The 144,179-nt window shown below is 39.9% G+C and overlaps 3 protein-coding genes across 7 annotated transcripts; 2 read left to right on the top strand and 1 right to left on the bottom strand.

The window, feature by feature from the left end:
• The first annotated feature begins 42,892 nt into the window (after positions 1-42,892).
• C1galt1c1 (C1GALT1 specific chaperone 1) lies at positions 42,893-46,483 on the top strand. Its single transcript, XM_042665807.1, has 2 exons — positions 42,893-43,040; positions 45,366-46,483. Exons 1-2 carry the CDS (start codon positions 43,035-43,037, stop codon positions 46,326-46,328), a joined length of 969 nt encoding a protein of 322 aa, XP_042521741.1. The 5' UTR covers positions 42,893-43,034; the 3' UTR covers positions 46,329-46,483.
• An 11,584-nt stretch (positions 46,484-58,067) lies between these two features.
• On the bottom strand, positions 58,068-69,943 carry Mcts1 (MCTS1 re-initiation and release factor). 2 transcript variants are annotated; one of them, XM_042665809.1, is made up of 6 exons: positions 69,620-69,943; positions 68,212-68,364; positions 67,696-67,793; positions 61,809-61,942; positions 59,296-59,363; positions 58,068-58,377 (listed from the first exon to the last, which is right to left on the bottom strand). In XM_042665809.1, the coding sequence occupies exons 1-6, from the start codon at positions 69,628-69,630 to the stop codon at positions 58,296-58,298; spliced, it is 546 nt and encodes a 181-aa protein (XP_042521743.1). In that variant the 5' UTR covers positions 69,631-69,943; the 3' UTR covers positions 58,068-58,295. The 2 variants fall into 2 exon arrangements, with proteins under 2 accessions (XP_042521743.1, XP_042521742.1); XM_042665808.1 differs by lacking the exon at positions 69,620-69,943 and adding an exon at positions 69,002-69,196.
• Positions 69,944-95,566: 25,623 nt separating this feature from the next.
• On the top strand, positions 95,567-138,729 carry Cul4b (cullin 4B). Of its 4 annotated transcripts, none has more exons than XM_042665806.1 (21): positions 95,567-95,649; positions 96,407-96,970; positions 98,963-99,078; positions 109,144-109,247; positions 109,776-109,845; positions 111,951-112,024; positions 112,893-113,055; positions 113,177-113,266; positions 113,568-113,650; positions 114,248-114,315; positions 118,223-118,341; positions 119,126-119,318; positions 121,423-121,527; positions 122,152-122,262; positions 123,726-123,811; positions 125,259-125,366; positions 126,722-126,835; positions 127,520-127,625; positions 129,674-129,846; positions 133,222-133,374; positions 137,861-138,729. In XM_042665806.1, the coding sequence occupies exons 1-21, from the start codon at positions 95,622-95,624 to the stop codon at positions 137,954-137,956; spliced, it is 2,724 nt and encodes a 907-aa protein (XP_042521740.1). In that variant the 5' UTR covers positions 95,567-95,621; the 3' UTR covers positions 137,957-138,729. The 4 variants fall into 4 exon arrangements, with proteins under 4 accessions (XP_042521740.1, XP_042521738.1, XP_042521739.1 ...); XM_042665804.1 differs by having other exon boundaries at positions 123,726-123,817; XM_042665805.1 differs by having other exon boundaries at positions 109,773-109,845.
• The last annotated feature ends 5,450 nt before the right edge of the window (positions 138,730-144,179 follow it).

The following is a 144,179-nucleotide window of genomic DNA, read 5'->3' as shown; positions in this document are numbered from 1 at the left end:
TGGCTCACGCCTGTAATCCTAGCTATTCAGGAGGCTGGGATATGAGGTTTGCGATTCAAAGCCTGCCCTGGCAGGAAAGTCCATGAGACTCTTATCTCCAATTAAGCACCAGGAAACTGAAGTACACCCCCCCCCCCCCCGCCGCAAACTGGCAAAAACAAATGTGGATTCAGGTGCCCATGGCTCATGCCTATAATCCTAGCTGCTCTGGAGGCTGAGATTTGAGGATGTGGTTCAAAGCCACACTGGGTAGTAAAGCCCATGAGACTCATCTTCAATCAACTACTTAGAAAACAGTGAACAGAGTTCAAGTCCCAGGACTGGCACACATATACACATAAAAAAGAGTCTCATGGACTTTCATGCCTGGGTGGCTTTGAACTGTGATCCTCAAATCTCAGCTTCATGAATAGCTGGAATTAGAGTTCTGAGCCACCAGCGCCCAACTACCTAATTATTTTACTCCCCTCCTTTGTCATTAAACTTTATCCAGATGCTTCTGAAAATACTATTTGATTAAAACCTTGGCAGTATCTAGCAGCAGCTGTGCTTCCATAAGCACAACCAATGTCTCTACTGCTCTCATAACTATTATCCCAGCAAGATGGAAATGAGACTTCTACATCCTGCAGTAATTACAAGAATTTTTTTTCAAACTTCTAGACTCTTACAGATTCCTGAATATATGTATTCTAACTACAGTTATACATCATTTAACAGTGGGGATATGTTCTAAAAAGTATTTTATTAGGGATTTTCATCATTTTGTGAGATCACAGTGATGTGTGCTTATAAAAAGCTAGATTATTACTGACATGTCGCTCATTACACACTTAAGTGGCACATTTTTTTTGTAGGTTGTGAGGCTTGAACTCAGAGCCTGGGTGCTGTCCCTGAGCCTCTTTGTGCTCAAGGCTAGTACTCAACCACTTGAGCCACAGTGCCACTTACAGCTTTTTCTGAGTAGTTTATTGGAGATAAGAGTCTCACAGACTTTCCTGCTGGACTGGCTTTGAACTACAACCTTAGCCTACTGACTAGCTAGGATTACAGGTGTTAGCCACCAGCACCTGGCTTATTCCTACATTTTATTTGTGCCTTCTGGACCCACCTGATCCCAGTCCTAGATTGCTGCTGCTCATCCTCTACCTTACAACCCAGCTGGTCAGGTAATACATGATTTATCATGAGTAACTTAAATTGTACAGTCACTTGGTACCTATGATTGACACACCCTAATGTAGACCCTAATATAATACACTCTTATAAAATCCCCTCCCCTCCAAGATTGGATCTGAGACTCACCTCTAGGGAACAGAATAGAAACAAAGTAAATAAGATCATTGTTCCCATGATTACATTATATTATTACCAGCTTAAAGTAGAAGGGAAGGTAGTCATGATCACATATGGAATGGTCACAGTAAAATCCATTAATTTGTACAATTAGCATAAATAATAAATTTAATAAAAAGATTCTATCTTAGCAAGATGGAATGAGAGTGTCTCCTGCCAATCTATAAGAACTAAAATGTAATCTAAGAAGAACCCAGAAGAGGGTCACTTGCCAAAGAACTGTGGGTTGTCTCTAGGAACAAAGGAAGTTCTTTGTCAATAACCAGCAAGAAGCCTGGCCCAGTGGCTCACACCTGTAATCTTAGTTACTCAGGAAGCTGAGATCTGAAAATCAGTGTTCAAAGCCAGCCTGGGCAGGAAAGTCCATGAGATGCTTATCTCGAACAAACCACCAGAAAACCAGAAGTGGTGCTGTGGCTCAAGTGGTAGAGCACCTGCCTTAAGCTGAAGAGCTGAGGAACAGCACCCTGGCCCAGAGTTCAAGCCCCATGACCAACAACAACAAAAATAATAACCAGCAAGAGAACATTTCTACAAATACAAGGAATTGAATTGTGCCCAAAACCATGTGAACAACAACAACAAAAATAAATAAAACCAGGGTCCCAAAAGAAGTGTAGACTGGCCAACACCTTGATTGCAGCCTTGTAAAACACTATGTAGAAAACACAACTAAGCCACCAGGCTTCTGACCCACAGAAATTGTGAAATAAGAAATCGATGTTTTTAAACTGCTGAGTTTGTGGTAATATTATAACCTAGAAATATTTCATGATATGTGCCCATGATTAGGCATCCAGTTTCTATTTGCCTACAAAATGGTATTCATTTTTGCCAGTTGTGGGGCTTGAACTCAGGACTTCTTGTTATCCCTGAGCTCCTTCACTCAAGGCTAGTGCTCTACCACTTTGAGCCACAGCACCACTTCTGGTTTTTTGGTAGTTATATGGAGATAAAAGTCTCTTTCATTCTGGGATGGCTTTGGACCATGAGCCTCAGATCTCAGCCTCCAGAGTAGCTAGGATTACAGGAGTGAGCCACCAATGCCTGTCTTAACATGGTGTTCTTTTTTGTTTTGTTTTTGTCAGTTAGGGGGCTTGAACCCTGGGCCTGGGCGCTGTTCCTCAGCTATTCAACTCAAGGATATCACCCTACCACCTGAGCCACAGCACTACTTCTGGCTTTTTTCTGCTTATGTCGTGCTGAGGAATCAAACCCAGGTCCTTATGCATGCGAGGCAAGCACTCTACCACTGAGCCAAGTTCCCAGCCCCATTAACATGGCATTCTTAAAGAATGATTCTCTGCCACTAAGGGCATAGCTCTGCTCCAGAACCTATGAGATCTGCCTTGTGACTTTTCTAGGGATTTTCCAGAAACTAAATCTAGCACCATTGGATCTGATAGATCATATAGCCCAGGAGGCATATCTGCTTGTAATGTAGTCAAAAACTTCCACATAATTCCCACTTGATCAGGGCTATACTTGAAAATAGTAGCCACCTAGTTACCCAAGAAATGTATCAGAAGTCCAGGCATGGTGGCTCATGCCACAGATCTCAAGAGTCTCAACTACTAGGGAAGTAGAAATGAGTGGCGCTGTAGCTCAAGTGGTAGAGCGCTCGCCTTGAGTTGAAGAGCTGAGGGACAACGCCCAGGCCCAGAGTTCAAGCCCCACGATCGACAAAAAAACAAACGGAAGTAGAAATGGAGAGGATAGCACTTTAAGGCCAGAATGAGCATGAAGTTACTGAAATCCCATAACAAACAACAAGCTGGGCATTGTGGTTCACATGGTTACTACTCAGGAGGCATACAGAGAAGAATCACAACCTAAGGTCAGCCCCAGGCAGAAAAGCAAGACCTATCTGAAAAATAACTAACGTAAAAGTGTGGAAGAGTGGCTTGAGTGGTAGAGTGCTGGCTTTCAGTACAAACACCAGTACTACCAAAAATAAAGTAAAATAAAAACAAAGAAAAAAGCAAGCTAGCAAGCAAGTAAGATAAATAAATCAGAATACTCTAGTATTTCCATTGCAGTATTGTACCTCTTCATTAGTGGTAATAGGTGCAAAGTATAATATTTGGACTTTTGCCTCAAACTCCCAAACTTTTATAAGAATATTAATTCATATAGTGAATTGGTGTGATATTTTGGTAGAGTGTCCAGATGTTCTTGTAGAGAATACCATAAAAATTAGAGTTAAAATAGTGCTGAGGTAAGACAGTGAGGATATCCTGGCCATATAAAGATAAACTTCCCTGTAATTTGCTATCGATGTATAATTTACATATACCATGGAAACTTATCTTCAACAGCCTTTTGTGCTCATGAAACCATTACTTAAAACAAAATATGTGACATTATCATGTTCCCAGAAAATTTTATCATCCTTTCCACCTAATCATGTTACGCCAACCCAAACTTTCTTATTTCTGTCTCCATAGATTTTCATTCCTGCTCTTGGAAATGAAATTATTGAAACCATAGAATACACATTTTAATGTGTCTTTTTGCTTTTGTGCAAATAATTCAAAGGTTTGTGGGATTTTTTTTTGAGGTGGTGAAATACGTTCGACTTTCCCTAGTAATGAGTGATTTTTTAATGCTAGAACTGGATTTGTGTTTTTCAGTCTAAACTGGGTTGAGATTTAATTTTGATTATTTACCTCAAAGCAATGAAGATAATGGAATGGATCTTGATGGGAAAAAGCATCTAAGCTGGGTGCTGGTGGCTTATGCTTGTAATCCTAGCTGCTTAGGAGACTGAGATCTGAGGATCGTGGTTTAAAGCCAGCCCAGGCATGAAAGTTCCTGAGATTCTAACTCCAATTAATCACCAAAAAGCTGGAATTGGAGCTGTGGTTAAAGCAGTGTAGTGCTAGCCTTGAGCAAAAAAAGCTCAGGGCTGGGCGCCAATGGCTCACATCTGTAATACTAGTTACTCAGGAGGCTGGGAACTGAGGATCTCAGTTCAAAGCCACCCCGGGCAGGAAAGACCGAGAGACTCCTATCTCCAACCACCAGAAAACCAGAAGTGGTGCTATGGCTCAAGTGATAGAATGCTCACCTTGAGCTGCAGAGCTGAGGGGCAGTGCCCAGGCCCAGAGTTCAAGCCCCACAACTGACTAAAAAAAAAAAAAAAAGCTCAGGTACCGTGCCTAGGCTCTTAGTTCAAGCCTTAGGCCTGACACACATGAAAATGCATTTTAAAAGGGACTTGCTTCCAAAAATGTGGTACCTATATACAATGGAATTTTGCCCAGTACTAGTATGTCATTTGTAGGGAAATAGATGGACCTAGAACAAACCATGTTAAGAGACAAATGGTACATGTTTTCTCTCATATGCACAAGCTAGACCTAAAATACACTGGGACATGATAAATTATACAGGACTTTAGGCATTTGTACATAGTGCAACCAAAGGAGGATACTCAGGAGAAGAACAAAAGGGAACAATGCCAGTGTGCTTCTGATCATACAAAATAATATTTATTGCTGGGCACCAGTGGCTCACACCTGTAATCCTCAGGAGGCTGTAATACTCAGGAGGCTGAGATCTGAGGACCACAATGCAAAGCCAGCTCAAGCAGGAAAGTCCATGAGACTCTTACCTCCAATTAACCACCAGAAAACCAGAAGTGGTGCTGTGGCTCAAGTGGTAAGAGCATTCACCTTGAGCTGAAATGCTCAGGGACAGCACGCAGGCCCAGAGTTCAAGCCCCATGGCCAACCAAAAAAAATTTTATTGAACTGAACTCCAGCAAATAAAACTAGAGTTATTTGCTTTGTTGCTGTTTTTCTTTTCTTTTCTTTTTTTCTTGTTTGCTCATTAATATGTCTTTGGGAGCTTAACAGGAGGTACAGAAATGAAGGAACAAAGGGTAAACAAATGCAGCAGTAACACTAGGCAATATGTTGGAAATGAACTATACAACTTGTAGGTGGGGACAGGAGGGAAAAACTGGAAGAGAGCAAGAGAAGGAGTGACATTGTGCAAAAAGAAATGTACTCATTACCTGACTGATGTAACTGTAACCCCTCTGTACATCACCTTTATAATAACAAATCTCAAAAAATTAAGAGAAAAGAAAAAAGGAAAGCCAAGTGCTAGTAGCTTGTGCTTGTAATCTTAGCTACTCAGGAGGCTGAGATCTGAGGATTGTGGTTCAAAGTCTACCCAAGCAGAGAAGTCTATGAGACATTTCTTTTTTTTAATTTTTATTTATTTTTTATTGTGAAAATACTGTACAGAGGGGTTACAATTACATGGGCAAGATAATGAGTATATTTCTTATCAAGCATTGTAGCCTCCTCCTTTGTTTCCCCTTCCCATCCCTTCCCTTCCTTCCCCCCCCCCCCCCCGCCCCCGACACCAAAGTTGTAAAGTTCGTTTTCGACATAACGACTTGTACTTCTCATTGTTGCAACAGGTCCACCTGTATCCTTATTTAAACGACTTGTTTTTCCCCTTCCCCTCCACAAATTATACCGACATCAAATACATTGAAAGCAGGGGTTATACTGTGGGGGAGGGACATACAAAGCAACAAAGAAATAATCTTATAAATGCGTTAGAAACAATCGTATGAAAGAAAAAAAACATTTGAATAATATCTTAGGGTTAATTTCCCTAACATCACCTTATCTGACCTTTTCTGCTTGACTCAGACATATACTAGACATTGCAAATAAGGGAAACCATGGGACCTATGTTTCTTTGGGCCTGGCTTACTTCACTTAATATAATTTTTTTCAAGCCTTTCCATTTCCTAACAAATGGGACAATGTCATTCTTGCTGATGGAGGCATATTAACCACCAGAAAACTGGAAGTGGAGCAGTGGCTCAAAGTGGTATAGTACTAGCCTTGAGCAGAAAATCTCAGGGACAGTGCCTAGGCCCTGAGTTCAATCCCTATGACTGACACAAAAAAAAAAAAAAAAAAAAGAAAGAAAGAAAAAAGAAAAAGGCAATTGCTTTGGATGAAATCATCACATGATCTCTGTGAAAAGAAGTTATTTTGTTCTGGCAAAGGATGAAGGCAACTTCTGCTAGGAAATTGAGTTCATAATACTTAGAGGTATCCACCCAAATAACATCATGGTTCTCCATGTTCCATCTTCCCCTCTTTGATTTTAACATAATGAACCTGGCGAGGTTGTGACTTATGCATTTAGTCCTCTTCACAAACATTCAGCAAAACCTGAACCTTATTTTTGGTACAATCTGTCCTATAGCCTCAGGAAATCAGGATCTTACAAACTTCTTTGGAGGCAGTTTCTACTGCAATCAAAAGCAAACAATCTAAAATCCTTATGAATAACATCGTTTGTATACTAATTAGATGCAATAACCGCCTCAGTTTTCCATGCTTTGCCCTCTACCTACATGTCATACCAATAAAACAGCACATATCACAAGTGAAATATCAAGTAATTGCAGTGTCATTTCATGCCAGGTGTTATTATTATACCACTTCCCATCCACAATACAGTCCTTTCATTGCTTTTAAGCATTTCAACAATCCACCAAAACCCTTCCTGCTAGTCTGTTTTTTACAATGAATTCTAATATCAAATGTCATAACCAAGGTCTTCTAGAAAACAGAGCCTGGAACAAGAATTCAAGTTTTAACCATCTGAGTCCGAGGTGACAAAGATAAGGTTAAAGGGGTAAGAGAAACAGGAAAGCTGTGCATGGATGTTATATAAAAAAAGACATTATCTCACTGATCATTACTTCATAAAACATTAAGTCACTTGTCAAGCATGTTTATTTGATACATGTGATATTTCAGAATAACTGAAACACACACACACACACACACACACACACACACACACACACATGCTAGATGCCAGTGGCTCACACCTGTAATCTTACCTAGGAGGCTGAGACCCAAAGGATTGAGTTTGCAAGCCAACCTATGCAGGAAAATTCATGAGAGTCCATCTCTAAAGTAACTAGCAAAAAGCAGGACTGTTGGTATGGCTCAAGTGGTAGGGTACCAGCTGAGCAAGCCAGTTAAGCAAATGTGAAGTTTTGAGTTTGAACACCAGTACCATGAGGAAGGAGGAGGAGAAGGTAGAGGAGGAGGAAAAGGAGAAGGAAGAAAACAGACAGACACTCAAACACTTCAGAGTAGTATATGAAGAGTAGTAGGATATATATATCTGCCCAGCTTCAAGCCTCATGATTTCCATTAATCAGGATTTCATATCCTAGGAAGGTGACTTCTGTTTTTACTAGGTTGCATCACTTTGTCCCTTCACAGATTCTCACAAACTAGAACCATTCCTATGGTATGGCCTTTCACTCAAGTATGGAAGTGAAGTAATAACTTGGCACTTACAGAAACTTGTGTCTGGTTATCTTAAACCAAATAACCTCAATCTCAACCCATAGTTCAAGCAAAGTCCAGTACTATATATGGTTAGGAACAGTTACCTCTTCTGTGGTGTAGCTGGAAATGTATGGAACAATCTGACCAAAAATACCTACACACACACACACACACACACACACACACACACACACATCTATTGATCAGATACTCATCATCTGTATTTTGATAATAATTCTGAATCTCTTGCTGTCTAACAAGCCACCACCAAACCTGTAGTGTAAAACAACCCGATTTATTTTAATCACTGATCTACAACATGGGCAAGGTTTGGCTTACTGAGATGATCTCGATTCATATGATATCACCTAGGGCAGCTCAGTTAGAGAATTTATGTACAAATTACTTCACTCAGATTGAATGGGAAAGTTGCAATGGCTGTGTTGTTCAAACTCAGCTAAAGCTAAACATCAAAAGTCTCAGTTCTCCACAGACACACCTGTCCATTAACTGTAACTTCCTCACAGCATGTGATTGGATTCCAAAAGCAAACACCTTCAGAGGCAGGACATAGAAGCTTCCAGTTTCTTGATGTAGAGGTCTAGAAGCTGATATAATCTATCACATGAGTCAAGACTCCATAAAATCTAGATTCAAGAAGAGAAGCCTAGACATTACCTCTCAATGGAAGAATGACCAAAAATTGGGAGGTCGTGTTTTTAAATGGAATAGTTCAGAATTGATACCTCAATAGAAAGTAATGGTGTGCTGGGTCTCATGTAGAAGCCACTTAAATCATTAATTGTCTGCTTGTCTGATTTGTCAGATGAGTACTTGATAGTCATCAGTGCACAGAGAATAGAACTAGGATAGAGATGAGAATATAGACAATAACCTCACCACCATTGTTCACACTTACCCTGTCACACATTATTCTGAACATTATATATGTATTAGCTCATTGAACTTTCTGAATAATCTTATAACATAACAATATCACTATCCTCATTTCATCGATAAGTAAATAGATATGTAGATTTGCCCCAAACTATGGAACTAGGAAGTAGTAGAGTATGGGTTCCTGGACAGATCTAACACCAAAGCCCATACATAAAACCATAAGGCTACATTGGATAGGGTAACATGAGCATGTTAGAGATTGTCCACTAGATTCTAACCCTTCACATTGCTCAAATGTTCAAGATTTCATTGGCAACAAACTTACAGAAAAAACTAAGTATAAAACACAGAACATTTAGAATTTTCCACCACAGATGGTTTCTGGTCTGGGAAAGCATGAAGAGAAACAAACAATCATTGATGAGTACTGTTTAAGTTTAGATATTATGCTAAGAGCTTCATGTGCATTCATATTGTAAAATTCTCTGAACAATTATGTGGTGATTATTATAATTACTGTCATTTTTTTACAACTGAAGAAACTGAGACAGGAAGATAAAATACCTTATGCATGGTCAGACAAGGTAAGTAGTTATGTTGGGGTTTTACCTCATATATGACTTCAAATCCCAACTCAATTATTTTATAAGAAACCTTAGAGGGGCTGGGAAGGTGGCTCAGCGGTAGAGCGCTTGCCTTGCATGCATGAGGCCCTGGGTTTGATTCCTCAGCACCACATAAGCAAAAAGAAAAAAGCCAGAAGTGGCTCTGTGGCTCAAGTGGTAGAGCGCTAGCCTTGAGCTGAAGAGCTGAGGGACAGCACCCAGGGCCAGAGTTTAGGCCCCACGACCAGACCCCCCCCCAAAAAAAAAGAAACCTTAGGGTGCTGTCTATAGCAGCAGGCCCAGCTGTAGGATCACTGTGTAGAGCCCTGGTGGAAAAGTTGGTGGATGATGAAGAATTTAAAAATCCATTTTAAACATCCATCTAGTGTATCATATTTTCCTTAACTAGGCATCACCTCTAGCTAGTAGGCTCTATTTAGAATGTCTCTCTTTGTATCCACTTCTTTTTATCCAAGATCTTATTAATAGCCAAGAATATTGACTCTACAAGGCACAGCACAGCAGAACAAATCCATCTCCAATTATTCTCCTCTTTATTCTCAATTAATTAATAACTAACTATTGAAGAGAGATTAAAATAATTGACTTCCTGGTGACATTGAGCAATTAAGTTCTTAGCTCTCTTCACAAGTCTAATAACTGCCTAAGTGGAGATTAATAGAGATGGATCCCTTCTTCATCTAATTTCCATTTTGCAACCAACCACCCATTGCAGTCTTCTGACCCTCTCAAGATGCTTTCCTGGAAGAAAGTCTAAAACTTAGCCTACTCAAGCAAACATTCCTAAGCAATTAACTCATTGCTACTCCTAAAGTAACTAGCTGTTCAAAAAGGGGAGAAGGTGCTGAGGGAGACCTAGAATTCAGGATGTCAATTGACCTTAGGGTCTGGGCACTATCCCTGAGCTTCTTTTGCTCAAGGCTAGCACTCTACCACTTGAGCCAAGAACCACCTCCAGATTTTTCTGTTTATGTGGTACTAAGGAATCAAACCCAGGGCTTCATGCATGGTAGGCAAGCACTTGACCCCCTAAGCCATGTTGTCAACCACCCCAAGCATTTTTGCTCAAGATTAATGCTCTACCACTTGAGCTACAGCTCTTCTCCCAGCTTTTTGGTGGTTAATTGGAGATAAGAGTATCATAAACTTTCCTGCCCCAGCAGGCTTCAAACTGTGATCCTCAGATCTCAGCTTCCTAAGTAGCTTAGATTATAGGCATGAGCCACTGGTGCCTGGACACCTATAGCTTCTCTATCTTGAAGGAGTACAAAGTCCCTAGTATGGAGAGACAAAAGACTAAGCCAGGTACTGATGGCTCATACCTATAATCCTAGTTACTCAGGAGGCTAAGGTCTGAGGATCTCAGTTCAAAGCCAGCCCAGGTAGGACTCTATTACTTTTCTCAAGAGATGAGCTTCTTTTGTTTGTTTGTTTCCTGTCAGTCATGAGGCTTGAACTCAGGGCCTGGGCACTGTTCCTGAGCGTTTCTTTTTGCTCAAGGCTAGCACTCTACCACTTTGAGCCACAGCTCCACTTCTGGTTTTCTGGCGGTTAACTGAAAATAGAGTCTCACGGACTTTCCTGCCTCTGCTGGTTGTCCGTACTAGGGACTTTTTTTTTCTTTTTTCTTTTTTTTCGTCCGTCGTGGAGCCTGGGCACTGTCCCTCAACTCTTCAGCTCAAGGCTAGCACTCTACCACCTGAGCTACAGTACCATTTCCGGTTTTCTGGTGGTTTATTGGAGATAAGAGTTTCACAGCCTTTCTTGCCCAGGCTGGCTTTGAACCGAGATCCTCAGATCTCAGCCTCCTGAGTAGCTAGGATTACAGGCGTGAGCCACAGGCGTCCGGCTACTAGGAACTTTTTTGTAACTGATGACATCTGTCTTTTAAGTCATTGGGAAAGACTTTCCCAATAGAGACAAATCTGCATCCCTAAAACAGACCTACACAGTTGTCTTTACAGTACTTCTATAGTAATATCTCATCACATTCCTCAAGAACTTGAAATTAACTTAGACCCTGCCTCTGAAAATCTGAGGCAGACAGGTTAAAAAAAATAGGCAGAGTTACTGTTCTTTATTCATTCCCAGCTGACTTGTAAAAACTCTGGTTCAAGGTCCCCATATGGAGCTCTGAAGAGCAAAATGCTTCATCTTGGCCTACTTCAGTCCACATAGGCCTGTCTGAATTCACTATGCCTGGTAGTTTCTTATCTTTTCTACTAAGTAAATTTTCAGATCGGGAAGTTCAGACTGTTTATCCAAGGGCATAAAGTTAGTCTGAGTCTTTTTTTTTTTTTTGGTCAGTCATAGGGCTTTAATTCTGGGCCTGGGCACTGTCCTTGAGCTCTTCAGCTCAAGGCTAGCACTCTACTACTTGAGCCACAGCACCACTTCTTGTTTTCTGGTGGTTTATTGGAGATAAGAGTCTCATGGACTTTCCTGCCCAGGATGGCTTTGAACCACAATCCTCAGGTCTCAGCCTCCTGAGTAATTAGGATTATAGGTGTGAGCCACAGACGGGTCTGAGTCTTCTTGAAGTGAATATGCATTGTCTCAGGGCCCAAAAAGGCATGTACATTCAATATAGAATCAATACAAATATGTGACATTCAGCACCCTATTCATAAATCCACCAATTGGAAGGCCCACCACATTAGCTGACAATTAAGGCTGTCAGGTTTAAAAAGCCTTGCCTTTCAGGCTGCAACTCAATAGGTCTTCTGTTCCAAAAACTTTGTTTACAAAACTTGGTGAGGGAAATTGTAGTGGGCTTCAGAGGGCTGATGAGAACATGCCTGGTACTTTTATTTGGTTTAACCTGTGAATTATCTGTGATAAGACAATCTTATGCCTTAAGAAGCATTGTTAGGTGGAGTGCTCAGATCTCAGGAGGCTGAGATCTGAGGATGATAGGCTGAAACTAGCTAGGAAAGTCTTATCTACAATTAATCAGCAAAAGGCAAAAACTGCCTTTTAACTGTTTAATGATTTTCAGTGGGATTACTCATGAAATCTTCATACAAACACACACTATACTAAAGTTTTCTACTTTTGAGGAAGTAGCTTTTTTCCCCCAGTACTAGGAACTGATCCCAAAGCTTCATACTTGCAAGGCAAGTGCTCTACCACTGAGCAAAATCCCCAGCCTCTATTCTTTCTCTGTAATAATATCTAGCTTAAAACACAAATAGTGGCCAAGTACCCATGGTGCATGCCTATAATCTTACCTACTCAGGATGCTGACATCTGAGTATCATGATTTGAAGCCAGCCTATGCAGGAAAGACAACAGGACTCTTATCTTCAATTATTCACCAAAAACGCTTGACATGGAGCTGTGGCTCAAGGGGTAGAAAGAAGGCTAGCATTGGGCAAGAAAAGCTCAGAGACAGCACTCAGGCCCTGAATTCAAGCCTCAGGACCAGTCAAAAATAATCACAAACCGTAGCAATATATGTATATATTTTCATTCCTTTTTACAATTTTAAATTTCTTTTTATTAAACATTTTTGTCGATTGTGGGGCTTGAACTCTGGGCTTGGGTGCTGTTCTTCAGCTCTTCAGCTCAAGGCTAGCACTCTACCACCTGAGCCACAGAGCCACTTCCATTTTCTGGGACTTTCCTGCCTGGGCTGGCTTTGAACCCTGATCCTCAGATCTCAGCCTCCTGAGTAGCTAGGATTATAAGCATGAGCCACCAGGACCCCGCTTTTAGTTTTCTAAAAACTGCAACACAAATACATACATTAGTGTAGGCTCGCATGAGGTTTAGATCATAAATGTAACTGTATACTACCTTCATGTCTCACAAAACTGGCAGGTCTTCGATACAGTAACATGTACATAGCCGGGTGCCGGTGGCTCAAATCTGTAATCCTAGCTACTCAGGAGGCTGAGATCTGAGGATCGCAGTTCAAAGCCATCCCAGGCAGGAAAGTCCATGAGACTCTTCAATAAACCACCAGAAAACTGGAAGTGGTGCTGTGGCCCAAGTGGTAGAGTGTTGTCCTTGAGCTGAAGAGCTGAGGGACAGCACCCAGGCCCAGAGTTCAAGACACACAACCAACAAAAAAAATGCACAAAAGGTGTGGGAAGACTGGGAATGTGGCTTAATGGTAGAGTGGTTGCCTAGCATGTATGAAGCCCTGGGTTCAATTCCTCAGTACCACATAAACAGAAAAGGTTGGAAGTAACGTTGTGGCTCAAATGGTAGAATGCTAGCTTTGAGCAAAAGAAGCTCAGAGACAGTACCCAAGCCCTGAGTTCAAGCCCTGGAACTGGCAAAAGAAAGGTGTGGGAATGTATTTCAGTGGTACAGCCCTTGCCTGACACGCTCAAAGCTCTGTTCCATCTCCAGCACCACATATACTAACACACACACACACAGCAATAATATTTTTGAAGTTATCTCCTGTGATAATAATACCTTCTTCTGGGATACATCCTGAAAGAACTGCTGTTACAATTAATTTTCTTTTCTTTTCTTTTTGCAAACCAATAACATTGCCATTTATGATCATTATCATGCATCATGTACTATAAATAATCAAGCATCATGTGCTATAAATAATGTTTTACTTTTATACAATTGACAGGGAAATCTGGTTCTTTGTATATATTTAACACTGGTCTATATAACCACTACTAGCATATTACAAGGCAATAGCAACTTTCCAGCTCCATTATAACCTTGACTAAAATGTCATTATGTGGCACATCACTGTTATCCAGGGAAGGTATTTAAAATATCCTCTTTCTGTTTCACTCTGAAAGTAATTTACCTGGTGGTATTGTGTAATTGGAACAATTTTCAGAGTCTCTCCCCCTTCCATTATGTTCACAGTAACTGAGGAGAAAATTGGGACCTGTCTAAATAATATCTCTTTATCTACTTGCTATTGGTGTATTTTGCTAAGTCTTACATCAATGAGAGGTTTTATGTGCATGTGAGAGGGGGGCCAAGGGAGAAAGAGAGGGAGAAGGGAGAGAGAGGAGGGAAGAAGGGAGGGAGAGGGATAAGGAGTGTAAGGTAAAGAGAGAATGTTCTGCAAAGGGTAAACCAATGCAACAGCAATACTTACAAGACAATAAACTTTACAACTTGGGGAGGAGGTTGGGGGAATAGGGAAAGTGGGAGAAAAATGAGAGAGGGGGGTAACAACGCTCAACAAGAAATGTATTCACTACCTTATATATATGTAACTAGAACCCCTCTGTACATCACTTTGACAATAAAATTAAATTTATAAGAAAAGAGAGACTGTTCTAAGACATTTCAATTTGTTATTCATCCTCACACCTACCCCAACCAGCTGTAAGGACATCCTTTAGCCAATAGCTATATAGGTTACAGTGTAGCAATTCCATGAAAACATTCAACTTTAATAGTTAAGAACTTCAGAGCTAAAGAAATATTATTGAGGGCTGGGAAGGTGGCTCAGTGGTAGAGCGCTTGCTTGCCTTGCATGCATGAGGCCCTGGGTTCGATTCCTCAGCACCACATAAGCAGGAAAAAAAAGCCAGAAATGGCACTGTGGCTCAAATGGTAGAGCACTAGCTTTGAGCTGAAGAGCTGAGGGACAGTGCTCAGGCCCAGAGTTCAGGCCCACGACCAGACCCAAAAAAAAAAAAAAGAAATCTTATTGAAATAATAAGTTCTTAAGCATAATTAGGGGCAATTTTGCTCAATTAGAGTTTACAAAGGTAATATTGTCACTTTAAAACTTCTCAGTTGCTATTAAGTCAGTTTTTTGTTTTTTGTTTGTCAGTCATGGAACTTGAACTCAGGGCCTGGGCACTGTCCCTGAGCTTTTTTTGCATAAGGCTAGCACTCTACCACTTTGAGCCACAGCTCCACTCCTGTTTTTTGAGTGGCTCATTGGACATAAGAATCTCGTGGGGATTTTTCTGCCTGGACTGGCTTCCAACCTCAGTCCTTAGATCTCAGCCTCCTGAGTAGCTAGGATTACAGGTGTGAGCCACCAGCGCCTGGCATGAGTTACAACAAGATGTAGAATTCAGTTGTTCTCTCAAGCCTTAACCTTAACATTGCTTCACCTTTCTATTGATGTATTTAAAATAAACCTACTTTTTCTAAATCTTTTCATAGCCATATTTAACAGAGGCAGTCCCTGGCAAAGAACAAAAAGGCTCAGTTACCTAAGAGGATGCAAACATCTTTCAGGCCTTCATTCATGCCAATGGATTTGGCATAGTTGCCAGAGATTCTTAGGAAATAAATGTCATACCAGTTTATGTAGAGTTGAAAAGCAATTACTATTCCACAGGGAAGCTGCTTTATTTATATAACTCTATAGAAAGTAAAATCATGACACAAATCTGTATTTCTGTTTTCTTATCTGTAAAATAGGGATAGCAGTACTTATTTTGTTGTGCCCAAGTCGCAGTACCCCACCAAGAAGACCACCGAGAGTCAGACTTTACAGCTGTTTTAAGGTTTTATTTAGATGGGCTGCAGCTCGGGCCTTGTCCTACACTCCAACACAGCGGAGCCTAGGAGGAGAGCCCTGAGCTAAGGATTTGCAGGGCTTAAAGGCACACAACCAGGTGTTTGGATTACCACCACTTGTTGCTCTGCTAGCTGAGATAAACAAGCAACAAATGGTCACTGCCTCAAGAATGGAATTACTGCCGGGTGCTGGTGGCTCACGCCTGTAATCCTAGCTACTCAGGAGGCTGAGATCTGAGAATCGCGGTTCAAAGCCAGCCCAGGCAGGAAAGACCGTGAGACTCCTATCTCCAATAAACCACTAGAAAACTGGAAGTGGCGCTGTAGCTCAAGTGGTAGAGCACTCGCCTTGAGCTGAAGAGCTGAGGGACAGCGCCCAGGCCCAGAGTTCAAGCCCCATGACCAACAAAAAAAAAAAAAAAAAAAAAGAATGGAATTACTTTAACCCTTCATTCCCCCTTCCCCCCTTGACTTATGGTCCTGAGACACAATCTCGTGGCTCCGGCCCAAAACTAAACTCCAACAGCTCTCGATCTTGAACAAGTTCTTTTAACAATCAATCCATTTTTATTTTCTTGAGGCGTACGCGGAGTGGATGGGTAGGATGCGTAGAGACTTCCCATGTTTCCCCACAGTCATCCAGGGAAAAGGGGTCAGCCGGTCTGGTGTGGGAGCAGTGGATCCAAGCAGCAATGCCGTCCACCTTAAGGGCAGTGGGTGTAGCCAGTAGCACCATGCCAGGTCCCTTCCACCGTGGTTCCAGAGATCTCAAGTTGCGCCTTCGAACAAACACCCAGTCCCCTGGTTTAAACAAATGGGGGGTAGGAATAGAAGCAGAATTATATAATGCTCTAAGCTGAGGCCACACACTTTTGTGGACAAGCTGTAGATAGTCAAGTTTACATAGAAATTCAGTATCAGCAAGCAATTCAGTCTGAAGGCTAGGGATAATGTGTGGAGGGTGTCCATACATTATTTCAAAAGGAGTAAAGCCAAGCTGATAGGGAGAATTTCTTACTGTAAACAGGGCAAAAGGAAGGAGCGATACCCAGTCTGCATCAGTCTCCAAAGCCAATTTAGTTAAGGTCTCTTTTAGAGTCCGATTCATTCTTTCTACCTGTCCTGAACTCTGGGGTCTATAAGCACAGAGCAATTTCCAATCTGTCCCCAGTGCTGCAGCTATTCCCTGACTTACTTTTGACACGAAGGCCAGTCCATTTTCAGACCCAATGGTGGATGGGAAGCCATACCTGGGTAGGATTTCTTCCAGGATCTTCTTAGCCATGACATTCACGGTCTCATGCTTTGTTGGGTAAGCTTCAACCAATCCTGAAAAGTTGTCCAAGTCTTCTTGGGAGTACTGAGGCTCAGGAGGCAAAGCTCACGGCCCTGGGTCTACTAGAGTCAGTACTTCCGCTCTGGGCTGAAGGGCCGCCTCCTTAGCTGTCTGATGGGCCAAGTTATTTCCTTTGGTTCCCTTTTGATGGCCAGGGCAGTGCATAATGGCAATATTTGCTGGTTCCCATAAGGCCCAGATGAAGCTTAAAAATTGTTTGTTTTTAATAGCCTTTCCCTCAACTGTCAGCAGCCTCCTCTCTTGGTAAATGGCTCCATGGACATGCACAGTGGCAAAAGCATACCGACTGTCGGTGTAAATGTTTAGTCTTTTCCCTTTTCCCATCTGTAGGGATTTTGTTAGTGCCACTAGTTCTGCTCTTTGTGCAGACGTTCCCTGGGGGAGTGCTTCTGCCCACACTATCTCAGTGTCCCTGGTGACTGCTGCACCCGCATACCTTTTTCCATCTCCAATGAAACTGCTGCTGTTTGTGAACCAGGAATGCTTGGCATGTGATAGTGGCAAGTCCAACAAGTCTGGCCTCTTTTCCTTGGCCCAGTCTCTCTTTTCACACTCAATTTCATGTTCTCTGTCCTTTTCCTGTCTTCGCTCCTCTGTCTCTCTCTTATTGTAAACCTTTTCTGCCGTGGCTACTAGATTCCCTAATAGACTTTTCACCAAGTCCGTCTAGAGCCTGCAATTTTCACTTTATGTCTGGTGCAGCCTGATTTACATAGGCAAACATAATCATCTGAGCCAACTCCTGGGTCTCAAGATCATACAGGGTATATTGACTAAAAGCTTCCACGAGCCGCTCAAGATATGCTGCCGGACTTTCACTTCCTCCCTGTCTAACATCACAAACTTTGGCCATATTAGTAGGTCAGCGAGCCTCCACCTTTAGAACTGCCAACAGAGCCTGGCGATAGACAAGGAGTCGCTCCCTACCTTCAACTGCATTGTAGTCCCATGTTGGTTGGATCTCAGGAAAACAGGCAGTGATCTGGGCAGGATCTGTGATGGGCGCTCCTGTGGCGCCAGGGATTTGTTTGCGGGCCGCCTCTCAGATACGGTCTCTCTCTTCGGTGGTAAAAAGGACCTGTAAAAGCTGACTGCAATCATCCCAAGTGGGCTGATGAGTAAAGAGAATAGTTTCAAACAAACAAATTAAATCCTGGGGTTTGTCAGAAAAGGAGGCATTTTGGGTGCGCCAATTGTATAGATCACTGGTAGAAAATGGCCAATATTGGAATTGCTGTTGACCATCCAGATCCATAGGACCTATGGCAAGTAAGGGAAAAACAGCTGCATTAGAAGGGGAGTTGATCCCACGGTGTTGTCGAGTGACTGGCCCTCAGAAATTTTAAGGGCAGGTGCCAAGGGCTAAGTCTAGGGGGCTAGATGGAGTGTTGACCATGGTTTCCTGTCCCATCAGTTGTACAGTCCAAAAAACAATAAACAATACAAACATGCAGGCCTGACAGTTAAAAAAAAAAAAAAAAGCTTACAAAGTGGAGATCTTCTGAATTGGTCCACTGACTCCTGTAACAGGGAAGCAGAAGGAGCAGACCCACAGTGGGCAAGTTGGGCCTCGATTAGGAGGCCCTCTTGGCCCAACACCGAACCAACCCACGCCCCACAATTCTCACAGCAGGGTTCCAAGGACTCCCCCCCCCCCCCCCCCCCCCCCCCCCCCCCCCCCCGCAAGAGGATCTGGGACATCTCCCAGTTCCTCCAGGGTTGTCGTGCAAGCGCATCCGCTTCGACAACCCATTACACAATATGAATCGGAACCGCAGTCCTCACAAAGGAAAACGAAAGTAAAACAGACAGACCAACGACAGGACAAGACAAATTTGACAGCGCTGTTTTATCTTCAGAGTCTGAGGTCTCAGGGGTTTTGGGGGGGATCCCAGACAAGCCCCCACTAATATGTAGTGCCCACGTCGCAGGACCCCACCAAGAAGACCACCGAGAGTCAGACTTTACAGCTGTTTTAAGGCTTTATTTAGATGGGCTGCAGCTCTGGCCTTGTCCTACACTCCAACACAGCGGAGCCTAGGAGGAGAGCCCTGAGCTAAGGATTTGCAGGGCTTATAAAGGCACACAACCAGGTGTTTGGATTACAACCACATGTTGCTCTGCTAGCTAAGGTAAACAAGCAACAAATGGTCACTGCCTCAAGAATGGAATTACTTTAACCCTTCAATTTCATGTTGTTGAGATAAAGATTTAGTGAGTTCCTACATGCAAAACGCTTAGTATAGTACATGACAATAAGGACACATTGAATGTTAACTATTTTTATCTTTATTATGGTTAGTATCAATGAATATGTCATCAAAGCACATCAATCTAAGAAGAGACAGCCATGTAGTGGGTGGTAGAAGGAAGATTTCCTTGTTGGGGCATACCCAGTTTCCCTCATTCAAATATATACCTTTCTCATGCAGCTTCCCACATGTGTGTATTTATCCAAAAGATTGAAATGAGTTTGTCAAAGAGATATATGTGCTTCAATGTTCATCAAAGCAGTAAGCAGAGTAGCCAAATCATATAATGAACCCAAATATCCCTCAACAGAAGAATGGATAGAGAAAATATGGTACATATATCTACATAATGCAATACTATTTGAACTTCCAAGAATTTTCAAACATCATGCATGAAATTGGAAGGCATTATGCCATGTGAAATAACAAGACACAAAACGACAAAATAGCATACATGCTCACATATATATTGAATTCATAGTAGCAGAGAGTAAAATAGTGGTTGCCAGAGGTTACAGGTTGGAGAAAATTAAGAAATAATAGCCAAAACACAAAAAGACACAGACAGAAGAAATAAGTATTGGTTTGGTTTGGTTTTGAGGCAGAATAGATCAGGGAAGATGAAGCCTGGGAAATAGCAGCCAGGAATTCAAATATAATTTAAAGCACATAAGTACTATTTTTGTCTTAAGCTTTACATTTTCTCATAAGCTACAACTTTTAATAAAAAGAAAAAACTGAACAGTTATCTGCCAACTAACCTTGTTTGTATACCTAATTTCAAAATGAATAAATAAGAATAAAAAGAGATACTTATTCTGGTCACAAAAAGTGTGCTAAAAATATATTTACCTCAAGGAAAGACACCAGTCTTGAAAAGTGTATGACATCAATGACCCCAGTTTAGCAGGCCAATCTTAAGTCTCTAGGCCCATTGATAAAACAGTGCAAAATCAAGGATGATGAAATGGCAAGCACCGATGGTTCACATTTGTAATCCCAGCTACACAGAAAACTGAGACCTGAGGATCAAGGTTCGAAGTCAGCCAGGGCAGGAAAGTCCATGAGACTGTTAATAACAATTAACCAACAAAACACTGGAAATGGAACTGTGGCTTAAGTGATAGAGCACTAGCCCTGAGCAAAAAAGGTCAAGGACAGCACTCAGGTCCTGACTTTAAGCCCCAGGACTGGCACCCTCTCCCTCCAAGAAAAAGGATGATAAAATTTACCAGGTAACGTAACAATGGAATCACGTATTCTAAGATGAATTTCAGATAGATCTTAACTGTATTTAAACTATAAATACCTGTGATGTTAAAACACTCATTGTATCTGTTATCAGATATACCTGTATTTAAACTATAAATACCTGTGATGTTAAAATACTCATTGTATCTGTTATCAGATATACCTGCACTCATGCCTGGGTCATGCACTATCTTTCTTTCACTTGCTTTACTAATAAATTTTCTTGCTCTCTATCTTGATGTGTCCTCAAATTCAGAACCCAGGCAGAAGTCTCCTCCCTCTTTAAAACCTCCTCCCTGGAACAGTACCAGTCACAAATCCCATAACAATGCTCTTGGCAACTCCACCAGGACAAATATCAACCAGTTCCAATAGTAGTTCTTTGAGGCTAGTGAGGAATAACAAAATCCAGATCAAAATTCTATTTTACTTTTACTCTCTGCTCCTTTTCTGTGGGCTAACCTGGCTCTCACATTTTAGTCCTCTCTGCTTCTTCCCTCTGCATGCTGAAGCTACATGTCAGTCTCCTATCTCCTTCACAAAATGAAAACCAAATGGCTTCACTCTTTGGGAATGAGATAAAAAAAAAATAAACACCAAGTCTCTCTGACCACCTTCTCAAGCTCTGTCACTTTCCTGGCCAAGGATTTTGTTAAGTCTTGGTCTTTCCTGCTTCTACACAGAAGCAAAACTCTCATCACCACACATTAAAAAAAAAAAACAAAAAAAAAAAAACAGGCTCACGTAGTCTGGCTTCTTGCCTCAGAGTGTCTTTCTTAAGTCTTACAAAGTGATATTCATAAGGCCATGAGTACCCAGGAAATCTCCAGGATGCTTGGAGAGATGCCAAAATCGAAGAAAATTTCTCCTTCCAGGACTTAGTTACAAAAACTCAGGAACATTTAAATCTCCGGAGATATAACTACAATTCAGTGGAATAAGCACCAGGTTGGTTTGGTTTAATTTGATTTGGTTTGTTTTTGTAGTGCTGTGGATGGAACTCAAGTCCTCATACATGCTAGGCAAGTGTTCCACCAATATTTTCTTTTGTTTGATGTTCAAATGCACAAAGTGTTGAGAATAGTTAATAATAGCATATTATACATTTCACAGTTGCTGAGAGTAACTTTCAAATGATCTCAACACAAAAGTGATGTATATGTTAATTCGCTTGTCAATTTACAATAAAATTTAACTGATACTTGTAAAAATCTATTTCATATATATACATATATATTTATATATGTTTGTTGTTGCTGTTGTTAGTCATGGACTTAAACTCAGGGCCTGGGCGCTGTCTCTGAGCTCTTTTGTCAAAGACTAGTGCCCTGCCACTTTAAGCCACAGCTCCACTTCCAATTTTCTAGTGGTTAATTGGAGATAAGAGTCTCACTGTGACTTTTCAGCCCTGGCTGGCTTTGAACCATGATCCTCAGATCTCAGCCTCCTGAGTAGCTAGAAATATAGGTGTAAGCCACTAGTACCTACCTCCCAGTCAAGTTTTTATAAAATCATAAGACACAGGAGGAATAATGATAAGAATGTTCCCAAGAATAAGAACCTGGATCTGGGCACTGGTGGCTCATGACTGTAATCCTGCTCTGGAGCCTGATATCTGACAAGCACAATTTGAAGCCAGCCTGGGCAGGAAAGTACTTGAGACTCTATTGTTATATAAAAATCAGATCACAAGGGCTGGGAATGTGGCTTAGTGGTAGAGTGCTTGCCTAGCATGCATAAAGCCCTGGGTTCAATTCCTTAATACCACATACACAGAAAAGGCCAGAAGTGGCACTGTGGCTCAAGTGGTAGAGCGCTAGCCTTGAGCAAAAAGAAGCTCAGGGACAGTGCTCAGGTCCTGAGTTCAAGCCCCAGGACTGGCAAAAAAAAAGACTTAGATAACAAGATACAGAGAGGCCATATTTTGAGAGGTTGAATCAGGAGTCTTTCTCAAAAAGCCAGTAACTGCAATTAATACTGTTAGGTAACTGAATCAGAAAGGCAGTAAAGAAAGAGCAGAAAACAATCTCAACAGACTAGATCAATTCTAATGGAGAGTTGAAGTTAATGGTGATGCCATGGAGAATCAGGAGACATGAGGTGTGGCGCAATATTTCAATATCACCAAATAACCAGCAAAAAGCCAGAAGTGGAGCTGTAGTTCAAGTGGTAGAGCATTAGCCTTGAGCAAAAAGAGCTCAGGGACAGAGCCAGCCCCTTGAGTTTCAGCCTCGATACCTGCATACACACACACACAGCCCAAAACAAAAAATAACTATTTTTTAAATTTATTTTTTGTCAAGCACTCTACCACTTGACCCACAGTGCCACTTCTGATTTTCTGGTGGTTTATTGGAGATAAGAGTCTCATGGACTTTCCTGCCCAGGCTGGCTTTGAACCACAATCCTCAGATCTCAGCCTCCTAAGTAGCTAGAATTACAGGCATGAGCCACAGGCATCTGGCTTTAAAAAAATCTTTTTTTTTTTTTTTGGGTCCGGTCGTGGGGCCTGAACTCTGGGCTTGGGCACTGTCCCTCAGCTCTTCAGCTCAAGGCTAGCGCTCTACCACTTGAGCCACAGAGCCACTTCCAGCTTTTTTCTTTTTGCTTATGTGGTGCTGAGGAATCGAACCCAGGGCCTCTGGCATGCAAGGCAAGTGCTCTACCACTGAGCCACCTTCCCAGCCCCTTTAAAAAAATCTTTAAAAATAAAAAATATATAAAAATAAAATTTAAAAATGAATCTGGTACTTTTAACCTTTCGATCCTCAGTGCCTAGTTAACACCCTGTCTACAGTAGATGTGCAATGAAATTTCATTGAATTATATAGGAAAAGAAGGAAGAAGCAATTTTCAACTTCCCTTAGCAGATTCTACTGCCTCAGTCAGCAAAGAAACTGAGAGAGATGCTGTCATCTACAGCATGAGTAGGGATATAGCAAGGCTTTCATTCTGGAATTACTCATAATACATACAAATTCATACCCTTTCTATACACTTTCAATATTCTATGTTGTCTCAGTGAGCTATCAGCAGTACAGTATGGTGGACACCTAGCAGCACTGAAAGAGAATCCTGCCCAACAAAGTGTTCCCACTGAGTAGCTTGGCACATGGCCTCAAGAATTCAGATTTGTTTTTAATTACCAAGGATTAACATGCAGTGAAGACTGGGTCATCTGACTAACTGAAGAAAAAGAGCCAGACTTCAGCTCCCTTAGCTCTTTTTATGGAAACCTATGAATATTCAGGCCTCTGGAATTCTGTATTACAATGATCTCTTATGTAAGATTTCTTTGTGTTTATCATAGGCACACGGTTCCCCTGAATAATAATGTAAGAAAATCTCAGGGGACAAGAGACAGCAATTGGAGCAAATATGATCAAAGTACATCATATACATATATGCCAATATCATAATAAAACCTACTTTTGCATAATTAATAAATGCTAATAAAAATCTTTTGAATTTATTTGAATATGCTTATTATCTTTAAGTAGTTTTACAAAGGAGTTGCCATTCAGTAAAGCAGTTTATGAATGTAGTGCACAGTCACGGTTTCCAAGACAACCTAAAGGTACAGATTCTTTTTTTTTTTATCCATCATGGGGCTTGAACTCTGGGCCTGGGTGCTGTCCCTCAACACTTTAGCTCAAGGCACCGCTCTACCACTAGAGCCACAGTGCTACTTCCAGTTTTCTGGTGGTTTATTGGAGATAAGAGTCTTACAGACTTCCTTGCCCAAAATGGATTTGAACCATGATCCTCAGATCTCAGCCTCCTGAATAACTAGGATTACATGTGGGAGCCACCAGCGCCCAGCTAAGGCACATATTTTTAAAGCAGGAATAATTACATAAAACCAAATTGGGAGAAAGAACTACTAGAACTTAAGACTTGAGAATGACAAAAGGCAATACATTTTAAATTATGCTACACATTAGCCAGTTTTTTCACTGGTAAAGCAAAATACCTGAAGCAAGTTACTTATGAAGAGGCTTATTTAGTTCAGTTGTAAAAGTCCAAGGGAATGACACCTACATATCATCAATTGTCTCACATCCCAAATATACTTTTCCTTTGTTACTTTCCTGATCAGGCTACAAATTTTCCAATCTATCTACTCTGCTTACTTTTTTTTTTTTTTTGGCAGTTGTAGGGCTTGAACTCAGGACGTAGATGTTGTCCTGGAGCTCTTTTGCTCAAGGCTAGCACTACCACTTTGAGTCACAGCTCCACTTCCAGTTTTTGAGTGGTTAATTGGAGATAAGAGGCTCACAGTGTTTCCTAGCTGGGCTGGCTTTGAACCAGAATCCTCAGATCTCAGCCTACTGACTAAATAGGATTATAGGAGTGACCCAACAGCTCCCTGCTGTCTGTTATCTTTTCATCTAAAATCTCCCTGTAAAAGCAACCAAAAGCAGCCAATAAAATCCATTCTACAGGCAAATGCTTTGTTATTTTGAAATATTTTCTGCCAGATATACTCCAGAATTCTGTGTTTTGGAGGCAGAGGCTTGAGACAATGTCACACTAAGTAACTAAGGCTACAATGAAACTCATAATCCTCCTGTCTCAGCCTCAAGTGCTAGAATAGACCAGCATTCTTTTTTTGCGAGTTGTGGGGCTTGAACTCACGGCCGGGAGGCTGTCCCTGAGTTGTTTTGCTCAAGGTTAGTGCTCTATCAATTTGAGGCTCAGGTCCACTTCTGGTTTTTGAGTGATTAATTGCAGATAACAGTCTCCTGTAGACTTTTCTGCCAAGGCTGGCTTTGAACCGTGATCCTCAGATCTCAGCCTCCTGAATAAGTAGGATTACAGGTGTGAGCCACCCACGTCTGGCTTAGACCAGCATTATTAAATCCAGCCTTCCACAAAGTCTTAAGGCATTAACATAATACAAGTTCCTTGTCATGGCACAACAAAGATTGTCTTTAATCCAACTTCCAGTTGAATTCTCATTTCCATCTGAAACTTCATTAGCATAAATTTTACTGCATACAGTTCCACCAGCATTGTTGCCATAACAATTTACCAATCTCTAAGATCTACTCTTTTCCAATCTCTTCATCATCTAAGCATTTACCAGAATTGCCAATAACTTTCCATATATAGGTCTAAGTTTTTTCTAGTCTGCTTCTCTAACACTTCCAAGTACTTCCGGTTACCTAATTCCAAAACTTTATACATATTTTCAGGTGTAGTAATGGTCCCAATCTTAGTTCTTTGGATCTGGATTGACCACCAAAGGCCTATGTGTTAAACAAATGGTCTCTAGCCCATGGCACTGTTGGAAGGTGGTAGAGTCTCTAGGAGATATAGGCATTGGGAGTGTACCCTCAAAGACTATCATAGCACTCTTCTCTTCCTATCTCTTTTATCCTTGGCCATGAGGTAAATTGGCTTCTATGATCACATACTCAATCATAATATGTCTCACCATAGACCCTAAAAGAAATGGGGATAACTGACCACTTCTAAAAATGTGAGTTAAAATAAACCTTTCAAAAATAAAAAAATAAATATACCTTTCCTCTTCCCATGTTGATTAACTCAGGAATTCTGTTAAAGTGATAGAAAGCTGACTATTATACATACTGATGAAAAAATGTTTATTTACTCACAGTTTTGGAAACTGGAAATCCAATCACAATAGTGCATATTCCATCAAGTATCCCAAGGCAAATGGAGAGAACAAATAAGGAGAAAATATTAGATGTTTCAAGACAGAAAGAAGAGAGAGGGCCAGGTTCAAGCCAACAAGCCTCTCTGAAAAAGTACCAAGAATTTGCATGAGACTACATTAAACTTTTATGGATGTAGTCTCCTAATTAATCTATGGACCCCCTTCTAAGAGGACTCTCAAAGGTCCATACCATCTCCCAACATTGCCACATTGGGAACATAAACCTTAGGAGACATTCAAACCATATATGAACCATTAGGCAGGGCATGGTGGCTCATACCTATAATATCACCTACTTGGAAACTTGCAGAATTATGACCCATATCAACTAATAAGCCAGGTATGGTGGTGTGTTCCTTTGATCTCAGCCAAGTGGAAGCTATAGTTAAGAAGATTATGATCTGAGGCCAGTCCTAGGCAAAAATGTAAGACTCTACTTGAAAAATAACTAAAACATAAAAGGGTTGGGTTGTGTGTAGTTCAATGATATAATACCTGCTTAGCAAGAACAAAACTCAAAGTTCAAACCCCAGCAATGCAAAACTCAGTACAAACCATAGCTCACTATATATAAAAACAACTCAAAATAAATTTCAAAAAAAAACACCTAAATGTAAAACTTGAACAAAACATGGAAACAAATAACTGTGGATTAAGAAAGTTTTCTTAAATCTGACACTCAAAGCAGATATTTAAAGATACATTACTTGCACTTTATTAAATAAAAAAATTTTCATCAAAAGATCTCATGAGGCCAGGCACTAGTGGCTCAAACTTGTAATCCTAGCTACTCAGAAGGCTGAGATCTGAGGATTGTGGTTCAAAACAAGCACAGGTGGAAAAGTCCCTGACTCTTCTCTCCAATAAACTACACAGAAAAAGCTGGAATTAGTGCTGTGGCTCAAGAAGTAGAGCAATAGCCTTTAGCAAAAGAAGCTCAGGGACAGTGCCCAGGACCTGAGTTCAAGCCCCAGGACAGGCACAAAAGAAAGACACCATGAGGTCAGATGCTGGTGGCTCATATACCTATAGTTCTAGCTACTCAGGAGATTGAGATCTGAGGATTGAGCTTCAAAGTCAGCTTGGGCAGGAAAGTCCATGAGACTTACTCCCAATTAACCAGCAAACAGCTAAGGAGTTTAGCTGTGGCTCAAGTGGCAGAGCACTAGCCTTGTGCAAATAAAAGCTCAGGGCACTGCGCTAATGGCTCATGCCTATAATCGTAACTACTCAGGAAGCTGAGATCTGATGATGGAGGTTCAAAGCCAGCCCAGGCAGGAAAGTCCATGAGACTCTTATCTCCAATTAACCACCAGAAAAACCAGAAATGGTGCTGTGGCTCAAGTGATAGAGCACTTGCCTTGAGCTAAAGAGCTTGCCCAAGCCCAGAGTTCAAACCCCAGGACCAGCACACACACACAAAAAGTTACAATGGTTATCATTGTGTTACATTGTGAATTTTACTGAGTTGTACTGGGTAAAATGGCAGTTTCTATTATACAAACTTTACCATAATAAACCAGCAGTTACTATATCAATAGTCAGTGACAGTCAATGATTCTATTTGAAGTGAGATACTATAACTTCAGGAGAAGCATCTGAAGAGCCTCTTGACAGGGATTTTAGCAAACACTGCCAACACAAGGATACCAGTAGTTCACTGAGCTAGTTTACCCTTCATCATGTCATCATCAGGTGCTGCCTTGCTGAGCTTCAAGGCCAGATGCATTATCCATGATTCTGAAGATCTTTGGTGACCATGGAAAGTATATGTCAGTCTTTGTGTTACATGGGAGAGACCATACATATCCCAAGGACTATGAGTGGAGCTGATGTGATATATCTGTTGCCCAGTTACAATACATAAAGCCAAGGAGCAAATTCTTGAGGATGTAAAGATGCAAGATGCTATAGAGCACCAAGTATAAAGAAGTAGCAGAAATGGAAGACCCATGGACAAAAGCAAAGCTCTACATCATTCAGAGATGGAACATGAAGACAAGATTGGCCCTGAATTAATCCTGAGTTATCTGTCTCTGATTTTTATAGGATTCTCATGCCTGACTTTACACTTAAGGGACTGAAAAGAACAGAAAGTTTAAGGTATTTTGACATTATAAACTACAATTATTAGATTATTTTAAGAACATTCCCTTTTAAGGAACAAAGTTGCCTGGGCAACTGACAGGTGCTATTAACCTAAAAAAGGAAGAATCGGGGCATGTCAATTTTTTTCTCCTTTGCAAATGATCTGTAGAAATAGCAGCATCCATCAAACATAAAAGAACTGAGAGGACACTTGATTGTCAGGACAGAATTGTTAGAAAAGGAAAAGAGCAATGGTCTGCTATATGGCAATTTATATAGCAGATACTGGATATTGGAAATTGGGGATTATATGAAACAGAGATGGTCCTGGAATGCTTGTATATACTATGAAAACCCCATTTCCAGAGTGACTAAGCCCTTGTGCTGGTTGGTCAGGTTGGGTCAGCATGCTATGGCTAAAAGTGGTAGCAAATATTTTAAAAAATTGAACAGAGATAAATAGTAGAGCTGAGGCAACTAAGATGCTCACGCCTTTCAAATTAGGCAGTGACTCTATAGATCATGCTTATGCATACAGTACAAAGCAGTGGTCTATGCCCAGAAGAAGTGGAATTGACTTTCAATGTGAACCGAAAGAAGGCAAAGAAAGCATTTTAAAAAGAGAGTGGAACACTGATAAAAGAAAATGTAGAGCCAGATATGGTAGTGCACCCTGTAATCCAGCTTATCTGGGAGGCAGAGGCAATAGGATCTTGCGTTCAAAGCCAGCCCAGGCAAAATTGTCAGCAACATCCTGTCCCAAAAACATAACTTTTAAAGTCGGCAGGGACTGGAGATGGAGTTCAAGTAATAGAGCTCTACCTAGCAAGCACAAGGCTTCAATCCCTACAACTACCAATAAATAAATAAAATATGAAGTAGAACAGAATTCAACCTACTTCAACATTTCCAAGGGTAGGGCTATGTTTACCAGAATCCTACAAGCGTCACAGGTTAAATATTTATCCAACATTCAGGAACTAAAATTGATCATAATATAAAACCAACTGGATTACAAAAATTACTTGAGCAGTAGAAAAGTAAAATATATTAAAGTCATTCATCAGACTCTACTGTTGCTAGTAAATGATAATTAGAGAAATCTGTTTTCTAGAGTTGCTAGCAAAGGTTGTCCAGGCTGCTCTTATGGCAAGGAGTAAAAAGAGCAGGCCCTAAAAAGCCAGCACTGCAGATGGAGTTGGGAGAGGTACTTCCTGTGTAATAGGCAGGGGGAAAAGCACTCAAAAATAGTTGAGATTGGGGAGGGGAGACAGCAAATCAAACTACAAATAGAGAGTTCAAATATATCATCAAGGGACTGGGAATGTGGCTTAGTGGTAGAGTGCTTGCCTAGAATACATGAAGCCCTGGGTTCAATACCTCAGTACCACATAAACAAAAAAAGCCTGAAGTTGTGCTGTGGCTCAAGTGGTAGAGTGCTAGCCTTGAAAAAAACTTAGGGACAGTACTCAAGCCCTGAGTTCAAGCTCCAAGACTGGCAAAAAATGTGTGTGTGTGTGTGTGTGTGTGTGTGTGTGTGTGTGTGATCAACCAATGTGTTTAAACCTGGAATTCTTAACCTTTATTGAGTCATAGGACCGGCAAAAAATAAAAATTAAATGAAAAGGCATTTTTGCTGCAGCTCATGCCTGTATTCCTAGCTACTTAGGAGGCTGATATCTAAGGACCTCAGTTAAAAGCCAGCCTGGGCAGAAAAGTCCATGAATTCTTTTTTATTTATTTATTTTTCTTACTTTTTTATTTTTTGACGATCCTGGAGCTTGTGCTCACAGTCTAGGCAGTGTCTCTGAGCCTCTCTTTACTCATAGCTAGCACTCTACCACCTGAACCACAGGACCACCTCTAGCCCTTTCTGTCCCAGGCTTCCCGCTGTTAGGCAAACACACTATCACTAAGCCATATTCCCAGCCCTATTTGTTAATTCTTATTTATCTGCCACTTGGGCCACAGTGCCACTTCCGGCTTTTCCTGTTTGTGTGGTACTGAGAAATTGAACCCAGGGCTTCATGCATGCTAGGCAAGCACTCTATCACTAAGCCACATTCCCAGCCCTGTAAAACTCTTATCTCCAATTAACCAGCAAAAAGCTAGAAGTAGAACAGTGGCTCAAGTGGTAGAGCACCAGCCTTGACTTTTAAAAAAACGACCTATTTTTTTGTCAGTCCTGGGGCTTGAACTCTGGTCCTGGGCACTGTCCCTCAACTCTTCAGCTCAAGGCTAGTGCTCTACCACTTAAGCCACAGCACCACTTCTGGTTTTCTGGCGGTTAATTGGAGAAGAGGATCTCACAGGTCTTCCTGCCCAGGCTGAATCTGAACTGCAATCCTCAGATCTCAGCATCCTGAGGAGCTAGGATTACAGGCATGAACCACCAGTGCCTGGCTGAGTGAAAAAAGTGAGAGTGTGAGGCTCTTAGTTCAAGTCCAGTACCATCACAGGAAAAAAAAAAAGAATAAGAAAGAAAGAAAAAAAGGCATTTTATTCCACATGACCAACCACTCAGTAATATTTAAAACTAACAAAATATGGCAAAAAAACCCTCTATCTGAGCTTTGATAAAATTATAACATTCATTATGAATCTCAAAAGAAAAATGTGTATGTTAGTTTTTGTAGAATAGGGCTTTAAAAAGAACACAGTACTATTTGAAACTAATACAAATCAAATGTCAGAGAGAAGTAATTAACCTCTATTTATTTTTTCATTTCTTCTAACATTTACCTAACTCAGAACATAGTGACTAGGTTTTAATAGATTTGGAGGAGGAAAATAAACCCAGCATATAACCCTTTAAACAAGTTTTCTTCCAAAGTCCATTTCAACAATAGCTTGGAAATTATTGTACTAGCAGGAGAGACCTAGCATTATACTTTCTCATAATAGGGCCAAAGAATCCTGCTGGCATCCAAATGCACACATTCCAAACTTCTTACCTTAGTCAAACAAAGAAACAAGATACAGACTTTGTTTCATCAGGAAAGCCTTTGAAAGGAAATTTGACAAATGAGATGAATTATGCTTTAAAATATATTTTTACTATCTTAGCTATTACTTGCACTTCTATATGTACTTCTGTTAACTCTGTTGGCCAGAACACAGTAACTTGAGCTTGTCATCCAATATGCAGCTAGAAGTTCCTAGTCACAATAACTTCGCAGCAGAAAGTCTAGTCCCAGTCCACAAAGACACACAATTTAGAGTAGATAATAATGTTAATCTCTTAGAAACTTTCTGAATGCTCATGGACAACAGCAAGAAGTCGTATTTGCTAGTATAAACATTCAAATAGTTTACTGATGCAGTTAAATTAGCCTAATCTAAACTGGTTAAGAACACAGATTTAGCTAGGTATTGGTGGCTCAGACTTGTAATCCTAGTGAAGTGCACCCTGAGAAGGGGCCCAAGCTGGTATGATTCCATTTTAACCTTTGCCTTTGTTTTGGGGATTTTAGACTCCTTGGGCCTAGTTCCTGGAATGAAAAAAAAATGCATCTGGTCCCCCTCCCCTTAACAACCTAACCCACCCTGATTGTTCAGTTAGACTGACTGATAAAACAGATAGGTTGTAATCTGGCTCAAACTGGTGACACCAGTTTACTTGCAGTAAACCCCGCCTTTTGCACATGCTTACGGTAAACTCTACCTTTTGCCCTCCAAAAGGTAGACCCCACCTTATCCACTAAATTTGCATGCCATTTTAAACCAAGGTGATAGGCTGGTTTAAACAGCCATTACAGACTAACTGTAACCTCATTGGCCATCTGTGTGTGGTCTGGTATGGCTGTACAATACTTTGTGTGTATTATGATCCCATTGGTTACCTGAGCATGACCAGGCTCGACCTTATGGATTTTGCCTTTAAAAAGCAAAGTATGTGGGCTGTTCAGTGTCACAGTGTCAGCTCCCGAGCTTGTGCGTTGGCCCTGACCAGTCAGTGTTAGAACCTTCAATAAAGTTGTTTATTTGTTAACAACTTTGTTGCTGTGGGCTCTGTCACTCTGGATGACTAGGTGGGCTCACCTGCCTGAGTAGATGGTCTTCCGACTACAAGGTGGGCTTGCCTGCCTGAGTAGGGGTCTTCCTACTATACTAGCTACTCAGGAGGCTGAGATCTGAGAATTGCAGTTCAAAGTTAGCCCAGACAGAAAAGTCCATGAAACTCTAACTCCAATTAGCCAGCAAAAAATTCAGGAAGTGGAAGTGTGGCTCAAGTGGTAAAGTGCCAATCTTGAGGGGGGAAAAGCCGAGTGAGAATGTGCAGCATTAATTAGTTTAAGCCCCAGTACCAGCACACATACCAAAAAAAAAAAAACAAAAAACAGTCTTTTGCCAGGCATTGGTGGCTCACACCTATAACCCTAGCTACAAGGAGGCTGATGTCTGAGAATTGCAGTTCAGAGCCAGCACATGTAGACAAATTCAAGAGACTTTTATCTCCAAACATCAGCAAAAAAGCCAGAAATGAGAGATCGCTCAAGTGGTACAGCATTAGCAATGAGCAAAAACCTGAAGGAGAGCCAGGTGCTGGTGGCTCATGCCTATAATCCTAGCTACTTAGGAGATTGAAGCCAGAAGACCACATTTTGAAGCCAGCCCAGACAGGAAAGTCTGTAAAACTTCCTATCCCCAATTAATCACCAAAAAGCCTGAAATAGAGTGGTACAGCACTAGCCTTGAGGGAAAAGTTAAGAGAAAATGCCAGGCCCTGAGTTCAAGCCTCAGTTACAGAAAAAAAAGAAACCCGACTGAAAACAATTTAAGAGACTCCCCCATCACATTCACTAGTTGTGTGACTTTGTAAAAGTTATACTCCTCTGAGACTCAATTTCATGATCAATAAATAAGGAATATAACATAAGCTATCTATTAGAAAATGTTGTTGTAAGAATTAAATGAATGTCTTTTCCAAATCCTCTCCTAAAACCTCACTCCCTCAGTAATACAGTCCTATTACTTCTTCACCAGTCAGATCTGGGCAGCATCCTTCCAGGAGCATGGACCTGGGAAAGCTCTAGGTGTTCCACAGCCAGCCCTTCCCCAGGTGAGCATCCAGAGCTGTTAGATACTATGCAGCACAGTGGGGTGCCGCTGGCTTAAGCCTGTAATCCTAGCTACTAAAGAGGCTGAGATCTGGGGCTAGGAAGGTGGATCTGTGATAGTGTTTGCCTTGCACGCGTGAGGCCCTGGGTTCTGATTCCTCAGCACCACATAAGCAGAAAAAGCAGGAAGTGGCGCTGTGGAAAAAGTGATAGAGTGCTAGCCTTGAGCTGAAGAGCTCAGGGACAGCGCCCAGGCCCAGAGTTCAGGCTCCACGACCGACCCTTCCCCACCACCCCCAAAAAAAGGAAGCTGAGATTGAGGATGACAGTTTAAAGCCCTAGCCCCAGCCAGAAAGGCCCTGCCCAGACCTGAGTTCAAGTCCAGGACCAGCAAAAAAAAAGTTTGTTATACAGCATTACTTTTGTTATTTATCTCATTAACTTAAGCACAAAAGGCTAAGAAAACAAAGTAAAAGTTAAAATCTAGTTACTATAACTTCTACTTCTTTCCAAAATGGAATAGGAAGGGAGTGGATTTTACAACATATAAAGAAACTGTTTTCAACACTGTTCAACAAGAAATGGTCGGGCATGGGGCTGGGAAGATGGCTCAGTGGTAGAGCGCTTGCCTTGCATGCCTGAGGCCCTGGGTTCGATTCCTCAGCACCACATAAGCAAAAAGAAAAAAGCCGGAGTGGCGCTGTGGCTCAAGTGGTAGAGCGCTAGCCTTGAGCTGAAGAGCTGAGGGACAGCGCCCAGGCCCAGAGTTCAGGCCCCACGTCCAGACACACCCCACCAAAAAAAAAGAAAGAAAAAAAGAAATGGTCAGGCACTGGTAGCTCATGCCTATAATCCTAGCTACTGAGGAGGCTGAGATCTGAGGATTATGGTTCAAAGCCAACCTGGGCAGGAAAGTCCTTGAGACTCTTATCTCCAATAAAACACTCAGAAAAGGCCAGAAGTGGTGCTGTAGCTCAAGTGGTAGAGCATTAGCTTTGAGCATAAAGAGGTTCAGGGGCAGCACCCACGCCCATGGTTCAAGCCGCACAACCAACAACAACAACAACAACAAGACAGAAAGCAAAGTTGGGGAAGGGGTCTAAGTCTCTAATTTTGGAAGTTACATGGCTGAGCAATACAGTATTATTTTCTCAAGGGCTTTATTGTAGCTAATATCTCTGGCTGAAGCCACCAATTATCGGTTTAAAACTGTTTTGCAAAAGTTGCCTTTCCACATCTTCTTTCATGAAAGGTGCCTTTCTCCTATTTTCTCTATTCTCCAGTGAAAGATGCCTTTTGTAACTTTGCGATTAACAGCAGGGTTAGCTATTCCTTGGAAAAGGAATTAGAAAGACACAAGTCATGACATTCTAATCAGTAACCTTCCTTTAGATTTACAGAACCCAGGATGTCTAGTGAAAAACAAGTAACAGTGGCCTGTGTCTCAGAAAAGCAGACTACCCAAAACCTATACCCTAACACACGCTTATATGCTGCCTTCAAATTCATATATAAGCTTATGCTTATTTATAAGCTTATGCTTGCAACCCCTAAGCAGGATAATTTGCTGATGATAGCTTCCATCTACTCTGGCTTGCTACACTTCCAAGTAAATCTTTTCACTTGATCCAACAATGCATCCTCAAACCATTGGCCTCCATGTATGTGCCTCTGTGTGTGTGTGTGTGTGTGTGTGTGTGTGTGTGTGTGTGTCTGTGTCTGTGTCTGTGTCTGTGTCTGTGTGTGTGTGTGTTCTGGGGCTTGAACTCTGGGTCTGGGCACTGTACCTGAGCTTTTTTGCCCAAGGCTAGCACTCTACCATCTGATCTACAGGTCCATTTCTACCAATAAGTCTCACAGACTTTCCTGCCCAGGTTGACTTCGAACCTCAATCCTCTCCTGAATAGCCAGGATTAGAGGCATAAACCACCAGCTTCAGGCTTCAATGGCCTTTGAAAGTATCAAATAATGAGCTAGAGTTTTGTAGCTGTTAATTACCTAATTAGCAGTGGCTCATTCCTGTAACCCTAGCTATCTAGAAGCAAAGAATAGGAAGATCACAGTTCCAGAAGAGCTAGGACAAAAAGTTAGCAATACCACTATTTCAACAAATAAGCTGACTGTGTTTGCATCTATGATCCCAGATACTCAGAAAACCATATGAAGGAGGACCAAAGTCAAGGCTGACCCCAGGCAAAAATGCAAGACCCACCTAAAAAATATCTAAAACAATAAAAAAAAAGTAGTATTGGAATGGTACAAGTGGCTGCCTGGCAAGTACAAGGCCCTCAGTTGAAACCCCAGTACTGCTCTCCTCCTTTTTCTCATTCTACTATCTCAATGGTTTTGTGCACACTCTCCATTCCAACCCTTACCTACCTTTTGATTCATCTGTATCCTTCAATTTTTTAAAATAGAATGATCTTCCTCCATCTCACTCTTAGATTTTGTTTCCCCAATGTTTTCTTTTTCATTTGCTTTCCATTGTTGCCTTTATTTTGTGTTATGTATCAGTGCTAGGAATGAATCCCAGGGCCTTATGCATTCCAAACAGTGCTCTATCACTGACTTGCACACATTTCTTCCAGTTCTCAATTTTTATAGAAATGGAGTAAAGAAATATTTTTTTCAGGGCCTAGGTACTGTCTCTGAGCTCCTTTTGCTCAAGGCTAGCACTCTACCACTTGAGCCACAGTGCCACTTCTGGCTTTTTCTGTTTATGCAGTACTGAGGAATCGAACCTAGAGCTTCATGCATGCTTGGCAAGCACTGTAGCACTAAGCCACATTCCCAGCCTCATATACTTTTATAAAAATAAGCTAAGTGACGTAAAAGCATAGCCAAGTGATGTAAAAGCATAGCCAAAGCCCCAATCTTTATATACATATATGTGTGTATGTGTTTTAACTGTAAAAATACTGTACAGAGGGGTTACAGTTACATGAGTAAGCTAATGAGTACATTTCCTATCTAGCATTGTTACCTCCTCCTTTGTTTTTCCCCTACCATCCCTTCCCTCCCAACCTCCCCAATTCCTCCCTCCCCCCCCCCCCCCCCGCAAGTTGTAAAGTTCGTTTTCAACATAGTGTCATGTACATCTCATTGTTACAATGGGTCAACCTGTATCCTTATTTCAGCATTTTGTTATTTCCTTTCCCCTCCCCAAATTAGAAAAATGTATATACAAGATGCAGGGCACCAACGTCAAATACAGTGAAAACAGGGGTTATACCATGGGGAAGAACATACAAGAGAAACAAAAAAATTTACATAGTACATTTTAAATACATTAAAAACAATAGCAAGCAAAAAAAAAAAGCACGTGTGTCCCTATCTTGAGGTTCATTTCATTTAACATCATCTTATATGGTCATATGTACATAGCTTTTGACCTTTTCTGCTTGCCCTAGACTTATACTAGTTATTGCAAATAAGGGAAACCATGGGACCGATGTTTCTTTGGGCCTGGCTTACTTCACTTAATATAATTTTTCCCAGTTTTTCCATTTCCTAACAAATGCAAAGCCCCAATCTTTCTTTGGCCTGTCGAGTCACAGAGCTTGTCCAGTCATTGACCATGACATGCCAGCATTTTGCCTCCTGGATCCTGGCATTAAAGTCAGGAAGTAAGGGTGAATAATGGTCAAAACAAAGAAAAAATAAGCTTAGAAAGGAGCACAGTGTTCTTTCAGAAAAGCAACTACAGGAAATTAACTCAGTAAAAATTATCCCTAGGCTTTTTTGTTCTTTAATAGTTCATTCCTAGGTGCACCTGTTGCATCAATCCATACTGGTTGTAATTCCCAATATTTTATTTTAACTTCATATTAACATAGTAAAACCCTGTCTCTCAAAAAAATCACTATTCTCCCCCTATTCCTCAATGTCTGATATATCCCAACAGCCAGTACATCCCCATCTACCATTGAAAGTTTTAGGTCTCCTCCTACCTGTCAGAGAATATTCAAGCACCATCTAAGTCCATAATAGGGTTCCTTAGTATCAGCTCAGCAATGGGCAATCCAGACCTAAATTTTTATCGTAATACCTGTTTCCCTAGACCACTCCTGGCTCCAATTGTCACAGATCTCCAAGTTACTTGGGAAAAACTCTGCGATGCAATCTACTGTTTAGGATGTTTGTTAAGGGCTACCCTTGGAATCAACACCTGTGAAAGGAAGGAAAGGAAAGAGGATTGAACAGAGAGAGAAATAAGTATGATGCAGTCTCAATGAAGGGCTCAGCTAACCTCACAGGTGGGAGGGATGGTTTGAAATTAGAATGCTGGTTGCCTCACATTAGGTTAAGTGGGTTGGGCTTTTATTTCTCACATTGATTAGTCATCCATGTGGTGTGGAATGCTCTTGGAGGGAGGAATTATATTGGATGAGGCAGTTTTCTTTAGCCAAGATATCCCTAAAGATGACTGACACTGGTCTGCAGAAATGGCTCACATGGTAGAAACCTTGTCTAGCAAGTGCAAGGCCTTACCATCACAGTACCATAAAAAGAAAAGAGAGAAGAGAGAGCAAGGCAGGAAGGAAGGAAGGAAGGAAGGAAGGGAGGGAGGGAGGGAGGGAAGGAAGGAAGGAAGAAAGGAAGGGAGGGAGGGAGGAAGGAAGGAGGGAAAGGAGAGAGGGACGAGGGAAGGAAGATCTGAAAATATAGATTAAACCAAGAGCTATCTTCTGAATATGCTCAAAGCAATGACTTTGTTCCTTCTACCTTCCAATATATATGAAAAAAACACACATTCACTAATTCAATAACTATTGATCTATGATTATATTAATTGAAGTAAGGAGATCAGGTCTGGCTAGCACTATATTGGCCACAAGGTGAATGATAGGGTCTGGCATCTTGTCTTCACTCTAGGGGAAGGTGATGTTCCCACCTCCAAATGATGGGCATGCTCGAATCCCACTTGGCTGATGGGTTACTGGATCAGTCAGTCCAACCTGGGACTGGGAATTTCCTATCACCCTGCCCCCTGACCTAACCCTATTTAGGCCCAGGTGAGCATAGGCACCACTACGCCATGCCATGTGCTAATAAACATCATAAAAATTGTATTCAGGGGCTGGGACGGTAGCTCAGAGGTACAGTGCTTGCCTTGCATGCATGAGACCCTGGGTTCAATTCCTCAGCACCACATAAGCAAAAAGAAAAAAAGCCAGAAGTGGCGCTGTGGTTCAAGTGGTAGAGCACTAGCCTTGAGCTGAAGAGCTGAGAGACAGCATCCAGGCCCAGAGTTCAGGCCCCACGACTGGACCCCTCCCAAAAAAATTGTGTTCAATGTTTAAATATGTGAGGACACTAAATTCTGCCATAATCCCTGGGGTGCAATTTAGCTTTAAATTGTTATCTATTTATTTACTTATTTGCCTATTTATTTATTTATTTATTATCTTAAAGAAGCCTCCCACAAAGGTAGAAAAGTGGAGAAGAAATGGCCTATGATAGCTTCTCACAATATTGTTTATCCTGCAGTGCGAGAGAATCCTAGGGCATTCCTCCAAGACATGAGTCAGACTGTGGTTGAATCTTGGCTATGCAGTGTCGGTAAAGCAGTTCAAGGTCACCAGGGCAGCATGGACGAAATATTCCCTATACTCCATAGATTCTAGATAGAAACACAGTATCTAAGTGTGGTAAGGTGACAATTCAAAGAAGCCACATTTTGAGAGGTAAAATCTTGGAGTCTTTGTTAGAATGCTAGCAGTCTGCACATACAAAAGCTTGCAGCCCACAAATAAACTTAACACAGGAAACAGGCCCAAAAGAAAAGAAAGAACAAAAACAATATCAACAAACCAATTGAGCTTCAATTGAGAGCTGAATTTGGATGCCATGGTGACCAGAGACAAGCTAGGAGACAGGTCACAGGACAGGAACACAGAGATGCATGGCATGGCATAAGCGCCCCAGAGCTGGTACAGGCTTGTATAGGGTCAGGTCAAGGGGCAGGGTCACAGGAAGCTCCCAGTCCCAGGCACTGAACAGACAGGTTCAGTAACCTATAGGCCAAGTGCCCACCCCTGTCTCCAGGGGTTCAGGCATACCCATCACCTGTGGATGGGACTTCCTCCCCCCCCCTACCCTGCATGAAGACAAGATGCCATACCCTACCATTCACCATGTGGCTAATGTGGCACCAGCCAGACCTGAATTCCCTACTTCATATGGATAACTGGTCCATTAAATTCCACTTTTGTTTCCCAGCAATCTATTAACCTTGCAGCAACAACAGTGATCTTATTAAAATGTCATTCTAAATCATATTTAAAATCATTCAATGATTCCTCACTGCTCTTAGGTTAGAGACCAAACCCTTATTTTATATGGGATTCTGTTCCTTTTCTGGAATGTGTATGTGGTATCCCATTCATTTCAAACAATTTATGCCTCTTTTCTTCAAATATCCTACTCTACCAATCATTTCAAATTATTTTCAATGGACAACTATGTGCTTTCCCTTTTGATCAACTATCATAACCACCAGAAAACCGGGAGTGGCGCTATAGCTCAAGTGGTAGAGCGCTAGCCTTGAGCTGAAGAGCTGAGGAACAGTGCCCAGGCCCAGAGTTCAAGCCCCAAGACCAACAAAAAAAAAGTAGAAAATTAGCCCATCAGGGAACTACAGCTTATACAAACTGAAGATGGTAGGATAAGCTGATAAACTAAAACTTGCCCGACAACAAAATGGGGAGGGTATAAAAGAATGAGGAAATAAGGATAGCAGAGTTAATCTCGGCAACACAACCACACAGAAAACAGAAGGCAGATCCACCAATCAGAAAGCCATCCAATTCTCACTCTGTAATCAATGATTTCTCAGTGCTCTTAGGTTAAAGATCAAATCCTTAGTATATATGCTAATAATCAGGGAGAAGTTTGGGGACTGTGCTAGGTGGCTGACCTGGGCTGTCTTCCCGTGGCATATCTATGCCACATGCTCTCTTTCTCTGTCATATCTCTTTTCTAATAAAAAACATTATTCTGTATACCAGTACTAGGGGTTGAACTCAGGGCCTGGGCACTTTCCTTGAGGTTTCTTGCTCAAGGCTAGCACTCTACCAATTGAGCTATAGTTCCACTTCCAGCTTTTTGATGGTAAACTGGAGATAAAGAGTTTCACAGACTTTCTTGCCCAAGCCAGTTCCAAACCACAACCTCAGATCTCAGCTTCCTGTGTAAATAGGACACCAGCGCTCTGGGCCATTCTGCCAATCTTAACCATCAGTTGTACTTTGTAATGCGACAGATAAAACCCAGAGCCTTGTGTACACCAGGCAAGCACTAGATTACAGAGCCATGAGTAATTTTGTCTCATGGTTTACAAGAAATTGTGAGCGTTAGGTTCTACTTATGACAGAGTCAGATTCATATAAAGTAAGCTGTTATATATGTAGCATTTACCTAGTCAGAATCTAAAAAGCATCTCCATTTCTAGATTTTCTATCTCTAGCCAACCTGGTCTAAATTTCCTCTCCTTGTCACTCATGAGCTGCAACCAGAATTCATCCAAGCTAAATTATTTAATTCTTTCAACTATGTAAACAGGGTAAGAGGATTTTGAGAATGTATTTTCTTATCGTACTGCAGAAGAGGCAAGTTTGTCTTCTGACTGGCTTATTACAGAGCAATCCTATTTCAATTCTTTACCTTGTAGAGAAAACAAAACTCATTTTGGGTTAAACTTTCTGTCACTGTGACAAGATACCTGACACAAGCAATTTAAAGGATAAAGTGTTCCTTTTGGCAGTCCTGGCAGGAGTAGCATGATGGAGCCCAGGAGCTCACATAAAAAAGACCCAGAAGCAAAAAGAGAATGCTTGTCTCTCCTATATTTCTCATTTCCCCCCTTTTATTCCAAATGGAGGGCTATGGAATAGTGCTAACCACATTCAGGGCAGATTAATCCTCTCTAGAAATGCCCTTACATATACAGCCAAATGTGTTCTTTCCTACTCTCCTAGGTGCTACTTACTGCAGTCAAATTGACAACTAACATTAACCATCGTATTTACTTCTGAGTTATGTATTTAAAGCCAGGCATGGGGATGTATTCCTAAAATAACAGCACTCAGAAAGCTGAGGCTGAAGAGACTAGGTCCAAAATAAAAGAAAGAAAAGATGTTTGCATGTGAAAATGGATATTAAACAAATAATACAAGAGCAGGGTGCAGAGGGAACACACTGACAGTGGGTAGGAGGAAAACAATCCCTTGAGGATTTGTCCTTTAGTGTTCTCAACCAGTTCAATATAATATAGTTCCCATTTTGCAGATGTGCAAACTGAGGAAATCCAAACCTCCAAAATCCTGTTCTAGCCCAAAGCTCTTGAGAGGTGAAAAGAACACATCTTATTTTTGGACTGGTAAAGCAGGAGTTCTGAGAACTGACCATTGAGATTGGTTGGAGGCTTTCTGAGCAATCTCTTGAAGAGTGAGCCTGCAACAAATATCACTTTGTAGACACTCTCTTTCACATCACATATATCCTAATTTCTTTGAAACCTGCTAGCCTTAATTATAAGAAGTGCTGTATGTATTTACTTGTATGTATGAAGACAGAATAGCAAAAAGTCGAAATTGTTTTAATGGGGGAAAGGGAATCAAGGTGAATGAAAGAGGGGATTAGATTAATAGGGTAAATTGTATGCCTGTGTGGAAATGTCACAATGAAACTTCCTTTGTATAAGTATGCTAATGGAAAAACACAAAATTGTTTTAAGAGTAAGAGTTGTTTATCTCCACAGAAATTTTTACTCTTCGGGAGCTGGTGGCTAACGCCTGTAATACTAGCTACTCAGAAGGCTGGTTTTTCTGCAGATGATGTATATCTTTCTCCCCCTCCTTTTTTTGTACCAGTCCTGGAACTTGAACTCAGGGCCTGGACACTGTCCCTGAGTTTCTTTTGTTCAAGGCTAGCGCTCTACCATGAGCCACAGCTTCACTCCCCGCGTCGTTTTTGTTTCTGGTAGTTTACTGGAGATGAGTCTCCCAGACTCTTACAAATAAAAGGCTTGAGCCACTGGCGCCCGGCACCACAGAACCCCTTGTTTTCGAATTCAATGACCACTCCAACAGTTTTCAGTTTCATCTGCGCCTATAAATGCAGGGTGGAACACCCTCTTATCACCTTATAACTACAAAGACAAAGAGAAACTATTAGACCTGAAGCGAACACGGATAAAATATCCGACAAGCATGCAGCCGTTTCTCTCCGCCCCGGAAAAAGAAATAAGGAGATACCAGCGAGACTTAACGCCCACCCGAACGCCTCTTGGGGCTTCCTATTGGGTAGATATGAGCGCTCTGGTTACGCCATCACAACGCGCTTTTCAGCGCGTGGCGTGGGGCGGGGAAAAGGGTACGCAGCTTGCTCGCTGGTCCTTTCTATGGCCGGGCGGTGGATGGCTCTTCGACCTGCCCTGATTTCACTAGCACCGCCCCGTCTCGCACTGCCAACCCCGCCTTCTGGGCGTCAACTTCCTAGATTTCTCCACCTTTAGCAAGATCAACGAGAAGACTCCTCCTGCATGTAGAGCAACCCGAGCAGGAGCGTAACCGAGTGGCGTAAGAACGTGAAAGGAAAGCCGTGAACGTCTGCGCATTCCTGTCCTGAGCCATTCTAGATGCGGGTGAGTGTCGAGGCCTCAGCCCCCACCCTAAGTGGAACCCGAAGTGATTAGACCCCCTTCCCCGAGATGCCAAGCCCTAGCCTATTCCCAGCATGCTCCACGTGGGATGCCCTGGCAGGTGCTAGGCGGAGAACTGCCTTCCGAAGGGGCAATACATTAGCTCCTCAATGAAGTCTTTAGATGAGTCATGTCTTCTCTCACCCTCATTCTCCATTTTGCCCTCCCTTTTCCACAGTTTACACCATCCACCTTCACCTTTAAAAAAAACAAACTCATTTCAAGAATCATTTGGATAATTTCTGCTTTGTTTCCGTGTGCAGTTTTTTTTTCCTTCAGTGTGCAATTTTAAGGTTCAGTTGTGTATAATCGTGTACATCCCCATATTGTATTTTTAGCCTCCCCTAATGGGGAAATAGTTTTAAATAATTTAAATTTTGTATTTTGTATAAAATTTGTAGGCTTCTTGATTAACATTTTTGTATCCAGGGGGTGCGATCAGGAAGAATTTCGACCTGTATACCATAATAAAGTCAACAGAGACATGTGACTTCATATACTAGCCAGAAATAATGAATATTGTGTAATGTAAAATGCAAAACTAAGCAGAACTTTTTCCTATTGGGAATGTGTAGGAATGCCACCATCCTGCCTCTCTTCTCACCCCATCCTCACTCAGGAATTCTGTCTCACAGGCTGTTCCACACCTTGTGCTGATAGAAGTCAAAGTCAGTTCCATCTAGAAGGAAAGCATAGATATGATTTCCTTATAACAGCAACAATGAGTTCCATATAGTAGAACAGTGGTGTGTGCAAAACCAGTTATACTCAATACATCCCTTTTCCATATATAGAAAAAGTTTTTGCATAATTTATTTATTAGATTCTCAATAACATAGTAGGAGCACTGTGTTGATTATTGTGTAATGGAAAAAAGATTAAACTGAAGTCATGAAGATCTAGTTTCTACACTTCTACCACTGATTACCTTTTGATTATTGGGTCAGTCTGAGGTACTCCATTTCCTATCTGTAAAATGAAAGAAATGACATTAGTTAGGACTTGATGTCATGAAGGCTTCTTTCAAATTTAAGAGTCAAAGGGAAAATTTAAGTAGCACAGTAAAGAAGATTTTTTTTGTGGAGTTTGAGGAGAATTGGGAAATGTTTACCTTTTTTTTTTAGCATAAATGTGAAACATACAATTTTTTTTGTCGGTTGTGGGGCATGAACTCTGGGCTTGTGTGCTGTCCTTGCGCTCTTCAGCTCAAGGCTAGTATTCTACCACTTTGAGCCACAGTACCAACTTCTGGTTTGCTGGTGGTTAATTGCAGATAAGAGTCTCATGGACTTTACTGCCCAGGCTGGCTTCAAACCTCATTCTTCAGATCTCAGCCTCCTTAGTAGCTAGGGTTACAGGTGTCAGCCACCAGCACTTGGCTTTCCAAATAACTTTTAATTGTGGTATTTTATTACATTAATAATTAGGATACTGCACTGTAAACCATTTAGTTTTAGAAACAGAAAGGTTAATAATATATGAGGATAGTATCAATTTCAAGAAACCTGGTTTAGATATACTACAGGTTATTAAGTTATTAGCCATCAGTTTAATAAAGCACTGTATTGAAAAGAGAAGTTAGAATTTAGGGGGAAATTTTTGGATTAAATTTGAATTTATCTGTTCTCTTTAATGGCTTGATATAAAACTCCATTTATATATTTGAGCTATTTAAATAATATAATGCGTAGTTGCTATAAAAAATTCTTTAAGCTAGGCACCAATGGCTCATACCTGTAATCCTGGCTACACAGGAGGCTGAGATGTGAGGATCATAGTTGGAAGCCAGCCTGGGCATGAAAGTCCATGAGACTTATCTCCAATTAATCCCAGAAAAAGCCAGAAGTAGTGCTGTGGCTCAAGAGGTAAAGTGCAGGCCTTGAGCATAAGGAGCTTAGGGACAATGCCCAGACCCAGAGTTCAAGCCCCAGAACTTGCACACAAAAAAATTCTTTGAAGGGACTGATGAATGGACAAGTTCTGTGACATTAGTTTCTATGGCAAATACTTTATTACTTGGTTAATTAAATCCTTAAAAATAGCCCACTACAGCAAATTCTATTTTGTAGAAAAGTAAAAGTTTCTACAAAATTCTAGTTTATATCAAACTATAATTGGGTAACATTGGAAGCTAAAGATTCTGGAGTGTTTGGGAAGCTGTTTGGGGGGGGGGGGTTGTTTTGTTTTTAAACAGTAAAATGTAAGTATATGAGAAATACCAGAAGAGGACTAAACAAAATATTTTAAGAGTCTTTTTCTTCTTTATAGGAAAAAATGCTTTCAGAAAGCAGTTCGTTTTTGAAGGGTGTGATGCTCGGAAGCATTTTCTGTGTCTTGATCACTATGCTAGGACATGTTAGGATTGGTCATGGAAATAGAATGCACCACCATGAGCACCATCACCTACAAGCTCCTAACAAAGAAGATATCTTGAAAATTTCAGAGGATGAACGCATGGAGCTTAGTAAGAGCTTTCAGGTATATTGCATCATCCTTGTAAAACCCAAAGATGTGAGTCTTTGGGCTGCAGTGAAGGAGACTTGGACCAAACACTGTGACAAAGCCGAGTTCTTCAGTTCTGAAAATGTTAAAGTGTTTGAATCAATTAATATGGAAACAAATGATATATGGTTGATGATGAGGAAAGCTTACAAATATGCCTTTGATAAGTATAAAGAGCAATACCACTGGTTCTTCCTGGCACGTCCCACTACATTTGCTATTATTGAAAACCTAAAGTATTTTTTGTTAAAAAAGGATCCATCACAACCTTTCTATCTAGGCCACACTATAAAATCTGGAGACCTTGAATATGTCAGTGTGGAAGGAGGAATAGTCTTAAGTATAGAATCAATGAAAAGACTTGATAGCCTTCTCAATATTCCTGAAAAGTGTCCTGAGCAGGGAGGAATGATTTGGAAGATATCTGAAGATAAGCAGCTAGCAGTCTGCCTGAAATATGCTGGAGTGTTTGCAGAAAATGCAGAAGATGCTGATGGAAAAGATGTATTTAATACTAAATCTGTTGGGCTTTTTATTAAAGAGGCAAAGACTAATCACCCAAACCAGGTAGTAGAAGGATGTTGTTCAGATATGGCTGTTACTTTTAATGGACTAACTCCTAATCAGATGCATGTGATGATGTATGGGGTATACCGACTTAGAGCATTTGGACATGTTTTCAATGATGCATTGGTTTTCTTACCTCCAAATGGTTCTGATAATGACTAAGACATGGAGTAACAAGAGCCATGCATTTGGTCATCATATTTGCTCTCATTTGTGGTAACAATTACATATCCAATACTGGGATGTTTCTGTTTTCCTTGTCTAATCTGGAGACACTGGTATAATCATGCATTAAAGTTTACTATTATATCTTTAAATGGAGTGGTATTTTTTCCTTAAAATGCTTTGTGAAAAATTTAAATATGTTGGAAATAAATGCTTGGAGAATAATAATTTCAAAAGTAAAGATTATATTTATTAATATGTGATAAAGTCTTGGTCATAAACATTAAAAATCAGTGTGGCATCTAGTCTTCCTGATTAAAAAATTAATCCTGTCTTTTTAGCATTCTAGTATATGTAAATGAAATCTCTAGTTGTTATTTTCTGTTAGAATGTTTAGCTGTTTCCTTTACATCTAATGTACACTTATGCTTTAAATTTCCTGAATTGCCAATATATTTGCCTTTTTTTTTTTGGTCCAGTTGTGCAGCCTGAACTCTGGGCCTGGGCACTGTCCTTTAGTTCTTCAGCTCAAGGCTAGCACTCTGCTACTTGATCCACAGCACCACTTCCGGGCTTTTCTACTTATGTGATACTAAGGATTTGAACCCAGGGCCTCATGCATGCAAGGCCAAGCATTCTACCACTGAGCCACCTTACGAGCCCTTTCTTCTTTTTCTATTTTTTTGGCCAGTCATTAGGTTTGAGTCTGGGTACAGTTCCTGACCTTTTTGTGGTCAAGGTTAGCACTCTACCACTTGAGCCACAGCACCACTTCTGACTTTTTCTATTTATATAGTACTGAGTAATCAAACCCAGGGCTTCATGCATGCTAGGTGAGCACTCTAACACTAAGCCACATTCCCAGCCCCTAGGTTTGCCTTCTTAAGGAATACAATCAAGCAACTAAGAAAATATTCCTTATATCAAATATCAATATTTTATATCAAATATTGATATATTCCTTATATCAAATATTCCTTATATCCAAAGAAAATTGAATTCTATCCCTGATAGATGAAATGAAAATTACTTAATGAATATTAAGTAATTTTTCTGGAAACTAATTTTATTCCTTAGCATACAAAATTCTTGTGTAATACTGTACTTGAGCATGCAGATATTGAAGTTAGAATGACCATGAATGTAATGTCATTGATCTGCAACTTGGATAAAAATGTACCACATGAGCTTTACATATTCCTGCTGAGTAAAAGTTCTGCGGACATTTCCTTTGAAGAATTTGGGTGTTTTTGTTTTTGTTTTGTGTGTGTGTTTTGTTGTTTGTTTTTATTTTTACAGTTTTCACTTACATAAGTTGATTCTGGCCTGAGTTTTATTTTGTTCTTGAAATTCTGGAAGTTCCCCAGGTTCTTGCACAACACACATAACTGTTTTTGGTACAAAAGCCCTAAACCTAAACAGCTATTTTCAATTAACATACCATTTGTCTAAATTCAATGACTACCCAAAATCTAACCAGTGGTGTATTAATTGTTCTTGTGCTCACAGATATATGACATACCTGGAGCTGACATATCCTATAATTTGGCCAGCCTTTGAACTAACCCCATGATGCTAATGGTCTGCCAAAGCTTTAGCAAACCAGATAATTTCCTGAGGAAGTCTTTGGCTTCAGACAATTGATTCTTTTTTTTGGGGGGGGGGGTCCAGGCGCAGGGCCTGAACTCTGGGCCTGGGCGCTGTCCCTCAGCTCTTCAGCTCAAGGCTAGCGCTCTACCACTTGAGCCACAGTGCCACTTCCGGCTTTTTTCGTTTTGTTTATGTGGTGCTGAGGAATCGAACCCAGGGCCTCAGGCATGCAAGGCAAGTGCTCTACCACTGAACCACCTTCCCAGCCCCGCAAGTATACTTTCATATGGCAATCCACACTCCTTAAACGCATCTGAGATGTGATGTCAGTGAAAATACTATTTGTTTTGTTTGTGAAGGTACTGGGGCTTGAACTCAGGGCTTTACATTCTTGTTTGGCTTTTTTACTCAAGGCTGCCACTCTACTACCTGATCTACACCTCCACTTCTAGCTTTTTTTGCTGGCCAACTGAAGATAAGAGTCTGACAGAGCTTCCTGTCAAGGTTGGCTTCAATCCATGATCCTTAGATCTCAGCCTCCTAAGAAGCTTACAGGAATGAGCCACTGGCACCCTGCCCAACTAAAATCTTTCAGATCACAAGAAATTGGAAATGTTAAAATGTAAGTATGCAGAAACAGACATTTCAATCCCTATGGAAAAATAAGTAAAAATAAAATTATATGCTGTGTGTGTGTGTGTGTGTGTGTGTGTGTGTGTGTGGCTGGGGCAGGAAAGTCTGTGAGACTCTTATCTCCAATAAACCACTCAGAAAACTGGAAGTGGTGCTGTGGTTCAAGTGGTTGAGCACTAGCCTTGAGCTGAAGAACTGAGGGACAGCAACCAGGCCCAGAGTTCAAGCCCCACAACCGGAAAAAAAAAAAAAGCCAAAGACTTAATTTACAAGAATAAATCATTCTTTTTAACTATGCACTTTTCTGCTTTTCCAAACATAGTTCCTGTAAACAAATTCATTTCCCTTTTTGCCCCATGATCAGACAGCCTATTTCTATTCTTACTACTTTGTTTTTTGTTTTTGTTTTGTTTCGTTTTTGGTTTTTTTGGTCAAGGGGCTTGAACTCTGGGTCTGGACACGGTCCCTCAGCTCTTAAGCTCAAGGCTAGTGCTCTACCTACCACTTGAGCAACACTGCCACTTCCTGTTTTCTGGTGGTTAATTCAAGATAAGAGCCTCACAGACTTTCCTTCCCGAGCTGGCTTTGAACTGCAATCCTTAGATCTCAGCCTCCTGAGTAGCTAGGATTACAGGTGTAGCCACCTGTACCTGGCCAGAAAGATAATTTTTTGTTTTTTTTTTTTTGGGGGGGGGGGTCCAGTCATGGGGCCTGAACTCTGGGCCTGGGCGCTGTCCCTGAGCTCTTCATCTCAAGGCTAGCGCTCTACCACTTGAGCCACAGCGCCACTTCTGGCTTTTTTTTTCTTTTTTGCTTATGTGGTGCTGAGGAATCGAACCCAGGGCCTCAGGCATGCAAGGCAAGAGCTCTACCACTGAGCCACCTTCCCAGCCCAATTTTTTGTATTTTTTTAAGTCTAGAATTTTTCTTCTTTGGTGGAATTCCAATAATACTTATAATTTGAACAGCATAAAATAATTCATTGAGGCTTTGAAAAACCCTGTGTTCACATACTAGGTGAATTTAAAATATCTTATAAGAAAAACAATGATGGGCTGGGAAGGTGGCTCAGTGGTAGAGTGCTTGCCTTGCATGCATGAGGCCCTGAGTTCGATTCCCCAGCACCACATAAGCAAAAAGGAAAAAAGCCGGAAGTGGTGCTGTGGCTCAAGTGGTAGAGCGCTCGCCTTGAGCTGAAGAGCTGAGGGACAGCGCCCAGGCCCAGAGTTCAGGCACACAACCTGACCCCCCCCCCCCCAAAAAAAAAGAATGTTTAAAAAGAAAAACAATGAGAATTAGGATGCTTTGTTTTCCTACTTTTGAAATGGGACTTTTTGGTATCAGTCCCAGGGCTTGAACTCATTACCTGGAAACTATCCAAGCTTTTTTGCTCACAGCTAGCACTCTACCACCACTTGAGCCACAGCTCCACTTAAAGCTTTTTGTGGTTAAGGAGATAAGAGTCTCACAGACTTTCCTGTCAGGCTGGCTTTGAACTGTGTTCCTCAGATCTCAGTCTCTCTTGAATAGCTAGGATTATAGGCCTAACATGGGACTTTTAAAAAGTAGGGGTGGGGCTGGGAAGGTGGCTCAGTGGTAGAGCGTGTGCCTTGCATGCATGAGGCCTGGGTTCGATTCCTCAGCACCACATACGCAGGAAAAAAAAGCCGGAAGTGGCACTGTGGCTCAAGTGGTAGAGTGCTAGCCTTGAACTGAAGAGCTGAGGGACAGCACCCAGGTACAGAGTTCAGGCCCCACAACCGGACCCAAAAAAAAAATTAGTGGTGGTAGTACACACAGGAGCTGTGGCAGGAGGATCAGTTCTAGTACAGCCTATGCTACATGGCAAGACCCTTATAAAAATGGAATAAATATTGAGATGATCTGATGAATTTGACTTTTTGCTTTTTACCTAAAAGAAAACCTAATTTAGTATATGTTGACATTAAGAAATCTTTAGCCAGATGCTGGTGCTTATGCCTGTAATCCTACTCAGGAGGCTGAGATCTGAGGATCATGGTTCAAAGCCAGCCCAGTCAGGAAAGCCCATGAGACTCATCTCCAATAAACTACTAGAAAACTGAAAGTCCAGATGTAGCTCAGTTTTTAATTAACCACTTCTTATAGTTACACATCTTTTCCTTCCACTAATACAGGTCTTTTTAGTCATTTGAAATAAAAGTTCCCACTTTTAGTATTTTGTTTTTGTTACTTATGTTGACTATATTTCAGAATCCCTGTAATTGCTAAAATAATTTATTTAGAATTAAACATTCTGTGTAGCTAGGATTATAGGTGCGAGCCACCAGCAAAACTCCCTATTTGTAATAAACATTATTAGAAAAAAAATTAGCGTCATCTTACCTTCCCATGCATAAATTATATTACCTGAAAGATTTTCCTTTTAATCAAATCTGCCTCATAATCTTAGTATTGATCTTTAAAATGTCATTAATTTGCTCATTTCATGTTTGATCTGATGGTGATTTAGTCCTTTAATACTATTTCATGTCTTATTAATGCTTTAATACATAATACTTATTTGGTTTTAATACAATACTAAACAAATTGGTATTATACTTGGTAATATTTACTATTACATCTGCCATATAAAGTACAATTAAAAAATAAAGAAAAGAATCCTTTGTGGTTGGAGGCATTGCATAGTTGGTAGAGTGCCAAGCCAATGAGAGAAAGCATCAGGTAGCAAGTTCAAATCCCCAGGCTTGGACCAAAAAAGAAAAAAGCATAATAAAGCTGAGTGCCAGTGGCTCACATCTATAAATCGTAGTTAATCAGGAAACTAAGATCTAAGGAATACAGCTTAAAAGACAGCACAGGCAGGAAAGTGTGGAAGACTCTTCTCTCAGAGTAACTACCAAAAAATCTAGAGGTAGTGCTGTGGCTCAAGTGACAGAGCACTAGCCACGAGAAAAAATAAAAAAAAGCTCAAGGACAGTGCCTACACCCTGAGCTCAAGCCCAGTACTCTTACACTGGTGTAAACACACACACACACACACACACAATTAAATACAATTAGACTTATTTGTATATGATTATATACAATTAATTTTGTTGTCTTAGTATGATTAGTAAAATAGTAAACATATATTCTGTGGAGCTTCCAAACTCCTTATTTTTTTGGTAAGTTTCTTTCATATTTTTTACATTGTTATTTTTTTAATTTTATTTTCTTGTAAAGATGCTGTACAGAGAGGTTACAGTAACATGAGTAAGGTAATGAGTAATTTCTTGTTACCCCCTCCTTTGTTTTTCTCCTACTTCCCTTCCCTCCCTCACCTCCCTGACTCTTCCCTCCCCCAAAAGTGTAAAGTTTATTTCCAACAGTGTCTTATAAGTAATTTTTGGTAAGTTTCTGACTGCTAGAGACTTTAAGAGTGATGCATTATATTGACATGGGATGCATGCTTTACCACTGTTTTTCTTCCATTACAATGTTATTTAGTGGATACTTTTAGAAACTCAAGAGGTAACTCAAATTGTGTAATTCGGTAGAAAGGCAGTCAAAGTTCAGCAAAACCAAACAGGTAGTTGAAAGGAGTGGGGTGGGGTCAAGGGGGAAGGGATGGAAATGAAGATAAAAAGGGGAGAAGGCAGGCAAGAATGCAATGTATATCCTACAAAGAAGAGTGAGAGAAGGGGTGGATAGAGATGGGCAAGAATGTTGAAAGAGGTGACGTTGCTCAAGGTATATTATATTCATAAACTGCTTTGTTAAATGACAACTCGTTTGTACAACTACTTAAAGATAATTTTAACTTTAATTTTTTCATTGTTATTATAAAGGTGATATACAGAAAGTTACCTGAGCTCTTTTTGCTAAAAGCTAGCACTCCACCAATTTGAGCCACAGTGCCACATGAAATACCCTCAAAATGTAAATGTTCGTTAATAAATCCAGTTGCTTTTTTTCAGGTTCAGAATATATCTGTAACTATGTATATGTGTATATATTAGTATATATAGTGTCTATCTATATGTATGTACATAGAGAAACAAAGGAAAACTACTGGTACTAAGAAGACATCAAACCACTGTACAAGAAGAGGACTGGTCAGGCCCTTGGGGCAACCACTTAGTTTGAATGCTGAATTATTACAACGCCATGACAGTGGGTTGCTTAAACCTTTTATTAGATACAACCTAAGGAATATGTGTGTGTGTGTGTGTGTGTGTGTGTGTGTGTGTGTGTGTGTGTGTGTATTTATGTATGTACTTTCTTTTTGGTTAGGCATGGGGCTTGAAATCTAGGCTTGGGTGCTGTCCCTGAGCTCTTCAGCTCAAGGTGAGCGCTCTATCACTTGAGCCACAGTGCCACTTCCTGTTTCCTGGTGGTTTGTTGGAGATAAAAGTCTCAGAGACGGGCTGGGAAAGTGGCTCAGTGGTAGAGTGCTTGTCTTGCATGCATGAGACCCTGGGTTCAATTCCTCAGCACCACATAAGCAAAAAGATAAAAGCTGGAAATGGCGCTGTGGTTCAAGTGGTAGAGTGCTATCCTTGAGCTGAAGAGCTGAGCGACAGTGCCCAGGCCCAGAGTTCTGGCTCCACCACCGGACCCAAAAAAAAAAAAACAAAAGTCTCAGAGACTTTCCTGCCCGGGCTGGCTTTGTACCTCAGTCCTCAGATCTCAGCCTCCTGAGTAGCTAGGATTACAGCCAGGAGCCACCGGCGCCTGGCTAAGGAATATTTTTATATTTAGCTCATATGTACTTTGCAAGTTTTGATGACTACATCAATTATCAAAAAAGCATTTGTAACAAGTGGTGAACAAATGCAGCTGTGGTACTCCCTAGACACTATGCTGAAAATGAACTATACAACTTATGAGTGGGGGTGGGAAAAAAAAACTGGGAAAGAACGGAGGGGATAACATTATCCAAAAAGACATGTATTCATTCATCACTAGGCTTGTGTAACAGTAGACCCTCTGTATATCACCTTTATAATAACAAAATATTATAAAGTGTTTGTAAATTCCTACTGACTTATAAATTAGTATAAGCCTTTAAGCTCTACTCTGTTTTTCTGGCTATTCTGGGATTTAAAGTCAAGGTGGTGTGCTTGTTAGGCAGGGGCTCTACCACTTGAGCTGCACCTCTATCCCTACCCAAATTTTTTTTTTTTGGGGGGGGGGGGTCCGGTCGTGGGGCCTGAACTCTGGGCCTGGGCGCTGTCCCTCAGCTCTTCAGCTCAAGGCTAGCACTCTACCACTTGAGTCACAGCGCCACTTCCGGCTTTTTTCTTTTTTTGCTTATATGGTGCTGAGGAATCGAACCCAGGGCCTCAGGCATGCAAGGCAAGCGCTCTACCACTGAGCCACCTTCCCAGCCCCCCTACCCAAATTTTTTAATGTAAATTTTCTATATTCACTAGACCAAAATATTCTTACATGCAAGAGTTATTTGTGTATCATTCATCTTTTTTTTTTTTTTTGCTAGTCCTAGGGCTGGAATTCAGAGCCTGGTCCCTGTCCCCAAGCTTCTTTTGCTTAAGGCTAGCACTATACCACTTGAGCCACAGCACCACTTCTGGATTTTTCTGTTTATGTGGTACTGAGGAATTGAACCCAGGGCTTCATGCATGCTAGACAAGCACTCTACCACTAAGCCAAGTTCCCAGCCTGTATTATTTATCTTTGTGTCATCTCACTTAGAAACAAATAGATGAGAAATACCCATAAAGCTGGAGTGATCTTGGCTGAGTAAAAGTGAGCCAAATACACAAGAGTGGCTTGACACCAAATTAATTCTGTATCTTAAAATTAACTAGAGACACATTGCCTGAGAGAACACAGTTTCTCACTATTATTCCTATTGAGAAATATGGATAAAGTTTTCTTCAAGCACAATGCCAAAAGATGCTGATATATCTGCTAATACACAAACTAACATGTAGAAACTAAAAAGTTTTGAAAACATCCCTGATGAAAACTAATAAACTGAAACTTCAGATCTAGGGGAAGCAGAGAATATACACAATTAGACCACATCACCAAGGCAACATAGTCAGTGTACTTCAGCACAGTAGAAAAACAAGCACAGATGTTGATGTTGAATATTTAAAGTGTTCTCTACACCCACTGTAACAGTGGCAATACAATGATAAAATGATAAATTATTCTAGAAACCAGGCAATTAAAAATTTTAACTTTTCTTGGGTGTTTTCTTGTGCTGTTTTTCACTGCTAATGCTTCACAAAAGGAATCTCAATTAATTATTACTTTGGCATCAAAAATAAAAGCTCAATTTATACTTGTACTTACCCCAAACATGTTTTGTACATTCTTTTCCCTTAAGAAAAGGAATTATTTTGTGTGTATATAGATATATGTGTGCATGTAGTTACCATTTGGTCCCTCAAAAGGTACTGTAGGCCCTACATCCATCATGATGTAAATAAATGTGGGACATTTGAAAAAATAAAAGCTCTAAAGTTTCCTTTCAATATAAATTATGTATATTCTATATTATTTTTAATATAGGGAGAGATAGGCTTCAAATATGGTGCCCCTTCCCTCAACTGGTGAAGACATGAGTTTGAAACCAATTAGTAAGCATAAAATTAGACTATAAAATGAGCTTTTCTAAAAGAATGACTTTTTTCCTTTTTTTTAAGGGAGAAGAGATTTATTCGAATGTATGTTTTTAGAAGTTTCAGTCCATAGTCCTTGCCTCTGTTGATTTTAGGCCTGTGATGAAGCAGAACATGGTGGTGGTGACTGGCAGAGGCTTTTTACCTCATGGTGGATAAACAGAGAGACAGAGGGGAACCTGGGACAAAATACAGTAGGCAAAAATGGTCCACCCCAGTGATAAATTTTCTCTAGGTAGGCTCCCACCTCCTAAAGTTTCTAGAACATCCAAAACAACACCATCTAATGGGAACCAAGCCCATCGGAGGACACTTTATATGAAAGATGACATTAAAAAAAAAAAAGAAAGAAAGAAAGATGACTTATAAATTTACTACTGATGAAATCATTTAACACTTTCGGGAATAAGTAACAAAAAAAATTGGAAAAAAAATTGATTACAGCCAGGCACTGGTGGCTGAAGCCTATAATCTTAGCTACTTGGGAGGCTGAGATCTGAGGATCAAGGTTCAAAGCCAGCCCGGGCAGGAAAGTCCACGAGACTCTTATTTCCAATTAACCACCAGAAAACCAGAAGTGGCACTGTGGCTCAAGTGGTGAGCGCTAGCCTTGAACTGACAGGCTGAGGGACAGTGCCCAGGCCAAGTTCAAGCCCCACAACTGACAAAAAAATTGATTACACTGAAGAATGTAACTGTCCTAACAACATGAAAATATAGGCAAACTTGAAATGGATATAGGAAGTAAAATCTCAGAACAGGCTAAGAAAGAGACAACATTTTGACAGAGGTAAGCATTGTAATTCATGATGAAGCAGGAGAAATTCTCCAAACTTTACCCCAGTCCAAATGAGATATTATCCCGTTATCAATTTTTCTCTGTTCTTATTCATGTTTACCAAGAAATTTCCTGCTCAGTAGTTGTTTGCCCTAGGAAGACCTATCATTACAAATTAATACATTTATATTCTAACTGGGAAATCTCCAAATGTCATCAGTGGGGAATAATTTGTCAATCTGAAAGTCAGACCCAAGATCTATATGCACCTATGCTACAACTTGGGAAGCCCAGCTGGAACAGCCAGCTAAATGATCTCTCTCTCTTTTTACTATCTACCTTCATCTTTCTCACCAACTTCTAACTGTAACACAGGTCACCACAATCTTGTGTCTAAATCCATCTGAAAAATAAAATCGCATGTCAAATATTGGTAAGCAACCAAATGAGATGGCTGAGACACTATCACAATAGCAAAGTTATTGAGAAGAAAAGTCTTTATCACTACATACATTCACAAGCACTATTTTAAAACCAAAACAGATGTCACTAAAATTAACCCATAGCCTTTCACAACAGCAGAACATACATTTTTTGAGGACCCGAAAAGTTTAAGCATTTTTTCCTATAATTTTACTCAAGTTGTTGAACCTTAATCTATCAAGCCTTTCTGTTTACAGAATATATAAGGGTCACACAAACAAGTTAAATTACTTCACAGTGATATAATCAATAAAATCCAGAATATATATAGAAACTTCAGAGGACAAAGAATGAGATGTTTAAATAATTTAAATAAGAGGAAATAAATTTATAAACTAATGGCAAGTATCAACCAAATGCAGCCTAAGGATCTTATCTGGTATCTAATCCAAGCAAATGAAGAATTAATAAAACTAACACTTCTGTTTATAGTACTGATGTTAGAACTCAGGGCCTCAAAATTGCTAGGCAATTACTCTAAACACTTAAGTCATGCCCTTGGCCCTAAAACTTTTTTTTAAAAAGATTGAAGAAAGTTGACCAGGGGCTGGGAAGGTGGCTCAGTGGTAGAGTGCTTGCCTTGCATGCATGAGGCCCTGGGTTCAATTCCTCAGCACCACATAAGCAGAAAAAGCCGGAAGTGGCGCTGTGGCTCAAGTGGTAAAACACTAGCCTTGAGCTGAAGAGCTTAGGGACAGTGCCCAGACCCAGAGTTCAAGCCCCATGACCAGCAAAAAGAAAGAAAGAAAGAAAGAAAGAAAGAAAGGAAGGAAGGAAGAAAGAAAGAAAGAAAGAAAGAAAGAAAGAAAGAAAGAAAGAAAGAAAGAAAGAAAGAAAGAAAGAAATTGAACACACCAGGAAATAATCTTAGTAGATGTTACCAACACATTGTACTTACAGTTTTTAAAAGACTTGTCTTGGGCTGAGGATGTGGCTTAGTGGTAGAGTGCTTGCCTAGCATGCATGAAGCCCTGGGTTCAATTCCTCAGTACCATATAAACAGAAAAGGCCGGAAGTGGCACTGTGGCTCAAGTTATAGAGTACTACCCTTCAGCAAAAGAAGCCAGGAACAGTGCCCAGGCCCTGAGTTCAAGTCCCAGGACTGCCAAAAAAAAAAGATTGGATGTTACTGGGTTACTTTAAAATAATTGTGGTGTGGGAAAGAATTGTAGCACAGATGAAAGAAAATTGGCTCTCAGCTGAAACTAAAGTAAAATATATATATATATATGAAGATCTATTATACTATTTTCCATATGTTTGAATATATCTAAAACTTTCCATAAGAAAAAAAATAAAGACAAGTAAAAAAATACATCAACAAAAGAAAAGTGGCATTGGGGCTGGAGATACAGCTCAGTTGATAGAGCACCAGTCAATGAGCAAAAGCATCAGCTACCAAGTTTGGCTCATGGTCTCGGACCTAAAAAAAAAGAGAGAGAAAAAAAAAAAAGAAAAGAGGCACTACTGGATACCCAGAGATAATAGAATAATATTCCCGGTATAGCTTTTAATCTAATTAACTAGAGGAATTATCTGGATGCCCACCATAAAATTGCAAGTTCATTTACCAAGCCATCTTACAATCATAAACAGAAGGGATATTAACAATGGTAGAGTGCTTGCCTAGCACTGTCCAGTTACTTACCAGATAACTTTCAATGTCCAAGTTTGATCCCCAATTTTAACTTGTGTTTAAGAAAAATTAAAATAATTTCTGAAGCTAACAAAATTTTAGAATCTGTAGAATTTATTAATCACAATCAGAGGTGTTTGATTCATGCTATTCATTGAATTCATCACACAGACACAAACACAGATACTGCACAATATCCATATTTAGCCCAAGTGCCTTCCTTCTGAGGCTTATTTATATGTCTTCATATGCCACAGCCCATCATTTAAATAATGGATATTTTCAATGCCAATTCCTTTGTTGACTTTCTCACTGCAGAGTGAACAAAACACATAAACATATTTTATGCATTTGTAAAGGTATGCATGACAAACATGTTCAAAGTGCTTTGCTGTTTTGTAATTATTGAGTCACATTTAGGGAATTTATTGCTACCACACTTAGATCATTGTCTATATTAAGATGCATTAATGCTGGACTCCAGTTGCTCATACCTATGATCCTTGCTACTCAGGACCCTGAGATCTTGGATTACAGTTCAAAGCCAGCCCAGAAAGGAAAGCCATGAGATTCTTATCTCTAACCAACAATAAGCCAGAAGTGGTGGCTCAGTGGTAGAGTGCCAACCTTGAGCGAAAACCTAGGGAAAGTGTCCAAACACTGAGGTCAAGCCCCAATACAGCCATATACACAGAAAAAATTCCTAAAGTATCATATATATATATATATATATATATATATATATATATATATACATACATACATACATACATACATACATATGAAACAGCTATATTGACACATGGGTTCTTTTTAGAGTTCCTAAGTAAAAAATGCAATCCTATAGACAAAATAAGTTTCAATGGCTTCCTAAAAATTATGAAAAAATAAAAATGAGGGGCTGGGAAGGTGGCTCAGTGGTAGAGTGCTTGCCTCGCATGCATGAGGCCCTGGGTTCAATTCCTCAGCACCACATAAGCAGAAAAAGCCAGAAGTGGCGCTGTAGCTCAAGTGGTAGAATGCTAGCCTTGAGCTGAAGGGCTGAGGGACAGCACCCAGGCCCAGAGTTCAGGCTCCATGACCAACAAAAAAATAAAAATAAAAAAGAAATGAGGCTTCTGTGCTTAGGTATTTGTAAGATGTGCCATGATTAAGAGTAAAGTTCGCCTGATAGTTTCTGGCTTGGTTACTCATATCTCAAAAGTATAGGGGGCCAAAAGTGAGACTCACATATCTTCTGCAGACATCTTCATAACTCCAACGCATAAAGCATGCTGTTTTCCTTCTGCCATGATTGCCTGAAAATACACAGCTAAGAAAATTATCTCTCAAAATAGCTTTAGGGATGGAAAGGATATAAAGATATAAAGGATAAAAAACCTGCCATTCTGATCCCCAAATGTCCTTTCCTAGACCCAAACTCAGATTCTTGAGAGGAAAGACTTAACAGTCTGTGAATATATTGTAAACAATGTAAACAATAAATGCTAAATAAATCATCTAACCATTTTGGTTTCAAATAAAATGTTAATACTACAACTCATATGAATAAAACCAGACTAATCATGCAAAAGAGTAGATATCTTGCAAATAAATTCCAAAACCTATGAAATAAATATCCATTTCTCTAATTGTTTTGGTCCCCAAATAGTGTAAAAGACATAGCAAAATAATAATTGCATACCAGCTGGGTGTGGTGGTATACTCCCATAATCTTGGTACTTGGAAAGCTAAAGCAACAAGACTGAAAGATTGAGACCAGCTTCAACTACAGCAAATAAATACAAGGCTAATCTGAGCTACTGTGCAACTCTGTCTCAAAAAAACAAAATAATAATAATCCAATTTTTTATTTTGAAGAGTCTCAGGTAAAATGAGTACAGTACTGGCTACCACCTGAAGCTTCTGGAACAGTACTAGCACACACAAACACACAAAAAAGAACCCCACTGCAGTATTTATAGGGCACCAGCCAAGCCATCAAGAGGCTATGAGTTCAACTCCAGTACCACCATAAAAGAAAAACATTACAGACTGGGAATATGGCTTAGTGGTAGAGTGCTTTCCTTTCATGCATGAAGTCCTGGGTTCAATTCCTCAATACCACATAAATAGAAAATGTCAGAAGTGGCACTGTGGCTCAAGTGGTAGAGTGCTAGCTTTGAGAAAAAGTAGCTCAGGGATGCTGGGCACTGGTGGTTCATTCCTGTAATCCTAGCTACTCAGGAGGCTGAGATCTGAGGATTGAGGTTCAAAGCCAGCCAGGGCAGGAAAATCCATGAAACTCTTATCTCTAATTAACCACCAGAAAACCGGAAGTGGTGCTGTGGCTCAAGTGGTAAGAGTGCTAGCCTTGAGCAAAAGAAGCTTAGGGACAGTGCCCAGGCCCAGTGTTCAAGCCCAACGACCGACAAAAAAAAAAAAAAAAACCCTCAGGGATAGTGCCCATGGCCCATGCCTTCCGACAAAAAAAAAAAAACCCTCAGGGATAGTGCCCATGGCCCATGCCTTGAGATCAAACCTAAGGATTGGCAAAAAAAAAAAAAAAGAAAGAAAAAAATTGGTTCCAGAGTACAGAAGAACTCTACTATCTTTTCAGCAATTGCTTATAAATCTATAACTATTTCAAAGTACAAATTACTTTATAAAGTAGCTAGGTGTAATAGTTCACACCTGTAGTTCTGCTACTCAAGAGACTGAGGCAGGAAGATCACTTGACCCATGAGTTTGAGACAAGCCATTAAAACACAGCAAGACTGCACTAAAAAAAATAAACAGGAAGTGGCACTGTGGCTCAAAGTGGTAGAGCACTAGAGAAAAAGCTTAGGGACAGTGCCAGGCACTAAATTCAAGCCCCACATCTGACAAAAATAAAATAAATAAATGTAAAATATAGTTACTCAGAAAGTCTTCCATTTAAGAAGTCTACTACTTAAAATCTACCAACACTTATAGAAACCATATCAGCTATGTCCTTTCCACTAGTAATCAAGAATCTATGAGGCTGGGAAGGTGGCTCAGTGGTAGAGCGCTTGCCTTGCATGCATGAGGCCCTCGGTTTGATTCCTCAGCACCACATAAGCAGAAAAACCCGGAAGTAGGGCTGAGGCTCAAGTGGTAGAGCACTAGTCTACAGCTGAAGAGCTGAGGGACAGCACCTAGGCCCAGAGTTTAGGCCCCACGACCGACAAAAAAAAAAAAAAATCTAAGGGCATTCTCCAAGTCTTATAGCAATATGTCCTAATTAGGCTGCAATACAGATGAGACTACTTTATAACTTGTTTTCACCTAACTTTTATGAAACTATTAAGATTACAGAAACTGTTTCCCATTACTCCAGATGTAACCAGAAGGGCATGAGAAAACAGGTGCCGGTAGCTCACTCCTGTAATCCTAGCTACTCAGGAGGCTGAGATCTGAAAATCGGGGTTCAAAGCCAGCCCAGGCAGGAAAATCTGTGAGACTCTTATCTCCAATAAACCACTAGAAAACCACAAGTGGCACTGGGGCTCAAGTGGTAGAGCTCTTGCATCAAGCTGAAGAGCTCAGGGGCAGTGCCCAGGCCCAGAGTTCAAGCCCTGAGACCAACAACAACAACAACAAAAAAAAACCAGAAAGGTACGAGACACAAGTAACCTCCAGAAAGTCCATTTAACCATCAAATATTCTCTTGGCTGACAGATCTTTTTATACTAACCATACAACACATGTATTTTTTAGCAGTTAGAGCCTGGGAAGGATACAACAATGGTATCTACTGCAGCAGGGTAAAGCTTAGCTCCAGGAGAAGTTAAGCCTGGACACATGATATTTGCTCCACTGAGTACAAATTTGATGGCTCCTTTGTCAACCTGCTGGTGTGGCAGGATAAAGGGATCTAAAAAAGAAGAAATAAATTATATAAATTATTAAGAATGAGACTCAAAGAAAAAAGGCAAAGAACATGAATGAATATTTTCCAAAATTATAGTACTCTCTGACTGATGCAAACTAAAACATTATCTTTCACTGATTCTACTACTAAATATTTTTAAAGCAGGCTTGGAATATGGCTTAGTGGTAGAGCACTTGCCTAGCATGCATGAAGCCCTGGGTTCGATTCCTCAGTACCACATAAACAGAAAAAGCCAGAAGTGGTGCTGTGGCTCAAGTGGCAGAGTACTAGCCTTGAGCAAAAGAAACTCAAGGACAGTGTCCAGATTCTGAGTTCAAGCCCAGGACTGGCAAAAAAGAAATTCTCAGTTTTAGCAAGACTGTATGGGTACTAGTATTTTCATTTATAGCTAGAGCCCACTGAAATGGGTATAAACTTTTTTAAGACTACCTAGCAACATGAATTGATAACCTAGTAAAAGTTTATATTCTGACTCACAGTAATACTACTTCTAAGACTTTTTAAATATATATTTTATTGTAAAGATACTGTACAGAGGGGTTACAGTTACATGAGTAAGGTAATGAGTACATTTCTTATCAAGCATTGTCACCCCTTCCTGTTTTTCCCCTACCATCCCTTCCCTCCCTAACTCCCCAACTCCTCCCTCCCACCCACCCAAGTTGTAAAGTTCGTTTTCAATATAGTGTCTTATACGTTTCATTGTTACAATGGGTCAACCTGTATCCTTGTTTCAGCATTTTGTTATTTCCCTTTCCCCAATGTATTTACAAGATGCAGGGCACCAGAATCAAATACAGTGAAAACAGGGGTTATACCATGGGGGAAGAACATACAAAAGAAACAAAAAAAAATCACATAGTGATTTGTGTCCCTATCTTGGGGTTCATTTTGCTTAGCATCATCCTATATGGTCATATGTACATTGTTTATTGCAAATAAGGGAAACCATAGGACCTATGTTTCTTTGGGTCTGGCTTACTTCACTTAATATAATTTTTTCCAAGACTTTCCATTTCCTAACAAATGGGGCGGTGTCATTCTTTCTAACAGAGGCATAGTACTTCTAAGACTTTATCCTAAAGAAAAATGAGAGATGATAACATGTTAGGTCAAAAGATATCCATCAGGGCTGGGAATGTGGCTTAGTGTTAGAGTGCTTACCTAGCATGCATGAAGCCCTGGGTTCAATTCCTCAGTACACAGAAACAGAAAAAGCTGGAAGTGGCACTGTGGTTCAAGTGGTAGAACGCTAGCCTTGAGCAAAAGAAACTCAGGGACAGTACTCAGGCCCTGAGTTCAAGCACCAGGGCTGACAAAATAAAGGAAAAAAAGAAAGATATCCAGGGGCTAGGAAGGTAGCTTGCCTTGCATGCATGAGGCCCTGGGTGCAATTCCTCAGTACCACATAAGCAGAAAATGCTGGAAGTGGTGCTGTGGCTTAAGTGGTAGAGCACTAGCCTTGAGGTGAAGAGCTGAGGGACAGTGTTCAGGCCCAGAGTTCAGGCCCCACGACTGACAAACAAAAAAAAAAAGATATCCATCACAGCCCTACCATTTATAATAAACTGGAATTTAAATCAATGTCCTACAAATAAGGTAAAAGGTAAATGACTTAAAAAGTATCACATCTGTAATCCTAGCTACTCAGGTGGCTAAGATCTAAGGGTCATGGTTCAAAGCCAGCCTGTGTAGGAAAATCTATGAGACTTATCTCCAATCAAGCACCATAGCTCAAGTGGTAGAGAGCTAAAAAAAAATACCAAACATCTCAGGGGCAGTATCCCCCCAGGCCCTGAGTTGAAGACCCAGGACTGGAACAGATATACCTACAAGATGTATGTATACAATAGTCATGCAAGTCTTTAAAAAAAATCATGTTTTAGATGAGTACTCAGTGCTCTGAGAAATGTCCATAATAGAATATTAAGTTAAAAAAATTAAGTAGAAGCCTGGTGCTGGTAGCTCATGCCTATAATCCTAGCTACTCAGGAGACTGAGATCTAAGTATCAAAGTTCGAAGCCAGCCCAGGCAAAAAAAGTCCCTGTGAGACTCTTATCTCTAATTAACCACTCAAAAACTGGAAATGACACTGAGGCTCAAAGTGGTAGAAAGCATGGGAGGGAGGGAATGAGAGGGAAAGCGGGAACAGCTAACCCTAAACAAAAGGAAAAAACACTCTGAAGAAATAGTTGTATTGTCAAAGTTGTATTGACAAAGCTTATAGAATTCACAAACTTTATAGACCAAGATAATTATAATTTGCTTTGTGAAAGTTAAAATGTGTTTGTATCACTATCCTACAATACTGTGAAATTTATGTAATCACTTAATCTCAATAAAAAAATATTTTAAAAAAAGAAAAAACTCAGGGACAGAATCCAGGCCTAGAGTTCAAGACCCATGACTGACAAAACAAAAACAAAAAAAAATAAGTAGAATAAGAAAAGTATCAGAAAGACCAGTGAGATAAGACTCACGCCTGTAATCCCAGCTACTCATAAGGCAGAGGTTGGGAAGAATGCAATTTGAGGTGACCCTAGGAAGTTAGTGACACCTCACAAGTACATGAAGTGGTACACAGTTGTAGAATAGTCTGAGATCCACCCAGGCAAAAGCAGGAGAGCCTACTTGAAAAATAATAAAAGGAAAAAGGGTTTGGAGGCATGGCTCAAGTATCTGCCTAGCAAGTCAAGGCCCTAATATCTAATGCTGAGGCCTAATTTTTTTTTTGGGGGGGGGGGTCCGGTAGTGGGGCCTGAACTCTGGGCCTGGGCGCTGTCCCTCAGCTCTTCAGCTCAAAGCTAGCGCTCTACCACTTGAGCCACAGTGCTACCTCCGGCTTTTTTTCTTTTGCTTATGTGGTGCTGAGGAATCGAACCCAGGGCCTCAGGCATGCAAGGCAAGCACTCTACCACTGAGCCATCTTCCCAGCCCCGTTGAGGCCTAATTTTAAGCCCTGTCAAAAAAGACTGTGCCAAAAAAGACTAGAGGGAGAAGTAGGGGGAAAGGGAGAAAGGATGAGTACTTAGAACACAGGGGATGGTTAAGACAATAAAATCACTCTGATACTGTGTAAGGATGTCAATGGCAATGCTATAAACAATATAAGAAACAGAGGATAGGAAGCTGTGTGCCAGTGGCTCACACCTGTAATCTTAGCTACTCAGGAGGTTGAGATCTGAGGATCCTAGTTCAAAACCAGCCCAGACAGGGAAGTCCCTGAAACTCTTATCTCCAATTTACTTTTTTAGTTGTGAGGCTTGAACTCTGGGCTTAGGCGCTATCCCTCAGCTCTTCAGCTCAAGGCTAGTGCTCTACCATTTGAGCCACAGCACCACTTCCGGTTTTCTGAGCGGTTTATTGGAGATAAGAGTCTCTCCGACTTTCCTGCCAGGGCTTTTTGTTTTCTATACCTTCATCCTCATTGATATTTTACCCCTTATAATTATAATGGTGATGATGAAGATGAGGATGATGATGATGATTGATGATGTTAAGTAGAACTGAACATTTATTGAACAATTACTATATCATTATAAAGGCTATCATATATTGAACACTTACTATGTTCCAGGCATTGTGCTAGGTACAATACATGCACTATTTCATTTAATCCTCACAACCTCAGCAAGATGTACAGTTATAGTGTCCATTTCTAAAGATAAAGAAGCAAAACTTAAAGAGGTTAAATGATTTGCAAAAGTGATATGCACTGAAAATTGAACCTACCTCTGCCTAAATCCAAAGTCATGTATTAAACATCCATATTATCTTGCTTTTTACCTAAGGTGTTCTACAAAGTAGGTCTCCAAAACATTACTAATTAATACAACCTTTTCCTCAAATATGACAATGCTCAATTTACAGAAAAACTGGAAGAATAGTTCACTGTACACCTGAACAGTCTCTACTTAGAATCAATAATTGTTCATTTAAAATGTTTTGTGCAGCTAGTTGCTGGTGGCTCACACTTGTAATCCTAGCTACTCAGAAAGCAGAGATCTGAGGATCCCTAAGGATCTTAGACTCTAATCTACAATTACGCAGCAAAAGGCCAGAAGAGGAGCTGTGACTCAAGTGATAAGAGTGCTAATCTTGGGCACAAAAGCTAAGGGATAGTACCCAGGTCCTGAGTTCAAGTACCAGTAACAAGCGTGCACATGTACATGCACACACGCACACATGTGCACACATACACACACTCATATACCGCAGTCATTACACCTAAAAATTTAACAATAATCTTACAATATAAGTTTATAGCAGCCAGGCACTGATGGGTCATACCTGTAATCCCTTGCTACTCAGGAGGCTGAGATCTGAGGATCGAGGTAGGAAGCCAGCCCAGGCAGAAAAGTCCCCCTGTGAGACTCTGATCGCCAATGAATCACTCAAAAACTGGAAGTAAGAGCTGGGCGTCAGTGGCTCACGCCTGTAATCCTAGCCAGGAGGCTGAGATCTGAGAATCACGGTTCAAAGCCAGCCCAGGCAGGAAAGACCATGAGACTCTTATCTCCAATAAACCACTAGAAAACCGAAGTGGTGCTGTGGCTCACGCAGTAGAGTGCTAGCCTTGAGCTGAAGAGTGCAGGGACAGCGCCCAGGTCCTGAGTTCAAGCCCCAAAACCAACAAAAAGTTTATAGCCAAACGATATCCAAATTATCCCAATAGTTATGAGGAAGTTTTTTATATCTTTTTATGGGGGAGAGCTTGTATTTGTTTTTCAAACCAGAAACAAATCAAAGGTCATGGTAAATATTTGATAACTTTTATCTCTGCTATGTCAGTTGATCAGGAATTAATGTCAAAATGTCTGTTACCACAATATTTTCACTTAAGACGTATCATTGTATCAGTATTTAATTTCTCAGTTTTTAAGCCAATAGTCAATACTTTACCAAATAATTACAATTATTCCCATATAAATATTTAAGTGCTTCACCTCTAGAAATTTGTCTACAGGTTACTGCTCCTGACCTCTGCACCACCAGGTAATTCAAAGTTAATCTCTTGTTACCAAAAAGATAAGTCACCAGCACCAACAATAGAGGCTGCCAGTCACTACCTTTCCTTTCCTTCCACCTCTTGACTAGAATATTAGATGACAAAGAAGAAACTTTCAAAACTTTCTGCTCACTGGGATCTTATCTGCCTTGGATATTCTCTTATACTCAAACTAACAACCTGCAAATGTGGGTATCAAATAAATATTACTTGGATTACACCTGATCATGGTATTCAACTAGTATAAATGAGACTCCTACATTTAGTTAGTTAATGCTTTCCCATATACAGAATTACAACTATTAGGCAAATCTAGATACAAATTTAAAAGAAGATAATGCTCCTAAGTCTTATCAGTTTGTGAAAATATATTTGTATAATTACCTAATTGTTATCTATTCTCCTAAATACATTCTTACCTTCATAAAGACAAGGATTATGTCTATTTTAATCGCTTTCTAAGTATATAGCTCAGTGCCTGGCACATACTAAGTTCAATAAATATTTGTCAAATGAATAAATGAATGAAAGAATGAATGGAAACACTTTTGTGCTTTCTAGAATGCATAATAAAAGGATTTATATTTTTCAGACTTACCACAAGATGAGCCTTGACCTTTTATATCCTTCATTAACTACTAATTAACAAATTAACTATTAAAAGTTATTTTCAACTCTTTCTGTGACTTTCTATATCCCCAAATGCATATTTCTAACAAGACTTACATTTGTGAAGTAACCTTAGGGTTGGATAAAAAGGCCCTTCTCTTTGTCTAAAAAACAGTAATTCTCCATTTACTGTTAGGATTTCTATATGTTCATGGCTGTAAAACAAATGTTACAAAGTATCAAGTTAGAGATCATCTGTCAAAAATCAATGTAGTCAAACATCCTTGCAAATGTATAATATAAAATTGACACATATAAAGATACAGTAAACTTTTTTTTATTTCATTAAAGAGCCTAGTCAAAAGAGAAGATTGTTTATTGTTTTTCCTATCATACATCATGGAAGAAAAAGAGACAAAAATAGTATCTGCTACAACCAATTTCATTATTTCAATTCCATTGCTAACCAATCTCTAAAGAATAAAGCAAACTCTGAATGAAAACATTGAGCTACTATTCCCATTATTTATCTATCTGTAGTTAATTTGCAAATAATCTAATTTAGAATGAATACAAGTAATCGCTTAATATTCAGCTATGCTAAGGTTTACATAGAGAAAAAGAAAGACTTACCATCGAACAATTTTGACAGGATCTTTTTTAGGCATGATTTGATTAAGCCATGGCTCAATACCTGGAAACTGCTCTATCAATTGGTTCTTAATACCCTTAATAACTGAGGTTTTCAGCTGGATACAGTTGGACACATTTTCTTTTTCATCAAATCTGCGGAGTGATTTTTTCAAGAAAAACAAATGCATTGCTAAGCAAAGTCTCAGAATTCCTCTAAGTATTATTGTAATTTATGGTCTATTCCAAAGCAAATATTTATATTTTAAAATAATTATAAACTAAATTATTTTAAATGCCATTTTTCTTTTATTCTGTCCAACACAGAGCCATACTTAATACAATATTAAACTGTCATGTAAAGAGTAATTAGTGAGGGAGAGAGAGACCTATCTTGAACTATAAACTACATACATGCCTTTCCTGGAAAATCTTACTTTAAAAGATGAAACGGAGAGGGATTGGAGGGTAGGGAAAGAGGGAAAAATGAGGGAAGGGGTAACAAGGTAGACAAGAAATGTAATCATTACCTTACTTATGTAACTGTAACCCCTGTGTACATCACCTTGACAATAAAATTTTTTAAAAAAAGAAGAAACAGTTTCACTCCCACCAGTAAGACCTCTTTTTAAAAAGATAAACCCCAAGCATTAAAACACAAAAAAAAACCGAAGCCTAACGCATTCAATCGGCCCCTACTAAACTAAGTAATCTTTTGAGCTTTTTAAAGCGTTGGTGATGATTTCTAAGATCTTTAGCTATTTTTTCTCAAAATTTCACATGCAAGACCCACCTTCCTTTGCCCATGTTCCCGTTTGATTTTTGCGTCTACCAAATCTAGAAAGTAAACGCACTAGGTAGGATCCCAAGCAATTTTCCCTTCCTTTCACTGAGTAGCCAAGGGGAGATCACGTTATTTTCAACACAAGGTTAATCAGGCAACTAGGCAATAGGCTTGACAGGCCACTGGCTTCCTGTCACCCAGACTCCTTCGCTTCCATGACCCAGGAAGTCAAGCCTTCCCTTATTCAGTTCATAACTAATAAACACATGGCAGCGAGCGCAGGGCTCCCCTCTCAGCTAAAGAGGATATGCCCCTAAATCGCAGTGCAAAGATGTGATTGGTAGAACCCTAGTAATGGAGATAGAATTACAGGAGGGGGCAAAAGAAAGATGGGATAGAGAAAAAGAAAATGGGAGTGGAGGTACCAAAACCCCATTGAGCATTAGGAATGAAAAGCTTAAAGAAGTGTGGCAAGTCGCGAGTGAGAGAAAACCTTAGGGAATCAGTATGGCAGGGGCAGAGGGGAAGAGAGAAAGAGGATTTTAGCTTTCACCCTCTCCTCTATCCTCCATCCCCACCCCCCACCGCCTTTGTGATCAGTCGATGGAGGCCACAGCATGTCCTTACTTCTTGAACATGATCCAAGGTGAAGGGGGCGACGATGGGGAAGGGCCCGGAAAGGGAAAGAAATTGAATTAGCAAAGGTCCGGCAGAATCCCTTTACACGAGGAAGGCCGGCACTGACAGTCTGAGCAGGTGTCGTTATCCGGAAGGTGACCAAGCCATCCGCGCTTTACGGCTCCAAGTGAAATCTGACTACTTCCGCTGCTCTGAAATCCACGTCTACGCTTTTGCCGGCTCCTTTTGGGTAACCGATTTTTCTCCATTGGGGGCAGCCGAAAAGGCGGGACTTTGAGAAGAAAGAAGTGGTGGAGCAACTCTTTCAAGTTGCAGGAAGAGAAGAATGGAGGCGGGGAATAAATCAAAGCACTGTTTATGTCAGTTGGGTCAGCTACGGGTTCCTAAAAGGGCCAACATCATCCTTCTGCACTTTGTTCCTTCTGTACGGTTGGCTTGGATTGTTTTGTTCTTTTGGTTTGTGTGTGTGTGTGCGCGCGCGCGTGTGTGTGTGTTTGTGCTGATCGAGACTTTAACTTGAACCCAGGGCCCTGAGCTATTTGTGCTCAAAAGTAGCCCTTTTACCACTTGAGCCACAGTCCCATTTCTGACTTTTTTAGTGGTTAATTGGAGATCAAAGTCTCATGGACTTTACTGCCACAGTTAGCTTCGAACTGCTTCCTCAAGTCTAAGCCACCCGAGTACCTAGGATTACAGGCATAAACCAGCAGCAATGGTCTACACATGTGTTTTGTTCCCTGTCTGGGACAGCCGAATGGATTAGTACCTACCAAGCACCGTAAACTCACACAAGCATAACACTTTCATGTTAAATTACTGGTAGGATTGTAAGGAGTACCAAAAACTACAATGTACCTAGTTAAATTTGAATTTAAAATAGGCAGTGAATACTTTTTTCAGTATAAATGTACCTTGTCATTTATTTTAGGAATACCTACACTAAAAATATAAATAGTACTTGTTTATCTGAATCTGAGTGTACTGCTGTTTGGTTTTTTGTTTGTTTTCTTTCTATTTTCTATCTTCTAACCCTATTCACTGGCAACACTCAGGTGCCCCATAAAATTGTTAAATAAGGGTCACTAGGTGTAGTCTCTGACTTCATCCCAATTCTTACAAGTTGGACTATAAATCAAGAGAAGTAATTCTTGAAGAAAAGAATGACCTCTAGGCAATCAATGCTAGTTGGAATCTGATGGAAGGGATAACAGCTAAAACATTTTACTTATTTACGGTTATTTTTGTTTGTTTGTAGGGGTTCTTTTTTTCTGATAACAATACTGAGACTTGAAATTAGGACCTAGATGCTATCCTTTAGCTTTATTCACTCAAGCATGGCACTCTATCACATGAGCCACAGCTCCACTTATGGCTTTTTTTTTTTTCTTTTTGAAGAGGGTATTAGAGAGAAGAGCCTCATGGACTTTTCTACACAGGTTGCCTCTAAATTGTTTGATTCTCATAGCTCAGCCTTCTGAGTAGCTAGGATTACAGACATGATCCACAAGTACCCAGCACAGGGCATTTCTATAGAATGTTTACAACAATTTTTTAATGTTTTTTCCTTCTATCAGAAGGGGACTGACAAGAAAAATGCTTCAAAGACATGATTTCTCATTTAAGGATGAGAGCCCTCAACTGCATCAGCAGGAACATAAGTGGGGGCACCATATACAGCACTTCCCCTGAAAGAAGTCAAGAACAAACTAATACATTTCACCCTCTATCAATAGAAATTAAGAGGGTATCCATCTATCTAGTCTTTTTGTTGTTGTTGTTCAGTCACAGGGCTTGAACTCTGGGCCTGGTGTTGTCAGCTCAACGCTAGCATTCTACCACTTGAGCCACAGTGCCACCTCAGTTACCTGGTGGTTAATTGGAGATAAGAGTCTCACAGACTTGCCTGCTGGGGCTGGCTTTGAACCTCAATCCTCATATTTCAGCTTCCTGAATAGCCAGGATTACAGGCAGAAACTATGGGTGCCTGGCTCTAGTAAGTTTTAGACTAACTTGGACTACATCATGAGACCGTGTTTCAAACCAAACCAAATAAACAAACAAACCACAACCCCAGGTGCCAGAGGCTCACACCTGCAATCCCTATTACTCAGGAGGCTGAGATCTGAGGACTGCTGTTTCAAGCCTGGACAGGAACATCCATGAGACTCTTATCCTCAATTAGGGAAAAAAACAAAAAACAAAAAACAGAACTTGGCTGTTACTCAAATTGTATAGGAACACCTTTAAGTGAAAAAGATAAGATGCTATGATTGGGCCCTGAGTTCAAGCCCCAGTACTGGCATGAAACGAGGGGGGGGGGACCAAAGAGCTCATGTAATCTAAGGGTTCAGAGTGGAGTAATTTCAACTTTTCCCAAACATCTTTACTTCTATAAGCAATAGTCAAATGAGTGCCCACAAACACTCACTCCTCCCTCTAGCCTCATCATCACTATACCTTGAGTGTACCAAGAACTGTTCTCATTAGAACATCTCATTCCAATATATTAGTCACAGTAAGAAGCCCCAGACTCCCAGGCCACGCCTCACTGGGTCCACTCTAAGTTCCATTTGGCTGTGTACATCCCCTATTCTGTCCCATCTGTCATGTTTCCCCAGCTGCTGAATCTTTTCACCATACTTTCAATAACACACACACACACACACACACACACACACACACACACACGGCTCTGTTTTGTGTGCTTTCTGCACCTTATTCTAAAGGAAATCTGAATCCATCCCAGAGCCACTGCTTTCTCTGTAGTCCTCAAATGGTAGCTGTTTATTCTCCCAGAGGAAGAAATAGGAGCCCCTCCTTATTCCTTATGGACACAAACCATTCTACAGAGTCATATATGTTAATTCTATTTGGATATAAGACCTTTGGAAAACTGGATAAAATAGGGTCAGGAGGGTAAAGTTCCCATAATGCATTTATGGATTTATAAGAGGAGAAAGATTCAAGCTAACAAGCTTGTACTGTCTCACCATATGATGCCCTCTGTCATATAATTATTACCCTACATAGCAAGAAGTCTCTCACCAAATGCTGGAAACCTATTCTTGGACTTCTAGAACCACAAGGTAAGTAAACTTCTTTTCTTTTTTTTTTTTTTTTTGGGGGGGGGGATCTGGTCGTGGGGCCTGAACTCTGGGCCTGGGCACTGTCCCTCAGCTCTTCAGCTTAAGGCTGGCGCTCTACCACTTGAGCCACAGTGCCACTTCCGGCTTTTTTTCTCTTTTTGCTTATGTGGTGCTGAGGAACCAAACCCAGGGCCTCGAGCATGCAAGGCAAGCACTCTACCACTGAGCTACCTTCCCAGCCCCTAAACTTCTTTTCTTTATAAATTTACCAAGTCTATGCCATTCAGTAATAGCAACAAAAAATGGACTATCCAGGCATCAGTGGCTAATGCTTGTAATCCTAGCTACTCAGGAGGCTGAGATCTGAGGATTAAGGCTCAAAGCCAGCCCAGGCAGGAAAGATGGTGAGACTTTTATCTCCAATAAACCACCAGAAATCAGGAAGTGGCATTGTGGCTCAATTGGTAGAGTGCTTGCCTTGAGCTGAAGAGCTGAGGGACAGGGCCGAGGCCTAGAGTTCAAGCCCTATGACTGACAAAAAAATAAAGTAAAAAGGACTAAAACACATCCAAACCATAACATCTGCCCACTCTATGCTGAGAACCAGGTAGCTGACTCTGTCTGTCTGAGCCATTCTGACGGGATACATTTAAAAAATAAATTCATGAATGTTAATCTTAAATGGGCTCTTAAGACATATTAGCAATCATATTATTTATGTCTAGATAAGTACTATCCAATACCATTTTCTGCAATAGTGGAAAATTACTGTAATCTGTGTTAGCCCAAGCAATAGCCACTAGCACATATAGCTCCTTATAGTTATACTCATAGAACTTTTAAATCGTCCTTAGTCATATTAGCCACTTTGAAGTAGTCAGATGTGGCTAGTAGCTAAGTGTGGTACAGTACCATAGAGGCCCCTTTTCCATTCCTCTAGCTATTTCCCTCCTACAGCTCCCAAAATCTTCCACAGACTCCCACCACCCCATCTACCCACTTAAACCAGCATCTGTACCCATATACTATCTTGTCTTCTTTTACTGTGCATCAGTGATTTTCAAGGTGGGAACTGGAGACTTCTGTGCATCCATGAATCTTCCTGTTTCCAACTATATTTCTTTATTTTTGTCAGTCCTGGGGCTTGGACTCAGTACCTGGGCACTGTCCCTGAGCCTCTTTTCCTCAAGGCTAGCACTCTAATACTTGAGCCATAGTGCCACTTCCAGCTTTTTCTGTTTTGTGGTACTGAGGAATCAAACCCAGGGCTTTGTGCATGCTAAGCAAGCACTCTACCACAAAGCCACATTCCCAGCTCCCAACTATATTTCTGTATTTCTTTCTGAGTTCTTTTTTTGTGGTGCTGGGTCTAAGACCCACGACTCATGCATACTAGGCAAGCACTGTAGCATTGAGCCAAATTCTAGCCCTTTTGCATATTCTTACTAGCTTTCATGGGATGGTCTCAGACTCATAAGCCTCCTACTTCTGTTTCCTAGGAAGCTAGGATTAACGGCACAAGGTACCATGGCTGGCCCCAGTGTTTGTGCATATGTGCTGTTATAACGAAATATTATGAGACAAGTTGGTTTATAGATAATATAAAGTTTATTTCTCACAGTCAGTTCTGCAGACTGAGAACTCCAAGATAAAGATGTTATTGGGTTCAGTTTGCACTGAAACCTGTTCCTCATAGATAAAAAAAGAGAGGGAAGGGCAAGCCCTTTTATAAGGGCACATAATTCCATTCATGAGAGTTATCTTCAGTTGCCACCTAAATGCCATTTCTCATAATACTTGTGCATTGTGGATGAAGTTTAAACATGAAGTTTGGAGAGGATGAAAACATTCAAAACACAGTATATGTCTAACAAAACGCTTATCATGACAGATTCAGTAAAGAAAACATATAAAATTCAGCTTCTGTTAATCCAGATTAAAAAAACAAAAAACTGTAGGACCTGCCATGGTAAGTAGCAAATGATTATAGTCCCAGCTTTTGAGAGGCTAAGGCAGGTGGATTGTGAGTTCCAGACTAGCTTGCTCTACATAAAAAGATTCTGTTTCAACTGCCCAATAAGTAAGTGGGCGAAAGACTTAAAGAGAAGCTTCTCTGAAGAAGAAAGAAGGATGGCCAATAGACACATGAAGAAATGTTCAACATCCCTAGCCATAAAAGAAATGCAAATCAAAACAACATTGAGATATCACCTCACTCCAGTTAGAACAGCAAAAATCAAGAACTCTAACAACAACAGATGCTGGAGGGGATGTGGACAGAAAGGAACCTTACTTCATTGTTGGTGGGAATGTAAACTTGTTCAACCACTTTGGAAAGCAGTATGGAGGTTCCTCAAAAGACTCCACATAGAGCTCCCCAATGACCCAGCAATCCCACTTTTGGGCATTTACCCAAATGATCACAAACAAGGCCACACTAAAGCTACCAGCACAACTATGTTTATTGCAGCATTATTTACCATAGCTAAGACATGGAACCAACCCAGATGCCCCTCAGTAGATGAATGGATCAAGAAGATGTGGTATATATACACAATGGAATTCTATGCCTCCATCAGAAAGAATGACATTTCCCCATTTGTTAGGAAATGGAAAGGCTTGGAAAAAATTATATTAAGTGAAGTAAGCCAGGCCCAAAGAAACATAGGTCCCATGGTTTCCCTTATTTGCAATATCTAGTATAGGTATGAGTCAAGCGGAAAAAGTCAGATAATGTGATGTTAGGAAAACGAAACCTCAAATATGTATTTTAATGTTTTTGTTTCTTTCATGCATGTATTTCTAACGCATTTATAAGATTATTTCTTTGTTGCTTTGTATGTCCCTCCCCCACAGTGTAATCCCCGCTTTCACTATATTTGATGTCAGTATAACATGTGGAGGAGATGGGGACAAACAAGTCCTTTAAGGATTCAGGTGGACCTGTTGCAACAATGAGAAGTACAAAATGTCATGTCAAAACCAGCTTTACAATGTCGGTGGGGGGGGGGGGGTGGGGTATGATTGGGTGGGAGGGAGGGGGGAGGCTGGGAAGGGAGGTGAAGGGTAAACAAAGGAGGAGGCTGCAATGCTTGGCAAGAAATGTATGCATTATCCTGCCCATGTAATTGTAACCCCTCTGTACAGTATGTTCTCAAATAAAATAAAATAAAATTTAAAAAAAAAAAAAAAAGATTCTGTTTCAAAAATTATGATCTTGGGCTGGGAAGGTGGCTGAGTGGTAGAGCGCTTGCCTTGCATGCCAGAAGCCCTGGGTTCTATTCCTCACCACCACATAAGTAAAAAGAAAAAAAGCCGGAAGTGGCGCTGTGGCTCAGGTGGTAGAGTGCTAGCCTTGAGCTGAAGAGCTGAGGGATAGTGCCCAGGCCCAGAGTTCAGGCCCCACGGACCCAAAACAAATAAGATTTGGAAAACTAACACAGTCAAAAGGAGCTACAGAGATTAAATATAATGTTGTTTCCTAGACAGGTACCTAGAACAAAGAAAATAACATTAGGATAAAAAAAAAAAACTAAAGGAAGGGGCTGGGAAGATGGCTCAGTGGTAGAGTGCTTGCAGTTATTCTAGAGTCTGAGCTCCGAGGATCAATGTTCAAAGCCAGCCAGGACACATAAATCCTTGAGAACTCTTATCTCCAGTAAAAGCTGGTACTGGAAACATGGCTCAAGTAAAAGAGGACCAAGTGTGAGCAAAAAAAGAGAGAGAGAGGGAGGGGGAGGGAGAGAGAGAGGGAGGGAGAGAGAAAGAGAGAAAGAATACTAAGCCCTAAGTGCCCCAGTACTGGCACACACACACACACACACACACACACACACACACACACACACACACACACACACAGAAAGAGAGAGAGAGAGAGAGAGAGAGAGAGAGAGAGAGAGCTTGCTGCATGTCCAGAACTCCCTTCATCTCTAATAAATCTTCTTTTCTCATCAGGCTATGTAGTACCCTTCCAGTTGATTTCTCTGCTTCGGCTATGTTCCTTATCCAATATTTTATATGGTCTATTGTGGTCTTGTAAACTTTTCAGTGGCTTTTGTTCTTAGGATGAAGATAAAATTATTATTATTATTGTTGGTTGTGGGGCTTGAACTCTGGGCCTGGGCACTGTCCCTCAGCTCTTCAGCTCAAGGCAAGCGCTCTACAACTTGAGCCACAGTGCCACTTGTGGTTTTCTGCTGGTTTATTGGAGGTAAGAGTCTCATGCACTTTCCTGCCCAGGCTGGCTTTAAACCATGATCCTCAGATCTCAGCCTCCTGAGTAGCTAGGATTAAAGTTGTGAGCCACAGGCGCCCAGTGAAGATAAATTATTAAAATAACCCGCAAAGCTTTGCATCACCTGGTCAATATCTAACCCTTCACTTCATAAAATTTTCTAGCTACTGCCTGACCTCTAGTAACCTAGTTCTTCTTTGACAGAGTGTCCTTTTGCCACAGGGCTTTGGACATGCCCCAGGGCTAACCTGGAACACTGCTTCTCTCTTTTCACCTGGTTAACTCCAATGCACTATTCAGATCTCTGAGAAAGACTTACTTTCTCAGGCAGCCATCTCTTACTTCATAGATTCCTGTACCTCTTCTACAGAAGATTCATCACACTTGTCATTTTACATGTATTTGAATGGGCACTGGAATAGCATCTGTCTCCATGAATAATTATAAGCTTTATGTGGCAGATACCAAGGTAGTTTTGCTAGCTGCTGTGAACAAGTACCTAACAAAATCTCTGATATATATTATGTGGTAAGTATATATGTGTTGGAAGACAAGAAAAAAGGCAAACACAGGGCGCCGGTGGCTCATATCTGTAAACCTAGCTACTAAGGAGGCTGAGAGCTGAGGATCGTGGTTCAAAGCCAGCCTGGGCAGGAAAGTCCATGAGACTCTTACCTCCAATAAACCACCAGATAATCAGAAGTGGTACTGTGGCTCAAGTGACAGAGCCCTATCCTTGAGCTGAAGAGCTGAGGGACAATGCACAGGTCCAGAGTTCAAGCCCCACTATCGACAAAAAAAAAAAAAAAAATCAGACAGAATAAGGAAGGAAGAGGGAAGGAGGAAAAACAGAAAGAAAAGGGAATTTCCTTTTATAACTATTTGTAAATTTTTGTTTTTCTTGTCCTCCTTCCTTCCTTTTTTCCTTTGTTTTGTGAGATATAGTCTTGCTAGCCAGACTAGTTTGGCTTGAAACTCACTAGCCCAGGCTGCCCTCAAACTTTCAATTCTCCCCAGGCCCCCAAATGGTAGGATTACAAGTGTGTACAACCATGGCTGTCTTCCTTCTTTTATATTCCTGAAAGACTTCATATGTCTCTAATTTATGTAATTCTATGCATAAAATACATCAACAGTCACATTCTTGGTGTCATTTGATTTATACAAATATTAAATAACCATTTATCCCGTGGGGGGGGGGGCTTGAACTTAGGGCCTGGACACTATTTTTTGCTTTTTAGCTGAAGGTTGGCGCTCTACCACTTGAGCCATATGTCCACTTCCAGCCTTTTTGTGCATAATTGGAAGAGTCTCAAAGACTTTCCTACCCAGGCCCACAATCTTTAGATCTCAGCCTCCTGTATGGCTAAGATTTGAGATGTGAGCCACTAGTATCTGGCTTGTATGTTTTTGAGATAGAATCTTGCTATGTAGGGCTGGGAAGGTGGCTCAGTGGTAGAGTGCTTGCCTTGCATGCATGAGGCCCTGGGTTTGATTCCCCAGCACCACGTATGCAGAGAAAGCCGCAAGTGGCACTGTGGCTCAAGTGGTAGAGCACTAGCCTTGAGCTGAAGAGCTGAAGGACAGCACCCAGGCCCAGAGTTCAGGCCCCACAACCAGCCAAAAAAAAAAAAAAAGAATCTTGCTATGTAGTCCAGGCTGGCTACTAAGTCACAGTCCTTCTGTCACAGTGTTCCAAGCACTAAGCCTGGATAGATACTAGAAAGTTTGCTGGCTGTTCATATTAGTAAGGGAAAATTTGAGTATTGAGGTGTCGTTCACTGGTAGTGTTTGACTAGCACGATAAGTTGCCACCTAATTTCCATCCTCAGACCTTCAGAAAGCAGGGGAACAAATTGATGAACAAAGTTTGCTGGAAGTTTCCTTAGCAGTTCTTTTGGCCTGGGCTCCTGGATTGGTTTATCTCCTGAGGGGGAGAACTTTGGGTCAGTGGATTGAAGAGAGATAAGAGAAACCCCAGAGGACAGAGGCCATGTGTCTAGGCGTTGTGATCGGCTCTGATTGGACCTGCCTTTGCAGGGTGATATGTACCTGAGCTGTTTGTATGGGAATGAAATTTCACCAATATTCTACTGGTCAACTAAAATTTGTTATTGTCCTATCAGGCTCATGAGTGGTGGGTAATTTTCCTCTCTGTAATCTGTCACAATAATTTTACTCTGGCAGTGGTACTTTAGTGTATCTCTTTTGTGATCAAACCTGTATTTCTCCCTCCCTGTGTTTTCTATAAGTCCAGAACATACTAAAGTCTATTCTGCTTTTTTCTAGAATACAACCCTCATATTAGCAAACTTTTGCAAGCAAATAAACTTTCTTTAGTGTTAGATCCTAGGGTTTAAAATATTAGTATACATTATAGAAGGAAATTTCATTGTGACAATTCTCATGTTTACAATGTATTGTAATAATTGCTTCTAAGTTTTAACTTTAGAATAAGTTGGAGGAAGTAAGGACATGGTGGTCACAAAGGCACAAAATCTCCCTGCCTCTGTGTGTGTGTGTGTGTGTGTGTGTGTGTGTGTGTGTGTGTGTGTGTGTGTATGTACCAGTACTGGGGCTTGAACTCAGGGCTTCATGTTCTTGCTGAGCTTTTTTTGTTTGTTTTCTTTTGTTTTGGTAAATGCTGGCACTTACTAATTGAGCCACACCTCTGTTTGTAGCTTTTGGGTGATTAATTGAAGAAGGGAGTCTCATTTTCCTGCCCTGCTGTTGTCAAAAAGGAATCCTCTGCCAGACAGTTGTAATCCTAGCTACTCAGTAGGCTGAGATCTGAGGATGGCGGTTCAAAGCCAGCCCAAGTAGGAAAGTCTGTGAAACACTTATCTCCAATAAACCACTAGAAAAACTGGAAGTGGAGCTGTGGCTCAAGTAGTAGAGTGCTAGCCTTGAGCTGAAGAGCTCAGGGACAGGGCCCAGGCCCAGAGTTCAAGTTCCATGAACAAGAAAAACAAACAACAACAACAAAAACAGGAATCATAAGATCTCAGCCTCCTGAATAGCTAGGATTAAAGGTGTGATCCATGCCTTTAAGTGGTATTATTTCTTGGGGTCTTGGTTGTGGGGCCTGAACTCTGGGCCTGGGTGCTGTCCCTCAGCTCTTCAGCTCAAGGCAAGTGCTCTACCACTTAAACCACAGCACCACTCCTGGCTTTTTTTCTGCTTATGTGGTGCTGAGGAATCGAACCCAGGGCCTCATGCATGCAAGGCAAACGCTCTACCACTGAGCCACCTTCCCAGCCCCTTTAAGTGGTATTATTAACGATAGACTAACCCAAACTTTTGGAAATGTGTCATTTTCTTTTCTTCTTTTTTTTTTGTCAGTAGTGAGGCTTGAACTTGGGGCCTGGGTGGTGTCCCTGAGCTCTTCAGATCAAGGTGAGTGCTCTACCACTTGAGCCACAGCACCACTTCCAGGTTTCTGGTGGATAATTGGAGATAAGGATCTCATGGACTTTCCTGCCTGGGCTAGCATTGAACCGCAATCCTCATATCTCAGCATCTTGAGTAGCCAAGATTACTGGTGTGAGCCACCAGCGCCAGGCTCAATTTATTTTATAATTTAATATCAAACAGGTCTTTAAGAACGTTGTGGTTTTCTGCGCAGTGATTGGCCAACTCTGCTGTCAATCATCTATGAAGACCGTTAAAGGTCCAGCCTCCTCCGTTGGCCTGTACGGAATAAAGCTCATTGTGAAGTTGGTTTCTCTGATAGTCTCTTCTGCCGTACCGGTTTTGAGAGGTCGGATGGACATTAGATAGAACAAAACAGCAAATTTCGTTGATCCTACAGTTACGGTGAGCTAAACAGGCCTTTTGACATAGGGAAATGTATTTTCTTTAGAAACTTAGGAAGGTGAGGCTACTTTCGGGCCCAGCAAACTGCACGGCCCAAAGTAAAGCCACATTTCGTGGATACTTTTAGTTACTTTCTCTGTTAGACTCAATTTCCTTATTCCTAAAGTGATATATTAACCATTATAGTCCTTATTCACCTTTTATGTGGACAATTTATAGTAGAATCATGAGTATCTGTGAAGAAAATTACCCATCCAGGTCTTGATTTCTGGTTTCGGTTGCCTATGAGCCCATACTTAGAAAAACATACAGAAAAAAAAAAAAGGGAGGATCGGGCGTCTTTTATCTGTTTATTTATTTTTGACCTTCAAGCCAGAGGGGGTTCTGAGGGAAGTGTATTTACAGTGTATGTCAGATGTGCTGGGCCCGGGTGGCGCACACCTGTAATTGGGGCTAAGGTGGTTTAAAGCCAAACCAGGCAGAAAAGTCCATTAGGCTCTTATCTCCAGTTAACCACCAGAAAATCAGAAGTGGAGCTGTGGCTTAGAAGTGGTAGAGCGCTAGCCTTGAGCATTAAGCCCAGACCCTGGGTTCAAGCCCCACAACCAGCATTAAAAAAAGAGAGAAAAAGGAAGGAAGGAAGGAAGGAAGGAAGGAAGGAAGGAAGGAAGGAAGGAAGGAAGGAAGGAAGGAAGGAAGGAAGGAAGGAAGGATGATACTAGTGTGACAAATGCATTTACCTCTCTCACGATAGCTTTAAATAGAAGAGGAAAAATAAAAAGAAAACTACTGCAGGAACAACACTACCTTACTGTAACCCCTCTGTACATCACCTTGACAATAAAATTAAATTAAAAGAAAAGAAAGAAAACTAATGCAGAAATCTGGAGGGTTAATCTGGAGCACCAAAATAATAATAAAAATAATACATGCTTATAATCCTAGCAACTCAGGAGGCTGAGATCTGAGGACGTGATTCGAAGCCAGCCTGATCAGGCAAGTCCATGAGACTCATCTCCCATAAAATTCTCAAAAAAACTGGAAATGATGCTGTGGTTAAAGTGGTAGAGTGCTAGCCTTGAGTAAAAAGAAGCTCAGGGACAGTGTCCAGGCCTTGAGTTCAAGTCCGAGGACCACCAGTAAAAACAAAAACAAAAAACAATCATCATCATCATTGAAGAGAAGAGGATAAAATAAAAGCAATGGGTGTGATTAGCAGGCTAAAACTTATTTTAAGCATTAAAAAAAATAAACAGGATAGGATATATTTGGTATAAAAAGTAGGGTCAAGGAATCCTTAACACCATACAAATAAGTGAAAGGCTGCTATTTAAAAAAAAAAGTGAATTGTGTTTCTTATAGGCCCTAAAGACAGGATGTCACAAACTGGATCAGGCAAAGGGAGTGATGATGGATCAAGCTCAGAAAAAAATTGTGAGTAAATGATCTGCTAAAACTTAGATTTAAGTTTAAATTAAGAATATGTCCAGCCAGCATGAGTGGATTATTGAAGTATTTCTGGGCTGGAGTCATGCCTCAATGGGAGAGAGCCTGCCTAGCAAGCACAGGTATGAGTTCAAACCCCAGTATCACTGGAAAAATAAAGTATTCCTAAGAAGCTCAAGCATAGTGAGATAATAAAAATCAGCAAAGTGGAAATTAATTTCCCCAAAGAGAACCGGGAGCAGTTCTACGGACCATAGTTTTCAGAACTTTAGTTAATTTGAATTATTGTGGTGCTGCCCAAGAGTATTGTTATTATCACAGTTCACACTTGTCTTATTTTCCTTTCATCCCTTCCTTCCTTTGTGATTCTCAGTGATTCTCATCCTATTTGATGAGTCCAACATATAGGTCTAATTCCAAAGTAAGTATGGCTCAATGCAGTATTATCAGTAGCCACAGCTGTAACAGCAAGTAAGGTATATAAAGTGTTATGCTAAGAGGCCTAAGAATTGCTGGGCTAGACTTCAGACTAGTATATACCACCTTGAATTTCCTTTTTAGCTATTCAGTTTTGTTATGACTGAAACTATCCTAATAAATAGTCTACTCTTAATTTCCCTGAGTATTTCCCAGGGAACTCAGAGAGAATCAGTTCCTATTTTCCATCTTTATGACCCCCAACTCACTTTCATTCCCTTTGCTTGGCTAATTTCTGCCCACCCTCAGAACTTTAAATTGAATGTCTATCTCTGAACATTACTAACTCCCTCCCCCCTCCACCATACCATCCTATCTCTCTCTCCAAGGTGGGCCAAGTATCCCTCTACTGGGTTCCCAGAGTAGCATTTATAGTTCTGCCCACCATTATCTGCCTCATCTACTAGGTCAATTGAGAACTATTTAAGGTCCAAGAATGTTTCAGTATACTTAGCAACCAGATCATAACCAGTCAATGTTTACCTGGATTTTTTTTTGAGTGTGTGCCAGTACTGGAGCTTGAACTAAGGGTCTAGGAACTGTCCCTGAGCTTTAGGTTTTACTTCTCAAGGCTAGCACTCTACCACTTGAGCCACAGCTCCACTTCTGGGGTTTTTTTTGGTAGTTATTTGGAGATTACAGACTCACAGACCTTCCTGCCTGGGCTGCCTTCAAACTATGATCCTCAGATCTCAATCTCCTGAGAAGCTAGGATTACAAGTAGAAGCCACTGGCTCCTGACTTTTACCTGAATTTGGTCAGAAAAAGGAGTTGATTTTTACCTCTCATGAAGCTTAGCCATAGGATGAATGTCCAGCCAAGGAATGGACTATTTTTCTAGAACCAAATAGCCATTGTTTCCTGAAATAGACATTACCTGCTACTTTGTCCTACCTTTTTGATGATGGATGGCCTGAACTGCATCCAAGTATGGTCTTCTTTTGGGTATTTTGATTTGGCTTTGAACAGCTCTCTCTAACTTGTATGATACTCGAGACTATTTTATAACATATCTTCTTACTGAATCATAAAATATGAGAGGTATTATATTTGAAATTGCTGAACAATTGGATTAAAATCTTTGTCTTTGTGACTTTGGCAAAAAGATTTTCTTGAGCCTGTATTTCATCTGTAAAATAGGAATGGTATCTGATCTACCTTATAGTAGGATACAATAGGATTGTGCATGAAAACAATTTTAAAAACTAAATATGGCAGGGTACTGGTGGCTCACTCCTGTAATACTAGCTACTCAGGAGGTGGAAATCTGAGGATCGTGGTTCAAAGCCAGCCCGGGCAGGAAAATCCTTGAAGCTCTTATCTCTAATAAACCAGCAGAAAACCAGAAGTGATGCTGTGACTCAAGTAGTAGAGTGCTACACTTGAGCTGAAGAGCTGAGGGACAGGGGCCAGGCCCAGAGTTCAAGCCCCACAACGGACAAAACAACAACAACAACAACAACAACAACAACAAAAACTAAATATCAACTATAATAAAGAAAGGAGTGACATTGTCCCAAAAGAAATATACTCATGCCAGTGTCTCACACCCATAATCCTAGCTACTCAGGAGGCTGAGATCTAAGGATTGCAGTTTAAAGCCAGCCCAGACAGGAAAAGTCCATGAAACTTATTTCCAGTTAACCACCAGAAAACTGGAAGTAGTGCTGTGGCTAAAAGTGGTAGAGCCCTGAGTGCAAAAGCTCAAGGACAGCCCAGGCCCCTAGTTCAAGCCCTATGACAAAGAAAGGAAAGAAGGAAGGAAGGAAGGAAGGAAGGGAGGGAGGAAGGGAGGAAGGGAGGAAGGGAGGGAGGGAGGGAGGGAGGATGGGAGGGAGGGAGGGAGGGAAGAGAAAGAAAGAAAGAAAGAAAGAAAGAAAGAAAGAAAGAAGGAAGGAAGGAAGGAAGGAAGGAAGGAAGGAAGGAAGGAAGGAAGGAAGGAAGGAAGGAAAGAAAGAAAAAGAAAGAAAGAAAGAAAGAAAGAAAGAAAGAAAGAAAGAAAGAAAGAAAGAAAGAAAGAAAGGAAGAGCTGGGAAGGTGGCTCAGTGGTAGAGAGCTTGCCTTGCATGCATGAGGCCCTGGGTTCGATTCCTCAGCACCACATAAGCAGAAAAAACTGGAAGTGGCATTGTGGCTCAAGTGGTAGAGTACTAGCCTTGAGCTGAAGAGCCAAGGGACAGCGCCCAGGCCCAGAGTTCAGGACCCACAACCGACAAAAAAGAAAAAGAAAAAGAAAAAGAAAGAAAAAAGAAAAGAAAGAAAGAAGAAAGAGACTCATTACCTGATTTATTAAAGGGTAACCCCTCTGTACAACACTTTAATAATAACAATGAAATTATATATAAAAAAATAAAATAAAAAGTTATTGGTAGAGATAAAGCACATCTCACAGATTCAAGAAAAACAGATTTGGTAATACAAACTCGTGAATGGGGATGATAATTCAGAAGTTAGGGAGCCAGACATGACAACTTAAACCTGTAATTCCAGCTACAAGGGTCAAGTGGACATAGGGAGGGCTAAGGACCAAGGCAAGTTCAGGCAAAAAGAAAATTCATCTTAAATAAGCCAAGCATGTCTTAAATATGCTCCCTGGAGTACACTTAGAAACTAGCCCTGGGCAAAAAGTATAAGACTGTGTCTGAAAAATAACTAAAGCAAAGGGCTTGAGACTTGGCTCAAGTAGCAGATCATTTTCCTTAGAAGCTGGGCGCTTGTGGATAATTCAAATCTATATTCTTTCTTTTCTGAGATAGGATCTCACTTGTAGCCCAGGCCGGTGCAGAACTCATAATCCTTCTGCTTCAGCCTCCAGAATGCTGGGATACAGGTATGTGCCAAACCCACTGGACTCTTAAATCTGCAATACTAATGTCTGCTTTTTGCTAATAAATACATGTAAATTTTTAAGTGATTTTGGAAACTGAGATAAGCAATAAAACTTGACTAGATTTAAATGTAATGTCATTGGGAAGAAAAATTAGCCCTGGGCAACAAAACTATGAAGTCAGATAAATGTACTCCCCAAAACATTTCCTTGTGACTTAAAGGGTGGTGGTGGTTGTGGGATCTTTAAGAATTCAAGGCCAGTAGGCTGGGAATGTGGCTTAGTGGTAGAATGCTTGCCTAGCACGCATGAAGTCCTAGGTTTGTTTCCTTAGTACCACATAAACAGAAAAAGCTGGAAGTGGTGCTGTGTCTCAATTGGTAGAGAGCTAGCCTTGAGCCCATAGAAGCTCAGGGACAGAACCCAGGCCCTGAGTTCAAGCTCCAGTACTGGCAAAAAAAAAAAAAAAAAAAAGAATTCAAGGCCAATTCAAGGCATTGGTGGCTTATGCCTATCTTAGCTACTCAGGAGTAGGAACCCGTGAGGATCAAGATTAGAAACCAGTACAGGGAGTAAAAGCATTAGACTCTTATCCCCAATAAACTATTTAGAAAAATCCAGAAGCAGAGCTGTGGCTCAAGTGGTAGAGTGCTAGCCTTGAGCAAAAGAAGCTCAGGGACAGCACCTAGACCCTAAGTTTCAAGCCCCAGGACCAGAAAAAAAATAAATCAAGGCCAAAGCTCGATGCTGAGGCTCATTCCTATAATCTTAGCTACTCAAGAAGCTGAACTTTGAGGATCATGTTTCGAAGCCAGATTGGGCAAGAAAGGCTCCGAAATTCTTTTTTTTTTGGGTCCGGTCATGGGGCCTGAACTCTGGGCCTGGGCACTGTCCCTCAGCTCAAGGCTAGCGCTCTATCACTTGAGCCACCACGCCACTTCCGGCTTTTTTCTTTTTGCTTATGTGGTACTGAGGAACAGAACCCAGGGCCTCAGGCATGCAAGGCAAGCGCTCTACCACTGAGCCACCTTCCCAGCCCCAAGGCTCTGAAATTATTCTCTCCAATTAATCACTAAGAAGCTAGGAGTAGAACTGTAGCTAAAGTGGTAGAGCACTAGTTGAGCACAGCAGCAAGGAGACCATGCCCGGGCCTTGAGTTCAAGCCCCAGGACTAGCAGAAAATAACAAAAAAAAAAAAATGAAAAATAAAAGAATTCAAGGCCAGCTTGAGTTTCCTAACAATTTCTTAGAATACCTAGTGAACGTCTCAAACTTCTCTGAAGAAGAAAGAAGGATGGCCAATAGACACACGAAGAAATGCTCAACCTCCCTAGCCATAAAAGAAATGCAAATCAAAACAACATTAAGATACCACCTCACCCCAGTTAGAATGGCAAAAATCAAGAACTCTAATAACAACAGATGCTGGAGGGGATGTGGTCAGAAGGGAACCTTATTTCATTGTTGGTGGGAGTGTAAACTTGTTCAACCACTTTGGAAAGTAGTATGGAGGTTCCTCAAAAGACTCCACATAGAGCTCCCCTATGACCCAGCAATCCCACTTTGGGGCATTTACCCAAATGTTTACAAACAAGACCTCACTAAAGCTACCGGCACAACTATGTTTATTGCAGCATTATTTACTATAGCTAAGATATGGAACCAACCCAGATGCCCCTCAGTAGATGAATGGATCAAGAAAATGTGGTATATATACACAATGGAATTCTATGCTTCCATCAGAAAGAATGATATTGCCTCATTTGTTAGGAAATGGAAAGACTTGGAAAAAATTATATTAAGTGAAGTAAGCCAAGCCCAAAGAAACATAGGTCCCATGGTTTCCCTTATTTGCAATATCTAGTATGAGTCAAGCAGAAAAGGTCAAATAAGGTGATGTTAGGAAAATGAATCCTAAGATATGTATTTAAATGTTTTTTTTCTTTCATGCATTTGTTTCTAATGCATTTATAAGATTATTTCTTTGTTGCTTTGTATGTCCCTCCCCCACAGTAAACCCCTGCTTTCACTGTATTTGATGTTGATATAATTCGTGGAGGGGAAGGGGAAAAACAAGTCGTTTAAATAAGGATACAGGTGGACCCGTTGCAACAATGAGAAGTACAAGTTGTCATGTCGAAAATGAACTTTAGAACTTTGGTGGGTGGGGAGGGGGAGGCTGGGAAGGGATGGGAAGGGGAAACAAAGGAGGAGGCTACAATGCTTGATAAGAAATGTACTCATTATCTTGCCCATGTAATTGTAACCCCTCTGTACAATATTTTCACAATAAAAAATAAAAATTAAAATTAAAAATAAAATTTAAAAAAAAAGGTAGAGGCACTAGGTCTGTTAAGTCAATCTAGATTTTTTTTGTGCTGTTACTGGGGCTTGAAGTCAAGACCTGGGTGCTGTTCTTTAGCTTTTTCACTCAAGGCTAGAGCTCCAGCACTTAAACCATGAGTCCACTTCTAGATTTATGTGTGTGGTTAATTTGAAAAAAGGGTCTCATGGACTTTACTGCCCAGGATGGCTTCAAACCTTGATTCTTAGATCTCAGCCTCCTGAGTAGCTAGGATTACAGGTGTGAGCCACTGTTGAACTGACTTGTCAGTTTAGATTTGGGAAAATGATTCCTACAGAAGGCAATGCTTGGGTTGGGAAGGTGCTCAGTGGTAGAGTGCTTATCTTGCATGTATGAGGCCCTGGATTCGATTCCTCAGCACCATATAAGCAGAAAAAGCTGGAAGTGGCACTTGGCTCAAATGGTAGAGCACTAGCCTTGAGCTGAAAATCTGAAAGATGGTGCCCAAGCCCAGAGTTCAGGCCCCACGACCGACAAAAAAAAAGAAAAGAAAAGAAGGCAATGCTTTACAGAAGAGCAAATAAATAATTGTGAAATTTTAGCTCAAACGGGTACCCTAGGTGATTCTATTGTGCAGTCAGAGCTGAGAAGAGCTGATTTAAGCATGAAGTGGCCTTGCTTGTGAGGAAAAAACCTGAACAAGATAGGAATTTATGAATCACTGCTGAAGTGAATAGGTTTGTTTGTTTCTTTGTATTTTGCCTTTTGTTGGTACTGGAGTTTGAACTAAGGATCTAAGACTTGTTTGGTTTGCCTGGCGGGCACTCTTCTATTTCAGCTATGCCGTGCAGCTTGTCTTTGGTTAAATGTTTTGGAGATATATCTTTCAGACTTTATGCTTGGTCAGGCTTCAAACCTCAGTTCTCTCCAGCACAGCCTCCTTAGCAGCTAGGATCACAGGCATGCACTACTTACTAGCCCACTGGTACCAGCTATTTGTTTTAAAATGGTGTTGGAGTTGGAATCCAAGGCCTGGATTGTGCACATCTTCTAAGTTCCTTAATTTTTTTTAATACATTACTTTTACTTTTTAAAGATCAACAGACTTTTTTTTTTTTCTGGGTCCAGTCGTGGGGCCTGAACTCTGGGCCTGGGCATTGTCCCTCAGCTCTTCAGCTCAAGGCTAGTGTTCTACCACTTGAGCCACAGTGCCACTTCTGGCTTTTTTTCTTTTTGCTTATGTGGTGCTGAGGAATCGACCCCAGGGCCTCATGCATGCAAGGCAAGTGCTCTACCACTGAGCCACATTCCCAGCCCCAAGATCAACAGACTTTTAATGTATATGTATATTATTGTAAAGATACTGTACAGGGGTTACAGTTACATGAGTAAGGTAATGAGTACATTTCCTATTGAGCATTGTTACCCCCTCCTTTGTTTTTCCCCTACCATCCCTTTCCTCCCCACCTTCCCAACTCCTCCCCCCTCAAAGTTATAAAGTTCATTTTCAACATAGTGTCTTGTACATCTCATTGTTACAATGGATCATCCTGTATCCTTACTTCAGCATTTTATTTCCCTTTCCCTCCCCGAATTAGAAAAATGTATATACAAGATGCAGGACACTGGAATCAAAAACAGTGATTACAGACCTTTTTTAAGCTAAGAATTGTGGTCATTTTTATTTTTTTGGTCCTGGAGCTTGCAGGGCCTGGACACTGTCCCTAAGCACTCTACCACTTGAGCCACAGTGCCACTTCTAGCTTTTTCTGAGTAGTTTCTTGGAGATAAGAGTCTCATGGACTTTTCTGCCTGGCCTGGCTTCAAACTGTGATCCTCAGATTTCAGCCTCCAGAGTAGCTGGGATTACAGGCGTGAGCTACCAGCACTTGGCTGGGGTGGTGGTTCTTCATGTACTTTTTGTTTTGAAACAGGGTGTTGCTGCATGGCCCAGGCTAGTTCTCACTCTTCCTACCTCATCTGAGTTCTGAGTGCTCAGTTACAGGTGCATGCATGCTACCAAGTCTGTAATTTTATAGTAGGATAGCCTTTGCTTGAGCTTTAATCTTGTAGCAGCTTATTGTTCTTGATTATATAACAAAACCCATATTTATTAATTTACTTATTTGAGACAAAGTCTCTCCTGGCCACGTAGCCTAGACTCACCTGGATCTCAGATCATCCTAACTCTGCCTCCCCATCTTGGGTGCCAGGATTACAGGCATGTCTTGGTTCAAGTTCTTTTTACTTGATACATTACTTTGTTTTCATTCCAGTACCATGTAGTTGGGTTCAAACTCAGGGCCTTATCCTCTTGCTTCTCCCCACCCTCTACCTATGGCTTGCTCTCTACCTCCATTTCTCCCAGGTAATTTGCTTGTTAATTGGAAATGGTGTTTCTGCCAAGGCTGGCTTTGAATCTCAATCTTTCGGATCTCAGCCTTCTGAATACCTAGGATTACAAGTGAGAGCCACTGGCACGTAGTTATGTGATGCACTCTTTTTTTTTTTATTTGGGTCCGGTCGTGGGGCTTGAACTCTGGGCCTGGGCGCTGTCCCTCAGCTCTTCAGCTCAAGGCTAGCGCTCTACCACTTGAGCCACAGTGCCACTTCCGGCTTTTTTCTTTTTGCTTATGTGGTGCTGAGGAATCGAACCCAGGGCCTCGAGCATGCAAGGCAAGCGCTCTACCACTGAGCCACTTCCCAGCCCCTATGTGATACACTCTTAAGACTTGGTTCAGAAACATATCTAAATTCTCCGGCATGTACAGTCTTTTCTTTTTAAGGAAAATCATACTGAATAATAAGGCTTCCAGGAGTGTGTAATTAGGGGCAAATCCCTGAGGACTAAAACCAGGTAGCCTGGGGAAAATCCCTGTGATTGATAAAGGGATATATTTTATACTCTACCTTTTTTTTTTTTTTTTGGTCGTGGGGCTTGAAGTCTGGGCCTGGGTACTGTTCCTCAGCTCTTCAGCTCAAGCAAGTGCTCTACCACTTGAGCCACAGCACCACTTCGGTTTTACTTGTGATTTATTGGAGATAAGAGTGTCACGGACTTTCCTGCCCAGGCTGGCTTTGAACCTCGACCTCAGATCTCAGCCTCCTGAGTAGCTAGTATTACAGGTGTGAGCCAGCAGCACCTGGCTTATACTCTACCTTTTTTTTGGGGGGGGGTCCGGTTGTGGGGCCTAAACTCTAGGCCTGGGTGCTGTCCCTCAGCTCTTTAGTTCAAGGCTAGCGTCCTACCACTTGAGCCACAGCGCCACTTCCGGCTTTTTTCTTTTTGCTTATGTGGTGCTGAGGAATTGAACCCAGGGCCTCATGCATGCAAGGCAATCGCTCTACCACTGAGCCACCTTCCCAGCCCATACTCTCTACCTTTTAAATGATGTGGCTACAGATACTGGGGGATGGATCAGGTAGGCTACTCCTTGGTTGTACTTCTCCCTTTATTAATACGTTTACCTTTAAAATAAAGGTTGGTTAAAAGAAAACCAATAACTACACCTCACTGGGAAACACTATAAATTTTAATTAATGTTTTGAAGGTATGTGCAGAACTCACAACATGAAAGATTCTATAAATAAAATATGTATTAAGTGCATGTCTGGTTTAGTTTGATAATGGCTATAATTGTATGGTGTTCTACACTTCAGTTTGATTATTAGTAGGTTCAGCCCTGAAAAAAATGCATTTTATTTAATGTTTAGAATGCATTTAACTCTGGTTGAGAAAGTCTGGGTATATTGAATATGTATGTACCCATATTTTAGCTATCCCCAACTAGTTGATTTTTGTTGTTGTTGTTGTTGGTTGTGGGTCTTGAACTCAAGGCCTGCGTGCTGTCCCTGCAATTTTAGCTCAAGGCTAGTGCTTTACCACTTTGAACCACAGCTCCATTTCAGGTTTTTTTTTAAAGTGATTAATTAGATTCAGGGTCTAACAGATACTCTTACCACTGAGCCAGACCTCCAAACCCTCAATTGATTAATTAGAGATAAGAGTCTCACTGACTTTCCTTCCCGGAGCTGGCTTTGAATCTCGATCCTCAATTTTAGTCTCCAGAGTAGCTAGGATTACAGGCATGAGCCACCAGCACCTGGCCTAGTTGATTTTTTTGCCAGTCCTGGAGCTTGAACTCTGGGCCTCAGCACTGTCCTTGAGCTTATTTTGCTCGAGGCTAGTACTCTACCACTTGAGCCACAGCGTCATGTCTGGCTTTTTCTGCTTATGTGGTACTGAGGAATCTAACCCAGGGCTTCATGCATGCTAGGCAAGCATTCTACCACTAAGCCATATTCCCAGTCCCTAGTTGATGCTTTTTTGTGCTGGTAACTCTGGGCCTTGTCTTCTTGCTTGGCTTTTTGTGTACCAATCCTGGGGCTTGAACTCAGGGCCTCGTTACAGCCCCTGATCTTGTTTTTGCTCAGGGCTGGTGCTCGACCTTTTTCAACCACAATGCCATTTTCAGCTTTTTAGTAGTTAATTGGAGAAAAGAATCTCACAGGCTTTCTTGCCTGGACTAGCTTTGAACTGCAATCCTTAGATCTCAGCCTCCTTAGTAGTAAGGCTTACAGGTGTGAGCCACCAATACCTGGCTTACTTGGCATTGCTCACAGCTGGTACTCTACCACTTGAGTCATGACTTTACTTTGATTCTTAGAGTTCAGCCTCTTGAGTATTTAAGTATTACAGGTATAATAAATCACAGCTCCTCTTCCCCAGTAATTGTGGAATTGTGATATAAAACATGTTTTATGAAACAGTGGGAAGATTTTTCTTTTAAAATTGGTTCCAGGGGGGCTGGGAAGGTGGCTCAGTGGTAGAGTGCTTGCCTCCCATGCATGAGGCCATGGGTTTGATTCCTCAGCACCACATAAGCAGAAAAGGCCAGAAGTGGAGCTGTGGCTCTAGTGGTAGAGTGCTAGCCTTGAGCTTTAGAGCTGAGGGACAGAGCCCAAGCCCAGAGTTCAGGCCCCGTGACCGGCCAAAAAAAATTGGTTCTAGGGAGCTGGGAAGGTGGTAGTGTGTTTGCCCAGCATGCATGAGGCCCTCGTTGGATTCCTTAGCACAACATAAGCAGAAAAACTCAGAAGTGGTGCTGTGGCTCAAGTGGTAGAGTGCTATCCTTGAGCTGAAGAGCTGAAGGACAGTGCCCAGGCCCAGAGTTCAGGCCCCATCACTGACAAAAAATAATGGTTCCAGGGTCCAAGTAGAAACATAGTTCCGGTAATTTCTAAGTTGTTTTGTGTAACAAAATGTAAATCTTAAACAAAAAAAAATACTTTAAGATTAGCTCAGCGCTGTAATCCTGAGATTTGAGGATTATGGTTTGAAGCCAGTACAGGCAGGAAAGTCTGTGAGACACCACCTCCTCCTTTTGTTGTCTTCTGTCTTAGGGCTTGAACTCAGGGCCTGGGCACTTTTCCTAAGCTTTTTCTCTCAAGGCTAGTGCTCTACCACTTTGAGCCACAGCTCCACTTCCAGTTTTTGGTGGTAAATTGGAGACAGTCCCATGGACTCACCTTTCTGGGCTGGGTTCAAACCATGATCCTGAGATCTCAGCCTCCTGAGTAGCTAGGATTACAGGCCAGAGCCACCAGCACCTCGCCTGTGGGACTCTGATCTCCAGCTAAGGACAAGAACAAAAAAGCACCAGAAGTGGAGCTGTGGCTCAAGTGTTTGACTGCTAGCTTTGAGCAAAACAACTCAAGAGTTAGTGCCCAGGCCCTGACTTCAAGCCTCAGAATCAACACACAGACACAGATACATACACACAGACAGACAGACACACAGACAGATAGACACACACCCCAAGTGGGCCTTTTTAAACAAAGATTGGACTGAAGGTATGACTCCAAGTGGTATAGACTGCAAGGTAAGCAAATGGTCTGAGCTTAGAGAGTAGAGGAGGGAAAGGAAGAAGGAGAGGAGGAAGGAGAGGGAGAGAGAGGGGAAGGGAGAGGGAGGGGGGGAGAATTTTTGTTAAATAAAGTTGATTTATTTGTAGTGTTCCGTTTTTATTCATCACTACCTATGCCATAGCAGCAGCTTTTACACTACTCTTTAAGCCTGTTACTTCGTTTATAAAAGCCTTGTCTTCCTGCTGTCTACCACTGCCTATACAGGATAGGCAACACAAAGTTTTTGGTTTGGTGTCCTAGGCACTTTTGTGTGTCATCTCCCATACTCCCAACTCCAACCAGATATTCTACTTTCCAGACTAACTATACTTTCCATAAGTGGGCCAAGCAAACATTTTCACACAATTTCTTGCCATGTTATTGTTTCCATCGCTCAGAGTGTACCTGCTCCTCCTCGTCTTTGTTAGCTACTACTTTGAATCCCAGGATTGCCTTTGTGAAACTGATCCTATTTCACATTTTCCCCCACAGTGCTTGTTTTGTGTGTTCCCAGAGTACTTTGTACTTTTTTTTTTACAACAGTGTTATGGATATTTTTTTTTTGGTAAGTCATGGGGCTTGAACTCTGGGCCTGGGCATTGTTCCTGAGCTCTCCAGCTCAAGGCCAGCACTCTATCACGTGTGCCACAGCGCTACTTCTGTTTTTCTGAGTAGTTTATTAGATATGAGTGTCATGGACTTTCCTGCCTAGGCTGGCTTTGAACCATGATCCTCAGATCTCATCCTCCTGAGTAGCTAGGATTACAGGCATGAGCCACAGCACCTGGCTTGGAAATTTATTTTGACTGTCTTAACACACTGGCTTTTCAAAGCCAGGTGCCTGGTATTACAACTCTGGATAAATGCTTACTGAATGATCAACAGGTTGGCAGGTAGTTTATTGGACATAGTGTTCTGTCCTCTGAAAATGCCCTAGGATTACATAAATTGTAGAGAATTTACAAGGATATTTTGCTAATTTAATCACATTTCAAAGTATTTGTTTTATCAGTAATGAAAAAGTAAACGTTGTGTGTTGCCAATATTACTCTTTTCTACAGTGTGTCCTTGAAACTGTGTAAACATTCAGTAAATGAAGGGAGCGAGTGTTAGCTTGTTCGGTCTGCAAATGACTGATGGGTTTGGGTGGAAGGCGGGGGGGGGGGGGGGGGGGGGGGGGGGGGGAGGGGGGGGATCCCTGGAATTATGGTGGGGACTGCTTGTCTGTTAAGTTTAGTGGCTATAGACCTCATCGAAAAGCTATTGGTAGGAATGTAACCAGACTTAAAGCTTTAGTACTTACTGAAGAAAGTATGAAAATTTGGTTCCTTTTTATTATACGGCCTGAGGTAGCGTTGACATAAAAGAGAAACACTTTTGTTACTCCATAGAATCAAAAACTCCGTTTTTTCCTTGGCCTTTTTTGGTCTTTTCCTTTAGCATTTTTTTTTGTCTTTTCCTTTAATCGTAATAGTGCAACGTTCTTCTCTAGCATCAAGCATAAAGACTTGATTATATTTTCCTCCACCACCTTGTAAACCCTCTCTTATTCCTTTTATTCCTTTCAAAGTTTCCGTTCTCGGAGTTTCCTACTTTTTACTCCTTTTTTCTTGTCTTTTCCTAGCTAGCTCACCCCGCCCCTCGCTGTCACCAACTATCATCATCCCTAACAGATTCCCTTCCCGCTCCTACTGTAGACTCCCCGCCCCCCACCCCCCCACACACTTACAGCGGTCCGTCCGCCGCCCGCCCGCCTCAGGTTCAGAAACTTCCAATCAGAAGCTTCCAAGGCCCGCCCCTCCTCCTTTTCTACTTCTCTTCCCCCCCCTTTCTTCCTTAACCCCCCCCCTATAGTCCTGCGAACCTGGGGGCTTTGAGATCTGGGCGCTATGAAAAGTGTCTGCCCAGTCACTTCCGGTAAGGACTCTGCAGTGCGAAGGTCCCTGAGGGACCTTTAAGGAGGGGGTGGGAATTACTGGTTGGGCCGGGGGTGGAGGGTGCTTCCAGAGAAGAAGAGAGAGAACCAGAGTGGGAGCCTACTAACCCGGGCGACTGGAGTGCGTTAGCGGGCCCGCCACGAGCCAGCTCTCCCCCACCCCATCTGTAGTTCCTCACTGTACCCTTCCCCTCCCCCCTCCCTGCCCGGGGTGGGGGTGGGGTGGGGGAGAGACAGCGTCCCTCCCTCGGCGCCGCGTGACCGGAAGTGGCGCCATCTTTAGCCTCTTGTGCTATTGACAATAACAAGCCCCGGTTCTCTCCTCCTCCCCCTCCCCCCCATCCACAGCGTCTCCCCTCCCAGGGAGAGGGAGAAAAGGCGGAGGTGGAGTTGCTGCTTCACAGACTCAGAGTCGCTCCTGCAGAAAGTGGGGAGAGACAGATTGAGAAGCAGGGGAGGGGGGACGGCACGGCCGTTTACCTGTCTGCCTCCTCCTTCGCTCTCTGCTTTCGTTCTGCTCACTCTGGGTGTCAGCCTAACCGCCTTTCCAAACCCTCCCATTCCCCTGTGCCCCCCCCCCCCACTTTCCTTCTCGTCCTCTGTGTTTCTCCTCTCTTCTTTCTTCCCTTCCCCCTCTGATACCGCCACCTTCTTTCCTACACGTAAGCAGGCATATATAAACGTAGATTTTTCATGCTCCTCTGCCTGTTGACCCCGCTATTTTCATGTTTCCAACAGGTTTTTCTTCCCCCAATCCCTCAGCTGCTGCTGCTGCACAGGAGGTCAGATCTGCCACTGATGGTAATACCAGCACTACTCCGCCCACCTCTGCCAAGAAGAGAAAGTTAAACAGCAGCAGCAGCAGTAGCAGCACCAGCAGCAGTAGCAGCACTAATAGTAGTAACGAGAGAGAAGACTTTGATTGCTCCTCTTCCTTCTCATCCATTCCTCCCTTACAACCCAGGGATTCAGCATCCCCTTCAACCTCCTCCTTCTGCCTAGGTGTTTCAGTGGCTTCTTCTAGCCACATACCAATACAGAAGAAGCTACGTTTTGAAGACACCCTGGAGTTTGTAGGGTTTGATGCGAAGATGGCTGAGGAATCCTCCTCCTCCTCCTCCTCATCTTCACCAACTGCTGCTACATCTCAGCAGCAGCAACTTAAAAATAAGAGTATATTAATTTCTTCTATGACTTCGGTGCATCATGCAAACGGCCTAGCCAAATCTTCTACCACCGTCTCTAGTTTTGCTAACAGCAAGCCTGGCTCTGCTAAGAAGTTAGTGATCAAGAACTTTAAAGGTAACCAAGGCCAAAATCCCTAATCACCTACTAAGGATTTGACACTTGAGTAGTCACGTGCTCTTTTATGTTAATATATTAAGCAGTATAGAGGTGGCCTAATGTTTTATGTATAATCATTGAGGTGAAGGGGAAATCCTTTTTTCGTGTGGAGGGTTCATTTTTAAGAGGGTGGTTTGTATTCTTTTGCTGAAGCAAACACTGGGTATTTCTGTAGAGTGTTTTTCTATTTGTCTCAGGCTATTCTATCTAACTTGTTATTCCTTGTAACTGACAATCTACAGTATGATTGATCAGGATTTAACAGGTGAGAAATTTGTATTCTAAAGAGAATTATTTATTTCAAGTGCATACTTAGCCTGGACATTAATTTTTTTTTTCTGCTTCAGTAGGCCACATTCTTCAATCTTTAGAAATGCAGATGTGATCTTTTTATGCTCGAAATATATATAAGTAGATTTATAATATTGACTACTATATTTATGAAACTCATCCTGGAAGCAGTATTTGGACAAAATGTTTTCAGTCTCTGCATTTTCCCCCAAAGATAGGTATTGGAAGTGAAAAATGTTATGTATACACAGAAGTAGTAACTCTCTGTACACTATTCTAAAGATAGGAACAGTTACTACATTTTTTTTCACTAGGATAGCTTTTAAAGTATTGACCTGAAGCTTTTAGGAAAATTTGCTCATAGAGTTTGCGATGTCACTTGAAGAATTATGAACGCATTGCTTTAAAAAATAAAATTTCAGCTGAGTTAATTTTTTATCTATTATATGTTTCTGTTTTTCTAACTTTTTCAACACTAAACTAGCAGGTAGTAGTTGCTAAAATGTTTATTAAATGGGACAGCAAATGAATGAACTGAAGCACTCTACTAGATAAGTGTCTTGTGGCTAAATATTAACATTGAGAAAATTAAGTATTCTGTGCTTGTGTTTTCAACATTAGTGGAAATCAATCAATGTGCTCTATTTTGTCTCAAGCAGAGGATTATGGTATTTTTTAACCCTTTATATTTTATATCACTGCCTTTCTATCCCCAGGCTCATAAGTATTATTCCTTTTGATTCAATACTAGAGCTTGCTAAAGTGACTATAAATCATAATTGACTGTGTTAATTATTTCACTTAAAGTTGTATTGATTTGATAGCCAATGATTTTTAAAGAAATGAGCTGTAATACTAATTGCATTTGCAAACCGATTTCAAATTTTTTGTTTATTTTTCTCTTCCTCTGGAAGTAAAAGCATATTTAAGTATGTGGATGCTTTAGTTAAATGTTTTTTTCACTTATTGCTGGCCCAGTGAAGTTAAAGTCAAGACTAAGATGGCTCTTTCCATTCTGAGAATACTGCATAGATTCTGAAGTTATCTAAAGATTTAAATTGTTTTAAATTTCATTGTACTTGTCAATGAGGTCTAAAACCGAAGATGTTTTCTACATTTCTGTAATTGCTGCACAAATTTTGGGGGCAAATAGACCTATATTAGAATTCCACCTTTGCCATTGACTATGGTGACCTTGAGCAAGTTTACTAAATGAGTTCCTGGCCTGTTTTCTTACTTAAAAAATGATGGTATTAATATACCCAGGCATCTTATTGTTGGGAAGATAACTTTATAAAATACACATGGAAGTATTTGAAATCTTAGGAACAAGATTTATGTTGGCTTAGGTTTTATACACAATAGAATAAGTCAGGATTGTTATGTTTTATCTTGTCATTTTTGAATTTTTATTTTTTGAAGCAATGCAATCAATAAGAGAAAAAAAACCTCACCTTCAGTTTTAATAGTATTCTGTATTTTAATGAGTATTCTACCATTTGAATTTTGTTTATATTGAGCTTAAATACAATTTTTATTTTAATATTTAAGCATAATAATTACAAAGAGCCTGGAATAGTAATGCTGTTCGATTTTATGTATCTTTAGTTACTATAGCCTATACATTATTCTAATACCAGTCTTTTGCATATCATTTAGATAAGCCTAAATTACCAGAAAACTACACAGATGAAACATGGCAGAAACTGAAAGAAGCGGTAGAAGCTATTCAGAATAGTACTTCGATTAAGTACAATTTAGAAGAACTCTATCAGGTACGTACTTGTATGGACAACCAAATTTGAATTACATAAATTGTGGTAGGAGTCATGGATTTTCTTTTCTTTTTTTCAGTTTTTGAGACAGGGTGCTGCCTATATAATCTAGACTTGGCCTGGAACTCCCTATGTAGTCTCTGTTGGTTTTCAACTGCCTGTGCCTCCCAAATGCTAGGATCACAGGTGTGAACTACCATGCCTGACTTGGTTTTTACTTTCTGAAGTGGAGTTTTGGTTTCTTTCTAATTACAGTTCCCTCGTTAGTTGAGACATTCTATTTTATAATCAGACCACAGAGTTTCACACTTGATAAAGATTTGGATAGCTATACTCTGATATGATAGATGTTTTATTTATAATGGAGTGCTATAGCATAGATGATTTCAGTTCACATCTCATTTCTTTGGTGTTATCCACCTACAGGAAGCACTTCAAGATAGCTGATCTTCTTTACAGCATTTAGTCTGCCTCATTAGAAGCTGTTTGCCAGTTTTTTCTTGCTGTTTATGCTTGTCATCTCTTCTGCTCAACTGTAAGACATACACCTTAGCCTAGAAATGAGCAGCAGGTTGTAGTCTAGCAACTTAGTCTGAGGTTCAAATTTGTTTCTTTTTTTTGGGGGGGGGGGTCTGGTCATGGGGTCTGAACTTTGGGCCTGGGCACTGTCCCTCAGCTCTTCAGCTCAAGGCTCTACCACTTGAGCCACAGCACCATTTCTGGCTTTTTTTTCTTTTTGCTTATGTGGTGCTGAGGAATCGAACCCAGGGCCTCATGCATGCAAGGCAAGTGCTCTACCACTGAGCCACCTTCCCAAATTTGTTTCTTTTGCATAACAAATAGGTCTTTACTTGAAATATTTAACTTGAGTATGTTGAGAGCAATCATTGACTTAGACTTCATACCAAGAGAGATTGCTCTACCATGTTTTTAACACATGTAACTAATTTAAGGAGTTCTTTTCCCTTAGAGGATCAGCATTTCAGTATTTAAATATACCTCTGTGTATAATATCTTGAGGCTTTTATGTGTGATTACTTTGTAAGAAGTTATAATAGTTGAGTTATCACTATTTATAGTTTTCACATTTTTTTTGCCAGTCCTGCAACTTGAACTCATGGCCTGAGAGCTATCCCTGAGCCTCTTGTGCTCAAGGCTAGTACTCTATTACTTGAGCTACATTCCCACTTCCAGCTTTTTCTGAATAGTTTATTGGAAATAAGAGTCTCACAGACTTTATTGTCCAGAATGACTATGAACTGTGATCCTCAGATCTCAGCCTCTTGAGTGGCTAGGATTACAGGTGTGAGCAACTGGCACCCAGCTTTGTGTGTGCGCGCTTGTGTGTGCGTGTGCCCATACTGGGGCTTCAAGTCATGGTTTCTCATTCTTAATTAATTTTATTTATATTTGTTTATGTGATACCAAGGAATCCAACCCAAGGCCTCATGCATGCTAGGGAAGCACTCTACCACTAAGCCACATTCCTAGCCCAGTGTCTCATTCTTGATCACCATTTTCACTCACGACTGGCACTCTTACTGCTTGAACCATAGCTCTAGTGCCAGGATTTTTGTGTGCCAATACTATGGCTTAAACTTAGGGCCTTCAAGCCAGGTGCCAGTGGCTCACAACTGTAATCCTAGCTACTCAGGAGGATGAGATCTGAGGATCATGGTTCAAAGCCACCCCAGGCAGGAATATCCGTGAGACTCTTATCTCCAATAAACCACTCAGAAAACTGGAAGTGGTGCTGTGGTTCAAGTGGTAGAGCACTAGCCTTGAGCTGAAGAGCTGAGGGACAGCTCCCAGGCCCAGAGTTCAAGCCCCATGACTGACAAAATAATAGAATTTATAAGATTAGAGCAAAGAATAGAGCAGGGGATCCAGGTACTGGTGGTTCATCCCTGTAATCCTAGCTACTCTGGAGGCTGAGATCTGAAGATCACAGTTAAAAGCTTCCCCAGGCATGAAAGCCCATGAAACCTCCAATTAACTACTCAAAAAACACCTGGAGGCTGGGAATGTGGCTTAGTGGTAGAGTGCTTGCCTAGCACGCATGAAGCCCTGGGTTCAATCCTCAGTACCGCATAAACAAAAAGCCAGAAGTGGCTGTGGCTCAAAGGGGTAGAATGCTATCCTTGAGCAAAAACAGCTCTGAGACAGTGCCCAGACCCTGAGTCAAACCCCAGGACTAGCAAAAAATAAAAAACAAAAGCAAAAACAAAATATCCAGAAGTGGAGCTGTGGTTCAAGTGGCAGAACACTAGCCTTGAACACAAAAGCTCAGGGACAACGCCAAGGCCCTAAATTCAAGCTCCAGGACTGGCACAGAAAAAGAAGAAAAAAAAAACTAGAATAGGGAAGGCTTTAAAATATGTGATCCACAAAGGAGGAGGCTGCAATGCTTGGTAAGAAATGTATGCATTATCCTGCCCATGTAATTGTAACCCCTCTGTACAGTATGTTCTCAAATAAAATAAAATAAAAATAAAATAAAATAAAATATGTGATCCAATGATTTTTCTTCACATAATATACAAGATAGCAAGATAGCCTACAAAGCATATTTATGTTGTATTAATCTCATTTAAGCATTATTGAGACTCATTCTGAAGTCAATAGGGTAACAGTTACTACCCCCAGAGTCATATATTGGCTATTGAAAGAACAAAGGAACTTGAACTGACAAATTGTTACTAGTTTGGTACTTATTTTTTTGTATATCATGGGGCTTGAATTCTGTTCCTGGGCACTGTCCCTGAGCTCTTCAGCTCACGGTGAGCACTCTACCACTTGAGCCACAGCTCCACTTCTCGTTTTTTGGTGTTTAATTAGAGACAAGAGTCTCATGGACTTTCCTGCCCCAGCTGGCTTTAAACCATGATCCTCAGTTCTCAGCTGCCTGAGTAGCTAGGATTACAGGCATGAGCCACCGGTGCCTGGATTAGTTTGGTACATTTTTATGCTATAATGCTGCCTTACTGACAATACCACATTATTTTAAGTACTACTGTATTACAGTGTTCAAAGCAATTAAATAGTTTTCCTTTCTGAAAAAAACTATTTGGAGCATGTGATAAATGTTCTCATTTGTATGTTTATTGTGTTTATTTCGGTATGTTAGTGTACAGCATATTGAATTTCTTTTCTTTGCAAATTCTTTATTGTGCTTAAGTGATTACATAATTTCACAAATTTCACAGTGTTGTTGGATAGTGAATGCTTAAAGTCACAAACACAGGACTGGCAAAAAAAATTTTAAAAATAAAAAAAATAAAATGATATTTTCAACTAAAAAAATGTCACAAGCACATTCTAACTTTCCTGGGGCAAATTGTCTATCATGGTCTATAAAATTTATGAGTTCTATGAACTTTGACAATACAGTTATTTCTTCCACATCAGGTGATGTGTACATTTCTTTCCTTTTGCACAGTGTCAGCTCCTTTTGCACAGTGTCAGCTGTTCCGTCTTTCCCACTCATTCCCTCCCTCCCATCGCTGCCATTGAGTTGCTTAGTTCATTTTGATTGATGTCCAGTGCAGCTGATGGTTCCAACTGTCTGTTGTATGTTTTTCTTTGATTTCTTTATATTTATATCTTTCATACTTCTTTTTATCTAAAGTTTTTAATCAAGCTGAAACTCTCTACACATTAAACATTTAACTTCCCATTCCCTCTACCCTAGACCTCTGACAACCACTATTCTACTTTCTCTATGAGTTGTTTATTCTAGGTGTCTTGGGTAAAAGAAGAATCCTACAATACTTGTCTTTTATATTCTGACTTATTTATAATTGTATATTACATATAACCCCAATTATGCATTATATATAGGCTAATAATCTTATTTAGCTGAACATAAAATCTTTCATCTTATAGCCAGTGTCAGAATTCTTTTCCTTTTTAAGGATAAATGATTCTCGTCAAATTTACCATTTCATTTATCTATTAATCTGCTGGTGAACACAAGATTTTGCTGCTTCATACTTTCAAAAATGTTGATTGTAGTTGTAAATAAGCTCTCACCACTTTGAATATTTTTCTTGGGCTTTTGATTTGAATATATTATCCCTGATACCTTTATTCTGTTAATCTTTTTTGTAGTTCAATTTTTTTGTCTTTATTAGCTTATATTAGTCATTCCAACAGGGTACATTTTATTCCTACATTTCCACACATTTATCCTTTCTTTACTTCAGAAGTTTTACCTGCTGTTTGAGAAGTTTTACCTGCTGTTTGATTATAGCATTAACCTGATGTCAGAAGTGTACCTTCTTTCTCACTGTTTTGAATTTTTTGTACCTTATTGGTTCTGCTACAATAAATTCAAAAGCATTTGTTTCTAGCTCTTTTATTGTGTTTGGCCTTGATTTTTATAAATGCTTCTTGGAATTTTCTTTACAAAAAGGAAGATAGTGTGGCCTGTGGCTCAAGCCTCAAATCCTAGCTACTAAGAGACTGAGATCTGAGAATCACAATTCAAACTCTTCTTAGGCAGGAAAGTCTGTGAGACTCTTATTTTCAGCTAACCCCTCTTCCCAAAAAAGTAGTGCTGTGGTTCAAATGGTAGAGTGCCAACCTTGAGCAAAAAAGCTAAAGCATACTGCCCAGGGATTTTTGGATTAAAACTTAGGATGTAAGTCCCAAGTGTGGGTTTCACATACTGTCTACTAAGCCTTGAACTTCTGAAAAGAAAATGTTCTGAGTGCATTTGCAATAAGCAAACATTGTATTTGTTTTGCCAGCATGGGGCCTGAACTCCCAGCCTGGGTGCTTTCCTTTAGCTTTTTTGTTCCAGGGTAGTTGATCTACTACTTGAGCCACAGCTTTTTGGTGACTAATTGGAGACAAGAGTGTCATGATCTTTCCTGTCCAGGCTAACTTCAAACCTAAATCTTTAGATCTCAGCCTCCTGAGTAGTTAGGAATACAGGCATGAGCCACAGGCACCCGGCTACTGGTTATTTTTGAGATGGGTCTTTTCAATTTTCTGTCCTGTTTGGCCTTGAACTGTCATCCTTTTGCTCTTAGCCTCCTAAGTAGCTAGGATTACAGAGGTGAGCCACCTGTTCTTGGCTGAGATCCTTTTTCCCCTAATCCTGTATTTGTGACATAGTCTTGATGTATAGCTGAGGCTCACTTTGAACTCATGATTCTTCTGCCTCCTGAGTGTGAGGATTAGTTATGCCTTAGATTACAAAACTACCTGCCATTCTAAAATTTTGGATGATACATATTTAAGTCATACTTTCCTCATTTGTGTAAGAGGGGAATTGTCATTACCTATAATATCAGGTTATTGTAAATAAAGTACTGCAAAAGAGTGCTTAGTATACTTCCTGTAACATATAGGTTATCATCAATGATAAATATTTGAGTATTTATAAAAGAAATTTTTATTTTAAAATTGCATTTTTGTTTTAGAGCTCTAAAGCCACATATTTAAAAATTCTAAGTCCATATTAAGCCAAATTAGCTCCCTGATGAGTAGATTACATCCCAAATATGTTTCAAGTAGATCCTATTAGTGAAATTAAGGGAAAAAAGGGAACCATTTTTCTCTACACTTCTCAAGTACATGTCCTATTTTCACCTGTAGTATCTTACAGTGAGGATTTTGTTTTTTGCATTCTTTAAACCAAGTAATATTTAAAAGAATGAGATTATTATCTTCATGTTCTTGCACTTTTGCTTGGCTTTCTCATTCAACTCTGGTACTCTAAGACCACCACTTCAGCTACAACTTCACTTCTGACTTTTAAAAATTATTATTAATATTATTTGTCGGCTGTGGGGTTTGAACTCTGGGCCTGGATGCTATCCCTGAGCTCTTCAGCTCAAGGGGAGCACTCTACCACTTGAGCCACAGCACCACTTCTGGTTTTCTTAGTATTTTTTTGCATATAAGAGTCTCATGGACTTTCCTGCCTGAGGTGGCTTTGAACCCCAATCCTCAGATCTTAACCTCCTGAGTAGCTAGGATTACAGGCATGAGCCACCAATGCCCACTAAATTGTTATTTTTATGTGTGTACTGGAAATGGGGCTTGAACTTAGTAACTTTTACTCTTGTTTGGCTGCTTTTGCTTCAGTCTGTTGTAACCCTGAGCCATACCTCCACTTTCAGCATTTGGAGATAAGAGTCTCACAGATATGTCTATCCAGGCTGGCTTTGACCATCATGTCTTCAGATCTTAACCTTCTGTGTAGCTAGGATTATAGGGATGAGCCACTAGCATCCAGCAAATTTTCTTTTTATGTTGCTAGTAATGGAATCTAGACCCTCAGGCTCTTCTACTTGAGCTGTACCTCTATCCCACCTCAGAAATTCTTTTTTTTCCCCCAGTCCTGGCACTTGATCTCAGGGCCTGGACACTGTTCCTGAACCTCTTTGTTCTCAAGGCTAGCACTCTACTACTTAAGCCACAAGCACCACTTCCAGCTTTTTTTGAGTAGTTCATTGGAGGTAGGAGTCTCTTGGACTTTTATGTCTGGGCTGGCTCAGCCTCCTGAGTAGCTAGGATTATAGGTGTGAGCCACAATCACTTGCAGAAATTCTTATACCTTACACTAAAGATAGGTGGAGTTGTATGTGTATAAAGCTCAATTTAATTAGCCATTTTATTTTTCACTATCCATTTCCTTCTGGGGAACAATATTTGGTACTCAGCCTCTTTACCTTGGCCATGAGGAACAAAGCTCAGAGACAGTACCCAGGCCCTGAGTTCAAGCCCCAGGACAGGTATGTGCACACACGTGCACGCACACGTGCACACGCGCGCGCGCGCACACACACACACACACACACACGGACATATTAATGATTCAGTGACAAGTCATTGTTATATGGTGGGTGAGAGTGCTATGTGATTCACTGGCTTCTGAACAGTTAAGAACTTACTGGAAGAAGTGGGACCTAGTTGGGAAATATATGGTATCATGTGTAAAAAGGTAGGTTTATCTACTGCTTTTGGGGAGAAAGCAAACATGACAGAAGGAAATGGAATATGTAGTGTTTAGATAAATTCTACAAATGGGAAAAGAGTAGAGGGTGAAGTATGCACTAAGTAATATGACAGGAATCTAGGAGGGGAAATGATAAATGTTGAGAAAATAAGTCATTTAAGAGGAATACTACTATACAAAGAAAGGAATTCTCCACAAAGAAAATTACCATAGGCACAAGAAATAAATATAAATTTACCATTATATAGTTCTGGCTTAACTCCAGGTTGCTTTGGCTAAAATTTCCTATTCCTTCTTAGCTGTTGAGATAATTGACTTCCTCATTCCTAGTGAGATATGGTGACTTCCCCAATGAGATAAGTGGATTCTTTTAAAGTTTTCCTTACATTTACTAATGTATAGGACCTGAATACTAGGAATGTGACTTCCAGTTGCTTATTAATAAAATACACTCCAGTCAACTAGAACTTAGATGCCCTTCATCAGTCTATTTTAATGGAAGTTTTATCTTGATATATTTGTTATTACTAGTTTGAGTTATAGATAATATGAGTTCATTGGAGTTTTATCATTCCTGTTGTTTTAAATCTGTCTTTTGATAGACATAGAACAAGAAATTCACATCTGAACTTGTTCTGTGGGTTTTAAGTGTAATGGAGGACCAATTCAACTTTTACAATAAAGATGTAGTAGTTTCTTTTGTAATTAATGTTTATTCTTTTGTGCAAAATGTAAAGCTTCTACAAGCTTAAATGGAATGATAGAGGAAATTTTTGGTATTTAACTATGTAAGGTCTGAACAGGAACACCTCCCTCCCTCTTGGCTAAGTTTCCACCCAGTATTTGTTACCTAGGTAACTGGCAGACCTGGAAGTAGTCACCTTCCCCTCCAGCTAGGTCACATCCTTGGCCACCTCTGATCACATGCCTCTCATCTGACCTTAAGAGGTCACATCCAGATCCAGTGTGGCCACACCTTTCCCCCATCTGGCCACACCTCTTCCTGTCCCTGGCCTAGATAAGTCCTGGCCCAGAGGTGGGTCGCCCCCTTCCTACCTACCCCCCCTACTTTCCTTTTCAGCCATGCTTTTCCACTATGCATGGCAGGGGCAGCAATTCAGTAAATAAACTTCTTCTCCTGCCTGAATAGCATGTGGTGTTCTCTTCATCAGCTACCTAATGAAACCTACCTATTTAATATACCTTACAAATTATATTCATTTTAATACAGCTAACAGAAATTTCTGCTTTGATCTGTTCAGGAAAACCCAAGAAAGTATAAGTAAGTTGAAATTTCGTTGTAGTGGCAGTGTAATGCTCACTTGATATAAAAATATTGGTGAAGGAAGTGGTGCTGTAGCTCAAGTGGTAGAGCACTAGCCTGGAGCTGATGAGCTGAGGGACAGCGTTCAGGCCCAGAGTTCAGGTCCCACAACCGACAAGAACAAAAAACAAAAAATACTGGTGAAGCTGGGCTCTGGTGGCTCACACTTGTAATTATAGTTACTCAGGAGGATAAGATCTGAGGATCACGGTTCAAAGCCAGCCCCGGCAGGAAAGACAAGTGGCGCTGTAGCTCAAGTGGTAGAGTGCTCGCCTTGAGCTGAAGAGAGCAGGGATAGCACCCAGGCCCAGAGTTTAAGCTCCACGACTGACCAAAAAAAATGTATTGGTGAAATTATTTTAGAGTTAAGATGGATGTGCTTATAAAAATTATTAAATGGCTGGGAATGTGGCTCAGTGGTAGAATGCTTGCCTTTCATTCATGAGGCCCTGGATTTGATTCCTTAGTACCACATACACAGAAAAAGCCAGAAGTGGCACTGTGGCTAAAATGGTAAAGTGCTAGCCTTGGGCAAAAGCAGCTCAGGGACAGTGCCCAGGCCTTGAGTTCAAGCCCCATGACTGGCAAAAAAAAATGTATTAAAATTTTGGAAAGACAGTTTTTATATTTGACAATTGCTATAACTTGGATATGTAGAACTTGGCTTAACTCCCTTTTTCGTTAATCTATGTGTGAATATATTATTTTATTATATATGTATTAATTTCTTTTTTACAGTATATTGGTCATGGAAAAAACGCACCACTTACATTGATATCTATCTATCTGTCTGTCTATCTATCTGTCTATCTATATTTTTTTTTTGGGGTCCAGTCGTGGGGCTGAACTCTGGGCCTGGGCACTGTCCCTCAGCTCTTTAACTCAAGGCTAGCGCTCTACCACTTGAGCCACAGCACCACTTCCGGCTTTTTTTTCTTTTTCTTTTGTGGTGCTGAGGAATCGAACCCAGGGCCTCATGAATGAAAGGCAAGCATTCTACCACTGAGCCACATTCCCAGCCCCAATATATATATATATATATATATATATATATATATATTTTTTTTTTTTTTAAAGTATTTTTTGGCTGGTTGTGGGGCCTGAACTCTGGGCCTGGGCGCTGTCCCTCAGCTCTTCAGCTCAAGGCTAGTGCTCTACCACTTGGGCTACAGCACCACTTATGGCTTTTTCTGCTTATGTAGTGCTGAGGAATTGAACCCAGGGCCTCATGCATGCAAGGCAGAACTCTACCACTGAGCCACCTTCCCACCCCCTTACATTGATAAGTTTATCTTAGCTTGTGTTGAGATTGACTTCTAAGTTGCTCATGGTGACCTCCAATTTGTGATCTTCATGGATCAGCTTAGTGAGTAGTTTAAAGGGATGAATAACTATTTTTTTTTTTTTTGGTTGGTTGTGGGGCTGGCTTGAGCTCAGGACCTGGGTGTTGTCCCTGAACTCTTTTGCTCCAGGGCAGAGCTCTACCAGTTGAGCCACAGCTCTACTTCTGGTTTTCTGGAGGTTAATTGGAGATAATAGTCTCTTGGACTTTTCCTTCCCAGGCTAGCTTTGTACCATAATCCTCAGATCTCAGCCTCCTGAGTAGCTAGGATTAAAGGCATGATCTACCAGCGCCCAGTGAATAATTACTTTTAATAAGCTAGTATTACAGAAATATCAACAAACTAAGAAGTTCTTGTAGATAATTGAGAAACACGTCTTACCCTCTCCCTAAGAAATTCTATGTTTTATTCTATATTTTATTTTGTAGGCTGTAGAAAATCTTTGTTCTTACAAGATTTCTGCAAATTTGTATAAACAGCTGAGGCAGATTTGTGAAGATCACATCAAAGCGCAGATTCATCAGTTCAGAGAATATCCTTTCAAAAACAAAATTTCTTACATTCTTATCTTCTCCTTCTCCCTTCCCCTCACTGTTTAACCCAGCTTGAAGTGGAATGTCTATTTTGTACATTTATCATTTTTGTTCTTTGCATTTTAGAGGATTTTTTTTACTTTTTAGCATTAGAGTTCAAATATATCTGTCATATGTAAGTAAAATTTCCTCTTATTGTTACCATTTTGTACTAGCAAATTTGTAAGAAAATGATAAACCAAAGATGTTATGCTCAATTATGTGTAGGACTTATTTCAAAAATTTAATTATCATATAGGTGATGTACAGAGGAATTGCAGTTACATAAGTCAGGTAATGGTAGGACTGATTTTTAAAGGTGCCTTAGTGAGAGACCTTAATTTTTTTGCATTTTAAGAAATACCTTTTGTTCTTTAGTTGTTATTGTTTTATTTAATGTAAAGAATTTTTTGTGTTTGTGATAAATATGCTTATATTGCATATATTACTTGTACTAAACATCTTAAAATATCCTTAACATACACTATGGATTCATTGGATAGTGTTCTTTTTCTAAAGAAGATTGACAGATGCTGGCAAAACCACTGTAGGCAAATGGTAAGTTAAAAATAATATTATAGGGGCTTGGAAGGTGGCTCAGTGGTAGAGCAAGCTTACCTTGCATGCTTGAGGCCCTGGGTTCGATTCCTCAGCACCACATAAGCAGAAAAAAACCGGAAGTGGTGTTGTGGCTCAAGTGGTAGAGTGCTAGCCTTGAGCTGAAGAGCTGAGGGACAGCACCCAGGCCCAGAGTTCAGCCCCACGACCGGACCTCCCCAATAAAAAATAGTATATTTCAGCTTAGACTTGGTAGCTAAAAAATCATCAAGTATAGGAATGTTACTTATAAAAGCCTTGTAGCCTGGTGCTGATGACTCACATCTATAATCTTAGCTACTCTGGAGGCTGAGATCTGAAGATCAGGGCTTAAAGCCAGCCTGGGCAAGAAAGTCCTAGATACTCTAACCTCCAATTAACCACAAAGAAAAAAAATGTGGGAAGTGGAGCTGTGGTTTATGTGGTAGAGCGGTAGCCTTGAGCACAAGAATCTGAGACAATGCTCAGGATCACAGTTCAAGTTCTGGGACTAGCAAAAAATAAAATAAAATAAAAATTAAATAATTAAAAACTACATCATTAAAAAGTTGCACTTTGTCAGTCTTTATTTTCTTTTTCTTTATTTTCTTTTTCTTTTTTTTTCTTTTTCTTTTTTGGGGGGTCCGGCCATGGGGCCTGAACTCTGGGCCTGGGCACTGTCCCTCAGCTCAAGGCTAGTGCTCTACCACTTGAGCCACAGCGCCACTTCCGGCTTTTTGCTTATGTGGTGCTGAGGAATCGAACCCAGGGCCTCATGCATGCAAGGCAAGCACTCTACCACTGAGCCACCTTCCCAGCCCCTTTATTTTCTTTTTATTTATTTTCTTTTCAGGACCTTATATTTGCTAGGCAAGCATTCTATCACTTAAGTCACACCCAGCCCATTCCGTCAGACTTTTCTGTCTGGGCCTGTTTTGAACTTTGATCTGAAGAGCTCAGCCTTTTGAGTACTGAAGACTGTATTGTGAACCACCAGTATTTAGCATAAATTAAAATCTTAAAATATATTCTCAATATGCCACAGGTACAATTTAAGACATTTTTATCTACTAGTCCTGTTGCTAAAGAAGAAGTGTATGTGTGCCCTTGATTCCCTTTTTTAATTTTATTTTCAATTCCACTGCACTAATTAAAACATTAAATAGCTATTATACTTTAATATGACAATTTTGATGAAAAAAAAATTTGCATTTTTAAATATTTGATTGTAAATGAATTGCTCTCAAAATTGGCTATTTGTATTAATTCATATTTGAAATATTTAATTTAGAACTACCTTTTATCTATACCAATTGGCTTCTAAATTGCTACCTTTTATCTGTACCAGTTGGCTTCTAAATTGCTATGATGCTCTATATAACAGGTATAGTATCCTTGAGTCTCTCTTTTTTTGTCCTGGGACATGAACACTGGGCCTGGGTGCTAACCCTGAGCTTCTTTTGCTCAAGGCGAGTGCTTTACCACTTGCACTACAGCTCCACTTCTGGCTTTTTTTGGTAATTTATTGGAAATAAGAGTCTTTTGGACTTTCCTGCCTGGTCTGGGTTCCAACCACAATCCTCAGATCTCAGCCTCCTAAATAGCTATGATTATAGGTGTGAGCCACCAGCACCTAGCTTGATTCCCTTTTCATACTTTCAATTACTTCTTTTTCTTTTTCCTTTTTGTTGGTCCTGGAGCCTGAACTCTGGGCCTGAACGCTGGCCCTCAACTCTTCACCTCAAGGCTAGTTCTCTACCACTTAAGCCACAGCGCCACTTCCGGCGTTTTCTGCTTATGTGGTTCTGAGGAATCAAATCCAGGGCCTCATGCATGCAAGGCAAGCACTCTACCACTGAGCCACCTTCCCAGCTCTCCAATTATTTCTTAAGTAGCAGAGAAATCAGAGGACTATTGTGTTTCTTTGCTAGACACCTCAACAAGGATTATTTATTTTCAGATAAATATGTTTATGTGTATGTTGGATCTTCAGAGTCTAGTATAAAACTCGTTTTTTTTCTTCTATTGAGAGCAAGTATTTCAATTTCACAAATTATAAAACTTGTTTAATTTCTTTTATTTTACAGATAATGATTAGAAGCATTTTTTTGTTTCTGGATAGAACTTATGTTCTTCAGAATTCAATGCTACCTTCCATTTGGTAAGGATGCTAGAAAATTGAGATTTGTTACAAATTAACTTAATTACAATCATGAAAGAGCAAGTCATACTGTAATATCCTACAAATTCACATTTGGCTCTGACATATGCTAATACTGAAGATGGCTAACTTTTCCTTAGTGTATACTAAGATATGAAGCAATTTTTCTTGCTAAGCAAGATTAACACTTGTGCTGGAATGTCTGTGAGTGAATTGCTACTGATCATCAAGACTTCAATTGTTTTCTTCTAATAATAGTATATAGAAAAATTGATGTGCACACAAAAGTGAAATGTTATGGTAAACTCCCATACCATGTGCCTAATTATCTGTAGTCATAATCTGATTTTGTAGTACTGAAGTCCATTAGTGAGTGACTAAATATGCCAGTACAGTGAAAATGGTTTTGTGTTTGAACTAATTCGTTGTTTCTTGAAACAAGGTCTCATTATGTAGATCAGGTTTGCCTGACATTCACTATGTAGTCCAGGCTGGCCTCAAATTCACAATACTCCTGCCTCAGCTTCTTGAATGCTGAGATTACAAATATGTACCACAATGCCCTGCTTTTTTGAATTAATATTGTTTCTTGACTTGGTGAAATCAAATGTTATCAGGAGATAATATAATTTCCTCCACCAGAGGAAATAATAAAAACTTAATTATGGAGGAAGACAGGAATTTAGTTTTCATTAAAGACAAAAATGAGTTTTCTGTATATTTAATAATGTTATTCAAAATTTAATATGGATTTAACTTTTTACAATTTCTCCTTTGAAGCCTAGAATCCTAATTAATGTGTAAGAAGTTAAGCAAGGCTATTCAGAAATGGTATTGTCAATTAATTTAGTTTTTTTTTTAATTTTAGGGACATGGGACTAGAATTATTTAGGGCTCATATTATAAGTGATCAAAAAGTCCAGAATAAGACAATTGATGGCATTCTTCTCTTGATTGAGAGGGAGAGGAATGGTGAAGCAATTGATAGAAGTTTACTCCGAAGCCTTTTAAGTATGCTTTCTGATTTGCAAGTAAGTTATTTCACTGCCTATAGATATGATTTAATACCCACATTCATAGTGTTTTTCATATAGAAGACATTCAATAAATATTTGTTGAATAAATGACCTTCATTTTGCTCCCTGCTGCCAGATTTATCAAGATTCTTTTGAACAGCGATTTTTGGAAGAAACTAACAGGCTCTATGCAGCTGAAGGCCAAAAGTTAATGCAAGAAAGAGAGGTATTTAAAAGTCATGTTTAATAAGTCCACTTTCTCTTACAATAGACCTTACTTTGTAGAATATAAGCTTCCCTATACATTTATCTTCCCAACATTATGCTGCTTTTCTCTCACTTAGGTGCTCCTTTCTTTTCTCTCTTCTTAAAGGCCAGAATTCTGGATCATAAACTCTACCTATAATTTTACATATGATTCACCCCTGTCACAGTTTGACAGGGCTGCTCCCAGGATCTTTTGGACTTGACATTTTCTGAATGATTTAAGGGGCGGAAAACAATAATATAAAAAACTATCTTTGTAGGTTCCTGAATATCTTCATCATGTTAACAAACGTCTAGAAGAAGAAGCAGACAGACTTATTACTTACTTAGATCAGACCACCCAGTAAGTATTACATGCTCAGCCTAATACTTTAAAACTGTTAGGAAATCTCTTACGGCATTTTAGGCATCTTAAACATGTTAAAAATACTTTTCAGGTGTGATTTAGATTTTTAACTGTTGTTTTTATAAATACAAATTTCAAGTAATTATTTTCTCTAGTTAACTGGATTTGATCAAGGATTTGATTGTTGGTCGTATGTGTTTAAATTATAATTTAAAATGATGTTAAGGGCTGATGTGATCTTTTAAGTATTTAGGGTGTTCACAGGAGAAACTTTCTGTACTTTCCCTAAATAGTCTCAGGGAGTTGCAGTAAACAGCATAGATAACTTATTTACTTTTGTAATAAAAAGAGAAACTTGAAAAAAAACAGCCACAGCAAGATCATGGAGATATTTACTAAATCTAATTTTGAAATACACTGTTTTTCTTCTTCTGTGCATAAAGTAAAGTAATTGAACACAGTTAATTTGGCACATTGGATGGGAAACATCAAAATTAGCATAAATATAATGAACTGTTTGATTTTTTTTCTCATAAGAGGCTTTGATTTTCAGGGAAGCCAATGTCAATCATTTTAATTTTTTTTCCCTTGTAGGAAATCATTAATTGCTACTGTTGAAAAGCAACTTCTAGGTGAACACTTAACAGCAATTCTTCAGAAAGGTAATTGGCAATTTGCCAATAATGTATTTTTAATGGTAATTACAAACTGAGTAGGGAATTGTAAACACTTAGCCATTTTAAAAGCTTGAGAGCTACATTTCTGAGAATAGACAACCCTTTCCCCTACTCAACGTTGAAAATTTTCTGGAGTTACTAGTTTCCTTAAGTGAAAGAGGAATTGAGAAGAGTTCACTGGTACCAATAAAGAAACACTAGAGGCCCTGAGGGTGTGGCTCAATGATAAGAGCACATGCCCAGAATTATCCCCAGCACTACAAAACATGAAAACTGGAAACTTGGGAATCTTTTTATAAGAAGACTAAAGTAAGGAAAGTCATTCCTTTTGCAAGTTTTTTTCTTTTGTATGTTTTCTTTTATTCTTAGACTATATAGCCAAGCACTTCTATTAATCCTAGATTTTTTTTTGTTTTTTGTTTTTTTTTCTGGTTGTGGGGCCTGAACTCTGGGCCTGGACATTGTCCCTCTGTTCTTCAGCTCAAGGCTAGCGCTCTATCACTTGAGCCACAGCGCCACTTCTGGCATTTTCTTCTTATGTGGTGCTGAGGAATCGAACCCAGGGCCTCATGCATGGAAGGCAAGCACTCTTACCACTGAACTGCCTTCCCAGCTCTAATTCTAGATGTTTTTATGGTATACCCAGAATTTTAATTTAACAATGATATAAATAGGCAAAAAAACTTTTGTTGCCAACAACATTTTCTTTTAAGTGATATAGTTAGAAATTTAATGTAATCAAATTACTATTTTGTTTGGGAAATCAGATATATTAGAACAGTTAAATTCCCCTATTTATGTATGGCTTTTTGGTTTATCATAGTCCATATTCAATACTCAAAAATATAAGTACATATACTAGTGCTAATTATAATGTGGCCCTGCATACGTATATATGAAATGAAAATTTATGTAAGCCAGATTTTAAACATTGGTTTATATATCTAGTCCATCATGTAAATGACACAAACAGTAATTCAGCTAACTTTTTCTTTTCTTGTACTGGTACTGGGTCTGGACCTCAGAGCCTTATGCTCTTGCTTGTTCTTTTCATTAAGGTTGGCACTCTACAACTTGAGCCCCACTTCCAACTTTTTTTCTTTTGTAACTTTTCAAATAGGATTTCCATTTTTTCCCATGATGACCGGAACCTCAGTTCTCTTATTTATGCTTCCTGTGTATTTAGGATGACAGGTGTACAGCACTGCTATGCTCATTTTTATATTGGCTGAGGTGGAGTTTCACAGACTTTTTGGCTTAGCCAGCTTTGAAATTTAATCCCCTTAATCTCTGTCTCCAAGTACCTAGGATTACAGCTATTGCGTCTACTTCGTTGTTTTCTTTTTTTCTTTTTTCTTTTTTTGTCAGTTGTGGGACTTGAACTCTGGGCCTGGGCACTGTCCCTCAGCTCAAGGCGAGCACTTTACCACTTCAGCCACAGTGCCACTTTATTTATTTTTTGAGTTGTCTTTTTTTCTTTTTTTACATTTTACATTTTTACATTTTATTATTAATATCTTTAAGTAATTGTACAAAGAAGTTCCCATTCTACAAAACAGTATATGAGTACAAGGTGTCTGACAACATTGTCACCCATTGCTCCTAACCCATCCCTTTTGCCACTTTTTTTTAAAATTGAGATTAGGTGATTACATAAATTTCACATGTTTCACATTATTGTGGAATAGCGATACTTAGTTAAAGTTACAAACACATTTTAACCTTCACAAGGCACATTGTCATTATCATGGTCTATAAAGTTTGTGAATTATATGAGCTTTGACAATACAAATTATTTCTTTCACATCAGGTGATGATTACATTTCTTTCCTTTTGCTTAGTGTAGGCTGTTCCTTCTTTCCCTCTCATTCCTCCCTTCCCATCACTGTCTTTGGGTTGCTTAGTTCTGTTTCTTCTATGTCCAGTGCAGCTGATGGGCCCCTTTGTTGTATGTGGTTCGTTTCCCACTTATTCTGTTCTTCCTCCTAGCTTCCCTCTGTTGCGTGCATATATCTACCATATATATGGTCAAGAACATGGAGTCTTTTAGCAATGATATGACAAAATGGGTGGCTATCCTTTGTTTCTTGAGTCCTGTTTACTTTGTTATATCTTCTTGCATTTTGGCTTTAGCATCTATATATCAGGGAGACCATGTGCCATTTGTCTCTTTGTTCTTGGCTTACTTCACTCAAAATAATTTCAATCCATTTCCTGCAAATGCCATAGTTTTGTCCTCTAAATGGCTACATAATATTCCATTGTATATAGCCACCACAATTTTTGAATCCACTCATCAGTAGTGAGGCATCTGGATTGTTTCCAAATCTTGACTATTGTGAATAGTGCTGCAATAAACGTGGAGGTGCATGTGTCTTTGTATACTGGTTCCTGTTGTTCAGGGTAGATGCCTAGGAGTGGTATGGCTGGGTCATAGGGAAGGTCTATATTTAGCTTTCTGAAGTACCTCCAGACTGCTTTCCAAAGTGGTTGTATTAGTATACATTCCCACCAGTGTAGTAGGGTTCCTCTTTCTCTGCATTCCCTCCAGCATTTGTTATTGGTTGAATTTAGGATGTGGGCCATTCTGACTGGGGTAAGGTGGTATCTCAGTGTTGTTTTTATTTTCATTTCCTTTACAGCCAGGGATGATGAACATTTCCTCATGTGTGTCTTTGCCATTTTTATCTCTTCTTCTGAGAAGACTCTCTTTAGTTCCCTTACCCATTTCATGATCGGTTTGTAAGATTTGTGAGGGGTTAGTTTCTTGAGTTCCCTGTATATAATGGATATTAGGCTGTTGTCTGATGTATTGCTGGTAAATACTTTTTTCCCAGTTAGTTGGCTTTCTTTCAAGTTTGGTTGCTATTTCTTTATCTGTGCAGAAACTTTATTTTAAGGTAGTCCCATTTATCGAGTCTCTCTCCAGTTTATTGTGACCCTGGGACTCTGTTCAGGAAGTTCCTTCCTATGCCTATAAGTTCAAATGTCTCTTCTATTCTGTCTGTCCTGCAGTAGTTTCAGAGTTTCAGGTTTGATGTGAAGGTCTTTAATCCATTTGGGGATTATGTTAGTGCATGGTGACAGGCTAGGGTTCACTTTCAGTTTTTTCCATGTGGCCACCCAGTTTTCCCAGCACCAGTAGTTGAACAGGTTATGATTCTTCCACTGTATGTCTTTGGTGCCTTTCTCAAATATCAACTAACTGTACATATGTGGCTTTATTTCTGGGTCCTCTAATCTGTTCCATTGATCTTCAGGTCTCTTTTTGTGCCAGTACTAAGCTGTCTTTGTTATTATGGCTCTATAGTAGAGCTTGAAATCCAGTATCGTGATTCCTCCTGCGTTGTTTCTTTTGCCTAGAATTTCTTTGGCTATTCTAGGTCTTCTGTTGTTCCATGTGAACTTTTGGAGTGTTTTCTCTATTTCACTAGAGTATGTCATTGGGATTTTAATGGGAATTGCATTGAGTGTGTATATCAATTTTGGCAGTACGGCCATTTTCACTACATTAATTCTGCCTATCCAGGAACATGGGAGGTCTTTCCATTTCCTGGTATCTTCTATGATTCCTTTTTTTTAAGCTTTTATAGTTTTCATGAAATAGACCCTTTACATCTTTGGTTAGGTTAATTCCTAGATACTTTATGTTTTTGAGGTTATTGCACTTTACTGTTTTCATAGTAACCAAAATAATCATAATTTTCACTCAGAAAAGTGGTCAGTTTGGGTTTAATTTAAAGGAAATGTCTATATTCTAATTTACATACAGACCATTTATAGGTCAAACCAATAATATCACATTAACAATTTTAAATTTCTTTTAAAGCAGGTACAATTTTTTCACTTGTTTGTCTACTGTATTTTAATGCCAAAATCTCTCAAAATTCAGGTTTAAATAACCTCCTTGATGAAAACCGAATTCAAGATTTATCTCTCCTGTATCAGCTCTTTAGCCGAGTTCGAGGTGGAGTTCAGGTTCTCTTGCAACAGTGGATTGAATACATCAAGGTATTAACAATTTAACTGTCAGTTTTTCTTTAACGGTTTATGTTTTATGTACCCAGTTCACATACCCAGAAAAGCATTTAAGCATTTCTTCTAAAATCCCAATTTATTTATTTGTGTTATCCTGGGGCTTGAACTCAGGGCCTAAGTGCTGTCTCTGAGCTTTTGTGCTCAAGGCTTGGGCTCTCTCACTTGAGTCACACAGCTCCACATCTGGCTTAAAAAAATAGTTTATTGAAGATATGCATCTTATGGACTTTCCTGTCCAGGCTGGCTTCTAATGCTATCCTCAGATCTCAGCCTCTTCAGTTCAGGATTTTAGGTGTGAACCACTGACACTCACCTGTTTATTTGTATTTTACTTATTTATTTAACTTATTTGTTGGTTTGTGTGTATGTGTGTTTGCATGTGCATGTGTGCATGCACCAGTCTGGGGGTATGGTTCAAGTGGTACAGCACCAGCCTTGAACAAAAAGCTAAGCAAAACTCAAGGCTCTGAGTTCAAGCCAATTTACTAGCCCAAAACAATTTTCATAGATGCCTTATTTATAAGGAAAAGATCTTAGAAACTTCCAATAACACCCTTGTAGGATATTTTCTACCTGGTGGTCATTCTTACTAGTTTTGTAATTATAGATTAATGGTATCACTTTTGATATTTTCCTCATTTCAGAAACATCTAATATTTTAGGTTCTTCAAATATACATAGCAACTTACACTATGATTTTGGGTAGTTTTCACTTAAGATAATCAGTTTTAGTAAAAGAGCCATTTTTTATTTTTAGGCCTTTGGGAGTACTATTGTTATTAATCCTGAAAAAGATAAAACCATGGTTCAAGAATTGCTGGATTTTAAAGATAAAGTTGACCATATAATTGATATCTGCTTTCTGAAGAATGAAAAATTTATCAATGCCATGAAAGAGGCATTTGAAACATTCATTAACAAAAGACCAAATAAACCTGCTGAACTTATAGGTATGTTTTTCAGTCCTTTTGTGATAATTTAGTGTTCTTTTGTTAAAAAAAATCTTAAAGTCTGAAATTTGGCAAGGTTATAATTTAGCTTTATTTGGGGTTGCTTATCTAGTAATACCACCCTCCAAAGTATCTCTCAGGACACCAATGTAAAGAATAAAGTTATTCAAGCTAAAGAACATCTCAAAGCCCACATACAAACATGTCAGAAGGACATTGGACTCTATTTACTTTGACAGTAAACTAGGTTATCCTTTTTCTAAGCCATTGTGACTTAGAATTGGGGTAGGGTGTTGTTTCTAGAGGTACATCAAGTTGTAAGAAAGGTAGCATGAAATTACTGAATGAAAATGAATGTAATTGTCTGAGTCTACTTAGATATACTGGAAAGGTCTAGGCTCCCCTGTCAAAATGATGAAATTTTGTTGAAATGTGTTTATCTTTTAAAAGTTCTGCAGAGGCTGGGAATGGGGCTTAGTGGTAGAGTGCTTGCCTACCATGCATGAAACCCTGGGTTCAATTCCTCAATACCACCTAAACAGAAAAAACTGGAAATAGCACTGTGGCTCAAGTGGGAGAGTGCTAATCTTTAGCAAAAAAAGCTCAGGGACAGTGCTTAGGCTCTGAGTTTAAAGTCCAATACTGGCAAAAAATAAAGTTTTGCAAATTTTACCTTCTACTCTGTATCTGATTTATTTCAATAAAAGTTAACTTTAGCAGAGCTTGGTGCCACATGTCTGTGATCCCAACACTCAGGAGATTGAGCCAGAAGGATCCTTAGTTTGAAGGTTGGCTGGGCTAGATGGTGAGAGATTTTGTCTCAAAATAAAAATTAAGAATATAATCGGTAAGAATATTTACAATGAATGTAAAATGGAAACTACCAAAGATACCCCAGATCTTGGTGGCTTTGATTACTCCCACTATATGCAACTTCCCTCATTGGGTTTCTGGGCTCCATTTTTTTTCTGTCATGGAGCTTGAACTCAGTGCCTGGGCACTGTCCCTGAACTTTTTTGCTCAAAGCTAGCACCCTGCTACTTAGAGCCACAGTACCACTTCTGGTTCTCTAGTGGTTAATTGCAGATAAGAGGCTCATAGACTTTAGGTTGGCTTCGAACTGTGTGTAATCCTCAAATTTCAGCCTCCTGAGTGGCAAGGATTGCAGGCATGAACCACCAGAGCCTGGGTGCTGTCCCTGATCTTTTTACTTAAGGACATTGCTCTACCACTTGAGCCCTAACTCTACTTTGGACTTTTTGGTGATTAGCTGAAGAGTTTCACAAACTTTCATGCCTAGGCTAGCTTTGAACAGTAATTGTAAGATTTCAGCCTCCTGAATAGCTAGGATTTTTATACATGTGAGCTACCAGCACCCAGTATATACTCCATTTATTTGTTGTTGTTGCTGCTGTTGGTCCTGGTACTTGAACTTGGGACTTGGGCCCTGTCCCTGATCTTTTTGCTCAAAAGGCTAAAACTTTACCATTTGAGCCACAGCTCCACTTTTGGCATTTTTAGGGGTAATTTGTTGGGAGTAAGTGTCTCATGGGCTTTCCTGCCCAGACTGGCTTTGAACTGCAATTCTAAGATCTCAGTTTACTGAGTTGTTAGAATTATAGATGATAGCCAGCAGTTCCTGGCCATACTCCATTTTAATAAATATTATGATAGCAAAAATATAGTCAATCTGGAGTCAGAAGACTAAGGTTTGAGTTTTTGGCTCTGGTATTTATCGCTCTGTGAGAGAAAAAGGGTGGATGAGTACAGTTATTATATTCAATGTACACATGTGAAAAATGGAACTTGAGGGTATGGATGGGGTTGGGAAAGATAGGGGAGAACAGTAGAAGCAGTGGCATTGGTCAAGATACATAGTACTTATAAAGTGATTTACTGAATTGAAACCCCTTTGTGCAACTACTTAATGATAAAAATAAAGCAAATATGTATGCACACTTGTGTGCGTATGTACATATGCACGTACATGCAAACATTTAAGAACAGAAAACAGTGTATTATACTCCTACTTGAGTTTGTGTACTGCTCAGTCAGTGCCTTGTGGATACTGATGGTTACTAAACAATAAACTTTTTCATTTTAGCTAAGTATGTGGACTCAAAGCTTCGTGCAGGAAATAAGGAAGCTACAGATGAAGAACTTGAGAAAATGTTGGATAAAATCATGATCATATTTAGATTTATCTATGGTAAGTAGTTATTAGTTTTAATATTCTTCTTTTATATATATATTTATTGTAAATATACTGTACAGAGGGGTTACAGTTACATGAATAGGGTAATGAGTACATTTCCTATTGAGCATTGTTACCTCCTCCTTTGATTTCCCCCCCCCCCCCAATCACTTCCCTCCCCACCTCCCCAAGCCCTCCCTTCCCCCCCTTCCCCGACATTTTAAAACAAAACACTGACAAATAGCAAGTATATGTAGCCTGGAGAGACTATTTGTGGATTAGACATTTAAAATTGTATTTTATTCCTTGCATTTAATTAATTGGGAATACTGGAGGAATATTACTTAATGGTCTTGTGCTTTGACTTTTCACAATTAAGAATCTAGACTTTTGCTGTTTATGTTAATCTCTGAGTTTTGGTGCTAATGCTACTATTTGACAAAAGCTTTTCTAAGAACAGTTAATGTAGCTTTAATTCTTTACAGTAAAGAACTTTGGAAATATCTCACACAGAGCTGGACCTTTTTTATGTTTTTGAATTTAAAAAACTCATATAACATATATAAATTGAAATAATTAAGTCCTTCACAGTCATTTTGTCAGCACTTAAATTGTGTGTTATATTTATTACTTATATAGGCAAGGATGTTTTTGAGGCCTTCTATAAGAAAGATTTAGCCAAACGCCTGTTAGTTGGGAAGAGTGCATCTGTAGATGCTGAAAAATCAATGCTGTCCAAACTTAAGCATGGTATGTTTCCATTCTCTTATTTTTTTTCTTTGATTTCTTTCTTTTTCTTCTTTTGGTGGTACTTGGGTTTGAATTCAGAGTCTCAAGCCTACTAGGCAGGTGCTTTACCACTTTATGTATACCCCCAGCCCTCTTTTCTTTGATACCTTTTTGTGTGAGTGTGCTGGTCCTAGAGCTTAAAACTCAGGGCTTGGACAATGTCCCTGAGTGTTTTGGTTTTTTTTTCAGTCGTGGGGCCTGAACTCTGGGCCTGGGCACTGTCCCTCAGCATTTCAGCTCAAGGCTAGCACTCTACCACTTGAACTACAGCTCCACTTCTGCTTTTTCTGCTTATGTGATGCTGAGGAATTGAACTCAGGTCCTCATACATGCAAGGCAAGCACTCTACCACTGAGCCACCTTCCCAGCCTCTCCCTGAGTGTTTTTTTTTTCAGTTGTGGGGCTTGAACTCTGGGCCTGGGCTCTGTCCTTCAGGTCTTCAGCTCAAGGCAAGTGCCCTACCACTTGAGCCACAGTGCCACATCTGGTTTTCTGGTGGCTAATTGGAGATAACAGTCTCAGGAACTTTCCTGGCTGGCTTTGAACCTTGATCATCAGATCTCATCCTCCTGAGTAGCTAGGATTACAGGCAAGAGCCACCAGCGCCTGGCTTGTCCCTGAGTATTTTTGCCTAAGGCTAGTACTTTGCTACTTGAGCCACAACTTCACTTCCAGCTTTTTGCTGGTTAATTGGAGAAAAGAATCTCTCAGATGTATTCACCTGGGCTGGCTTTCAACAGGGACCCTCAGATCTCAGTAGCTAGGGTTACAGGTATGAACCACCAGTGTCCAGCTTTTCTTGGTATCTGGGGAAAATGTTAACTTGCCGTTTCTTTTTTCCTTGGTTGCCTTTTTTGTCAATCATTTTATGTATAAGTGATACAATTGAGCAAGCTCATGGGGTTTCTGATTTATTATGTCCAGAGCTGTTGCCCTTTTAAAATAGAACATTATTCTTGATTTTTTTGGTCAGTCATAGGGATTAAACTCAGGGCCTGAGTGCTTTCTTTTAGCTTTTTTGCTCAAGGACAGCACTCTATCACTTTGAGCTACAGCACCACTTCCAGTTTTTGAGTGGTTAATTGGAAATAAGAGTCACACAGGAACTTTTCTGCTCAGGTTGGCTTCGAACCACAATCCTCAGATCTCAGCCTCCTGACCAGCTAGGATTATAGGTGTAAGCCACCGACATCCAGCTTATTCTTAATTTTTGTTTGTCTAAAATTTTATCTTACATCTGTATAGTAGATGAGATTACTGCCAGACTAAGGAGTTACAGGAGTAGTGGGGCATATATTGTGGATAAAGATTTCTTTTTATTATAAATAGTTATAGATCATATTTCATGCTAAAGTAAGTTTCCCATTTAAAATTCTTTGTTTCTCTACCAAAAAATGCCATAAATGTACAAACATTTTTAATAGAATGTGGAGCTGCTTTCACCAGCAAACTTGAAGGAATGTTTAAAGACATGGAACTTTCTAAAGACATCATGATTCAGTTCAAACAGGTAAAAGTGAGTTAAACTCTTAATTCCTCAAACTTAAATACATTTATCTCCTGTGGGAGTTTATATTGGTGATTATACATCCCTGTATTTGTTGTAAATATTTCATAGTCACTTAAATGATAATCATAACAAAGGAAAAAGATCATCAATGAAATGTAAGTATATTTGACCTACTTTAGGATTTTTTTTCTCAGTAAACACCCATTATATCAGAAAAATAGAAATAAAATTTATTGAAATGAGTCAACATAAGAAATATTGTAGCTAGATAGTGGGAACAGTGTTTTTCCTAGTATCTAATCACTCGGTAATTTGCATGTTCATAGATTTTAATGAAGAGAGAAAAGAGAGATGATAAAGTAGTTTTATGAAGTTTCTGGGGATATTGGGGACGAACATCTGGATTTATAATTTTAAACATGTAGATAGAAAATAGTTTTGAAATATTTAATAACATTACTGGGTACAGTGATGTGGACCTATGTATAGTGTCAGTAATCGAGATGTTGAAATGGGAAGATTGCTTGAATCCAGGAGTTTGAGACCAGCCTCGGAAATAGAGAAAGACCCTGTCTCAAAGAATAAGAGCAATGATAGCATTGATGATAGTGATAGCAATTTAGACTTTTCACCTTTGTGGTTTTAGTGATGACTTTTTAATTACTATATTGGTAAGTTGGGAAATGAAAGTGAAAGACACAAGAAAAAATCAGTGTCAGTAGGATCATGGATCTTGTAGTAGCTATAGAATAAGATTTGTAAGCTTTGCCATACCCTTCCACTTCCTTCCCTACTTCAGGTTGCCTCCTGAAAGCAGATGGTGAAAAATCTCAGACTTGGGCTGTCTTGTGGGGTGAGGTTGCTGCAAGGTGTTCCAAGCCACAATATTAGTCTCCAAAAGTGGGGACTTCAGGTGGCATTGGGGGGGCAGAATGGAGAAGACATCTTATTCACCTGTATGTGAAAAACTAGTCAAGTTAATAATGCCTAGAGTAATAATAGTAAAACGTATCAAAATGGTAACCTCTGTACTTTTCTAGTGCATTTTGTGTAGACTTCCTTTAAGGTCCTCTTAATAATCTTTTATGTTCAGGATGATCAATCAGTATTCACATGTAGTTCCTTGTATGGAATTTCTTTTTTTTGTTGGTTGTGGGGCCTGCCTGGGCATTGTCCCTGAGCTTTTTTGCTCAAGGCTAGCACTGTACTGCTTTGAATCATAACTCCACTTATGGTTTTCTGGTGGTTAATTGGAGGTAAGAGGCTCATGGACTTTCTTGCCTGGTCTGGCTTCAAACTGTGATCCTCAGATCTCAGCTTCCTGAGTAGCTAGGAATATAGCTGTGAGCTACCAGCACCCTGTTAGGAATTTCTTTAATGTGTATTATGACATGAACAGTATGTACTTTATTGTACAATCTCATTGCTTGTGTTGATCTTTTTATAGTATATGCAGAATCAGAATGTTCCTGGGAATATTGAATTAACTGTGAATATCCTGACAATGGGTTATTGGCCAACATATGTGCCTATGGAAGTCCATTTGCCACCAGAGGTAAGATTTACTATTTAGGACTTAAGATATAGGCACGGAGATCACAATACTTTTTGCTTGTCATTTAAAAATAGATGCTTTAAAAATGCTTATGTCAGCAGTCATACCAACAAAAAATACTAAGTGTTAATATTTTATCATTGTACTTAAATTTCTAAGTCTTTTTTAGCTCATAGTTAATGAGTGATGTCGGGTTACTAAATCAAGGGTCAGTTTCTCTAAGTCTTTTTTTTTTTTTTTTTTGGTCGTGGGGCTTGAACTCTGGGCCTGAGCGCTGTCCCTCAGCTCTTCAGTTCAAGGCAAGCGCTCTACCACTTGAGCTATAGTGCCACTTCCGGTTTTCTGGTGGTTATTGGAGATAAGAGTTTCACGGACTTTCCTGCCCAGGCTGGCTTTGAACCGCGATCCTCAGATCTCAGCCTCCTGAGTAGCTAGGATTACAGACATGAGCCAACCAGCACCCGGCTTTCTTTAACTCTTATTTCCCCAGTTTATATAGGATCCTCACTTTCCCTAGTTGTCAGTATTTTTTTGGTACATGTACTGGGACTTGAACTCAGGGTCTGGGCATTTTTCCTTAACTCTACCACTTGAGCCACAGTTTCACTTCTAAATTTTTGGTAATTAAGTGGAGATGTCTCCAGCCTGTCTGGGCTGGCTTTGAACTGTGATCCTCAGATCTCAGCCTCCCGAGTAGCTAGGATTACAGGCATGATCTATAGGTGTCCAGCTTGTCAATACTTTCTTGCCCATATTTTACTTGGAGACATGATTACTGAGTGAGAGGTACATGAGTAAATTCATTCTAATTCCTGGGGAAATAGCTAGAAAAGTTAAAGTTAGGGAGGCAGATACTGAGAGTCTTCCATGGAGATGATCCTGGAAGCCCAGGAAGTAGATTTCTCTCATTAAGAAGAATATAGAGGCAAAGAAGAAAAAATGTACAGAGCCAGAACTTCTGAAAAGGTTCAAGGTGAGAGTGTGTTCCCAGCTCTTGCTTAGGCTGTATGAGGCCCTGAGTTAACCCCAGAAAAGGAACACACTTGGCAAGTGGTCGGAAGAAGAAACTGTTATGATAACTTGAGCAGAAGCAGCAGTGAGAGAAAGGAACTGGCATAGTGTGGAGGCACAGAAGCCACTGGAGGTGAATGTTATAATGGAATAGTTAAATGGTTCAGAGATCAGTATAATGACTGACAAATGACATTAAATTTGGTGACCAAGAAATTATTATCATACATAAAGTGACTGGGATTATTTAAAACTTTCAGAAATTGCAGATAGGTAAGTGAAAATATTTGTGAGTGTGATATTTTTATGGAAAGCTAAAATGTTGCCTTAATTTTGTACTTTAGATGGTAAAACTACAGGAAATTTTCAAGACATTTTACCTAGGTAAACACAGTGGCAGGAAACTCCAGTGGCAATCAACCCTTGGACACTGTGTGCTAAAAGCAGAATTTAAAGAGGTAAGTGGATGATACTTAAACTTAGTTTTTAGTTTCATCTTTAATGTTGATATCACTCATTGAGTTCAAATCGTTGTATTAAAACTATATTCTAGACATTTGTATGACAATAGTGATAGCTTATTGCAATTTACAATCTTTTCTACAATTGATGTGACTCTTTGTACAAGACCTAAAGACCTTATCCCCACACATGCTTCTTCCCTACCTGTGAATCCAAAATTCACACTGCCATTTGTCAGAAATCTTGTTGCTTGGAGCTAGAGAGTAGAATGGGAGTTTAAGGGAACAGCAGGGTCCATAACTAATTTAAAAATATTCCTGAACTGAAGCTTTTCATGATTAATCTGAACCAAACAAGTGAAAAATGTACTTGAAATAGTGAATTCTTGCTGCTTGTGATGAATATCTTTAGTGACATTAATTAATTTTTATTACTTTAATTAGAAGGTTTTCAAAAGACTTGTTAAAAGCCAAGTAATCCTTCACCTTATTTTAGGTAAAGTCAAACCTAAACTTTACCCTGCACATAGTGTATTACCACCTGAAGTGTTTTTAAGAGTAATGTTAATCCATTTAAGCCTACTAATTAAATAATGTTTTTCCTGTAAGAGATTACTTATTTAATTTTTTTCATGTGTTTTTAAAAAAATAATGTCTTAGCATTGCTATTTCTCCCAACAGGGTAAAAAAGAACTCCAAGTGTCTCTTTTTCAAACACTGGTGCTGCTAATGTTCAATGAGGGGGAGGAGTTCAGTTTAGAAGAGATCAAGCAGGCTACTGGAATAGGTTTGTATTAAAGCAGTTGAGTAACAAACATTAGGTGTCCACTATGTAAGGCATTTGGATATAAAAGAATAGCCTTCTCCATACTCTTAGTATAACCAGGGACAATGAACAATGATACTTGAAGTTCAAAACCAGTAGGTACTAGTCTGTGGTGATGACTGGAAGTGTGTTAGTTCGGCAGTAAAAGATCATTGTAGACTGGAAAATGGGAAATTCCCCATGAAGGAAGTTTATTTTTTTTGTCAGTCAGGGGGCTTGAACTCAGGGCCTGGGCATTGTCCCTGAGCCTTTTCACTCAAGGCTCTCGCTCTGTCACTTTGAGCAGCAGCACCACTTCTGGTTTTCTAGTAGTTAATTGGAGGTATCTCACAGACTTTTCTGTCTGAGCTGGCTTTGAACTGTGATGCTCAGATCTCAGCCTCCTGAGTAGATAGGATTAAAGGTATGAGCTACTGGCGGCTGGCAAGGAAGTAGATCTTGAGCTGGACCTTCCAAGTTTCTTTTTTAATTTTCTTTTTTTTTTTTTTTTTACTATAAACATAATATACAGGTGGGTTATAGTTCCTTCTGAGTTTTGGTAGGATTAAAAGCATATTAAGCCAAGTGCTGATGGCTCACACTTATAATCCTAGCTACTAAGAGGCTGAGATCTGAGGATATCAGTTCAAAGCCAGCCTGGACAGAAAAGTCCGTGACTCTTATTCTCAGTAAACTACTCAGAAAAAGCCAGAAATGTTACTGTGACTTAAGTAGTTGAGTGCTAGCTTTGAGCAAAAGAAGCTCAGGGACAGTGCCTAGACCCTGAGTTCAAGCTCCAAGACTGTCAAAAAAAAGCATATTAAAGCAGGGGGAAACCCATTTGTAATGAGGCTTGGAATAGGAACAGTACAATTTGGCAGAAATCAAAAAGCCTAATTGTAGCTTAGACAAGTGAGAAATAAAATGTATTAAGTAAGATAGGTAAGATCTGATCATGGAGCCTGATAAGTCTAGTAAACTAAATACATGTTCTATTTGTCTCAAGTGTGTGACATAATGGGAATACCTTGTTTGGACAACTTTCCTGAAATCAATAGGACAACTTGGAGAATGAAGAGGTTGTAGTTCAGAAGCTATAAAGATAATCCAGGGATAAAGAGCTAAGGGGCTTATACTAGAAGGAGGCAGTGAGAATGGAGAAGAGCTTTTTCTAAAAAGCAACTACTAGAAAGTGGTGCAGTGCTAGCTTTGAGCAAGAGAGATCAGGGACAGCACCCAGACCCTGTGTTCAAGCACCATGACTAACAATAAATAAATAAAATATATAAATACATAAATAAAATAAAAACAACTCCTAGATACATAGAGGAATTAGAGAGATCAAAGACATTAAAGATGATTCCAGGATTATGTCACCAGTATAAGTTATAGTATTATTACTAACAGTTGGAAAAAGCATAAAAATTTATGGGAAAAATCGAGATTATAGAACATTATCCTCATATTGGAGTTAATAGCAAAACACCCAAATGGAAATACCCTGTAGATGAGAAATTAGAGAGAAGTGAAATGTTATTGCTGATGATTTGCTAGTTGTCTGCATGGAATGATAATTGACACTTTTAGGAGACAGCTAGGAAACCTGCTTTTTTTTTTTTTTTTGACAGTCCTGGGGCTTGAACTCAGGCCTGGACACTGTCCTTGAGCTTCTTTTGCTCAAGGCTAGCACTCTACTACTTGAGCCACAGTTCCACTTCCGGATTTCTCTGTTTATGTGGTACTGAGGAATTGAACCCAGGGCTTCATTTATGCTAGGCAAGCATTCTGCCACTAAGCCACATTCCCAGCCTCAGGAAATCTGTTTTTTTTCCTGCCCAGGCTGGCTTTACAGGTGTGAGCCACTGGTGCCTGGCTGAAACTTGCTTTTAAATAGAACAGAAAAGTCTTCGGTGACCTTGGGGTAAATGAAACAGCTTTAATAGATGTGTGGGTGGAAAATACATTGATGTTGAATGTCACTCTTCAATGCTGAAGCTACTAACCAATAACTAAAACTGCTCTTTCTTCAGAGGATGGAGAGTTAAGGAGAACACTGCAATCATTAGCTTGTGGCAAAGCTAGAGTCTTGGCAAAAAATCCAAAGGGCAAAGACATTGAAGATGGTGACAAGTTCATTTGTAATGATGATTTCAAACACAAACTTTTCAGGATAAAGATCAATCAAATCCAGATGAAAGAAACGGTAAATCTTTTGTTTATTTCTATTCCTGATATATTAGCGAAGATAGATAGATACATAGATACATAGAGATAATTTTCATAGCAAAAATTTATAAATTATACCTGTTGTACAACTACTACTACTATTATTAATATTTTCTGTGCTCATATCTAGCTAGATAAAACTTCAGTGTTTAATTTTGGGTTTTTTGGAGGGGGGTAGATGTGCATGTGATTGGCTGAATAGTTAATGAACTTTCCCTTTCCTGAATTGCTGGGGGTCAAACCTACAGCCTTGCTCATGCTAGGCAAGCACATTACTACTACTCTACATCTCCAGCCCATCTGTATAGTTTTTTTTTTTATTGTGAAAATACTGTACAGAGGAGTTACAATTACATGGGCAAGATAATGAGTACATTTCTTATCAAGCATTGTAGCCTCCTCCTTTGTTTCCCCTTCCCATCCCTTCCCATCCTCCCTCTGCCCCCATCCATATAGTTTTATATCATTTTTTTATTTAATACTCAACCTTTAGAATTTTTCCACACTATGAAGTATTTGCAAAATGACAAATTGCTGCATGACAGTCTTTTTTCTTCTTTTCTAAAAATTTTATTTATTTATCAACTCTAATGGGGTTTGAACTCAGGACCATGCCTCCAGCCCTTTATTTCACTAGTTATTTTTAGGATAGGTTCTCACTTCCTATGTGGACACATGTCTGACTTCTAATGCTCCTCCTTTTAGGCTTCCAATCATTATTGGAATTATAGGTATACACCACACATCTTGCTTTCCTTTCATGGGGATAGAATCTGCCTGGACTATTCTGGCACCAGCCCTGAGACCCTTCAAATCTCAGCTTAAGAAAGATGACAAGGGGCTGGGAAGGTGGCTCAGTGGTAGAGCGCTTGCTTGCCTTGCATGCATGAGGCCCTGGGTTTGATTCCTCAGCACCACATAAGCAAAAGGAAAAAAGCCAGAAGTGGCACTGTGGCTTAAGCGGTACAGTGCTAGCCTTGAGCTGAAGAGCTGAGGGACAGCGCCCAGGCCCAGAGTTCAGGCCCCACGACCGGACCCAAAAAAGAAAGATAACAAGCATATACCATTGTACCCAACTGTAGGTTGAGAAAGGGGTTCATGAACTTTTCTGCTGGGGCTAGCTTTGAAACTTGGCAACACCTGTGCCTAGCCTATGTGATACTCTTTTACCTGGCCATTATAATTTATTAAATCACTGTTCATTGTTGGGATATATTCATGACCGTTTAACATAGTAAGATAAAGCTATAAGACATTTTTCTTTTTTTGTCAGTTGTGGGGCTTGAACACTGGGCCTGGTCACTGTTCTTCAGCTCTTCAGCTCTTGAGCACTCTACCTCTTGAGCCACAGCGCCCCTTTGGTTTTCTGGTGCTTTATTGGAGATAAGAGTCTCATGGACTTTCTTGCCTAGGCTGGATTTGAACTGTAATCCTCTGATCTCAGCCTTCTTAGTAGCTAGGATTACAGGCATGAGCCACCAGTGCCAGGCCTATAAGAAACATTTTTTGTACCTTAATCATATTTTTTGAGATAATGTCTTCTTGTATATCCTAGGCTGGCCTAGAACTAAGGATCCTCCGGCCTCAATCTTAAGTGTTGGGATTACAGACAGGTGCCACCATGCTCAGTTCTACATAAATCTTAATCTCTCTGATTTTTCCCTTATGGTAAATACAGGGAAGTAGATTTTGAGGTCAAAGGATATGAACATTTTTTTTCCTGGTGTTTATTTTGTTGAACTTTGACTTTGCCTTTCTTAGGAATTACACTGTTTGAATCTTCCCTTCAATCTACTATATTTCAGTTAATACATTTTATACACTTACATACTACCCAGTGTATTTACCTATAAATTCATAAGCTAAATCTAGCTTCCATTGTCCCTCTGGGCCCAGTTTACTTCACATGTCTTTTCATTTCTTTTTTTTTTTAATTCTTTTTTTTGTTTGGGTCCGGTCATGGGGCCTGAACTCTGGGCCTGGGAGCTGTCCCTCAGCTCTTCAGCTCAAGGCTAGCGCTCTACCACTTTAGCCACAGCGCCACTTCCGGCTATTTTCTTTTTTGCTTATGTGGTGCTGAGAATCGAACCCAGGGCCTCATGCATGCAAGACAAGCACTCTACCACTGAGCCACCTTCCCAGCCCCCGTCTTTCCATTTCTTTACAAGTGTATAATATTATTCTAATAGTTGAGTAAAATTCCATTATATATATATATATATATATATATATATATATACATATATACACACACATACACACACACACACACCATATTTGTCTGATCCATTTGTCCATTGAGGGGCTGATACCATATCTTGGCTATGTGAATAATGGAATGAACATGATGGCTTTACTGTATCCTGGTTTGTAATCTTTTGTGTAAATGCACAGGAGAATTGCTGCATCATAGGGTAGTGCTTTGCTTAATATTTTGAGGAACCTCCATACTGCTTTCCAGAGTGACTAAACAAGTTTACATTCCCACCAACAGTGTGTATTGGGGTTCCCTTTTTGCTGCATCTCCACCAGCATCTGCTATCATTTGTTTTCTTGATAATGGCCATTCTAACTGGGGTGAGGTAGAATCTCAGTGTTGTTTTGACTTGTATTTCCTTTGTGGCCAAAGTTGTTGAGCATTTCTTTATGTGTCTATTGTCCATTTTTACTTCTTTTTTACTTTTTTTAAAACTCATTAGCCCATATAAGATACTTTTAATGAAACCAACTGTTAAGCCTTTTGAAATGGGTTTTCAGTACCAGAAAGATTCAATGCAATTTATTTTATTTATGTATGTGTTTGTTTATTTATCTGTAGGTAGTTTTAAAATGGAATTTCAGCCGGTACCGGTGGCTCACGCCTGTAAGCCTCGCTACTCAGGAGGCTGAGATCTGAGGATTGCGGTTCAAAGCCAGCCCGGGCAAGAAAGTCTACGAGACTCTTATCTCCAATTAACCACTAGAAAACCGGAAGTGGCGCTGTGGCTCAAGTGGTAGAGTGCTATCCTTGAGCAAAAGGAACTTGGGGACAGTGCCCAGGCCCTGAGTTCAAACCTCAGGACTAGAAAATAAAGTGAATGATGAATTCCGCATTAACCATCTGTACTTTTAGAAAAGCAATTTAAACATGATGTTTTTCTATTAGCCAATATTGGTATTTACCAGTACAGGGCAGAATAAATAGGACAGAAAAGTTAATGTTTTTGGATTTTTTTCTGTTAGATCAGCACTTAGAAGGTCCCATTCAGATAATTCAGTACACTTAACGAACAAAAAGTTAATAGGTACAGTTTCTATGAGTAATAATACAGTTGCAGTTCAAGGACTGTACTTACGTTTAAAACATTTTTAGGTTGAAGAACAAGCAAGTACTACAGAAAGAGTATTTCAAGATAGACAATATCAAATTGATGCTGCAATTGTTCGAATTATGAAGATGAGAAAGACACTTAGCCATAATCTTCTTGTTTCAGAAGTATATAACCAGTTAAAATTTCCAGTAAAGGTAAGTATTTCTTTGTTTTTCTGTTGTTATAAATGAACAAGAATACTTTATATTTTCAGGCACTAATTTTACAAGTATAAATTTAAGACTTAAGACTGGAGAGCTAGGATTTAATTTCTTGTTTTCATACATATGATTCAGAAAACAACTTTATTTATTTATTTATGTGGATAGCTGTGTAAAAAAAGGAAAAACATTTTATAAAAGACATCGTACTTGAAAGGCTAATGAGTAAATGAGGCTTTCAAATTTTTACTATATTTCTTCACTATATCTTTTGAACCTTCCTTTCTCCATGAAATAACTTGATTTGACAGATTTATTTTGTTTGTTTAATAGGTTGAATTACATCTTCTGTTTGGTTAACTTACATAAATGTTTGTTTTTTTGGTTTTGGATTTTTTTTTGAATACTGGGATTTAAACTTGGTCTGATCCTTGTTAGGCTGACCCTTTACCACTTGTGCCATGCCTCTAGCTCTGCTTGGCTGTTGGTTATTTAGAGATGGGGTCTTAGAAAATTTTCTGCTCTGTTTGGCTTCAAACCGTGATCCTCCAGATCTCAGCCTCCTGAGTAGCGAGAATTACAGGCTTAATCCACCAGCACCTCGCTGTAAAATGTCTATTAAAAATGGTGCACATGTGTGGGACTATAGCTCAAAGATAGACCACTTGCATAGCAAGTGATCTAATGTACTGTGGATAACATGAAACAAAAACAAAACCTGTACTTAATCATCATAAAGGATCTTATTTTAAATTTTTGTTTAACCTCTACTAATTATAAGTGCTAATGGAGTTCAGTGTGATACTTCCACAACTTACCTATTTTGTGTGTACCAGTCAAATCCAACCTTACTTTAGTGTCTTTTGAAAAAGTCTAGCAATAGTTGTAACTAAAATTAGTAATTAAATGGACATGTCCCAATTTAAATGCCCAATTATAAAAATCTTTAAACAATGAGGTATTATATTAGATTATTTTCTAAGTTTTAGGAGTCATGGCACAGCACTAACCTATGAGAGAAAGCATCAGGAACCAAGTTTGAGTCCCAGCATCAGACCAAAAAAAAAAGATTCCTGAACTCTTGTAATTATTAATAAACACTTTTTTTTGTCAGTTGCGGGGCCTGAACTCTGGGCCTGGGCACTGTCCCTGAGCTCTTCAACTCAGGGCTAGCTCTCTACCACTTGGGCCACAGCACCACTTAATAAACACTTTGTAGAGTTTGCATACACACCAAGCTGTTAGGATTCCTAAGTGCTTTGGACTTATGTACATTAACTTGTTGACTTTGTTTTTACTTTTGTAAAGTGGAAAACTTCCCTATTATGACAGTTAAATGAGATAACTCTAAAATACATTCCTTTTGCTAGGTGCAGGTGGCTCATGCTTGTAATCTAGCTAATCAGGAGGCTGAGATCTGAGGGTTGCAGTCAAAGCCAGACTGGCAGAGAAGTCCGTAGACTCATCTCCAGTTAACCTCCAGAAAGAAAACTGAAAGTGACACTGTTGCTTAAAGTGTGCTAGCCTTAAGCACAAAAGCTCAGGGACAGAGCCTAGGCCCTGAATTCAAGCCCACAACTGGCAAAAGGGTAAAAAATAGAAAACAAACAAAAAAACATAGCTTTGAATTTGGCATATAAGTAGCTATTAATAGCTTATAATAAGGTAGACAATTTTCTCCAAACCTAATACTGTCTTTTCATCACTCCACTTCCAACCTTCATGCTCTGCCTAAAATTCATTTCCCTGCCAACCAGGGAGTTCACCGATGCTAGGAAGTTGCCGAGAGTAGGGGGTCACTGTAATAAACATTATATTCTAGGTCCCTTTCATAATGAAGAAAACATCATTTGAAATTCAAACCTTGCTCTATCCTCTCTTCCTCTCCTTCTTCTTCAGCCTTTTTTTTTCCATGGCCTCCCATAACTGTGGATTCTACCAACCACAGATTGAAAATACTTAAAAAAAAAATTAGCTGGGGGACTGGGAAGGTGGCTCAGTGGTAGAGCGCTTGCCTTGCATGCATGAGGCCCTGGGTTCGATTCCTCAGCACCACATAAGCAAAAAGAAAAAAGCCGAAAGTGGCGCTGTAGCTCAAGTGGTAGAGCGCTAGCCTTGAGCTGAAGAGCTGAGGGACAGTACCCAAGCCCAAAGCTCAGGCCCCACAACCGGACCCAAAAAAAAAAAAAATTAGCTGGGAATGGGGTTCAGTGGGTGGTTGAGGTAGGAGGATTGCTTGAATTCAAGGCCATTCTGGATAATAACACAATGTTAAAGTTGGGCCTGTACTGAATATGTACAGATTATGTCCTAGGATTATTCTCTATATAATATATGACAATATAGTATAAAATCTTGACATTGTATTAAATATTATAATAGCAGAGACTTTTATACAAGGTCTCTGTATAGCCCTTTAACATATGATCCTCCTGCCTCAGTCTCCCAAGTGTTAGGACTATAAGTATGGATTACCATACCCAGCTTTGATGATTTTAAAGTCTACTTGAGAAAGTGTGAAGATTGATTGTAAATATTATATCCTGTGTATACAGGAGGCTTAAGCGTTAACAGACTTTTTGATATCTGTGACTCCTGGAACCATCATGTGAATATGCTAAGAGCTGACTTTTTTTTATGGGCAACTTTGGTTTCATGTAGTTGAATTTTGTGATCTAAGAGTTATGTACAATCATGAAGACAAGCTATAGGTTTCCTTGACTTTTTTTTTTGTCATTTGTGGGGCTTGAACTTGGTCTGGGCGCTGTCCCTGAGCTCTTCAGCTCAAGGTGAGCACTCTAGCACTTGAGCCACAGTGACACTTCTGGTTTTCTAGTGGTTAATTGGAGATAAGAGTCTCATGGACTTTCTTGCCTGGGCTGGCTTTGAACTGTGCTCCTCAGATCACAGCCTACTGAGTAGCTAGGATTACAGCCTTGAGTCATGAACTCCCAGTTGCTTCCTTGTGACTTTTAAGCCAAAAGTAATATTCGAACTCCAGATCACTTACAATGGATAACAAAGTCTTACATTAAACCTGAAACATGCAGATGTAAATTATATACTTTATCAAGTCATTTTGTGTAGTAATTTTTCCCACACATTTTATTTTATTATTATTATTTTTTTTTTTGGGTCCGGTCGTGGGGCCTGAACTCTGGGCCTGGGCACTGTCCCTCAGCTTTTAAGCTCAAGGCTAGCGCTCTACCACTTGAGCCACAGTGCCACTTCCAGCTTTTTTCTGTTTGCTTATGTGGTGCTGAGGAATCGAACCCAGGGCCTCGAGCATGCAAGGCAAGCGCTCTACCACTGAGCCACCTTCCCAGCCCCTCCCACACATTTTAGAATTTAATTTATAAAAATGAAAACTAACTTGGAGAACCAGCTTTTTTTTTTTTTTTTTTGAGACAGGGTCTAAGTTTGTAGATCAATCTGGCTTAAGATTAAGGGCCTGTGCCACCACATCTGGTTGAAAACTAGCTTGCATAAATTTGTACTAAGGACAGTAGGCTAAAATCTGAGGATTGCAGTTTGAAGCCAGTCCAAGCAGGAAAGTCTATGAGACTCTTATCTCCAATTAGCCACCAAAAAGTGGGAAGTCCAGGTGTGGCTCCAGTTGAACAGTGACAGCCTTGAGTGGAAAAAGGGCAGGGCCAATGCCTAGGCCCTGAGTTCATCATCCAGTATCGGAGCACACATGCACACACTTGTGAAAGCGTACACACGCATGTACACGCACACACACACACACACACACACACACACACACACAAAGTTGTCATTTGTTCCAACTACTTTTATAAAACAAAATACCATTTTTTCCTAAACTGTAAATGTGTTCCTTGTGTGAAATTATGGTAATTCTAGTAATTTGGATTTCATTATGCATAGGATAGCTGGTTCTGGAAGGATCTCTCTAAAATAGATAAGCAGTAGTAAATATTATATTACAATGACAAGAGTATGATTATTTTATTTTTATTTTTTGATAATTTTATTTTTTAAGTGGTTGTAAGTTTTGAACTCAGGGCATGGGTACTGTCTGGACTCTTGCTCAAGGCTAGTGCTCTATCACTTTGAGTCAAAGCATCATTTCCGGTTTTCTGGCAGTTAATTGGGAGATAAGAGTCTCAGGAACTTTCCTGCTGGGGCTAGTTTTGAACCATGATCTTCAAATGTTAGCTAGGATTACAGGCATGAGCCATCAGTGCCTGGCAAGACTATGATAATTGATGTATAAAATGTAGTATATAAACCTTTGTTTTCCTGAGATGATTCTTTGTTTTGTTTTCCATATATGTGTTTGAGGCCTACACTCAACCTAGAACTTATGATCTTCCTGCCTCAGCCTCCTGAGTGCAGGGATATCATGTGTACACCACCATATCTATCCCTTGTTCATTTTTGTATTAGGGTTTTAGTGCGTGGGTTTATACTAAAGATTATGAGCTTTCTATTGAAAATTTGTCTTCTTTTGCAGCCTGCTGATCTAAAGAAGAGAATAGAATCTTTAATTGATCGGGACTACATGGAAAGAGATAAAGAAAATCCAAATCAGTACAACTATATTGCTTAGAATGTTGGCCTTGAAGCATTTGTTGTCATGCTGTAGCCAATGGATAAACTAATTTGTTGATCCTATATTATTTGACTTCTTTTATACTATGGATGACCAAAATGAAGCAATGTTAATGGAAATAATTGAGTGGACTTTCTCTCAGTGGTTAACATGCCCATTTTAAAGAGTAATACTTTAAAAGAATGTTGTTGAACTCTTTGCATGTTATTTAGTATGATGTGAAGAAGTCTCTTAAGAAAAGTTCTTGGTCTTTATGATTCCTCTTTGGAACTGGGGAAGAGATCCCTGTGGCTATTAAGTTGTGTTTGGGGGGGGGGTTCTTATACACCAATAACTATGAAGCAAAAGGTTTATTTGCTTAATATGTCATTTAAAGATACTTAAACTGCATGCAAACTTTATTTACTGTACAGAATTCTGGATGTATTTATCAAATAGAAAAACCACCCTGGACTTGATTGTTCACCTGTTTTGTGATTTCCCTGGAAAAGAAAAATGAATTGTCATAGCTATTGATATTTTACTAGATAATATTCTGTTATGCTGAAAGCGATGTTTTAAAGAAATCTTATTTGGAAACAAGTTTTGAAGTAAGGCAACAGTTGGTTTCATAATATCTTGTGTAGTCAATCTTAAAATTTTCTGTTTGTGAGTATGGGATATTTGTATATGGCTTAGCCCTCAGTTTACTGTGCTAATTAACTGGTACTTACAAAAATAGCTGGAACAGAAAAATTTTCTGACCAGGTCATACTAAAGAAACATCATAGGAGAGAAAAATCCAACTCTTCCTTTATATTATAAATGAATCTAATATGAAAATTGCAAAAGAGACCAAAATCAATGTTATTTGTAAGTTATTTCAGGAGCAAAAATTCATCAAGTAGTTTTCAGTATGCCTTAGTCTTTAAATGTCGTTTGGATAGTTCGTGTGTGTGTGTGTGTGTGTGTGTGTGTGTGTGTGTGTGTGAGAGAGAGAGAGAGAGAGAGAGCACATATGTGTGCATGTGCATTTGTGTGCACACACGCATGCATACGTGCTAGTCCTGGGATTTGAACTCAGGGCTTGGGCGCTGTCCCTGAGCTTTTTTTGTTCAAGGCTAGCGCTCTACCACTTGAGCCACAGCTTCACTTCCAGATTTTTTTGTAGTTAATTGGAGATGAGTCTCATGGACTAGCTTCAAACTGCAATCCTCAGATCTCATTTTCCTGAGTAGCTAGGATTACAGGCATGAGCCACAGGCACTTGGCCTCTGTCTTTAACTTGGACCAATTGTAGTTTGCTATAGGCTTCCTAGGAGCTAGCATTCCAGTTTACTATATGTATTTTTTGGAAGCATCCCAACACTTGTCTTTGTTGATAAAGCTTTTACTATCATCCTGTTCTAGTTTCTTGAAACTCTAGAAATGAGATCTTTCATCTTTTGCCCACACAATTCCTATTTGGGAATTTCTGAATTCCTTCTAAAATTTCTTGAAGCGTTCTTATAGCCATTGGACACCTGCTTTTCAGGGAAGTGTCCTTAGATTGTTCATACTTGTAAAATAACAAAAGTATTGTTCTTTAAATTAATAACGAGTAAAAGGCTTCTCTATTGTCAGTGGGTTTCTGTTTTGCCTCCTTGTTTGTTTTTTCTTGAAGAAATTCATCATGGAGGAGAATCAGAAAAGTTTACTGTTTTTTTTTTCTTTTTCAATTGAAACTTCTTTAATGCTTTTCACAACAGCCTATGTCCTTGCCTGTTAGGAGCCATTAGGAAGAATGCCTGGTCCTAACTTTCAGCTTGGGATTTATAACTCTTGTGTCTACTATTGATTATTTTCTTGAATTTTCAGAAACCTGTGGCCAGCCATATATACATATGTATACATACACATATATGTGTATGTATATTTATATATATATATATATCCATTTCTGTTTAATTGAAAAATCTTGCACACTTGTCTAACTATATATAGTATTTAGAATCCCTTCCTAATTCTTTTTGAGCAGCAGTTGTCTAAATTTTCTTTGTTCCTCTGGTTTCCTTACGGGAGATCTTCTAGTAACGATATGCAGCCATTTTGTTTACCTTCTCTCCATACTAGACCATCTGCAACAGTGTTCTGACTCATCCCTGATGGTCTCTGAGATATGTAGACTATTACAACAGAATTGTAACTTACTTTAAGCATTTTTAATAGATTTATTTCTATTGGGAAGCTTAATGTCTTCTTCCTTATCTTGAAAGCGGGTCTCTTCCCTGAGGTTCTTAATTCTTTGAAAACTTGATACTGTTTCATCTGAAAAATTAGCAAGACAATTAAAAGAAGTTAAGGGGAGCTGTTTAAGAAATTGAAAAATTATTTGCAAACTATGTTGAATCATTGTGATTTTCAGTTGCTCTGTATTAATTGAAGTTTTGTGCTCTTTTCCCTGTGTACGTGGTGGTTCTATTTTTCTCCAATAAAACTTTTATTTAAAAAAGTTTCTGGGGAAGATCTTTAAAGTTGAAATATTATGAAAAGGTTATAAAGCCACAGGACTTACATCTTCATAATGATTTTTTTTCATGAGTTCACATTTTACCATTTCATTAGTTTATTGATTTAAATTTTATGGTAATTGTGCAATAATGAATTCTCAAGGTCAATAGTGCTTAAGTGTTATTTTAGAAAATTCAGGTATATACACACATTGCTTCGTTCAAGTCCTCAAAGACAGTTAGTTTTAGAAAGTATGGAACTAATGTTGAGAAGATGATGTAAGATTGTTAGTTTTGGCACTTGATCTACCTGTTCTGTTAATAGTATGTTTTCCAAGGCAAAATACTGTCACAGATGTTTCTTGAAATTTTTCTTAGTTCCTGAGTCTGCTTAATAGTCTTAATACAATGTCTTGCCATAGTCTTGAAATTCTTACTATATATGTTTAAGTTCAGGAAATCACATTATTCTTATTTAGGCATCTGTGTCTAAGGCCTTGAAAAGTTTATTAATCTTAACATCTATAACACTAATTAGATGTTTTTATTCATTTCAGTAACCACTCAGATTAATGCTATGAATGGTAAGACTGTTATGAACATATTTCATTTATATAAAATTGCCTGAACAAATTGTTCACTGAAAAGAAAAGAGCTCAGCTAATGGAAATTGGCATACTTGAGCTTTGTAAGGTGATATCTTTGGCTAATGCTTCATTAATGAATGTTCTTCAGTTGCATGCAAAAATTTGCATTTGAATAGTGAACAGGTTCAATTCTTATACTTGTTCAATTATTTTTCTTTATTCCTTTGCCATTTTGAGTGGACACATGATCTACTTTGATATTTAATAATCCTTAGCAGTTATGTCTGTGTGGTTTAAAATCCTAATCTTTCCTGTGTTGAACCTTTGTTATTTGATAATGAATGTGAGAATATATAGAATTAGACATATTAGGACTTAGTAGTTTTGCAAGCTATAAAACCAGCAAATCTTTTTATTTGTTCTCTAATTTTTATAGCAAGATCAAGATTTTATTTATTTATTTTTCGCGGTCATGGGGCTTGAACTCAGGGCTTGGGCTCTTCCCTGAGCTCCTTTTGCCCAAGGCTAGTACTCTACCTCTTTGAGCCACAGCAACAGTTCCAGTGTTCTGGTGGTTAATTGGAGATAAGAGTCTCATAGACTTTCCTTCCTGGGCTGGCTTTGAACCATGATCCTTAGGTCTCACTTAGATCTCAGCCTTCTGAGTAGCTAGGGTTACAGGCATGAGCCACCAGTATCTGGATATCAAGATCTTTTAAACCGTAATTTTTTTCCTATGGCAAAATGCACATGTAAAATTTAACATTCTAACCATGTTAAATTGTATAATTCATATATTCAGTACATTCACATTATTGTACAATCATTATCATTAGACTTTTTTTTGGGTGCTGGTCCTGGCCCTTGAACTCAGGAATTGGACACTGTCCCTGATTTTTGTTTTTTATTCCTCAAGACTCGTGCTCTACCTCTTGAACCACAGCGCCACTTTAGGCTTTTTGGTGGCCTGGACTGGATTCAAACATCTGTCCTCAGATGTCAGCTTCCTGAGTAGGTAGGATTAAAAGCACAAGCCACTAGTGCCCAGCTACTTTCAGAACAGTTTTATCAGCTCCAAATGAAATCTAGTATCCATTAAACAGTTACTTCCAATCCCCCTTCACATAGCCTTTGAAAATGAACAGTCTGCTCTCTTTATGGATTTTTCTGTTCTGAATATTTTGCATCAGTGGAATCATGTAACCATTTCCATCTGATTTCTTTCACTTAGTGTGATACTGTCAAAGATTCATTTGTGTTTCTTTTTTGACGGGGAGGGGTCCGGTCGTGGAGCCTGAACTCGGCCTGGGCACTGTCCCTCAGCTCTTCAACTCAAGGCTAGCGCTCTACCACTTGAGCCACAGCGCCACGTCCGGCTTTTTTCTTTTTGCTTATGTGGTGCTAAGGAATCGAATCCAGGGTCTCAAGCGCTCTACCACTGAGCCACCTTCCCAGCCCCGTCATTTGTGTTTCTTCAAATATCTGTACTCCTAAGTTATGCATAACAATACATGCCATAGTTTATCTAGTTGTTAAACATTTGGCTTGTGGCTATTGTAGATAGTGCACCTGTGAAAATTGTGTACAAATATTTGTGTTTCCTCTTTTGTATTTTGTTGGGCATGGGGCTTGATCTCTGGGCCTGGGTGCTGTCCCTGAGCTCTCCAGTTCAAGGCTAGTGCTCTACCACTTTGAGCCATAGTGCCACTTCCATTTTTCTGGTGGTTAATTGGATATAAGAGTCTCACAGACTTCCTGCCCAGGCTGGCTTCCAACTGTGATCCTCAGATCTCAGCCTCCTGAGTAGCTAGGATTACAGGCATGAGCCTGTAAAACATTTCTTTCCCAATTTAAATATCTTCCAGGCTTATACCTACAGTGAAATTACTGAGATGAATGGTAAGTTTGTGCTTAAATTATCAAGGAACTACCACTAAACTTCCACAACATGTGTACCACCAACAATATACAAGGGTTCCAATCTCTCCATATCTTTATCTCTTTTCTAATCTGTTTTTTTTTTCCACTGGTATTGGGCTTGAACTCAGGGCCTTGCATTCTTGCAGAGAAGATTGGCATTTTGTGTCTGGGAAAGTGGTTTAGTGGTAGATTGCTTGCCTAGCATGCATGAAGCCCTAGGTTTGATTCCTCAGTACCACATAAACAGAAAAAGCCAGAAGTGGTGCTGTGGCTCAGGTAGTAGAGTGCTAGCCTTGAGCAAAAGAAGCTCAGGGACAGAGCCCAGGCACTGAGTTCAAGCCCCAGGACTGGCAAAAAGTGGCTGGTAAATCTAAGCTCATTAGATTTTTAGATTTATCCTTTTGTTTTCTTCTAAGAGTTTTATTTCTTACATTTAGATGTTGGTTTCATTTGAATTAGTTTTGTATATAGCATGAGCTAAGTCTCCTTCATTCTCTTTCATATGGATATTCAGTTATCTCAACACTATTTGTCAGACAATTTTCTCCACGAAGTGGTCATATCAACATTGTTTGAAACCACTGACAACAATTGTGTGAGTTTATTTCTGGATTGTCAGTTCTGCTCCCCTTTATCTGTATATTAATTATTATGCTAGTACTACACTTGATTAATATAGCTTTTCAATTTTAAAATTAGAATGTATGTGTATAGTAACTTTGCTCTTTTTCAAGGTGTGCGTGTGTGTGTGTGTGTGTGTGTGTGTGTGTGTGTCTGTGTCTGTGTCCGTGTATCTGTGTGTGTACTGGAGCTTGAACTCAGATCCTGTGCACTGTCTCAGCTTTTTTGCTCAAGGCTGGCACTGTACCACTTGAGCCACAACTCCATTTCCAGCTTTTTGATGATTACTTGGAGGAGGTAAGAGTCTCATGACTCATCTGTCTTATCTGGCTTTGAACCACAGTCCTCAGATCTCAGCCTCATAAGTAGCTAGGGTTACAGACATGAAGCACCAACATACAGTGAAGATTATTATTATTATTTTGCCAGGCCTGGGGTTGGGCACTGTCCCTGAGCTTCTTTTGCTCAAGGCTAGCACTCTACCACTTGAGCCACAGTGCACTTCTGGCTTTTTCTGTTTATGTTATACTGTGGAATTGAACCCAGGGCTTCATTCATGCTAGGAGAACATTCTACCACTGAACTGTGTTCCCAGCCCTGAAGATTATTTTAACTATTCAGATC

The sequence above is a fragment of the Dipodomys spectabilis genome, unplaced genomic scaffold (genome assembly GCF_019054845.1).
Source record: "Dipodomys spectabilis isolate Male_0828 unplaced genomic scaffold, ASM1905484v1 ptg000348l, whole genome shotgun sequence".
Classification (NCBI taxonomy): domain Eukaryota; kingdom Metazoa; phylum Chordata; class Mammalia; order Rodentia; family Heteromyidae; genus Dipodomys; species Dipodomys spectabilis.
The sequence above is the reverse complement of the archived record's forward strand: the minus strand, read 5'-3'. Positions and strand labels throughout refer to the sequence as shown.

Excerpts from the sequence above, each read along its gene's own strand:
- Mcts1 (XM_042665808.1), bottom strand. Across the intron at positions 59,364-61,808 it reads CTGCAGTAGATACCATTGTT|GCAATCATGGCAGAAGGAAA; the intron begins GTATCCTTCCCA and ends GTGTATTTTCAG. Across the intron at positions 58,378-59,295 it reads AAGATGTCTGCAGAAGATAT|TGAGAAAGTCAACAAAGGAA; the intron begins GTGAGTCTCACT and ends TTCACTCTGCAG.
- Cul4b (XM_042665803.1), top strand. The coding sequence starts at position 95,622 with ATGAAAAGTGTCTGCCCAGTCACTTCCG. Across the intron at positions 113,056-113,176 it reads GTATGCTTTCTGATTTGCAA|ATTTATCAAGATTCTTTTGA; the intron begins GTAAGTTATTTC and ends CCCTGCTGCCAG. Across the intron at positions 126,836-127,519 it reads TAAAAGCAGAATTTAAAGAG|GGTAAAAAAGAACTCCAAGT; the intron begins GTAAGTGGATGA and ends TTCTCCCAACAG.